Raw genomic sequence first — 143165 nt, forward strand, 5'->3', positions numbered from 1 at the left:
TTTTTAAATTAATTTAAGGATTTTCTTAAACTTTTTTTAAATAATTAAGGAATTAAATTTAATTTTTAATTATAATTGAGGGATAAATCATATAATTAAGCCTACTTTTAGACGTGATGTACTATCCATTATAAGTATACTGTATTTAGGCCATTCATCCCAGCTTCAATCTTATTCAAGCCATTCATGCAGTTCATGCGGATGAGGGCAGCATTGTCTGAAATCACATCCTAAGACTGATAAATTGGATAAACATGCTTTGAATGTTGATGGTATTTATAATGTTTATTCTTTTTCTCCAGACTTTATTGTTCCTAAAACTAAGAGCTGATTTAGCTCAAGTTTGCTTCCCTAGCCTCTCTTAATATTATTCATTAAAAAAAAATTCTTTTACTAACGATTAGGCAGATATTAACGGAGTTTATTTTAATATAGCATTTAGTAAATTAATAGGTATATCTCTAAATATGTTAATGTGCCTATATATTTATCTAAATTAGTGTATTCAAGCCTATAAAAATAGGTAAATAAGGGTAGTACGTCACCGTAGTAAAGTGTGATTTTTATTTTTTCTTGAAGTGCAAACTGGTTAAAAGGTTTCATGTTTTAAGAAGAAGAATAATCATACACAATCACTTAATTATTTTAAAAACTCTTTCAATATTTTTTATTTTTCTTTATCTCTTTATTCTTACCATCACTCTAGGTGTTATATAACACATTGAGTATTGATGTAACATTTTTCTAAAAAGAAACTCTTAGCACTTGTTTTTCATACTCTGAACGTGACCCACACATGACACATCCTTCTTGCTTCCATTTTTATAATTATCCATTATGTTTTTTTTTCTTAATTCTTCATATTATTAATACTTACCTGTTTTTTGGCCTACATCTATTTTGTTTTTGTTTTATATCAACAATTTTTATTTGTTTGAATAAATATTTTTTAAAATTTTCAAAGAGAAAATAAAAAGATTAAATTGGGTACGTCTAGAAATTTGTAGTCCAAAAATAATCCAAATCAAATAGATCAACGTACAATTCAAACAAAAATATTTATATAATAAATGGTATTGATCTCAAACACACAATTAGTAATCTTGAAATAAAATTGTTTTTTTAATATATCTAAAGAATAGTATATAAAAATTATAAAAACATAAGTAAATTTGAAACTTTATCTATTCAAATATAACATAAACTAAATACTTTCCCGCAAGAAAATTAAATATAATTTTAAATGATAATGATGATAGCAATAATTGAATTATGATTGAGAAAAAAAGTTAGCAAGCCATCACTTACAAGTTACAATATATGATTTTTAGCTAATTAAACGAAAGAATTTTTAATTATCATGATTTAAGAAATTACTTTCAAACGCTAATGTTCACATGCAACGGGTGAGAAACTAGTAAGATACAAGAGATAATGACAATAACACAAATCCACTGCATTCATAAATGGGACACCAGACAAAAAAGAATCCGTGAATCATTGTTTTGTGCCACTTCATACAATGTGCTGATTAATATGTAAAATTAAATCACCTTAACCAATAAGATCCTTTATCTTGATATGCCCAAACAAGACACCTCCACTACTTCCTCAAATCACCATATAATCTTATATTGCATCTCCTGCTCCCTTATCCCATGTTAACTCATGCACCCCTTCTTCCTTAGAGATGAAGAACATGTGAGAATAATATTATATGTACATAGCATTATACTATGTTTAGGGTTGTACAAATAATTTACTTGGTAGGAAAATGATAAGGAATTTACCACTAGTCGTAGGACTCATGTTCATATAAACTATATATATTTTTCCAACTTGCGGGTAAGATCTCCAAGTTTATCTTCCACCGAAGGCATCGAATTTAAGATCAAGTAGGGAAATAGAACCATCCTGACTAGAGATACAGATTTGTTGAGAAGTCATTGCGGCTGAAAGCGAGATTAGTGAGAGATTTCCGAAGATTCTTCCATCAATTAGACAACGCACGAGTCCCAAAAACATCTTTTGTAGAGCAGAACTAGGTAGGTCACTCAGATTGTTGTGTCTTCGCTTGTCTAGTCCATTGATATCACCAAACAAAAGTTACGTAAATTTTCATCAAATTTAACATGAAGAATTAAATTGTTCACAATCATGCCATTTAAAAAAATTATGGTATTTTATTTTAACTTTAATTAGTGATAAATTATATATATAAGTATATTTTTTAATTTAATTATTTTACAATATGTTCTTATAAATAATAAATATATGTTATATTTGATAAAATTAACTGAAAAAACAAACTAAAAATTAAAAAGTTACCTTATTAAAGTATAACCATTCAAGAAAAATTGATTGTTGAAACTGTTAAAAAATATAAAATGACTAAAAAATAATAAAATTATAATTTATTTAAAAAGGATAAGAATGAAATTTAATAAATATATTAAAGATAAAAAAATGTATAAAAAAATAGAAGTTAAAAGCTATCATTTTTAAAAACGTATTTTAAGTTACGTTTCAAAAAATACAAATGATAGAAACTACCAAGGAGATAATTAAAAAAAAAAACTTATTTATCAGTGAAATGAAATGTTTTGCGAAACTTAATCATAACAATAAATAATTATAACAATAACATTGAATATTATATATATTTTTATATATTATCTATCTATCTACTATATATGTAAATGAAACTTAAACTTGGATCGAAATTTTAATTTGTTAACAATTATTAATTTGATTTAATCATATTTAGCGAAGATTACTTAAACTAATATCAACTGATAAAAAATATGTTACAATTAACAATAACCATTGATTAAATTTCATCATATTTAACATTATCGAAGGATTAAAATATTTTAAAGTAACTAATATTAGAATGATTTATCATTAAATAGCATATATTAAATATTCCATGAACAATAATGATTAATAATAAGGATTTTATAATTAAAAATATACATTTTATAAATATGTAATTAAATTTAAAATAATTTATAATTAAAGCTACATATTTTTTAAAGTTAATAATTTATAATTAATATAATTTATAAATAACTAACAAATTTTGAATCATATAAGACGTTAATTCACCAATGTCTATTACAATAAAAACAGAAGAATAATCAAATTTTTAACCAACGTCTTTGAATTTAAAATTAGTATAATTGAAAAAATATATTTTATAAATATGTAATTAAACTATATTTAAAATGATTGTAAAAAATTAAGTTAATTCATAAAATAATTCATAAATTTATATATATATATATATATATATATATATATATTGTTGGAAAATATTTTCTTATTATAATTTAAATTTTAAAGTTAAAAATATATTTCTTAATTACCTTTGTTTTTTAAACATTAAATATGTTTTTAGATTAGTTTTTCCGTAAAACTAAAAGCACACATGTAGCTTCTTCCATTCCTATCTTTTAGGATGTCGTAGTTTTACTTGAGTTAAATTATTTTTTTAACGTTATAAGTCTTTACACTTTAACGAGATTTAATTGTTTCCTTTTATTATTTTCTTAACGTTACAAGTGTATTTGCATGTTAGTGCCTTAGTAGTTGTTTCACGTGAGGTTGTCATTTTACTGCACTATCTTTCTCTGGAGGTCTACATATAGTGTACTCCCAGCTGAAAAATGACATACAAAACATAGCACACAAAGCAGTAAAAACACGTGTATATATATATATATATTATCGTATAATTTCTTTACCAGTATATAGTATAATTTCTCTCTAAGGACAAAATAAAACAATGTGTGCTTCAACCAAGGTCTTCCTAAACTCTTCTCTATTTTATTAATTAATTGTAAAATCATTTTGTGCTTTAATTCTATATAAATTTATACCCCTGCAATATTTTGTTGTGTTTTATTTCCTAATTTTTTATCTAATGTATATATAATATAAAGATACATAAATATATTTATAAAGCATTTTATACATTTTTAATTAAATTTAAAATTATTTATAACTAAAGCTACATATTTTAAATTAACAAAATTTAAATAATATATGAGACATTAATTTAATAACATATTTCAGAATATTCTATAAGAAAAACATCTTTCTGAATATATAAAAAAACACAATAAAAAAATACTGACGTGCCTAATCAAATTTAATTATATTAAATTAGTATTTAATGACATTAAAACAAAAAAATGTTTTAAAATTTAATATTATTTATAGCTATTAATTTATATTAAATTTAAAATATATTTTTTGTTTTTATAAATATATTAAAATTTATTTTTTTATTCCTAAAAAAATTGTCAGCTTTTTCTCTCTACAAAATTATAATATATTATTTTTTAACTCAGAGTTAAGTTTAAAATAACACATTATAATTTTATAAAGATAAAAAAACAAACAAGAAACTTTATGCGATAAAAAGTTTTACTGGAATAATTTTTTTTGGGATATATTTACAGAAAAAAACATATTTTAACTTTGTATTAATAATATGTTACCGTTTTTAACCATTGACCATTAAATTAGTTGTTTAAAAATCTTTATATAAGTTTGAGCTACTTTTTTTTTTTGGTAACGTACGAATACAAAAAAAAGAAAACTAAAAGAACCAGAGGGGAGTCCAACAGAAGACTCTCTACCATGTCTGGTGCCAATCTTGATTCCTCCTCTCCCAACCAGCCAGAACGTTCTAATTTTATTTGAGCCAAATGCTATGAGAGTAACTATTTTATTTGTTTTGATTCTAATTTCAGTAATTTCTTATTATAAATTTTGGAAGATCGAGGTACACATTTTCCCTTAAAATTTGTTGAGAAGGATCGTGCCTCATTAAGAAAAATCCTGGTAAGTATCCTTTATCATATACTTTTTTTTTCCAACGTATTCTTTGTGCTAAATATCATACTTTTCTTTTGGTAATGTAAACTGATCCTATTTGTGCTTTTTAAGATTTCTTTTAAATTGAAAATCTGGAAAAAATAAAGCCAATTTATAATTGTTACTGAGTTTTTTTTTTCTGAATATATATATATATATATATATATATATATATATATATATATATTTACTGAGTTGTTGATAATGTTATAAATATATTTTATATCTAATAATTTTATAATATTTCTATTAATTCAAAATTTCCTATCAAATATATATCACCTAATTAAAGGTTAGGTGACAGACTTCTTCTTTCTCACTTCCTCTCATTAATTTGTCATTAGTTTTATTTTTAACCTTAATTTCTCATTAGTATCGATTCCCACTTTTATTTATCTTCATGTTTGATTTTTATATATATTGAGTTTCATTGAGATAGAAGGTAAAAGAAAATTGTTATTTTTTAACAATTACATATTCAGGCAAAACTATCCCACCATTCGCCCCTTTCTATCCAACAATTACATCATATTTTCTTTCATCTCTGTTATATTTCATCATCTTTTGCTTCCTCCTCTTAGTGAATTTTCTTTATCTATATCTTATTTTTCTTACAAAACCATGTTTTTTTTACCTCCAATCTCAATGATTTTTTCTTTTATATAAACCTATATCTCATTTATCTTACATATTTTTGTTTTGTATGTAGAAACATATTTCAATTTAGGAAAGAGGATTTTGGTGAATGTATTTGAATATAACCATCCTTATCTCTAATATTTTGCAACAATCTATATTTTTAAAATTAAGCAAGTATCCTTATCTCTTAAATAAACATGTCTTCTTCTTCTTTTTTTTTTGAAGTTTTTCCCACTTACTATGATGCTTTTATCTGAACATATATAGACAACAAAATACAATAAGGTAGGCAATAAATATTTTGTTTAGGAGCTTTGAAAAAAAAGTGAAGCCAAAAAATTGATTTTTTTTTTTTTTTTTACTTTGATATGGAAAGAAAAACCTTTTGTTGCGTTTTAATTCTAATAGTAGGAATTTATTATTATCTTATGATTAATTTTTTATTTAAACCAATATTAATTTTTTTAATTTGTAAATTATATTTTTTTTGACAAATTGTAAATTATATTGTTAAAAATTTAGTTGTCGAGACTCTTTTTTATTCTCTCTTCTCTATTGGTTGGAAAATGCAATTGAAAATTACAAGTAATAAAAGCAGCACCATGACTAAAAAAAAAAGCAGCATCATGACAAAAAAACCGATTCAAGTACATGTTAACATAATATCTAAAATAGAAAAAAATAACACTCAAATTTAAATAATTATATAATAATATTGATCACATTTATATTTTTTCAATTTAAACATTTCATATAGATTTTGCATGACTATAAACTTAAATAAAGAATAAATCATAATAAATTTCAATAGACTACATATGTTTTATAACACAATATATGTTTACATAAAACTTTAATTAATCATCTTTTCTCAATAATTAAAATATGTAATATTTCACTTGATATTTTAACAATTGATAATTTTATGTATGGTAAGAAAATAAATACATATATAATAATTATATAATTTAAACAAACTTGTGTAATGCATGGTTTAAAATTTAGTATATCTAAGTAAAATTCACTTTAGAATAAAATTAATAAATATTATATTGATTGAATATAATATATAGTCAATTCAAACAATATGGTCAAATATAATATTTACTAAACATAATATATTATTAATTTTCTATCAAATGTAACTATTAATTATAGAAAAAAGATATTATGATAATGATTAACAAAAATAACAAACTAAAATTATAATTAATGGATATAGGAGGAGGACAAGTCCAATAGTAATAAGTACTTTTTATGAGGAATTTGTTTGTGAATTGTACTTAATTATAAGATTAATTAAAAAGTGTCTTTCTCCTTTTCCTCATCACTCTTTAAAAAGAAGCGCGGGATCAGAGGTTAATTATTCTCCTTCTATATTTCCTTAATTAAATTTTTAGATCTCACTTGTTCAGCGTAGCATTGCCTGGTTGGTTCACATACACACAAATGGTGAAAGGGAGGCAGTCTCGGCTAGGGCACCGGAAACCGTCGAGGGGGTCGTCGTGGCCGGTGATGCTGACATTGCTGGCAACGTGCTCGTTTCTCATTCTCATTCTGCTCGCTCTCCCTATTCTCTCAAATTCCAATGCCAACTCCTCTGGTCGCTTAATTATTAAACCCAACGATCTCAACTCCATTGCTCTCAACACTACTACTCACATGTATGTATATATTATGCACCCTATTTATGGATCTATTCATTCAACTCCATTTCCTTCTCATGTTTCTCTGATCTTTTTTCTTTCTTCTGTGCAGAAGCGAAGCGGAATACGACCAGTTGGGAGAGCGGTGGGTTGAAATAATATCATGGGAGCCTAGAATTTTTCTCTACCACAATTTTCTGGTCAGTTTTAATTCTTTCAGTTTCAATGGTTATCCCCCGGAAAATCCAATTCTAATAATGGTAGAATGTATAATAACACAAACTAACAAAATGGAAGGGAAAATAATAATAATAATAATCTCTACATATAATAAAGGCCATACTCATATTTGGTTTTCACTTTTTTTTTACCTATTTACCTTTTAACTGCTATAAATCACTCACCACTCTTTTAATCTCATTTTTTCATTTTTTTTTATTTAGTCTCTTGCTGCTTCTCATATTTGATATATCTCTTCATCTATATTTTAACGTTCATATTTTTTGTAAATAATAACAATAACAAGGAAATATGTGAAGAAGTTAGAGAGAGAGAGAGAGAGAGATGGTTGTGTTCCTTTAGGCACTTTCCTCACACAAGAATTGGTCATTAATTGTTAATGATCTTGTGCTTGTCACCGGATTTGTACATGTTAAGACTTGCTAAAAGGGGCGGGCTTAATTTGTATGTGTCTCTAGAAAATGGCGTGGTGGGTGAAGTGTGAAGGGGAGTAAAAATGGAGTGTCTTGGCAAATGGAATGTGAAGGGGAGTAAAGTTGGAGTAACTAGAAATTATGAAGCTGAGTACAAATGGACACTGTTCTATTCTGAGCATCCTCACAATTTTCTGATACAATCGAGAATCAAGTAATTTGCATTGCAAATATTATGTTTATCTTTTTTCCACTTGCAAGCCTGTAATCTTTACCATAGGTGAAGATTTTCTTTTTAATTATAGCCGTGATTGTATTTGAAGATAATTGATAAAGTATCAATTGCGGAAAAGATATAACACAAAATTAATTAAGGTGATTTAGACCTATACAAAATAATCCTGAGTCATCAAATGAGAATAATAGATTGTATAGTTTTAGTCTTGCTAAGAAGAGGAGAAGGAAGTCAAGAAGGACATTAGAGAAATTGGTCAAGAGATAACATGTACGTCACGCTAAATAACATAGTTGAAACTTTTGTTTTTAAGTGAGGTAAGTAACGTCGCTTATCCATTTAATCAACTTTATTTAGTGAGATAAAATTTTGTTATTTTTTATTTTTATTGTTATTGTATAGTCACGGTTAAGGAAGTATTAGAAAAATGGAGAACCTCTGCTCATCACCTCTCTAGCATTTCTCTTCGAATATATATCACTTTAACATCATATGGTTATATTGTGTTTAACCATTTTTTTAGGTTAGTGCTCAGCTAGCTATATTATTAATATTTCAGTGCCTCCACTTTTTTTTAAAATACTGAAATTTGGCTGATTAATCTTAATTAACAGACCAAGGAGGAATGCGAGCATCTAATTAATATAGCCAAGCCAAACATGCGAAAGTCAACAGTTATTGAAAGTGAAACTGGAATGAGTATAGAAAGCAGGTTGGTTATCTCTCCTTGTTATTTTCTTGTCAAATTGTCCTTTGAGTTCATTTAGTATTGAAAATAAATATCTTTTATAGCTTGTTTAGACTGCCCTTGCCACACTTTGTTTATGGCAAACCTTATACTTATTTATTCCTTTTGCATTTAGAGTACGGACAAGCTCTGGTACTTTTCTGGCTAGAGGACGTGATAAAATTGTGAGGAATATTGAGAACAGAATTGCTGATTTTACTTTTATACCTGTAGGTATGTACTTTCTTCCTTTGCCACTTTTTATGAGTTTTAATTGTTGATAAAATAAAAAAATTCATTGCTTTTAATTTGTTAGTTTTTCTAGTTCACCAATGTATCAAGTTAATGGTATAGCTTGGGACGTATAGTGACACTGCCCTCAAAGACATATATGAGTGTGGTGTGCAATACAGCTCATCCAAATAAAAGTTGGGACAACAAAACACGTAGACTTTTCTTATTATAAACCCAGAAACTCAGAGAAACGGGAGTTAAAGAATGATGTGAGATAGACTCGTATATAAAAACCTTCTAAAGTATAAATATTTATAAAGAAAAAGATGGTTGAGGTTCTTGATAAATAATTTTTTTTAATCCTTAATAAACTTTTGTATTACGTTAGATCTCTAATATATTAAAATTTTTATTTTGAGTTCTTTTATTAGTTAAGTGATAACATGCATAGATTTTTGTGATTTTTCTAGCAATGTTGTGAATAGATTTTTCAAATATATCTTGAACTCAGAATAAAAATTTTAATATGTTACAAATTTAATGTAACACAAAAATTTATTAGAGATTTAAAATAAAAATTGATTATTTATCAAGAAACTTAAACCTAAAGAAAAATTAGAATTTTTAAAATTATCTCAACTGGCCAAGTCTACATATATGGTGAGACCAAGTCTAAAAAACTAATTAAAAAAATCTAATTTTGATAATCACTAAATTAATATCAAAATGATTTTCTAAGTTAAGTTAAAATGAATTGTTTAAATTTAGGTAAATAAATATGTTAACCATTTGAAATATCAAACTATATATATATATATATATGACTGCTAAAAAAACCATCCCTGCATCCTGTACCCAAAGTTTCCATGAACCAGCCTCATTGGGTTCCCTTCTTGTGTTTGGAGAATCCCGGGATATATAAATTTAGAACAATGTTGGACCCGTAAAACTTGGGTTGTAATAACAACAAATAAACAATATGTACGCATAAGAAACAAATTTTCAAACCTTCATATTTACATTAATAACTGCAATAATGTGTAATATGAGGAGTTTAATTTTATTCACATGTAGAACTTTTTTACATTACTTGCAATATCATCAAGAGTTTGATATTTAATTGGATAATAACCTAAATATTATTACATTCTTTTTGATTTGTAGGAATGAAAAACAGATATTTATAATAACTCACTTAGTTCAATCAACTAAATTAGATTTATTTGATTAAATAGTTTTACATTCATTGTGGATTAAAATTAAATTGTAAAAGAATATATAGAAGATAAATTGACAATTGTTCTAAGTAATTTTGTATTTTAAATATCAAATAATTACGCATTAGTAAAACAATAATTCGTCTTTTATAAGCTTGCTTGTCAGAATTTAAAATATTTTTAGTGGTCAAATTTTAAATTAATCCGGCACTTAAAGTTTGTGTACGTACTATGTTGTGCATGTGTCAATTGAATATTTTTTCAAGCCTGCATGAGACTGACATGTCAATAATGTGGAGTTGAAGTTGTGTTTGTGCTCCTTTATTCTGCTAGCTATTCCTTGTGAATCTCTAGGCTTTTCTTTTGTTTAAGAATTGTAAACAAAAATCATGTATGATAAATTCTTGGTTTAAATAAATTTTTAGTGTTGGTAATTTAATATTTTTTTTGTTGCCTTTTGTTTTTGGATTTTTTTTTTAGTTTTCGTAAATTGTGTTTGTTTTATTTTTTCACTTTTATAGTATTTTATAGTGATTTTTTATTATTTAAAACATTATTGATAGTATTTTAAGGAAAAAAATAAAACAAATATAATGAATAATTTTTTTTTGTAAGAATGAAAAACAAATAAAATGTGATAATATCCATTTTTTTCAATTAATTTGCTTTATGAAATTGAAATATTAATTGTATAATTATGTAAGAAATATATCTAGGTTGTGCTTCTACTTTCAATGAGATATGTTCGAATTCCATCTAGTTGCCTCGACATTGCTATGCTTACATTTTTTTCTATGCTTGAATTTGTTAAATGTTGAAAAACTATAGCTAAAGCTAGCTAGCAATGATCATCATGTTATGTGACTATTTCACTCAATTTATAAAGTGCTTTTAGATAATGGATATTTTAAAATTGATTTTCTATTGAGCAAACAAGATGAGGCATTTTTTGTTGTCTTTGGCTTATAGATTTTGATGCTCAGATGATAAGTTATTTATCATATACTTAAAAAAGCATTAATTACGTAAGCTATATGTGTCACAATATGCAGATAATGGTGAAGAACTTCAGGTCCTGCATTATCAAGTTGGAGAAAAGTATGTGCCTCATCATGACTACTTTATGGACGATATTAACACTGCGAATGGGGGTGATCGTATCGCAACAATGTTGATGTACCTGTAAGTGACATCAATTACCTCTTATTTGTTAACTTCAATTTGTCTTGGATATGAAACCATGCTCATGTTAAGCACTTTTGTATTTTAATGATACAGTTCAGATGTTGAAGAAGGGGGTGAGACGGTGTTTCCAGATGCCAAGGGAAATTTTAGCTCTATGCCTGGCTGGAATGAGCTTTCTGTTTGTGGAAAAAAGGGACTTTCAATTAAGCCAAAGATGCGCAATGCTTTACTTTTTTGGAGCATAAAGCCTGATGCAACTTATGATCCATTAAGTTTACATGGTTAGTTGTTATTATTATTATTATTATTATTATTATTATTATTATTACTACGTAAATGCTAACTCATGTTCTTTAAGAAAATAAAAAAGATTTTTTTATTCTAATGTGTAAAATTCTGTTTTTCATAATTTTTTACCTCCTGCTGCTGCTGTTACGTAAATGCTAACTCATGTTCTTTAAGAAAATAAAACAGATTTTTTTATTCTAATGTGTAAAATTCTGTTTTTCATAATTTTTTACTTTTTCATGTAATTTTTATAATAAATACTTTTTTTTTTCATTTTCTTAACCAATACTTGAAGACAATGATTAACCAAATTAATATTAATATTAATATTATTATTACAGATTTTGTAAGATATATTAACAAGCCTATCCGTTTTTATGATAATTTTCAGGTTCTTGTCCAGTAATTAAGGGCAATAAGTGGTCAAGTACAAAATGGATACGCATTGGTGAACACAAACTTTAAATAGGCATTACTATTTGTATTTATCTCCACTTTCTTGTTTTACTATTTAACTTGTATTGAAACCGTGCATGCACCAATTTTGAAAGTAAAAAAAGTAAAATAACAAATAATAAATTAAATAATTTAATAAAATAAATGAAAAAAATTATCCATGGCAATGACTGGACAATTTTAATAATATTATTGATGACATAAATATAACTTTACGATCAAGGTTACACAACAATGTTTATTACACAATGCTTTACTTTGTTGGTAATTTAAGTCGAATAAGTTGATAGAATGCTTACATACAATTTCATGTAAAAAGTTGTCAAGTCATTTTTTTTTCTCTTGCACAATTATATTTATTGATTTCCGTTGTTGGACATGGTTACAAAAATATATATATATATATATATATATATATATTTTAGCATTTTTTGTCCTTCTAAAATGTTTCATTTTTAGTCCTTTGTTTATTTCCAATATTCAAAATGAATTCTTATTTTGTCTATTAATTTTTTTTTAGCATTTTTTGTCCTTCTAAAATGTTTGTTCATTTTTAGTCTTTCGTTTATTTCCAATAGTCAAAATGAATTCTTATTTTGTTTATTTTTAATCATTTACTTATGTTATATTTGAGACTAATTTTGAACAATAAAAATAAATAAAAAACTTAAAATAAAAAATAAAGGAATTAAAAATGTTGAGGAAAAATTAATAAAGAACTAAAATTTGTCAACAAATTTTTTAGAAAATAAAATTATAATCTAAAAAATTAGGAACTACAAACTTAATTAATCTTAAATTTTTAAATAAGAATTATAAAAAGGTTAATATTCACAAAAAATGAGATTAAAAATTATATATATTTAACGCACACATATTAATTTTGATTATATTCAATTTTCATTAATTTTCAAGATCTAATATTTTTATTAGATTTAATTATTCTTTTAATTCTTATGATTGAAACAACTTTTTCTTCTAGTTTCTAGTTTCTATAGTTTAAAATATTTCATTTTAGTCTTATAATTACAATTTTTTTACTTTTCTGGTCTTCATTGTCTAAAGTCGGCTAACATAATTACAATCAAATATTTATAAACTACTACAAAATTAAAAATGGCAGTGCAAAACTGCAAAAAAAGAAAAAAAAAAAAAAGTAACAAGGTTGTTAAAGGGTTTGTCTCAAAGCTAACAAGACTCTCGAGTCTCGACTCATTCACGAAAGTTGTCGCGTGTAGCTCTGTCCTTTGCCATGGTCGAAAGATACAGCCTTTTTTTTATATTAGTTTTACACAATTAGTTTTAGTTTTGTATCACTTTTAAAAAATCTAAATTTAACGAGTTAAACAATTTTAGACGTCAAAGATAAAAAAAAAAAATTAAAAAATTACAACCGTAGAATCAATATGAGATGCTTTGAACTAGTGGGAGCAAAAGAAAAAGTATTTTCAGCTATAGTTATTAATTAAAAAAAGTGAGCAGAAGATCCATTAAGTTTATTGGAAGGGCAAATAAGAGCAGCACTATGATTAATTGAATGGTGCAGATTGTTGAAGTGAAAGGAGGGAAAACGTAGTTAAATTAGTCTTGATAGAACAAGGTCCATTCGAAGCGTAGAATGCTTATTATTCTTCCGATTAATAATAATATTCCAACAGGCAGAGCCCACAGAACAAAAGGCAATAATAAAGTCTTTGTCTTTCTCTCTTTCCTTCAATAACACAAATGGTGAAAGCCAGACAGTGTTCTCGGCTGTGGCCTCGCAAATCATGGTGGCGGGTTTCGTCTCCGGCCACGCTCACTCTGCTGCTGCTGACTTGCTCCTTCCTCACTCTCATTCTTCTAGCTCTCCACATTCTCTCCACTCCCCATGCCAATGCCAACTCCTCCGTTTCTCGCAACACTCACATGTATCGTATCTCTACTCTGCTTCATTCTGCTACATTTCCTTCACTCTTTCTCTGTTTTATGCCTATGCAGCGAAGCTGAAGAAGACGACCAGGTAGCGTTGCGGATGGAAGTAATATCCTGGCAGCCCAGAGCTTTTCTCTATCATAACTTTCTGGTCAGTTTCTATATATGCCTCCCTATCTAACTTCAATTATAATCCAATTTCAATGGTATCATGTGCTTTGTATCTCCATAAAACCGATACCAAAGATTGGAAGAGAACGTAATAATACTACTAAAGACAAAAAATTAGATGTAGTTTGTCACTTAATGTTGTTTGTTCTCTTATTAGAATTACAAGTTTATCTAGTAATCTGCATTATAAATGTTTGTATAAAATATTAATATATGTTTTTTTTTTATTAGCAAATGTTAAATGTTAATTCGTTAGTTTTTTACATGGGAGGAATTTAAATCCATAACCTCTCTCTCGTCTCTTTTCTCTTCAACCACCAGGTCCAACAACCTTATAACTCTATTAGTATATGTAATTGAAGTGAAACTTTAATTTTTAAAGACAAATAATACTAAAAAGTTTTAAAAATTGCCCCTATGTTTCGTTCTAAAAATAACAATAATGAAGTCTATCCTGAGCTTATCTAAATAATATATATAGCTTTTGATTGGTTGTTCATATTGGTACGTTGCTCACGCAAGAATTTGTCATTGTTAATGATCTTGTGCTTGTCATTGGATTTGTACATGATAGACTTGTTAAGCAGGGATGTGGGTCTAGTTTGTTTGAGTCGCTAGAAAATTGTGAGGTGGGAACTGTGAAGGGGAGTAAAAATGGAGTGACATGGCTGATGGAAAGGAAGGTTTTGGTTTTTACTCTTTGATGCTTAATAGGGGAGTTTGAAATCTTTTTCAACTCACTTTTACAGTATTGGAGGAGTGATAAAAAATTATGAAGTGGAGTACAAATTGATAGTGTTTTCACTTTGAGCATTCCCACATTTTTCTTATACCAAACAAGCATCAAGAATTGCCATTCCAAATGTTCTATTTATCCTTTTTTCCACTTGCTAGCCCGTGATCACCAAAGGTGAAGTTTTTTACTTAATTATAGTCATGCTTTAGGAAATATTAGAAGAATGGACTACCTAGGCTCACTTCTCTTAATTAGTTATTGAAACGCGGTGTACGTTATTCTAAATTTTGAATACCAATTAGCATGATATGGTTATATTGTGTTTAACCATTGTTTAAGGTTAGTGCCCAATTGTGGTACTAATATTTAGGTGTCTCCATTTTGAAATACTGAAATTTGGCTGATTAATCTTTACAGACCAAGGAGGAATGTGAATATCTAATTAATATTGCCACACCACACATGCAAAAATCAACAGTTGCTGATAATCAATCTGGACAGAGTGTAGTCCACGAGTTGGATTCCCTCCTTTATACTTTTCTGTCATTTGAGTTCATTCATTATTGAAAATAAATATCTAATTATCTTTGCTTATTTCTTTTGCGTTAGCGTACGGAAAAGCACTGGTGCTTTTCTGGACAGAGGACAAGATGAAATTGTGAGGAATATTGAGAAGAGAATAGCTGATGTTACTTTTATACCCATAGGTATGTACTTGCTGTCTTTTGCCACTTTTTCATGAGTTTTAATTGTTAATAAAACTAAGGAATCATTGCTTTTTTTTTTTCCTGCTTCACATGTGTATCAAAGTTTTTTTTTTTTTTTTATCAAAAATTTTAATTTGTTATAATATTAATTTTGTTAGTAAAGAAAGATTGAACTCATAATCTTTTCGTCCCTTTTTTTTTATCCATAGTCACATGTATCAAAGTAAATAATGAGTGACAAGAAGGCCATCATGGCATCCAATACCCAATGTTTCATGAACTTCCTTGGTTCTTCCTTGATTTAGAAAAGTCATAATTTTGGGTTGTAATCCTAATAAAATTAAGGACTATATAGTTTAGGAAATAAATTTTTAAACCTTCGTATTTACATAAAATAATTCAATATGATAAGTTTAATTTTGATTCCTATATATAATTTTTTTACACTACTTGCAACATCACCTGAAGAGTTTTATATATAAGGTAGTTGTCATCAGGTGAGACCCTTTTTTGTTTTAGTGATGTCGTAACATAATTGGATGATAGTTTCTTAAAAATTGGATGATATATTTAAGGTTAAATAAGAGTTTATTAAATTGACTGTTGTAAAAGAATAATAGAAGATAAATTATCAATTGTTTCATAATTAATTTCATATTTTGAAAGCATGCAATGTTATCAAATATTTATGCCTATGTATATTGCAAAACAACTATTCATCTAAATTAATTTAGATGCTTGTATAAGAAATTTCTAAAGCGATCTAAACATGCATGTTAATAATAACAATACGCTCACATCAAAACTCTGGAGGAAGCGTTATTAGATGAGAATACTAACCTCCAACCACTGTCATTTGACGTTTAGTGTTTGTATATGGAAAGAAAAATAGCTTCAGTGACCCAAAGAAAAAGCAATGCACTCCTTTTATATAGAGAGTTCAGGCCATCATAAAATCTTAACATATATGTGCAACAAATCATGGGATTTAATTACCCAATCTACCGAGAAAATTTGCATATATATCAGTTACTTGTAATAAGAATATTTGTATATTACAGTTACTTAATATTTGCATATGTCAAGTTAATAATGAAAATATTTAATCTAAAAATAGACCATATCATAAATGGATTTCCCATAAAAAAGGAAGATTTCAAATTAAAATCCACACCTAAAATCAATTAACCACGTCTGCACCTAAAAAAGGGAAATTCTATCACTTAATTAACTAAGAGAAATCCTATCAGCTTGCTCATTGGAATTTAAAGTATTTTTAATTGCTTAATGTTCAGTCACTTTATTTGGGTGCTATGCATTTAAATTTAATGAATATTTTTTTCAGCATGAGACTGACTTTTTGTGAATTTTGTGGAGTTGAAGACTTGAAGTTGTCTTTGTGCTTCATTATTCTGCTTGATATTCCTTGTGGATTTCTAGGTTTTTGTTTTGTTTCTGAAAAGGAAATGAAAATCATGTACAAAAAAAAAATACTCGAAATCACATCGACGATGAGATCCATATTATATTTTAGCAGCTAATTTGCTTCAAGAAATTGAAATATTAATTGCAAGAATTTGTTAAATTCAATGAGATATGTTTGAATCCATGTATCAACTCTAGACATTGTCATTCTTACATGTTTTGCCTTTGCTTTGTTTGAAAGTTTGAAACATCTATAGCTAAAGCAACCGATCATCATGTTGTATGAAGTGTAAAGGATAAGAGATATTTTAAAACTGATTTTCCACCAAGAAAGTAAGATGGAACATGCTTAGTTGTCTTTGCCTTTTGGATGATGCTTACTTAGATAGGATGTTATTTTTCATCATACAGTTAAAAACCACTATATATAAGTTGTATCTCGCGATATGCAGAGAATGGTGAACCAATTTATGTTATCCATTATGAAGTTGGACAATATTATGATCCTCATTATGACTACTTTATTGACGATTTTAACATTGAGAACGGGGGTCAGCGGATAGCAACAATGTTGATGTACCTGTAAGTGACTTCAGTTGCCTATTATTTGTTAACCTTAATATGTGTTGGATATGAAAACAAATGCTCATGCAACAGTCCACTTTTTGTATTCTAATGATACAGTTCAAATGTTGAAGAAGGGGGTGAGACAATGTTCCCACGTGCCAAAGCAAATTTTAGCTCTGTGCCTTGGTGGAATGAGCTTTCTAATTGTGGAAAAATGGGACTTTCAATTAAGCCAAAGATGGGTGATGCTTTACTTTTCTGGAGCATGAAGCCTAATGCAACTTTAGATGCATTGACTTTGCATAGTTAGTTGCTCTTTTTATTTATTTATTTATTATTATTAAGCTTAAATATATTTAAAATCCTTGATAAATAATCAAATTTTATCATTGATTCCTAATAAAAAATTGTTGTTTGAAGTCCTTAAAATATTAAAATTTTATTTTGAATCTCTGTCATTTAAGTGATAATGTGGTATCATTACATCATTGGTAAGATTGAAAAATCAATTTGTAAGATGACACATCATCATTTAGCTGGTGACAGAAACTCAAAATAAAATTTTAATATATTAGAAACTCAAAACAATGAAAAATTTATTAGAGACTCTAATAAAATTTAATCATTTATAGGGAACTAACACATTTAATCATCATTATTATTATTATTATTATTATTATTATTATTATTATTATTATTATTATTATTATTATTTCTGAGTTGTGTTACGTTTTAGAAGGTTTCAATTTTAGAGAAGATAAATTAACAAACTTATCTATTTTTATGATAACTTTCAGGTGCTTGTCCGGTGATTAAGGGTAATAAGTGGTCATGTACCAAATGGATGCATCCCACTGAATTCAAAATGGTTTAAATAGGGATTACTATAGGAGTTTATCTCCCATTTCTTGTTTTTACCGTATATTAACATAAATATAACTTTACAGTTAAGGTTAGACAACAATGTTTATTTTACAATGTTAAGTTTTACGTTATTGTTAATTGAGACTATTGTAAATGGGAAAAATATCTTAAGGGTTTTTTTTTCCATGTATTTTCTTCCTTGTTTCCTTTATTTCTCATATTTTTTACATTTCCTTTTATTACGGACAATTGCTTCCCTGTAATAACAGGAAGCTTAGAGGATGTTATTGGTGTGGCACATATTAATAAAATAAGTGTCCTTTCAACTTGGTATTAGAGTTCCCAATCTTGGGAGCTCTGTTTTCACTGCCCGCTCCTCCCCAATCAGTTCCATTGGTTGGAGTTGTTCGTCCCAATCTCTTGAGATAAATTAACTGTTGTTTAGTATTGCCTTTCTCACTATTAATTAATGTGTGTCAAGTAGAACAAGTAATACTTTTTCACATTATTTTGGCTAATTTGACGTGAATCTATACAAGAATGTGGATCCTTAAAGTGGATTCAGACATGTTCTTTTTTCTTTTTCCTTTTGAATCATGTTAAAGTTAATATCTATTAAATTGCGTGAAGATTGTTAATATCTATTAAATTTATCCTCTTTAACATGTGCCATACCCTTACATTCAATGTCTACAAATAATTACAAATACGTATATTAAATTAATTTTAAAAAACAAAACTATAAAAATGTGTGTGTGTGAGAATTTAGTAAAAATCTTTGTGATGGATGGTGGAAATTAAAGTCACTCTAAAGTTTTTAATAATTAAAGAGAATTCAAGGCCTATGGCATTGCTATGAACAAACAGAACATTACGTCCAATAAGGTTAAGACATGCATGCATGGGTTGTTCAAGTGGAACCCATGGAATCATGTGTGTAGGACAGTAGCTTCCCCCATGCACCACAATTTTTATGCAGGATCATATCCTACCATTGCATGTACGTACCTCTGACTCTAAGCCGCGCAATTAATAATCAGTAATTACCATTTCTATTTCTCGTGACCCATTCTCAACGACTCCCTTCTAATGCACCTAACACTGTACTGTCTTAATAAGATATTGTTGCACTATATCAAAATATTGGTGAAATATTGATATAAAAGCTTTTTTTCTTGCACTGATCGACTTACTGATTCAGTTTTACTGCACTTTTATCAATGCATGATTCAGTTTTTAATGTCTTTCTTTTCTTAATTCTTAAAAGTGATTCTCTATCTCTATCTCTCTATATATGCGGTGTTTTTTTTTTTCTTTTCTAAGAATGGAAAAATATTTGTGTATGTGTTTTCTTATTCTCCAGCACATCCCTTATACAGAGTGGTCTCTCAGAAAATTATAGTAATTGCGCACATATGCTCAGGAAAACATCTGGTAACTACTCATCACCATTATTGGAGAAAGAGGAGAAAGATTTATTTCAAATTTATTCGTTGTTTATCAAAAGTAACCTTTCACTAACTTTCAATTGCAATTATGCCTGACAATAATCACATTGGGCCACCTTTTATTCAAAATCATTTTGTTAGTTACATGAGCTACTAGCAAATATTAAAATAGTCTAATAACCTCTAACAGTGTGTACCGTAAAAAAAAAACCCTCTAAAAATGTGTTTATTACGGTCATATAAATTTATTCTTGAGAATATAACATTTTTATGTTCTTTTGATCTTGACCACATGTATTATGTTTAAGCTTGATAGGATAACATTCTCATTTTGATATAAGTTATAAAAAATTATTATCAGACATGATATATTCTCATGAATCTATGTGACATCAAAATTTACTAATGTGACAACTTGAAAATTCAACATTGTAAGTATCTGTAGCATATGTTGAGATCATATTAAGTCATTATCTTTAGTTAAATTGAAATGATTGGATCATAGCAATCACAATTTGTCCAATCTACATGATTTCTTAATTGTATATGGTATCACAAATCAACTCAACTTAAACAACAACAAATTGATAGCTTTTGTCTTTAATGTTTTTCGCATAACACATTTTTAATCACACCAAAACATTGCAAGTAATCCTATAATATGAATAACATGAAACAAAGCAAAAACATGTTTAATTGAATTCACAAATGTCATACTAGGATTGATCTTGAGATTTTCTGGGTCCTGGACCAACCAAAAGAAAAATTATCCTTGTAACTAATGAATTTTTCCTTGTATTTTTTTTGTTTACATAATTATGTTAATGCTAATATAAATGGAAGGATATTATATTTCATACTGATCTTTGCTTTTATGTTTAACATTATAACTAAATTGTAAAAAAAAAATCCAAAATTATTAATATAATTTTGTTTGATGATTGAGTACATCACTATTAGTTGACTAATTACTAATATGTAATTGTTTCCCTAAAAAAAGTTTATTGAAATTTTTATTTTTTATAATAAATTCTTTATATAATTGTAAAATTATATTAAAAAATATATTTTAATACTTACTTAAATTAAATAAAAAAAATTTAGTATCCCTTTAAAAATAGAACCCTGGGCGGTCTCTTATCTTCGTTGTGCTCAGATCCACCACTGTATCATACGATACAAGTAATGTAATCTTACATGCATGGATATCAATCAAGTTGTAAAATTAACCAGTCTCTTACATTCATAACGTTTGTCCCTACACGGGCAATAAATGTCTTGAGAAATGTACTATCATCAACTATATACCAGTGTGCTAAATTATCACTTTACAATTTTGACCTTCTTTAATCAACAAATATTTTAAATCTATGTATCAATATTTTGCACCCTTCAAGTACTTATAATTATTAGAGAATGCAAAGTTATGAAAGTGAATTCACTGTGACATAGCTATGTAGTCGATGATCTTAAGCCCTATGAAAATAAAATATAAAATAAAACAAAATGTCCAACCAAATAAAGTGTAAAATGAACAAAATATAAGAAATAAATTAGTCAATAAAAGAAAAAAAAATCACGACAGCTAAACAACTGAAAGCATAGGGTCAAATTATAAAATTAGGGAGAAAAAAATAACAACACTAGTTATATATCCTTACGTTTTTTTTTTTCTTCTCAAATAGCCTTGGTCTGCCGCCGAGGACAACAAAAGAACTACATGGACTAAAATAATAATAATAATAATAAAAGTATTTAATAAGGATTAATAAAATTAGGGAGAAAAAAATAACAACACTAGTTATATATCCTTACGTTTTTTTTTTTTTTCTCAAAGCCAGTGCGCACCCCTCAAATAGCCTTGGTCTGCCGCCGAGGACAACAAAAAGAACTACATGGACTAAAATAATAATAATAATAATAATAAAAGTATTTAATAAGGATTAATAATAATAAGCCATGTTATAAAAATATATTCTTAAACTTTATTTTTGAATTGTTACATTTTTCTCTATATTATATTGTTGACAAAAATAATCCCACTTATAGTTTTAAGTAATATAGTTTTAAGTAATCCTTATTGATGGACTCTTAAATGACATTAAAATGGAAAGAAAATATAGTTTTAGATTTTTAGTTATAAGCAATTGTTGTTTATAGAAATAACCAAAAGGCTTAATTTTAAGCCATCCAATATGAAAAGTAGACTTTCTCTATAAAATAATTTAAGCAATGAGTGCCGGAGACGCTATTAATTGTATATTGTTACAAAATTTATAACAGAATAAAAGAGAAACAAAAATAAAAACAAATCACAATTACTAGTAGTACTATTTAAAATCCACCAATCTTAGCTCAATACTCAGTGTGTGGCCCGACAAGGAGGCCAAAGCTATGAGCAGTGCAAACGTCAAAGAGGCGACCAACAAACATAATCAATCAGTAAGATTCAAGTTCAACAATGTTTTAATATGAACAATTTTTTGTTCCATTTTCATTAATGATTTTTTATTAGTCGATCATACATTTATGGATAAAAACGAATTCCTGCGACCATTTGCATGTGGTGAGTATGCACCTGAGGCTGCGCCATCCCCATTTGTCAAAAGAAAGCTTACTTTTCTCTTTTTTTGTCACTGTCTCGTTCCCTTTTGAAAGCGAATGTGGTGTGTTGGTTTTCTTTATGGTTTAAACGAACCAACAGATTTTGGTCGCAACCTTGAGAAGAAAAGTTGACACACCCCTAGTGCAATAATGGCATGAGATTTTATTTTTTATCGTGTGGTTCTTGAAAATGTGTTTCATGTAAATACTTTATTTATTAAAAATTAAAAATTATTAGAATATATTCAAAGTGTAAAATTTATTTACACTTTTATTGGACCATAAATTGTAATGCATGGTAAGATTGTTAAATGACTTATAAGTTTATATATAATAAATAATTGTTACGTATAGTTTTAAAATTCCTATCAAGCAATTATAAACACAACAGAAAAAGAAAACCTCTTAATAATAGTGCAACTTTATTAACCATAGTAAGTTTTTTTTTTCTTTCTTAGCAAAGTGGATACTAATTAAAATGAGTGTGCCACTGTGGCATTAAGGGACACCAGCTTTAAATGCGAGTTGGTTGAAGGTAGTTTCATTCCATGTTCTCTCTTGTCTTACACAGTATTTATGAAATAGAAGGGATAAAGTTCGTTATCTTCATCCTCTTGTAGACATTACTATATTGTTGTATTTATTTATATATATAACTCTTCCTTAAACCAAATCTGTGACAGAACAAACGTAACTGGAATTTCTGAAATACCCACATGGAGTTTGTGCCAAATCAATGCCCTTGGATGGGTTCCTTCGGGAATTTCGTTGAGAGGGTCAAAAGGGTGGGTGCCCTCTTCGTCTCTGCCATCATTGGGAACATCTTCTCCGCGATCTTGACCTTCTGCTTTGCATTAGGTACAACACCATTCTCTTTTCGCCAAATTTTCGATCTACTATGAAGAATTTGGTTTTGCCATTGTGATTGTCAGTGTCGTGCTATGTACGAGGTTGTCTTTGAGGATGTTGGCAATTATAATTTTTACAGACACATTTTTTTTTTTGTTTAATTTTGTTCTGTTTTATGGGGAGCAGAAAAATGTGAGAACTTAGATGTTGGTTTGTGTTGGATTGTTCTGCAATTGGCATATGTTCTTTACATGTCTTGTCTTGTGTCCATTTCCTGAATCACCTGAAGTTTGTGTACATTTTACACGTCTTTGTCTTGTGTAAATTTTCAATATCATCTGAAATCAAAGGTTTTTTTTCTTTTTATAATTTTTGTTTTGAAATTCCAAACTGTGACAATATTTGAGGCTAATAAGGTTTAATGGATTGTTTGTTATATTTGCAGTTGGCACTTTGTTGGGGGCTATGACTGGAGCCTTGATAGGCCAAGAGACAGAGAGTGGTTTCATTCGAGGGGCCGCTATAGGTGCCATATCAGGAGCTGTTTTTTCCATTGAAGTGTTTGAATCTTCCCTTGTTCTTTGGAAATCTGACGAATCTGGAATTGGGTGTGTCTTATACTTGGTGAGTTAGTCACTTGGTTTTCATTTTCAAGACCTTGTCAAATATGGGATATAGAAATTGCTACACAATTGCTGAGTTCTTGAGAGTTATAAGATTAGGCTTGGAGGTTTGAAAAAGAGAAAGGAGAGAGAGAAGTCGTGACTTTAAATTTCTTCCAATAATAAACTAATAATTAATATTTTCCCATAAAAAAACAATTATTGAGTTCTTTGCATAGTCCCGTGAGATTTTATTGTCATTTTCACTAGCAAGTTGTGTAGTCTAATCATTTTAAGTTATGTAATGCAGATTGATGTTATTTCTAGCCTATTGAATGGGAGACTAGTGCGTGAAAGGATAGGTCCAGCCATGTTGAGTGCTGTCCAAAGTCAGGTATTTTTTGTATTTATTTTGTAAATGAAATTAGGTTATGCACTTGGATCATCTTGCTTATGATGCCTTTGCCACTTCATTTCTCAGATGGGTGCGGTTGAAATAAGCTTTGATGAGGTACAAAACCTCTTTGACATTGGTGGCGCCAAAGGTTTATCGAGAGATTCAGTTGAAAAGATCCCAAAGATCACAATTACAAGTGACAACAATGTTCATGCTTCTGGGGAGAAAGATTCATGTTCAGTTTGCCTCCAGGTTTTTTATGATGATACAATTTTTCTTTTTCTCTTTTTACCAGTAAATGTTATTTTTTTGTTAGAATATTAATTCTTTTAGGAGAGAAAATCGACAAATGACTTTTTCTCTTCTTTTTTTTTTCACCATCTAACTTATTTTATATCTCTCGTATAATTTTTCTTGTTAACACGCGTGTATACCTTCTTGAAGTGTTGATAATGTTAAGCATGGACAGATACAGAGGGGGCAGGTGGAGGGCACTGGCCTTTAAGTTGGCTAATATAAAATTAGTTGTATTTATTGTTATTATAATAATGGTTAAAGTTATCGAGCATATGATTTAACTAGTTGCTTATGTTATTGCTATTGATTATACTCCATACTTTATTTGTAATTGTTTAAATACCTAAATATTTATCCATACAGAGGGAGTAATGTTTAAGTCTATAGAATTAGAACTAGTGTAAAATTAATTATATTTGTTGTTAACGGTTAAAGTTATTATTATTTAAAATAAAAATTATTTTTAATTTTATGTATAAAATATTAAAATTAGTAAATATTTTTCTAAAATTATTTTTTATTAGAAATTAGGTATTTAAACAATTACAAATAAAGAAGAAGAAAAATCAGCCCCCTTAATAGAAAAAAAAACTTAGGTATTTGATTTTATTTTATTTCTGGTGGTGATAAAGAAAAGTTGCTAAGCTTGTTTATTTTATTGTGAATTTTTGCATTTGCAGGACTTTCAGCTTGGGGAGACTGGTAGAAGTTTGCCTCATTGTCATCACATTTTTCACCTACCTTGCATTGATAAGTGGCTGATCAAGCATGGTTCTTGCCCATTATGCAGAAGGGATCTGTAATTTTGTATCTGCAAAGTATACAAACCGTAAAAATAGCTAGGTTAACTCTTTCATTTTTTATATATAAGGGAATCTACTTTTAGGAATGTACACTATGGATAAATGTAGTCGGAACTAGGAACCAACCATCCCATGTCATTCATGAGTGGCATAATTGTAATAAGTTACTAGAAAGAAAGTTTTGACATAAATCAGCTGCTATTTCTTGTATATGGACTATTTTTCTGGCCTTGGAGTAAAGAACATGAAACAGTAGACTAGGGAGCACAAATCTTTCGTTTATTCGTGGGAAAGGGTAGAGGGGACGAGGGTATAGTAGTTTGTGGTTAGATTAGCAGTGAGAGAAAAAATTCAACAATTTTTTTAGATATATTATTTTAATAATTGATGGTGTCTATATAATCAATTATTGTTATTTCAATTATAAAAAAAAAGAAATTATATATTTTTAAAGGGACGACCAGCCGATAAAAGCATATGCCATTTTTTTTACATTTATATCACTTAATTTTTTTAAAATACAAAATTAATCAATCGACCATTGAATATATAGTTTGATAATATGTTTTTGATGATGTATGGTAAATTTCATAATGATTGGACATTTGTTTGTAGGTTGTTTAGTGGTAATAAATATTTATCCATATTTTAAATAACATATTATATATATATATATATATATATATATATATATATATATAAATGAAGTTTATTGATAAAGTAATAATTATTTTTGGATTTGTATGAAATTTTACTTGATTTACGAAAACTTTCAATTTAATTGTTGGATTGGTTAAATTTAAATACTATATAGTATAAAATTATTAAGTAGTGTAAGTACAAAAGTTTGACATCTGATGTCAATTAAGAGAAAATTAATTTTAAGAATTTATATTATTTAGATTGTAAAAAAAAATAATTGCAAAATTATACCTTATTATTTTCTGTTTATTAAAAAAATCATAAACCGTGGATATTATTAAATAAATTCAGTATGTCAAAAATGAATATGAAATGATTTTTAATAGTTGTTTTTGTATTTAAATATTTAATTATCAAGAAAAATGAGAAAATAAAAATAATTCAATAGATTTTGATGATTAATTACTTAGTTTTTTTTTTGTAGAACATCAATTTTTCAAAAAAATTATGATGAAAATATTGTTTTTCATAGAATTAGTTCTTTATATGATTTAAGTATTTGACTAAATATAACATTTAAAAAAATCTCCATAAAATGCTGCTTACACTCCTAAAATAATCTTATCCAGAACCTACTGTTAATTTTAACCATGAGATAATTTAGACAAAGATAATTCACTCATTTTCTTTGTAACCTTAGGATAGAAATTGTATAGTAATGGCCAAATAAGAAATATTAAAGAGAATGGTGCAATTAGTTTGCACCTTGACCTTAGGATGGCAACTGTCTAATTCTAAATATAATAAATAAATCCTTTTTTTAATTTTTTTATAAGATTTTGTTTCGATCAAGCTTATAGTTTGACTTGTATAATGGGTTATCTTGCACTAAAACAACATCTTTAAAACTACAATTGTCGAAGTCAATGTTTAGGTGCAGAATGTTTAAGATATAATTTATCATATAAGTATTTAAATACATTATTATTCTGGTAAAATTCTTACTAATGTGAGTATCAAAGTGCCTTTTATAAGTACACATTCTTTTTTGTATGGTGTCTCCTTCTTTTTCTTTAACGGATTTTTTTGTAATAATTCATGGTCATAACATTTTGAAATTTTGTAACGCTCATCAGTTTTGAAAGCCATTTTGAATGGTTGTTAATGGATGATAATGGCCAATAAAGAATTGTAACAGCCAATAATGAGTGGTAATGGCTGATAAATGCATTCTTGATGGTAGAATGCCTATATAAGCACATGAATTTGGTCCCTGAGCTCATCCCCTTCGAATTCAGTCTTATACACCATCTAGAGAGTGGAAGAGAGAGAGCTTGGAAGAACCAAAACAAGAAACTCTTCATAGCAATGGCTGGAGGTATGATTTGATCTGTAATTTCCGCATTTTATTAATAACCTGTGTTTCTTTGTAGTTTGTAATATCACAGGTTAAAAGAGATTTGTTCTAACATTTGGTATCAGAGCAAGAATTGCCTCTGCCTTGTCCATTTTCGTTTTTCGGTATTTTCCGATTTGATTTTGTTTATGGTATGAAGGGCCTTGTTTCTTAAAAAATAAAATTAGAAATATGTATTTCGTTTGATTTCCTTAATTTTGGCTTTTGAATCGTGAAAAATGGTGTCCGAATGAATGAAAAACGAACGGGTCTGCGTATGGGTCGGGTTTGACCCGCTAAAGGTTGAAGATGATGAACAGTGTTTTAAAAAAAAAAAAAAAAAAGACAAAAACTCCTACGTTTTGTGCTAGCTGGGTATCGAACCCTTGACTCCGAGAACACTAATGTACGTGCAGACCACTAAACCAATAAGGCTTTTCTGATATGTTATCGTTTTTAATACGTTATATACACATTGTGCTTTACAGTTTTTTGAATTTTGATTTAATTTATGCATGAATATATTCTAGAACATTTTATTCTATGCATATATATATGAAATCAAATGCATAATATTATATTTCAATTATAAAATTATATGAGAATCTTATTCATAATTATATTGTATCTTGATTTTGAAATGCAAAATACTATTTATTCTCATATAATAAATTTTTATGTCTAAGTGATCTTTATGATTTTGATTAATTATGGATTAGCCACAGCATCTATATTTGATTAAAATTATATATTAAGTTGGTTAAAGATCATATAAGGAATTAGACATAATATTGTAATTAATTATACTTATATAATGAATTTTATCTCACAAGAATTTTTATTATATCTGTATAATTAATTGGGATAAAATGACGTATTATTTTTCATGATTTACCCACAGGCATCATGATGTATGGATAATTTGTCGATTTTATCATAAAGTAAAAATTTACGATAGAAATTAAATTATTTTCATATTGTACCCGTAAAGCATGAATATTAAGCAAATAATTTGATTATTCTATCATAAGGTTTAATTGTTTCTTATTGAATTAAAAATTTAGCCCACAGGCAATTTTTATGTCACAAGATTCAATTTTATGGTATGTTTACATTGGTAAAAGATACAATTAAGATTAGTATGCCTCAAATTTTGACATAAGCCTTTGAATTTTGCAGCTTCTCAAACTATTAATTTTTCTGATATTCAATGTGATGTTCCCGAACTCAAAGGAGATAACTATAAGATATGGAAGGAGAGAATTCTTTTACAATTGGGGTGGATGGACATAGATTATGCTATAAGGAAAGACGAACCACCTGCAATCACAAATGAAAGTAGCCCAGCTGACGTTGCGCTATATGAGCGGTGGGAACGATCCAACCGGCTCAGCGTGATGTTCATTAAGACTAAAATCTCGGCTGGGATACGTGGTTCTGTTGACCAGCATGAAAAGGTCCGAGACTTGCTTAAGGCCATTGATGACCAGTTCATCACTTCAGATAAGACTTTAGCAAGCACCTTGATCATGAAGTTTTCTTCTCTTCGGCTCACCAGTGTGAAAGGTGTGCGTGAGTACATCATGAAAATGCGAGATATTTCAGCTCAACTTAAGAAACTAGAGGTTGATATGTCTGAGTCCTTCCTAGTGCATTTCATTTTGAACACCCTTCCGCATGAATATGGGCCATTTAAGATTTCCTACAACACACATAAAGATAAATGGTCTATCAATGAATTAATGACCATGTGTGTTCAGGAAGAAGAAAGGCTTGTAATGGAGATGGGTGAGAGTGCACTACTGACTACTGCTTATGGGAAGAACAAAGCAATTAAGTCTCAAGCTTATCAGAAGGGGAATGGTAAAATACCACCTCAAGCTGATATTAAGAAGGTGGCAAAGTGTTTCTTTTGCAAGAAGAAGGGACACATGAAAAAGAATTGCCCCGGATTCCAGAAATGGCTTGAGAAGAAAGGTAAATCAATCTCATTAGTATGTTATGAATCTAATATGGTTAGTGTTAATATTAACACCTGGTGGATTGATTCTGGATCTACTATTCATATTGCAAATTCTTTACAGGGTATGGAAAACCTAAGGAAACCAGTGGGAAGTGAGCAAAGCATTTTATCAGGCAATAAGCTAGGCTCACATGTGGAGGCCATTGGAACTTGCATTTTGACTTTAAGTAGTGGCTTTATTTTAAAATTAGAAAGGACTTTTTATGTACCAAGTTTTTCCCGAAACTTGATTTCTATTTCAAGGCTTGTACCGTTTGGATATTCCTTTAATTTCAAAGACACATCATTTGAGTTATTTTATAATTCTGAATGTGTTGGGAATGGTATATTGTCTGATGGTCTTTATCTTCTTGGTTTACAAAATAATGCCACTTATAGTTCTATGCATGTTCAAACTGGTATTAAAAGGTGTAATATTAATGAGAATTCCTCTATGTTATGGCACCGGAGATTAGGACATATCTCCATTGAGAGGATTAAAAGGTTAGTGAAAGATGGGGTACTCAATACTCTAGATTTTGCTGACTTTAAGACTTGTATGGACTGCATTAAGGGTAAGCAGACCAACATGTCTAAGAAAGGTGCTAATAGGAGTTCAAGCATATTAGAAATAATTCATACTGATATTTGTTGTCCAGATATGGATGCACATGGTCAGAAATATTTTATCACCTTTATAGATGATTATTCACGATATATGAATGTTTATTTGCTTCATAACAAATACGAAGCATTGGATGCCTTCAAAGTCTTTAAGGCTGAAGTTGAGAACCAATGTGGCAAGCAAATAAAAATAGTGAGATCAGATAGAGGTGGAGAATACTATGGCAGGTATACTGAGAATGGACAAGCACCTGGTCCCTTTGCAAAGTTCCTTCAAGAACATGGGATTGTTGCCCAATACACTATGCCTAGTTCTCCGAATCAGAATGGTGTGGCAGAAAGAAGGAACCGAACATTATTGGACATGGTGCGGAGTATGCTTAGCAACTCCAATCTTCCTAAATCCTTGTGGGCTGAAGCACTAAAGACGGCAGCGTATATATTAAATCGTGTTCCAACCAAGGCTGTCCCAAAGACACCTTTTGAGTTATTTAAAGGTTGGAAACCGAGTTTGAAACATATGCGCGTTTGGGGTTGTCCGTCTGAGGTGAGAATATATAACCCACAAGAGAAGAAACTTGACCCGAGGACCATTAGTGGGTATTTCATTGGATATGCCGAAAGGTCTAAAGGTTATAGGTTTTATTGTCCACATCATATTACTAGGATTGTGGAATCAAGAAATGCCAAATTTATTGAAAATGATTTGATCAGTGGGAGTGATCAATTGAGGGACTTAGGTTCTGAAATTGATTATATAGAATCTCAACCTTCCACGTCAAATGAAAGATTGGTTGTAATTCATACCCCTCAAGTTCAAAGGGATGATGAACAACACATGATTGGCATTCCACAAACTGTTGTTGATAATCCAGTAGATCAAGTTGATCATCAAATTCATGAAAATGATGAACAACCAGTTGAACAACATGATCCCCAAGAAAATGTTGATGCAACATTAAGGAGGTCTACTAGAGTAAGAAAATCAGCTATTCCTAGTGATTATATTGTATATTTGCAAGAATCTGACTATAATATTGGAGCTGAAAATGATCCTGAAACTTTTGATCAAGCCATGAGTTGTAAAGAGTCAAATTTATGGTATGATGCCATGAAGGATGAGATGAGTTCCATGCAGAGTAACAAAGTTTGGAACCTTGTAGAGTTGCCTAATGGGGCGAAGGCCATTGGATGTAAATGGGTCTTTAAGACCAAAAAGGATTCATTAGGCAACATTGAGAGATACAAGGCAAGACTTGTTGCTAAGGGATTTACTCAAAAGGAAGGAATAGATTATAAAGAGACTTTTTCTCCAGTATCTAAGAAAGATTCTCTTCGTATAATCTTGGCATTAGTTGCTCATTTTGACCTTGAGTTGCAACAAATGGATGTGAAAACAGCTTTTCTTAATGGTGATTTAGAGGAGGAGGTTTATATGAAACAACCTGAAGGTTTCTCCTCTAATAGTGGTGAGCATTTGGTTTGCAAGCTTAATAAATCTATATATGGTTTAAAACAAGCTTCTCGTCAGTGGTACCTTAAGTTTCATGGGATAATTTCTTCATTTGGTTTTGATGAAAACCCCATGGATCAATGCATATACCACAAGGTTAGTGGGAGTAAAATATGCTTTCTTGTTTTATATGTAGATGATATTTTACTTGCAGCCAATGATCGGGGTTTGCTACATGAGGTGAAACAATTTCTCTCTAAGAATTTTGACATGAAGGATATGGGTGATGCATCTTATGTCATCGGCATTAAGATTCATAGAGATAGATCTCGAGGTATTTTGGGTCTATCACAGGAAACCTATATTAACAAAATTCTAGAGAGATTTCGGATGAAAGATTGTTCACCAAGTGTTGCTCCCATTGTGAAGGGTGATAGGTTTAATTTGAACCAATGTCCAAAGAATGACTTTGAGAGGGAACAAATGAAAAACATTCCTTATGCTTCAGTTGTTGGAAGCCTCATGTATACTCAAGTATGCACAAGGCCTGACATTGCTTTTGCAGTTGGAATGTTAGGAAGATATCAGAGTAATCCAGGTATTGACCACTGGAGAGCTGCTAAGAAAGTGTTGAGGTACCTTCAAGGGACCAAAGATTACATGCTTATGTATAGACAGACAGACAATCTAGATGCGATTGGTTATTCAGACTCAGACTTTGCTGGTTGTGTTGACTCTCGTAGATCAACATCTGGGTACATTTTCATGATGGCTGGTGGAGCTATTTCATGGAGGAGTGTTAAGCAGTCTTTGACTGCTACTTCTACCATGGAAGCTGAGTTTGTCTCTTGTTTTGAGGCTACATCACATGGTGTATGGCTTAAAAGTTTCATTTCTGGGCTGAAGATAATTGATACTATTTCAAGGCCTTTAAGAATTTTTTGCGATAACTCAGCTGCTGTCTTTATGGCTAAGAATAACAAAAGTGGAAGTCGAAGTAAGCACATCAACATTAAGTACTTAGCCATTAGAGAAAGAGTAAAAGACAAGAAAGTGGTCATTGAGCATATAAGCACTGAGTTGATGATCGCTGATCCTTTAACTAAAGGCATGCCACCGTTTAAATTTAAGGATCATGTAGAAAGAATGAGACTTGGTTCCAATTTATGATTGTATACATATATGTAAAAATTGAAACTTTTATATTATGATATTTTCTCATATTTTGGTGCACATTGATTTATTTGAGAAAAATTATGTTTTGGACCAAGAATAAACATTGGGTTTATTCATGAAGTTTTATTACCACTTTAAGTATACTGCTTGGGAAATTGAGTATATTGTAATACATAGATGATATTACTCGTTATAAGAGGAACTATCACTATGATTCATATATTCATTTCTTAAGAAGATTGAGCATTAAGTCAAAATGTTTGGACCAAGTGGGAGAATGTAATAATTCATGGTCATAACATTTTGAAATTTTGTAACGCTCATCAGTTTTGAAAGCCATTTTGAATGGTTGTTAATGGATGATAATGGCCAATAAAGAATTGTAACAGTCAATAATGAGTGGTAATGGCTGATAAATGCATTCTTGATGGTAGAATGCCTATATAAGCACATGAATTTGGTCCCTGAGCTCATCCCCTTCGAATTCAGTCTTATACACCATCTAGAGAGTGGAAGAGAGAGAGCTTGGAAGAACCAAAACAAGAAACTCTTCATAGCAATGGCTGGAGGTATGATTTGATCTGTAATTTCCGCATTTTATTAATAACCTGTGTTTCTTTGTAGTTTGTAATATCACAGGTTAAAAGAGATTTGTTCTAACATTTTTTTCTTTTCATGGTCTCTTATATAGTTGCAGTGAAATACCAATTGACCTCAGAAGATCTCAGGTTTCGACATATTGAAACACATAAGAGTCAACACTATTCAAGAATTCAATGCCAAATCACTAGTCTGTATATCTTAGACAAATCAACAATTCACCTTAGAAGACACATCATCCATATGATCATATCCATTTCATATAGATCAACTTTATTATATTGGGATGGAGAAGCCATACTCCAGGCCTATTTACTGTACTAAAGCTGTGTGAGATACCTCTCACAATTTCTGTAACACTTGTAGCACCTCTAGTGCAATTAATATATTATTCATATTGCTGAAAAAAAAAGATCAACTTTATTATATGAAAAATCTATTTATATCTCTATCTCTATAAATATTTATATAAAAGATAAACATAGAAAAATCCACACAATAAAGTCATATAAAAAATTAATATGAGAACATTCATCTTGATCGTGAGATCGCGTGCTTGCTACTTATTTTCTTAGTCATACAATTATATTTCCCTTTAAACTAAAAAATTATCTTCATAATAAGATTTGACAAGTCATGTAACAAAAAAGTAGACAAATAATCGTTTTCGCATTGATGCAAATTTTCCCTATTTAAACAACGCAAACAACTCTCTTTTTTTAGTATTGAAAAATTTAAGATGAGGGAGGCTAAGGGTCTTTAGTCTAAATAAATAAGAATATATATCAGAACTTAAAAAATTATATGCGTTTCTTATTTTAAAAAAAAAAGTTAAGTAAAACCAAAATTGCCAAAGAGAAAGTTTTATCTTAATATTCTGATAATTAAAAGATAAAATAACTAAAGCTTTTATTTTAGACATAGCAATAAAAATATATTTACTATTAGAATTTATAAAAGAATTTTTAGGTCTTACTAGTAAGCATGCTCAGTGCAAATGACTAATTGGTTGAAATTGACAAACAACTCATCTACCAATTTATTGCGAGACACTGTAATAACAAAAGTAGGTATAATAATCATTAATCCAATCGACATCATCTTAAATGCACCATATAAAGCGTCCTTCATCAGTATCAAAAAGGAAAGGAAGAAAGACCCATCTCATTAATGTGAAGTTGGTCATGGTCAAGAACACCGTTAGCATTAGAAAAAGATAAAGAAAAGGCCAAATAAATATCAATCATTTCATAGGTATGGTCCATTATTATTAAAACGTACAACTCGGATAAGTCCAGGGGTTCACGAGTCTGAGCTAACCCAGGGATGTTGTCTAGTTCGGATTGGATGCTTTCCTAAAACATTGGCCACACATTGATTCTTTTTGGGGAACCATAAAAAGCATAGTGATCTTCAATTTAAGAGGGGTAATTTTTTTACATTATTTTATTTTCATAAATCTCTTACATATTTTAATATAGCTTCACTGTCCATTCAAAAGAAGATAATAATAGCAATTTGTTGTCCTATTCGTGATTATTAAATAATAATGTAAGGATCGAAGAAGAGACAAGTTAAATATATATATATATATATATATATATATATATATATATATATATATATATATATATATATATATAATATGGAGTAGCACATTGGGGTCTGTCTCATTTGAAAATCCATTTTTTTTTCTAAGAATAATTTCTAAAAATATCTTCAAATGGAGAATTGCTTAATTTACAATTTTGTGATGATCTTATAAAGCTATATTATATTTTTTTTCTACAATTTAAGTAACTCTCTCCTCTAACTATACAATTTTAAAGAGACAAATCACTCCACGTTTTTATTAAAATTGTTAACTTTGAGACAATTTCTACCCACCCATGCATGGGCCTTCCAGGCTTCGATTTTTTTTTCGTAAACATACAGATTTTTTTTATTTTTTTTTATCAAAACATACATCTCTCCCGTTATTTAAAAAACATATATTTTTACTCTTCACAATGTAATTTGGGATTGAGGAACCCAATTTCATTATGTTTTTCAAATACTTTTTGGAAATTATTTGAGAATTCGTGTCTCCTCAACCTGAATTCTCAAACGTGACGTGGAGTCTGTGATGTTGGTGAAGAAACAATGGCTGAGTTGCTGCGACGATGGTTCAGCTTCACGTGAAGATGAGACTCCCCCGCGTGGAAACGTTACTTGTTGAGATTCAAAACCTTAGTCTCTTCGTTGTCAATAGCAGTGTCCTACCTTCCCGGGACTCCATACTTGACATAACCACTGTTGTTCAGGTATCTATAATTAAATTCCACATAGTCTAAAAATAAAATTATATTAAAATGTATAGATAAGAAGTAATCTTCATCTTTTAAATTAATTTTTGAAATTGAGTTAAATTTATCGTATTATTCATTCTAACATGGGCGTGCAGGACATTATTTTGGTAAATAATCGAGAAAATTATGTTTTGATAAATATCTTTTTTCTGTATGTTTACGAAAAAAAAAATCTTCCACTCTACTCAATAGTCAACATTTCTCACTCTCTACTAAATTTCAAACCAAACCCTCCCAAAGATTCCTAATTTTTTAGTGCAAGTAAACCAAGCAACTACACTAGAGACCATTCAAGTATATGTGCTAATTACTTGTATTTGTATCCTGGGGTGGAGAAGTTGCTGATGCAATGACGCTGATAAATGGGTCCACACCCAAATTGGCCACTACTACATTCATTTCAATCTATTCTTCATTTTATAATCTCTACTCGTTCTGCTTGTGCATGCTATCTTTGGTGTACATTGATAAGGCCTTCAATTTGCCATGCTTCTACCTTTTCTGTTGTTTCAAATTTTGGCCTCTATCTTCTGTTGCTCTGTTATATTTAGTACAAGTCGGGCCCCATTTTCCCCAATGCAACGGTTGTTCATAAGTGCAATTGTTTCAATAGTTGTTGGTATGCAGGTCACTTGCCTTCATGGAGTAAACCCTAAAAATTATAAATGTCCACTTACTTTGTTTAATTTATTATTTTATTTTTGCTTCTATAATTTTCTTTTTTAATTGGAGATATCAAAGTGAATTTCAACTAATTAGTCAATTTGATTCATAAACTAAAAAGGTTGAAAAAATGTTGACTCACTTTTTTAAAGGTTGATTTGGCTCAAGTAACTTGTTAGTTGAGTTGAGCCAAGTAGCCAACTTGTATTAATTTTTTTAAAAAAAATTATTTTTTATTCTTCTGTTTGGTTTTAAATTTCTTTGACAATTTAATTTTCATTGTATATTTTTTTTTTATTATTTGAGCTTATTGTGTTTATGCTTTTCTACTTTTCTATATTATTCTTTTTTTATAACTTTTATTTTTTTAAGTTAGATAAGTCAACTCGCAAGTCAACCCACTTTAACCTATCAACATATGATGGGTTGAGTTGAATTGTATTTTTGTTTTTTACTCACGAAAAAAGTGACCCAAACCAAGTTCACTTTTTAGTGACTCATAGTGATTTGGAATGACAACAGGGTAAGATAGGCACCGATAGTAGTTACTCACCCCGCTGGATAAACTTCCTTCTTGTGCCCATCCCATACTTGGAAAAGTACCCATTAAATGAATTCCTGTGAACTTTTAATATAAGGAAATATCCATGGATATTTATTAAAAATAAAAAAAAATATTTAAAAATATAATTTTATTATAGTTTTTATTTATTCTAACATTTTATTCAAAAAATAGTTTAAGAGGTTAAACATAAAATTATTCAAATATTTTACACAGTTATACTAATCAAGATTATTTAATTTAAAAATTAATCCAAATTAAAATTCTTCAATCGCTCTAGTCTAAACAAAAATTATTAAGGTATAATAGTTGAATCTCACACGTCCAAACAAAATTATTTAAACAAGGACATTTAAGTAATTATGTTATAACAGGTATTTAATGAATGTGGGGTAGGTACCTTGATATTTGATGTTCTATATAAATATGACCATATATATTATAGATACAATCAGATAGGAGTTAATTAAGAGTTTGTGAGTAGATAATTACTAGCTGGTTACTCCTTTACTCTATATAAGTCATCAGGAGCTTGTTAGCATCATGTTGTTTATGTTAAGTGGTTAAGCCTTAAGTTTTGATCTGATTTTTGCATAATGATTAAGTTTTTTCCTATTTGGATCTCATGATTTCAAATTCTTCCCTGTACGGTGGTTAAGTGTTTTGATATTATTTTTTGCTCTCCTCTTGAGTATATATAGCTTTTGCTTCTGATGGCTAAGTTTTGATAAATTTTTGCCTCGATTATGTGATCAAGCTTTGCTCATGTGGTTCTTCTTAATTATATTTCATATTAATTTCCTTTGATTTGATATGCATTTGTATTGTTATTCCATGTTGAAAGTGTTGTGAACACCTACTAACCTCCTAACCTGTGGGGATTATTAGAGATGTAATTAACTACGCATAAGTGAAGAGTTTGTTAGTAAATAATTACTAATTAGTTACTTCTTACTCTGTATAAGTCATATAGTGTAAGTGCCTTCCTCATTTTTAATACAATTCCATTTTAGTTTTATATATTTAATTTCTATTCTTCTTTTAAGCTCTGCATCCCATGACCCGGCGAGGGCACGTCATTTTTAATACAATTCCATTTTAGTTTTATATATTTAATTTCTATTCTTAAACCCTAAACGTGTTTGACCTTTTTTTTTTTTGTTAGTTTATGATCTCTTTAAAAAGGGAAGCAAGACCAAACATTTTTTTCTTAAAAAATTAAGTAACTTATCTCTATAGAATAAAAATTGAAAAAAAAAAACATTTTCACATAAATTAGTTAGGGGCCTTTTGTTTTCAGCTTACACAGAAATAATTCAGGTAGTATTCTCTTCGAATTTTATCACAACTTAAAATGTCTTTATTATTATTCAGTTTTCACTCACTTCCCAATATATTTGAGTGCATCACCGATTTATGTATTTTGGTTCTTATTTAGGATGTGAAGAAGAAGAAAGATGTGTTTCCTCGTCTCGTTCAGTGAAAAAATGCGTCTTCCATTTTAAATTATTATTTACTTTTACTCGGCTAGGTTTTTACTATATATTGTACACACAAACACTTGATTTGCATGTTTGGTTCCTAATAAACACTCAGGAAAAGGTTGAAAATTCCTAATTGAAAAAACACTTATTAACTATTATTATTATTATTATTCAAAAAACGCTTTGAATTTTGTATAGAATTCAGATTAATGTTTTATGTTTTTTTAGGGGAGGTTTATGTTAAAAATATCACGTTGCATTTGCCATTCTTCAATAGGTTTTTTCTCTTTGGCCTTCGTAAATATGGCAAGGGACATTGGACAGACATTTCAAGATATGTTCGAACAAGAACTCCAAATCAAGTTGCTATGCTTAAAAAAATTTCCTTCGCCACATTGTCCCACAAGAAAAATTTTCCTATAGCTTATTAATATGTTTTTAAATGCATTTATTATTAATTTTTTTTAATTTGTTGAAGTAGTGTATTTTTATTAAATAGATATAGTTATTAATTATTTTAAAATAATATTTTTTATTATTTTAAAGATATTAGTCTTAATTATGTGATATTATTAAAGATTTGAATTGATTAAATTTATCATATCATAAATTGAGCACTTTGGTTTAGTATAATTTAAAAAAATGAAGGTAGTATAATTAAAACTGTATATAATTATTAGGCTTAAATATATTTTTTACATATAATATGTCCTTTTTACAGTTTATTATCAAAAGAATTTTTTTTTTTTATTTTACTAACATTTTGAAACTTTTGTTTTTCATATATGCAATAATAGACTAACAAAATATTATATCATTAATTAAATATAATGTGACAAACTAGCAAAGTCAGTGCATCATTTACCAAACTTCAAAGGTATATAATAAAAAAAGATTAAAAATAATTTAAAATTTAATTAAGATTTAGATGACTATGATAAATGAATGAATTATAAATGAAGGAAATATTTGATGGCCATAAAAAATAATAATAAACAAATTCAATATTTGAATTAATTTATAATTATTTTCAAGATAAGATTTTAAACAATACAAGATTACTATATAAAAAAGTAATAATTTTAAATTTCGAAAGAATATATCTCGATGCATACTTTGGTGTTCCATGACGTGCCCTCGCCATCCCATGTGAATACTTTGGTGTTCCTTGACTGTGCAGGGGAGAGGGTTGCACGATTTATTTTAACATCTTTTATTGTAAGTGTGGCGTGAACTCCCACATGAACTAGAAATGAAAAAAAAAATTAAGTATTATATAAGTAAAGAAAAAATTCATCCTAACCTTAAACCTTAACATATTAGGTTAAAGTATGATATTAAATTCCTTTATCTAATTATTCATGGATAAATCTCCCTATATTTACTATTTCAGCTGCCATCACTGTTCTGCTCCACATGATGAAATTTACGCACACCCAATTGTTTTGACTCTCTCATTTTTTCCTGTTTTGACATTTCTTAATATTAAGCTTTCCTTTGGTTTTATTACCAAGATTAAAATATTTGCATCTTGGAGATCTGAAAGACCGGTACACCTATCAACCCAAGATTGTACTTTCTACTCCAAATCTTGTTTCAATCACATTCATAGAGAGTTTCTTTCGTACTTATCATAAACTCTCTTCAATGAGTCACCTTTCGCTCCCGTTTACATATAGATGGTTCAGTCGTCGTAAGTTGGTTGCAAGTTCTCTCTAATGTAAAGATGTTGACACTCTTCTTTTATCCTTAATATCATACTAAAGGTAAGTTACTTTATTGTGTATTCTCTTTTTATTTTCATAATGCTCGCTGATAAGATGTCTGCATTATTTTGTAAATATTCAATCTTGCATTTCAACATATCCATTCAAATATGTCTTTCAATCCACTCTAATTGTGTAGGATCTATCAAATCTTGCTGTAATGGAAATTCAACCTCGGCGCTTTGTTAGATTGGAGTTATTGAAAATCAAAATGGTTCCATATAGAAGGATATCCAAAGAAGAAATAATCAGGACATTGAAGTATTTACTTCATAACTCTTCTCCACTAACCATCAGAGTTGATGTCATAAATTGGTGAAAGTTATATCCCTATTTCATGCTGAACTATTCAGTTTTCACTTCCTTTATTTTATGTTTCCCTTTCTCCCTGGTACTCTATCCACACAATAAATTATACTGTGATTGTGTTGATTATATATATATGGTTTATTATATATTTGTTTTCTTATTTGTCTTTGTTAGATGAAAAGTTTTAAGAAACCATACCTACAATTTTTATTATGATGGGGTTAGTAAAATTCATGATTAAACTCTTTTGGTGGAGACTTACTTCATTATGACTACCTTTCCTTCCCTGACACTCTTACAGCAAATGATAGATTGCTACATTGTCACTTTATCAGTGCGGGTTTATACCTTGTTAAAAAAAATTATCAGGCTTTAACATATGAAATTTTTAAATGTAAGAAACTGTCATGAGCAACATGACCAAAATCCAGTATTAATATCAAGAAATACGTTCTTGGGTGATGCAGAAACAACTCAGTGACAGTTTTAGTTTAAAGAACATCATTAGGAGAGAAAATAGGATCAAATAATGACATGATTGAGGAAATAACATGGGATAAAACAGAAAAGGAAAGAAATAGCATGGGAAACACAAGATTTTGAATATGAACAGAAATAAAAGTTGAGCATGTAAATCAACAACAAAAGAAATAGTAAATGATGAGCAAGTGAATAAAGGGCAGAAAGCAAGTAAGAAAGAAATGAGAAAGTGCCTGTGATGAATATAACATTGGAAGGGACACTATCTTATCGCTGTACTCCAAACCAGACATGAGATTCAACAGTTTAAGAAGGCATTAAAAACATATTTATCAAATGGCAAACTGGAAAAACATTTGTGTCACATAATGCCTAACTGCAGACTGTGGATGTTAATTCAAATTTTGAACATGGTTTTAAATTACACCCTTTCATTTTTTATTTTTTTTCCCGTCACTCAACATTTCTTAATTTTTCTATTTGGTTCGTCCCTTACATGACAATAAAAATACAAAAAAAATATAAGATATGATGGGTAAGATTTGATCTTAAGAATGGAAATAAATGCTAGCCTGGGTTTCAATTGTGGCCTCTCGGGTATCTGTGACACTTTGTGAACCTTTCCGATGTTAATCGGAAAACAAAGGTTTTGTTTGGCAATCGACAAAACTAGTTGGAAGTGAAAAATTAATTGATAGCTGGAAATTAAAAAATTAATTTATTAAATTATAAGTGTTTGATAAAATTAACAGTTAAAATAATTAAAAAATATAAAATAATAAAAAAATAATAAAATCATGATATACTTAAAAAAAGATAACAAGAAAATGAATAAATATATTGAAAATAAAAATAAAAGAAAATATACAAAACTAAAACTTAAAAATTAACGTTTTGAAAAATACTATAAATTACTAAAAAAAATTTATTTACCGAACAATCAAACAAAATTTTCAAATAATAAAAAAAAAGTTAAAAACTAATTCGAATATCTTATCAAACATAATCAAAATTTCACAAAAGACAAAAATATACAATTAACTTAAGTCACACCCAACAGATATTTTAACCCATATGCTGTAATTGAAAAGTGAAAAAGGAAACATGTTTCAGCTCTTTCTATGTTTTGGTTTTTAAAACAGTTTTTATAACTTAATAGACTTTAGATGATAAATTGATTGATAAGTGAAGGAAAAATGTTTTTAAAACAAACAAAAAAAGGAAAAGTAAATCAAACAAACCCTGAATTTTCTTAATCTTGAAAATAGAAAAACTTAATTGACTAAAAAACTTGAAGGACCATGGCCTAAACTCTACTTCCATGGGTTAAAATATGTTAATTTCAAATATTCAAGGTCACCTTTTGCTTTGGTACTCTACTTCCATGATGGTTTACTCACTCAAGCTACATACTCCAAGTCACTTGTTAGTTGTTACATTCTACTAATTAACATAACGTTTTTTCAATCTCTATTAAATTGGATATAGAATCTGGTAGTGGTAGGTTTTCGGAGCTCAATCATCTTTGCTAAGGGTACAACACTATATACAAGCATATATCAGATCATACAGCTAGCCTCATCGATATAAACTAAGTGTCCTTGCATAGTTTTAGCTAGACCAGCATTAGGGGAAAAAAATTAACTTATTTTCACGCTTAATAACTTATATATGTAGTTAATTTGTATTATCATAACTCTGTACGTTAATAACTATTTTATTTTTATCATTGTAATTTAATAACTATTTTATGTAAGTTAAGAAGCTCTAGAGGTTTTGATTAAAAGTCTTGCAACTTCTCTCAGGTCTAAACGCCAGATCGATCTTTTGTGACATTTCATAGATATCCTACGGTACTCCATTACGTTTCTAAATTATGGCTTTCTAGCAGTGAACATGTTACATTATCTGGTTTGATCCTCAAATTTTAAGTATGAGTGGCGAAATCACTTATAAAACAGGAGGCTAAATTACTGAATAGCAACAATGCTTTTTCCAGCCAGTTCCTTGTGTTAATTATGTTGTAGTGTTTTTTCTTACAAATTAAATAAGGAAAATGACCCTTGAAACGATGTCACTATCCTAAAAACACTTGGCTTCAAAATCTTCAGTACAAAGTTGTTTCCAGCTCAGAAAACATTGCTTTTTTGTGAGGCTTGCACACAAGAAAGCATAATGGCCCAGTGGATTTTAAGCCTCAAACCAATGCCACACCAAAACACAACTCAACAACCAAAATAATAGTGATTTGAAATCAGGAAAAGGACATATAAGGGCAAAAAAAATGTTTATCCAAGACTAAGAACCACACAAAACCAGAGTCGTTAACTTTCTTTCTCTGCTTCGACTAGCTAATTAGAAACATGACCCTAAACTTCTTAGGGTTGATTTTCTTTCCCTTGCTAGTGCCTGCCTTGCTTATCATCAACAATGCTCTGGCAAGTGATCCAGATATCATATATGACTATGTTTCACCACAGAATAGCAGTGTCAATGGAAGCTTCTTTACTTACACTGGATTAAGAGGAGTCCTTCATCAAATTCCTCAATCTTTCAAGGCAACAAAAGTAACCCTGGTTGAATTTCCTGCTCTCAATGGACAAAGTATATCATATGCACTATTTCAGTACCCTGCTGGTAGCATCAACCCTCCTCACATCCACCCCCGTGCCGCCGAGTTTCTGTTCCTTGTAAGTGGCTCCCTGCAAGTAGGATTTGTTGACACTACTCGCACACTTTACACACAAAACCTTCAATCAGGTGATATGTTCATATTTCCTAAAGGGTTGATACATTATCAGTATAATCCACAATCAGTTCCAGCCACTGCTATATCTGCTTTTGGAAGTGCAAATGCAGGAACGGTTTCAATACCTCATTCTATTTTTAGTACGGGAATTGATGATGTAATCCTTGCCAAGGCTTTCAAGACTGATACTTATACAGTGAAGAAGATTAGATCTGGCCTAAACAAACCTTAGAATTGCAAGCTAAGCTTTCATGTACTACTTCCTTCTAGTCTCTAAATAAAGTTCCTGTAGCTTCTGCATGTGTGAATATTAGCAAGAAATCTAAAAACCTTCATGTTTTCATAATTAACTTAACTTGGTCAAGTAGGGGCTGTGAATTGTATTATGCCACTGAATTTTCACACCCTGTCCCCAAGTGTGCTTAAACAGCGAAAATTTCAAGCATTTCCTTGTATGAATACACAAATAAAATAGAAATAAACAAGCCAAAGGTGGTGAAGATCCACGTATTAAGACAGATACTCGCGGGTAGCATTATGAAATATCAATCAGCACAAAATCATCATAGCCATATAATTAATTTGCTTGGAATCTTGTCTTCCAACAGATCCATGATCTACGCAGATGCCTGACAGCCTCTGACAAATTGAGGTATGTCGATTTGTTTAATTATATATATAGATAGATAGATTAATCATTATTTAATTATGTTAAATTTTCATGAGTTTAGGAAGAAAAGGAAAATATAAATATTATTTACACGGTGCACATGTTATACTTAGGTTTGTATACGAAAATATAACAAGAAATAAAAAGATCAGATATGGGGAGGCATTTGGGATCCAAGATCACTGAGTGGGTCTAAATCAATCAATCTAAGGAAAGTTAAAATGGAATGGAGTCAAATTGTCGAAAGATAGGATAGAATAGAACAGAGTTAATCTACAAAAAAGAACACCTAAAATGAAATTAATTTGCATTAAAAATGTTGAAATAGAAACATAAAGTGATACAAAAGTTTAAGACTGATATTGACAGGGCAAAAAAATTGCAAATGGGAGCAAATAAAAATACAAAATATGGTTTAATTAGTGCAAGATCCATCTATGGACTCAACACATCAGAAGGAAGAAACTATTTTCAACTAATGCTATGATCTTTTTAGGAGAAACTAATACTATGTTGGTATTATAGGGATATAGGTAGGAAAAATATTATTTGTGGTGCATATAAAATACATTTATATCTTCTAAAAGAATTACATTTATACAGTACTTATTTATATAGTCTTAGGGTTGTATAGTTAAAAAAATGTAAACAAGATCAATAAATACAACAAGGTATAAAAAAAATAACATAAAAAATAAACTATAAATAATAACATTGATTACGCCATTACAGTAATTAAGCTAAACAATAAGCGCAATATGCGGGTCAATCCAAACACTAAAGGACGTTAACAATTTGCTAATCAAACAAACTTTACCCGGTCAAAAAGTCCCATGTATTACTATGATTATCATATATAATATTAAACTTGGGATACTTATATTGAAGTCTATCCGGCATGTCTATCCAACTTTGCAAGCATGCACATGGCAACAACGAATATTAATTCTTGAATTAGTACTATGATACTCTCTATTTTTGTTTTAGTCATTTTCTTAACAGATACTAAGTCATCATTTGTACTGTTCTCTGTTTGTTGGTCCTGAAAATGAAAGTTTTATGATAGATTATGTTTTTCATTATTACACAATGGGAATGTCTTGGCTCTTATGCCGTCCCAAGGTATGACCAAGTAAGTCAAATTGTGAATGCCCTTTAAAAAAAACAAGGACATGCAACACTCTGCTATGTAACATGGGTCCCCCAATAATTGAATCTAGAAAAAGGAATGTCACAAAATTTGTAGTTTCGCAGAGAACATAATATTAAGGTTGCAAATTTTGATGTTTGCCAATAGCACAACCACCTATGAAAAATAGGAGTGGATCTGCACATAAGATGTTACTGGAATTTATTGCTGGCATTTTAACAACAATGGTTGGGGCCTTACTCTATTGCCTCTTCTGGAGAAAGGTCATTCCATTTCTTAAGCAACGAAAGACTTTGAAAGGTGAGTGAGATGCAGTTGTAAAAACAAACAAAAAATGAAAAATCATCAACCAAGTAAGTCTAGTAGTAATTGAGGTCTAAACAAACTCAGAAATTCTTACAAATTCTAGTATTTCATTCACCTAAGGTGACACTGAATCTTTGAAGTTTTTTTTTTTCATTGTTGCAGGAAAGGAACATGATAAAATATCATTAAGGTATTTTGATTTTAAGGAACTAGAGAGAGCAACCAAAAATTTTAGCCAAGATTGCTTGCTAGGTTCTGGTGCATTTGGAAATGTCTACAAAGGAACCTTTGACTTAGAAGGAACACTAGCCATTAAGAGAGCTCATTCTGAATCATTCTCAAGTGTGGAAGAATTCAGAAATGGTTAGCCCCAATGAAAGATAATTCTGCCTGTTTGACTCATGCCAATTCTCCTCACAACTCCCATCATGGTTTTAAAATCGCAATTGTGGTCGCAAATATATTGCGGTTTTTTATCTCCAATCATAATGCAACATCATCTGCCTGCAGTTTTGATAATTGCAATGCAACTGCGACTGTGACCACAATTGTATTTTAAAACCATGACTCCCACAGAAAAGAAAATTCAATTTATTATTCTTGACTATTATTTCTTTTTTCTTGGCAGAAGTTAGGCTCCTCTCAGCTGTAAGGCACAGGAATCTTATTGGTTTGATTGGATATTGTGAAGAACCAGGTGACTATGACTGACAAAAGTTCCCTCTTGATTGTGCAGTTAAATGGAGTAAAAAAAATTCAGACATCAGTTGATGTTCTTGATATCGATGATATTCATTGTAAAAGCACATTGCTTTGGTAGTTTATATATGCAACAGCAATTCTCAGTGTTGAGAGGGAGTTATTCCAATACAGTTTTATGCTAACTTGGCCTAATTATGCCTTGATCAGAACGACATGGAGCCAAAATCCTAGTCTATGAATATGTTCCAAACGGTTCACTGCTTGAGTACATCATGGGTAAGTTTATTGTTTATCCTTCTTAAACCAGACTATAGTCAAAGCTATTATGTGTAAGCTCAAGGATTTTCTTTTCCCCGCTAGATATTAAAAAAACATAGAGCACTTTTGATTAAAAAGGATTTAAACCATGAATAGAGAACTCATGATTAGCTCCTATCTTTGATTTTTGACACTACTAATGTATGGCTATGAATGTTGATTTTTTGTAGGAAACGAAACGAGCTTAACTTGGAAGCAAAGACTAAACATAGCAATAGGAGCAGCAAGAGGTTCACCCTTTAAATGCTAGTCCCCAGTTGATTTAACCAGAAATCCTCTAATTAAAATAGAATTGTTTGGTACATTTTGTTGTAGGCATAGCTTATTTGCATGAAGGGGTGAAACCAAGCATTATTCACCGTGACATCAAACCAAGTAACATCCTATTAGCGGAAGGTTTTGAGGCTAAGGTCTCAGATTTTGGGCTAGTAAGATCAGGGCCAACTGGTGATCAGTCACATGTCAGCAGCCAGATTAAAGGGACACCAGGGTACCTTGACCCTGCCTATTGTTTAAGCTTTCATTTGACCAAATTCAGCGACGTTTATAGCTTCGGTATCATACTTTTGCAACTTGTTTCAGCTAGACCTGTGGTGGATTCCACTGTAAACCAAAGTAATCAACATATTATTGACTGGGTAAGCAATGCATAAAGCCCCTAATCTTCCATTCCAAAGATTTCATTTATGTTATTGTCCTATTTGGTAAATGATAATAAACTAAGATGATTTTTTTTTCATTATCATGCTATTGATACGGAATATACATCGGTTTTGCCACCTTTGATGGTGTCTCCCTTCATAATCACATTTTCTCCATCTATAAGGCTCTAATCTGAAACCTTGTTTTAGAGGACTGAGCCAATACCACTCAAACCAATGATTTATTAGTATTAAACTAAGATGATCACTATGGTTTGTTTACTTCATTACAATAGATTAGTATGTCATGCAGGCAAGGCCAAGCTTAGAGAAGTGTAGTGTTGAAGAAATCATAGATGCAAATCTACTATGTCAAAGTGAGCCATGCAACATGGAAGTTATGCTAAAGATGGGGCAACTTGGTTTAAGATGTGTGGTTGAAGAACCAAAACATCGCCCAACAATGAGCCAGGTGTGTCAAGAACTAGAGCAAGCCCTCTACTCAGCTAATGATAGCTTCAATAACAAGAAATCTTCAAAGGGATTCCTTACACCAATTGGCTCATCCCAACAATCAACAAAGTCGGAGACTCGGCGATCAGTTGAATCATACGATTGTTCACAAAGCTTTGTTAGTATTGACAGTGTTGGATTACAGAAATTTCATGTTGATATGGATAGTTTCTCCTTTAAGAGCACAGACTTAAGGTGCTTAGAAAATAATAGTATTAGTATTGACATGGATAGAGTATAACAGTACTAGCTTTGGCATTGACAAGAACAATTTGAGGAGAATACAAGAGAAATGAGATCATATGTAAGATATGACCTTAAGTGAATCACATTCATCACTCTTTTTCCTATATTGAATTTAGAATTCAGGGGTAAACATAGCCGGGGATGGAGAAAAGGAGATAAACAGAGCAATTTCTTTGTGTATTTTCTAATCTCAGTTTTTTGCTTTTTTTTTTTTTTTTTATATTCCTTTCTTTCAACTGTTTTTAGAAGGTTTCTTCCAACTTTGGTGAACATAGGTCGTGGAACTGGAAAAGAAAGAATCATATAAAAAAAACACATAAATGAGTCAAAATGAGAATAGAAAAGGAACGAAGAAATTGCTCATTTAGGTAATAATTTATCAAACAAAATTTAGAATTAAAGTTTAGACAAAATGTAAATTACTAAATTATTTTAATTACACTTTTGGTTTCTTTAATTTGGATTCTGAGCAATTTTGATAGCCTACATTTTTTTCAAGCCAATTAAGTGTCTTAATTTTTAAAATTAAATATATTTTATTTTTCTATCGATTTTCATCCTTGAAGCTGTTCAATTTTCATTTTCTACTTCAATATAAAAATTCAATCAATTTTTAAACCTTTTATTCAAAATTTATCTATTAAAGCATCATATTTCATCTAAAACAAATGACATATCTTAAAAGCTTTCCTTTAAAAATGATAATTTCACATACTAGAAAATCTTTCAAATTTAACTTTCAATTTTTTTTATTTCTAAACTTTTAAAATTACTTTACGTCTTAATTATTCATAAAAAACAAAGTATTTGATTAAAAAAAGAAGCTGAAAGTTTTCATTAAAACAAAATTGACGAATGAATAAAGTTTCTTAATCTTGAAAATAGAAAAACTAAAGGACCAAAATCTCATAGTCCAAAATAAAGGGACAAAAAATGTAATTAATAAATATAATTTAGTGAGACCATTTAAAAATTAAATCGTAAAGATTTATCAACTAATTCAGAGCTCCTTGATAACAATTGCAACAATAACTAAATTTTCCTATCAACGTATTGTTTTACTTTCCTTACCGCGTATTATGCCACGTATTCTTCATCTCAAGTCAAAAGATTAATTCAATCATCAAATCCAGTTATATTAAATTTAAAATAGAAAGAAAAAAAAAAAAAAGCATTACTGTGTGAAGAAACACGTGGTACTTCCACCTAAAAATTGCAAAGATAGTGTGCCCACCTCTTCCGTACCTACCATTAGATCCAAAATTCATATTTATCATCCTTTTGTATCAAACATAAACCAAAAGAAATAAGGATAGCAAGCAATACGAACTTTGGATACTTATCTATATAGTTTTCCTATTGCGTGCAACAAACTAACTGTGCATTCAAAGGAGTGTACGAAAAACTTACAGAAATCACTCCACTGGACGAGAAAAATATGAGATGCAATGCAAACATGATTCCCTCTTAATGATGAAATATTAAAGGTCACCTTTGGCTTTGGTACTCTACTTCCATGATGCTTTACTCACGCAAGCTACATACCCCAAGTCACTTGTTACATTGTACTAATTGAACGAACATTTTTTCAATCTCTGTTAAATTGGATATACAATCTGGTGGATCACCAGAGCTCAATGTCTGCTAAGGGTACAACACTAAATAGAAGCATAACAGATCATACAGCCAGCTTCATCAACCTGAACTAAGTTTCCATAGGTGCAGCACAGGGAGCCAAAGTTCTAGAAGGTAGGGGAACACCACCTCCTCTCACCGATAAAGGAGGACCTCTTACTGAGCTGGCTCTGCTGACAAGATTGGAGTCAAGAAATACAACTACAACTGTGATGTCATCATGGAAATGCCGGCGGACACCACGGTCAATTTTCTTCAAATCAGAGTACCTCATCTCTCTCTTTTTTGCTGCTTCTTGCAACGCAGCTTTGATGAGCCTCCGAGCAATTCCCTGCAAGATATAAAGCATGTAATGCCAGCATCTATCTTTTATACTTTGGTGCTACTATTTAAAGTGTTTGATCTCTAAGAATATCTTTTTTTTCTCGTTAAAATTGTGCATTGTAAGCAATTTAAAACACTTCTGCATATCTATAAAATAAATAACAGTCACTCATTTTAACATCCAAGACTGTAACCAGTAGCATTTACATGAGGAGAGCATTTTAGCATGACCTATACGAAATTATGAAAACAGTAATGACTTATTAGTGCATGGAAAAGTGAGATAAGAAACTTAAAGCACTAAATGCTCTCACAGAGTACATGAATGAAGTCATGAATCAACTCATTTTAAACTTAATGAAATGATTAGGGGCATGTAAATTATGACTGAACAAAACTACAGTAACTAAGCAATAAAAAATATAAAGCAATAGAAACAACCATATAATACATTTATCTTACATTGTGTGGGTTGTTTTGAACTATATCAACGGCATCCTGATTGCTAAGGTGTTCCCAAAGACCATCAGAAGCAAATATGAGAAATTGATCATGCTGTTGAAGTTCATGGACAGAAATTGATGGGTCAGAGCTCAAAATGGGCCTCTTAAAACCTTCCCGCACACGAAACTTAGCATACAACGGTTCCTTGTTAAATTCAGCCTTTTTTAGGTATACATCGCCAATGGATCTAGAAATCTGCCACACAAAAATTTCATTACTAAGTTGTATTATACATGATAAGTTTAAGGTAATGTTTGGTCTAGCTTTTTTTTTCTCCAAAAAAGAAGAAATTTGGCCAACACATTTTATAAAAAACTCTTAAAAATTTAAGTATATTAATTTTTATAAAGAAAAAGGGAAAACGGGTTGCATTTTAAAAAAGGCTAGGTGAAGGAGCTTTTAGAAAAAGTTGGCTTCTCTGTTTTGCTCCGCTCCCCACTCTCTCTCCCTTGCTCTCTCCCTCTCCTCTCTTTCCCCGTTCTCCTTTTCATGTCTCTCTTCCTCTATCCCCTGTTATGAATTTTAGCAATAACTATCATCCTCCACAACTTTATGCAATGAGATCATTTTCTTCTACTTAGCCTCCTAGAGAGTTTCTATTCACATGTTTTTCTAAGGGTGCTCCTAGGTCCGACTTGCAAAGGGGACTAATTGCTCTTTGAGCTGATGTCTGTTCTCTAGTGGTCTTCTTTGAAGCTTTTGGAGGATTCTTGATCCTCCTGTTTTGTTCTCTTTCATTTCTTAATGCATTCTTTCCATTGGAAGTATAAGGCTTTAATGGAAAATAGACAAACCATATCTGACTGATAATTGTATGACACGATATACTAAATAAAAAAAATTAAAACTAAAACCAGTTAGTATTCCTAGTTCACTCTACCAAACAAGATCAAGTACTAGTACAAATCCAGTTCAACAAGACTAGTAACATAGCATATTTTTAACACATGAATTATCCTAATATTCTAGCACTCTTCTTTAAGCTAAAGCTTACAAGGCTTTTACAAATAAACATTTAAAGACAACATCTAAAAATATAAGCTGGGTCCAAAATGAAACTTGGAAAGACAACTCAGAAAAATCTCCATCATAAACACAGTTAAAGAGATCCTGGAGAGGTGATACACAACAATGAGCATGGTTAGAAAGATAGCTTGACAAAATAGCTGGAAGACGCACAACCATAAAAGCTATTGCAATGTTGTATGGCCATAGACAAGATGGAAGAGAACCAGCAAGAATAACATCAAATTTGAATTCAGAAGACAAAACCCATCTAAACATGTCCGGAAAGTGGAAAACTGATTCAGTCTTGAATTCGCTCAAAAACTACTATAATTGACTCAATCAATAGCTTGCTGCAAGAAGAAATTACAGTAACAACACAACTGCAGAACTAAACAGTAGACAAAATTTAGCGACTAAATAAGCTCTAAATATCCCTAAAAGAGACAAACAGAAGGTACTCCCAACCACCCCCCCCCCCCCCCCAAAAAAAAAAAGAACTTACTTATACCTCTCAGGATGTTTGTACATTTTAAAAATAACTTAAGATCACATTGTCACAATTCCTAACTAATTTGATAGAAATAGATTCATTAGCACAGAGGGTAAATAGATACCCAGTGCTTATATCTCAATAAAAATGGTTCAACTAATGAAAGGAGATGCTTATACCCAAAGATTAAAAACCCTTTTTCCAATTATATGACTAGCAATGTTGAGACAATATTTCCTGTCCTTGGCATGAAAATCAAATTTTCAATCTCATCAATAAATTAAAAATCATTTTATATATTATATTTTTAAATGGCTTAAAAAAATTAAATTACTGAAAATATGTAGTCTAATAACACATCCCATCAAGTTTTTGATAAACTAAAAACAATAAATTAAATTTTCCTATTTCAAAAGCAAAAGGACAGAAGAATTTGGGAAAGATGTGGATTGCCTTTTATTTAAAAAAAAAAGAAAGAGAAAAATAAAACACCAAGATTCACATGTAAAACTTACCTGTATCAGACCCTTCACCCGCCATACATTGTGCTTTAGAACCACAATTTTTGAGTCATCCGGATGCAAAGAATGCATCTCTTGTCTCACAGATTCTATGGCCACATTATGCTCTGACGAAAGCTGGATCGCCAAAACCTCCCCAGTTGCTCTGACCACCCGGCCAAGCACAGCACGGGAATCACCAAGGTTAGCAATATAGAGGATACCACCACAAATCACACCAACCAAACAACAAGATCCCACAGCAGCAATTTGGGGATTCATGGGCCACTGTTTGGTAACCACTGACAAAAAACCTTCTTCTGTGGCTTGGTATGCCTTCCGAATAACCTCCATAGACATGGACTTCTGCTCAGATGCAAATCCTTAAAAAAATACACGCACACAAGTCAATACAAATGTTCACAAGCAACATTGAGTAATGAGCATAACTAAAAGGACGAAAATTATATACATCTGTACTGTTCTCCAATCAGAATTGGAGTTTACCTTGGTAATATGCATAACCCTTTAATGCAAAACTTTACTACGTAGACTATCAAGATGATTCTCCAATTCTGTTTGGAGAACAGAACCTATAGAATTATATCTAAGTTTTGTCCAACTGAAATTCATAGGTGCTCCTAGAGCAAGACAATATTCTTGCTCCATACTACTGAAAATGTACCACATCAATCTTTGGGGGCATCAACATCGCCACTTTAACTACATTCTATGTAGCTGCTATAGCCAAACAACCTGATGTGATACACATTCAACAGCGTAGAACGCCTGCAAATCTCTCTACGACATGAAGGGTCATCATAATAACAACTAAAAAAGCCATTACGTTTTAGATGTTGGAAGAGATGATCACAGACGTAGCGCGACGTCTCAGGCCCACCGTGTCCATCATACACACCAACAAAGGTCCCATAAGGGCCAGTGTCAAGCATGCTGAGAGGACCAGACTCAATCTGGCTCTGATCCTCGAGCAAGTTGTTGGCCTGGACAACAGCCATTGAGTATTCACCAAACAAGTGCTGCCCGGTATCCTTGTACCACAGCAGCCCTTCCTTCCGCCCGGAAACCTCGGAACCCTTGCCGTCGGAGGAGGATCCTCTTCGCCGCCAGCAGGCAGTCAGAAAGTCCATCAGCCTTGATAGCATCCCTCATTTCACCCCAAAACAACCTCCTATTCCTTCACATCCACAAATGGATGCTCCAACCCCCTCCCCCCACAAACCCTCCCTCACCTATTAGTATTATATAACTAAATAACTAATAATAAACACACATATTCTATTGTTACCAATCAATTTCAAATCAAAGTCCAAACACTAAAATCCAAGAAATTCAAGCGTTGAATTTCAGTGAAAACAGCACCTGGAAAACATAAACAACAAAAAAATTAACAAGAGGAGAAATAAAATACTAATAAAAAAGTAATAGAACAGCAGAGAGTTGTTGGAAAGAGCAATACTAGGTTGCAGAGGAACGGTTATGTGATGCAACAGCGTTAGATCTACAGATCCAAGAAAGGGAAGTGTGTGGTGATAATAGGGTTTTTGTGTTTTGTTGACGCGTTTTTGTGATAGGGGAAGAAGAAGAAGAAGAAGAGGTTTGGGATAATTGAAGAAAGAAAAAGGTGTTAATGATGATCAGTCATCGGTGGGAGTGAGTGACCTCAAAACTGAATACGCTTTCCTTTTCTTTTCTATTCTATTTTTTTTTTTCTTTCTTTCTATTATCTTCTCTACTCTGCTGGTCTTTCTCGACACACCGAAGAAAAAGGGGTCATCTACACCAACTAACTCTCTCGCTCAATTTTGTGAATATTATTACACTCTCATCAATTTCTTTTTCTTTTCTTTTCTGTTTTATGGTCATTGCCAATTTTGTTCTGCTTTTTTTTTTTTTAGTTTTGTTGTTGGAGAAATTTAATTAGAGTCATAATCTATGGGATCGACTCAGCATGACTGGAACGAAGGTTTTAGTTTACTGGCGTGGTAACGATCATTGGAGTAATGATGATGCAAATGTCCATTGAAATAGTTAATGAGATAATTAAGTGTGTGCTGACTTTTAATGGAAATTGTAGCGTTTGAGAATGGGAGGAAATTGAGATTCGATGTGTTGATAAGGAAAACAATCAAATACTATGAGCTGGTTTTGCTAGTGGTTCAATTAAGATATACTTGACATCACATTTATTTTTTATTTTGGGATGTTAAATTCATCATTTAATCATCTTTTTGTATTAATTTACTCATTTGGGTTTGATTTTCCATCCTCGAATTTCCGGGTTTTTTTTGTCGTGTTAAAGCATAATATATTTATTTTTTTGGTAAGGTAAAGCATAATTTGATATGCATGAAATATCAGTTTGGTAATATTTGTATATTCTCTCTTGAATGCAATCTCAATTAAAGGAAAAGTATTTTAGAAATAATTTTATTAAATAGGGTAAAATTGCCGAGAGAAAAAATGGGGTAAAATTAATTAAGATTTATTTATTTTTTCACTAGCATACATGATTTTTTTTATATTCAAGATCGTATGTGTATTAAAATTGATATAAATATATTTTAAAATTATACAAGAATATGAGTTATTTAATTACTTTTTTATTGTTTTTTAAATTATAACAAAAATTAACACATATAATTTTGATAATATATAATTGTATAGTTTAACAAATGAATCAATTTTTCTCAGAAAAAAAAAACAAATGAATCGATTAAAATCACAAACAATATAATTCTACATTTTCTTTGAAATTTAACTAGTCATAGTTATATATTTTTTAAAAAAAAAAACTAGTTAGAGTTATAGGTTCGTCTTAGCATAATCGGAATGAAAGTTTTAATGTGGTAACGACCATCGAAGTAATGATGATCAAACTGTCTATTGAAATAATTAATGAGATATTTAAGTGCATGCTGACTTTTAAAGGAAATTAAGGAGGATGGAAAAAAGGAAATTAAGATGTTATTAAGTGTAAGCTGGTTTTGCTCTTGGTTTAATAAAGATATACTTGAAATCACTTTTTTTTTTAAGGTGAAATCACTTTTTTGGATGAAAAATTGACCATTTAATAACAATTTATATATATATATATATATATATATATATATATATATATGGAATCAAATCACATAAATATAACTTTAATAATTATTATATTATTTTTATAACTTGATATAAATTATAATTTTTATTAATAAAAACGTTGAATTATATTTATATATTATTAATATTGTTTGTGTCAAATTTTGTCATAATTAAATAACAATAAAAAAATAATTAAGTGATTTTTATTTTAGTATATTTTCAAATATTTATATTAAGTTGATTTTAATTTATATAAAAGAGATAGTAAATAATTTTTTATTAATATGAAATTTTACATATGTGATTTATGTGAAAAAAAATTTAATCTAACGATAAATCTTAAAAAAATATTAATCATTTAAAAATTATAAAATAATATAATAATTATTAAAATTATGCTGATATAATATATAATATTATTTCTCATATATATTATCAAGTAAGATGAGTATCTTATGATGAGAGATGTTAATAATTGTCATCCAATCCAAATAGATGATTTAGATTTATTAAATAACTCACTTAAAAATTCATTAAAATTTCACTTACATCATTAAATGTCTAAAAAAATTCAATTAACACAATCTTAAAATATTTTAATTATTATTAATCAATTACCATTTATATCATAATTGTCATTGTTCTTGTAACTACTACCATCATCATTAGCATCTCTTATATTTTTCTTTTGGTGTGTCCAGAAGAGAAAAAGAGTAAACATCATTTTCCCCCCTAAAAAGTACGGACACTCTTCAGAACGTGTGTACTCCTTTTCTGTATATTAACACTTCAGTCTTGTGTTACTGCTGAACATTGAAATGTGGCTTTACTTTTGATACGAGGTTGTACTTCTACTTTGAAATTTCTTGTTTTTCCATTAAATGCTTGAAATCCAAACATCAGAGCATATTGAAAAATATCGGGAATATCATATACAAGCAAGAATATCATATCCAAACATCCTAAAAGAGTTCATCATGTGCAAAGACGGATCTAAAAATTCATCAAAGAGGGGACTAGATTTTTTTTTACAAATTATTCAAATATTAAATTTATTAAGTAATTATTCAATATTCGTAATTTTCACATAAATATTTACTATTAATGTTATGTGTGGGATTAGAGATAAGATCTATTATTAATAGGAAATTATCAAATTAACAACTATTTTCTTATTATTTTCTCCTATTAATATTTTTTATTTAATTTTTCTTTTTTTTTCTTATATACGTAAAGAAAGTGTTGAGGGAGGGGGGTTAGGACCTCTACCTACCCCTCTTGAAGATGTCCCTGGTCACATGATAATCCTTGATGAAAAACTTATATAAATCAAAGTGCAAGTTTTTCATTAAGCGATGGATGAAAAAACATCATATTGGATGCTGGATATTTCATGAAAACCTTTGGACACATGATTAGTTATGTAGCACTTTGGACACTATTTTCTTAAAAACATTGGACATAAGTCCACTTATGTGCTTTCGATGCAAGATCAACAATTTTTTGCATATAAGTTAAAAGCATTGTACCTTTTTATGCAATGGATGCATAACATTTCCTACATAACTTATCACTTCATCAAAGTTTAGTATCTTTGTTATCATTATAACTATGAAATCTTTGAGAGGTTAAACATCTTTCATGCCTTTGATTCCTACATGTCACTCGCAAATTTGTCATTGATTAGGGTTGATGCGGTGGAGGATCGAAAGGTATTGAGGATTGAGAAGCAATTTGCACACTCTCCAGGTCATTGATTTGGCCAACACAAAAAAAAAAAAAAATATGAGCATATCATTTGCCATCTCGTCTTAACTAACATTATGTTATAGTAAATGTTATAAATTGACGATCAATAGATGGAGATTTTCTTGTAGGATAAAAATTGCATAATTTTAAAAAAATGAGACAACAAATGTTTGTAATTAAAAATTTGGGGATCAAAATTACAAATTTGATATTACAGGAGAACTAAAAATATAATTTAGCCTTTTATATATTTAATAAATATTTATATTTTCCTAAAATCATTAAAATATTTCTCACAATAAAATTGAAACTAAAATATATTTTTAGTCCTTTATATTTCCAATTATAATCAATTTGATTTTTTATCTTTCAAAAACTTCAATTGAATTCTTTATGTTTTTAAAGTTAGTCACAATGGTCATTTCAAAATAATGATCATTCTTTATTTATTTAGGGACATAATTTCAAATCTTCTTTTAACTCTCTCTCATTAAATTCACATATATAAAAAATATATAATTCATTTGATATTCAAACCCAAAAAGAATATAGATACGTAAAATTATGTGAAAAAATGAATCCAATGAGCAACCAAAAAATTCTAAAAAAAATTCTTTAAATTACTTGTGAAATTGATTTTTCTCACAATTTTTACTATGTATATAACCATTTTTTATCTGAACATATCTTTTTTTATTATTCAAATTGTTTCGTAATTTAAATAATTAGGTTTTCTTCAATTTGAGCACAAAAAAGCATTAGTTTCAATAAAAAGAATTTCCATCACTTGACTTGTGATTCTAAGTCCAACAAATCACCTAAATTGTTTTTAAGGGAAACCATTTGAATTATTTGATAACTTCTCACATGACTAGAATCACTATGAAAAGTTATTAAATAAGTTTTGACAAGTCCTCAAAACTTAGTTTCAAATTTCTACAATCAACATAACACCATTTGAGAAATTACGAAACTCAAATATAATCAAAACATAAATTACTAAATATATATTTTATTTTAACCGCTAAAGTTTACTTTTTTTATCCTAAAATGGAATCAAGCTTGTTCTTCAAAGGAAAGGAATAAATGTATATTTGCATAGAAGATTGTAAAAGCATACCTTTGAGGTGTATATTTGGAGAAATATCATTACTTTTATGCACCATAATTTTATCTTAAATCCAAACAAATACTGAGATTGATCTAGCGTTCTACACAAGTTAGCAGGCAGACGGAGCCGCGAAGGCAACAACAAAAACAGAACATAAAAGTACAGTGATTACAAAACAAAACTGATCATTCCATGTGTCGTGCGTCCAACTTCCTTCTTTTCCTTTTCGTCCTTCCATCAATTATCCTCCCAACCCTAACCCTAACCCTAACGAACCCCACTTCAAATTCCTTCGATAATCCATTAGAAATTCTATTATTATGTTATATGTTATAATTGTTATAATTATTTATAACAAAAATTCTTTTAATATATAAATTTTATTAGATTCGATTCCAAATTCGACTCAATTCTCAGCAAAACTCCGCCAAATTCGGGTTCAGACTTCAGAGAACCCTAATTTCATATGGTCGACCCCCTCCCTCCGCCGCCGTCGTCTTCCGGCGGAGACGACGGCGACCCCTTCGGCACCTGGTATGGCAACATCGACTATTTGCTGAACATCTCCGCGATCGGCTCCGCGTGCTGCCTTCTGATCTTCCTCCTCGTGAAGCTGCGCAGCGACCACCGCCGCATGCCGGGCCCCGCCGCCCTCGCCTCGAAGCTCCTCGCCGTCTGGCACGCCACCGGCCGCGAAATCGCCCGCCACTGCGGCGCGGACGCGGCGCAGTTCCTCCTCATCGAGGGAGGCAGCTTCGCCCTCCTCCTCTCCCTCGCCGCCCTCGCCCTCACCGTCCTCCTCCCCCTCAACCTCTCCGCTGGCACCGCCCCCCTCGCTGACGGCTTCTCCAAAACCACCATCACTCACATCCCCAAAGGCTCCCCCTTGCTCTGGATTCATTTCCTCTTCGCCGTCCTCGTCGCGGTTCTCGTCCACTTCGGAATCTCCGCCACTGAAGAGCGTCTTCGGATCACGCGGTTCAGAGACGGGTACGGTAATTTGAGCGATCCCACCGTGAATTCCACTGCCATATTCACTATTATGGTTCAGGGTTTGCCCAAAATCATAGGTGCTGATAGGATAGTGTTGCATGAGTATTTTCAGTATAGGTACCCCGGGAAGGTTTATAAGGTTATTGTCCCTATGGATTTGTGTGCGTTGGATGATTTAGCTAATGAATTGTTGCGTGTGAGGGATGAGATTTCGTGGCTTGTGGCCAGGATTGACTCTCGGCTTTTGCCGGAGGACGGTGACGGCGGTGGCAACGGTGGTGGCCCTGCCGGATTGTGGGGCTCGGTGATTTGTTGTTGGAAGTGGTTGAAGGGTTTTTGTGTTGATTTTATGAGGAGGTTTGGTTATAGTGATGAAGAGAGGTTGAGGAAGTTGCAGGAGTCGAGGGCTGAGTTGGAGAGTGAGTTGGCTGATTATAAAGAAGGGCGTGCCCCCGGTGCTGGTGTTGCATTTGTTATGTTTAGGGATGTGTATACTGCTAATAAGGCTGTTCAGGATTTTCAGAATGAGAAGAGGAGGAGGATTGGCAAGTTCTTTTCGGTTATGGAGTTGCGGTTGCGGCGGAATCAGTGGAAGGTTGAGCGGGCTCCCTTGGCGACTGACATTTATTGGAAGAACATGGGGACGCCGAGGATGTCGCTGAAGCTGCGGCGGGTGTTTGTGAACACTTGTTTGTTGTTGATGCTTTTGTTCTTCAGCTCACCGCTTGCAGTGATCAGTGCTGTTAAGAGTGCTGGGAGGATTATCAATGCCGAAGCCATGGATAATGCACAGCTGTGGTTGGCTTGGGTGCAAAGCTCTAGTTGGCTTGCAAGCCTTATTTTTCAGTTTTTACCCAATATGATCATATTTGTTAGCATGTATATAGTGATCCCTTCGGCTCTTTCATATCTATCGAAGTTTGAACGGCATTTGACAGTGTCTGGGGAGCAAAGAGCTGCGCTCATGAAGATGGTTTGCTTCTTCCTTGTGAATCTCATTCTCTTGAGGGGTTTGGTGGAATCGTCGTTAGAGAGTATGATCTTGAAGATGGGGCGGTGCTATTTGGATGGAGAAGATTGCAAGAGGATTGAGCAGTATATGAGTGCTTCGATCCTGTCCAAATCATGCCTCTCCTCACTTGCATTTCTGATCACAAGCACTTTCTTGGGGATTTCTTATGATCTTTTGGCACCCATTCCCTGGATCAAAAGAAACATTCAGAAATTTAGGAAGAATGACATGCTTCAATTGGTGCCAGAACAAAGTGAAGAATACCCTTTAGAAAATCAGGGCATAGATAATCAAAATAGTCTTCAGAGGCCACTGATGCATGACAATGCTTATGACATTGCCAATGGGGATAATGTTGAAGGACAAGATCTCTTTGTTTATCCAATCACTGGAAGCTCGCCTGCTCCCAAGCAGACATTCGATTTTGCACAGTATTACGCCTTTAATTTGACAATTTTTGCCCTGACTCTAGTATACTGTTCATTTAATCCCCTTGTGGTCCCTGTTGGTGCTGTTTATTTTGGGTATAGATATGTGGTTGACAAGTACAATTTTCTGTTTGTATATCGAGTTCGTGGCTTCCCTGCAGGCAACGATGGGAGGTTAATAGATACTGTAATATGCATCATGCGTTTCTGTGTTGATCTGTTCCTACTTGCCATGCTCCTATTCTTCTCAGTTCAAGGGGACTCTACGAAGCTGCAAGCCATATTCACTCTTGGATTACTAGTCATGTATAAATTACTGCCTTCGAGTAATGATAGTTTTCAATCAACTCTTTTGGAGGACATTCAAACAGTTGATAACGTTGTTGATACTAGGCCAATTGATTATGAGGTCTTCTCACAGCCCAGGTTTGATTGGGATACCCCTCAAAGGTGACTCATGCTTTAATATACATTGTTTGCTATCTTATAAAGATGCATCTGTTCCCAAACAAATATGTAACTTTAGAAAAAAAAAATAGTGGTGAGGGATAGAGATGGGACAGGGATCACGCTGGGCCAGGGAAGAAAAGGGAAGAGGGTTCTTCATGTAACTGATGTTCATAATTTGTTATACACGCACTTATGACATGTCAATTCTTCTCTTTCTTTTCTTACGAAATTCCAAAGCTTGCCCAGGATGTTAATAAATGTACCATATCATTTTTTGTGAAGTTCCTTGCTTTCTAGTTTCTGCAGATTTGAGGTGATGTGTTCTGCTAACATTTTTAATATCTTCATCCCCAAATTACTAGGGAAATTATGGGGGGAATGTTGGGCTTATTTTCGTTGGAAAAGGAGCGTGTTGCTTAGGGCAAAGTGGTGCTGTGCCTAGTGCTGGCCCCATTCCCGCCCAAAGAAAATTAAAGTGAAAGCCGAATAATTCCTCTTTTTTTTTTAATTGTTGTTTTAATAGCTTGGTATCATTTTAAACAAGAGACTGATAAAAAAACAATGTACAGAAATATTATTTACTATTATGTTCTTGTTTTATCAATTTTGATTCTTAATTCGACCAACATTTTCTAAAGTAAATCAAGGAGAAGTAGAGAACCAACTATACGCAACTAAGCAAGAAACTATTGTCTTCCTAAACATTGGTTGTTAAGAGGTGTAGGAAGTTATGAGATTAACACGTCTCCAACAATTTACACTCTTAAGAAACAACAATTATTTTTTAGTAAACAATGTGTAGAAATAATATGAAAAAATAAAAACCAGCCCAGCCGAGCAGAAAGATACTCCCGAACTCTTAGAGAACAGAATCCGCAACGTTGATCTATATATATATATAAAACCTAGCTATTACTATAAGATGATTTCTTAAAAAGAAAACTATAAGATGATATGTAGATGGTGCGACGTATGTGTATGTAGTATTATCATGTCATCTATAATCCGTCATAAGGATCATGCCATACACTATCGTTAAAATCCATATTCTAAATCTAATTATTTTTGCGAACATGAAGTGGCTGTAGTTTACTGGTAGGAATTCTACCTTGTGGACACTTCTATATCTGATATGACTCACATGCAGTGGGGGCATCTTCACAATAATATTGTGGTTTGCTTCCTTGGAATAATTACTCTTTATTTAAAAAATATATATTTTTACAAACAAATTATATAAAATAAAGTCATAAATTATTCAATTTTTGAAGATGAGTTCTACAATATATAAAATTAAGTGCGGTTCAATTAATTTAATTCGTAATAAAAGAAAAGTGAAGGTTGTCATTTAAATATTTTGATTGTATTGTTGTTGTTGTTAAAAGCAGCTAATTTAAATATATACTAAATATTAATTTATTAAATAAATAAATTCATCGTAATGAATAATAATTAGTTACATTAAATGCATAAACGTTTAAGTAACACTACCCAGATTACACTAAAACAAACAAAAAATATGCATTCTAGTAATTTACAAGACAAAATGAATGGTTTCAATCAGTTCAATGTTGCAATTGACTTTGCCACATGGTCAAACACCAATGCTACATTCACTCTGGTCCAAACAAGTGCATATATCTTCCTACTTGAGCATGTTCTGAATTTCAAATCCATTGTGGCTCCACTCATCTCTAATTTGTCACATTGAACTTTCTCTCTAAAACGTGAGGCTATTCATTCTTTCAATGTAACTGATAGTCTGCACTATAACCAATTCAACGAGGGGATAAATAGATTGAATAGCGAGTCACAAGTAATTTGCTCCTTTCACTTGTGACTTCCATTGTTCTTCATTCATCACTTGGGAGAGAGGCAAAGATACAAGGAACATGCATCATCAAGCAATGAAAAACAACCTTGCCGATTTAGGCATGGAGAGAAAAAGGGTTGGATCACAACCCCTTTGCCCAAAGCCTAGAAAGTTTTCACCTTCAATACATGAATTCCTCAAGCCAATCAAATGTACCAAACACAGGTTTGATTCATTTTCTTTGGTCCAAGAGCGTTTTTTTTTTTTTTTACAGATTTTAACAAATAATGTTAACAATACACTATTTGACGTATTATTTTCAACACATTATAATTGGTTGACAATTTACACAAGTTTCGTTGAAAAAGAAATGATACTTGTTATTGAGATTCTTGTAAATTTCACCTAATATATAGTTGAGATTTTAAAAAGAATGTTTTGTAGATATCAAATGTTAGTCTGCATCATTAGGGAAAGACACACAAGAGGAAGAAATATTAATGCTATGAATATGATGTGATATGAATAGGAAAAAAAGTAAAAAGTGTTAAATAAGTGTTTATACTATTAAGATAGTCATGCATGATTGTTGTTTTAAAAAACATGTTATTACATTTAAGTAATAATATATAGACATTCACACATTGCATACACTCAATTGACTCATTTTATTTCTTTTTTTCTGTATTTCTTCTTTAATTTTTCACGTAATATTGCTTATTGCATTTATACTTCTCTCTCTTTTTCTGAATGTAGATTGACACTATGACACATGAGTCTCCTTGAGTCATTTTTGTTAACATTTTTATTCTTTGAATAGAATAACTTCTTTCCTTTTATGGACTTATTTCTGATTTGTTTTTCTTTTGACCAGTCAGCCAAATATTAATGATGGAAGTGGAGTTCTCAATATGATCACCGAAAAGGTTTGAGTTTTCTTAAATAATAAAAAGAAGTAATTAGCCTGAAGAATTGGATTGAATAAGTTGTTCATAATGAATGGTTGGTGAATGCTATTGCAGAATGCAGATGGAAGGGAATTCCAATGTAATGGGTGCTTGCCTTGTTGTTATTCTGGCTCTCCTCCACGTAGAACAGAGAATCCATTGGTTCACGATGTGGAGTTTCTTCATCAAGTGGAAGTTGTTTCACCGTTAGCACGAACCAAACTCTCAGATAAATTTGGTTTCTCCTCTGCTTAACTCCCCCATGTGAATCAGAAAAGTGGGGAAAAAAATAAGCATTGTTGAAGGAAAGGGTTTACATAAGTTTTCTTAGTGTAGAAATAACATTTGAGGAATTTTTGTAGAAGAGTATAAGTAGTCTAAAGAACATGTTCTTAATGATTAATATGTAAATACGTAACGTGAGCTTCGTAGACTCAAAATGAGGTCATGTAAATAATTTTGTTGTGTAAGCTAATAGCAATATGACATTATGGTGAATTGCATACTCTGGATTGTTTAGCATTAATAGATTAGATTAAAATTTTATTACTTCGTTATTCTAAGTGTTGTTTGGTTACTTAGTTGAGTTCAATTAAACTCATGTTGAACGTCAGTTTCACACTCGCCTTATGTATTGGATCAAATAGGTTTTCAAACACATAATTATTATAGTTTTGTCATATAGTTTAAATACATCAATGAGACCTTTATTTATAACACCTTTTAAATGAATCTTACTAATTAACCATTACTATTAATTAATACTATGTTGCTTTTCATTAAATCTGAGGATTCTATTTAAAAATTCAGATAAATTATATGCATCTGTTTAACAAACAGTATATATAAGATCCTATAAAATAATATAACCATTTGGATATAGTAGTGAGAGATAAAGGTGAATGAGTAAAGGTGGCAGAACCCGCCATGGCGCCATCGGAGTTCACAAGCGTAAAAAATGAAAGCGCGGTGGTGGTGGGAATGGAACCCACTCACATTTTCATATTCATATTATAAAGCTCACTCACCAAACATGATCTCAGTGACCAAAACAATCACTGTTTCAATCCAAGATCTCAATCACATCACGCCAAGATCCTCTCTCTTTCTCTCTTTTCTCTCTTCCAAACCCTAGGTAGGCTCCACCACTTCGATGCGGGGTTTCTTCTTAGCGTATTAGAGAGATCGAAAAAACCAAGAAAAATGCTCGCTTCCGTTTTCATCATTGTGTCGCTCCTCTCCCTCTGGGAGTGTTGTCAGTGCCACGGCCACGTCTACACTTTTACGATGCACCACCGCCACTCCGAGCCCGTCAGGAAGTGGTCCCACTCCGCCGCCGCCGGAATCCCCGCCCCGCCTGAGGAGGGCACCGTCGAGTACTACGCCGAGCTCGCCGACCGCGACCGCCTCCTCCGCGGCCGCAAGCTCTCCCAAATCGACGCCGGCCTCGCCTTCTCCGACGGCAACTCCACCTTCCGCATCAGCTCCCTCGGATTGTACCTTTCTATTCTTTTTCACTCATCTATTTTCATTATTATTATTTAAAGGTTTCTTTCAAGAATTTAATTTAGATACACTCTGATCATACCCTTATGACTTGTCTAACCATAACTGCTAAAAAGATTGAATTTTGTAACAAGTATATTTAAAAGATACTAGTATGTATTGGTGGATTTTTTAATTAGTTCATAATATAAAAATCCTTATATGAAATTTGAAAATAAAATTCTTGTTTGACATATAAAAATTAATAATTTCTTTATATACATTCTCATCATACCCTTATTACTTGTCTAACCATAAATTTTAAGAAGATTGAATTTTGTAATAAGTATTTTTTTTTATTTGGGGTGTAATAAGTATATTAAAAGTTATGTATTGGTTGATTTTTTAATTAGTTGATAATGTGAGAATCTTTATATGAAAAATTGAAAATTAAATAATTCTTTGAAATATGGAATTAATAATTTCTTTAAAATAATTTAATGAACGGATAATTGCACAAGGTTCGAATTTTAAAGGAGAGCGGTCGTGTTTAGAAAAGAAGAAATTATTTAGATATATTTAATTAATGCTTAAATTTAACCATTCGTTGTTAATGGATTTGGTAAATTTACGAATTTTGTTAGTAATATTTTTTTTTTCTTCCTTCAAACTGGTTCCTGGTTTTCTTTAACATTTTTATTTTTCTCTTGTTTTTCTTCTGGAGATTCATGCAGTTTGCATTATACGACAGTTCAAATAGGGACACCGGGAGTGAAGTTCATGGTGGCACTTGATACGGGAAGTGACCTGTTCTGGGTACCCTGTGATTGCACAAGATGTGCTGCTTCTGATAGCACAGCCTTTGCTTCAGCCTTGGCTACTGTATGCTCTCTTTTGCTTCTTGATTTGGGAATGAAATGAAGTTGTTTCTATAGTAGATTGTTTTTTATTACACAATGTTTCTCTATTCTAATTTGCCATAGTTTATTTTCTTCTAAGGGATGCTAGCAATAAAGAAACTTCTTTTAACATACACTAGGATACATGCTTCTATTATTAGGGCCATGTTTGGATAAGTTTCTTTCTATGAGCTAAAATTAGCTTATGCATAAGTTAAAATTAGCTATTGGAATAGCTAAATGAGAGTATCTATAAATTAGCTTATTGCAAAGGCTTTTCATTTTAAATCCGGAAACAGAGGGCGAGCCCTAGTGCAGCGGTAAAGTTGTGCCTTGGTGACTTGTTGGTCATGGGTACGAAATTTTTATTTTCTTTTCTAATAAGCATTTAAGGAAAGATTTTTCCAAATAAGGTCTAGGTAAATTTTAGGTCCTATTCAATAATAACCTAGGCCACACACACTATTTAGTGGGGTGCTAATGTAATCCACTCTGATATTAAAGAATGTGTTTATAACCTTTCTCTTTTCTTTTCCCCTTTCTATAATCATTCCTTTTGTGTGAAAAAATATTTTTAAGTGAGTTTTCTATGATATGTTGAAGATGATTCTTACATTCCTAGATATGTATGTCTTGTGTTTTGCTGCCCCTGCTTTGTTTTTGAATAAAAATCATTGTTATAGCAGGATTTTGACCTTAATGTATACAATCCTAATGGATCTTCAACAAGCAAGAAGGTTACTTGTAACAACAGTTTGTGTACGCACCGCAGCCAATGCCTGGGGACGTTCAGTAATTGCCCCTACATGGTCTCTTATGTCTCTGCTGAAACGTCTACATCGGGAATACTAGTGGAAGATGTTCTGCACTTAACACAAGAAGATAATCACCATGACCTTGTTGAGGCAAATGTCATATTTGGGTTAGTTTCCTTGTTAAAATTACCAAAATTAATCAATATTACACTTATGCGAGTGATTTTAGCAATGATATTACAATACATGTGTTGCAGATGTGGACAAATTCAGAGTGGATCATTCTTAGATGTTGCTGCTCCCAATGGTTTGTTTGGGCTAGGTATGGAGAAAATATCAGTTCCTAGCATGTTATCAAGGGAAGGATTTACAGCAGATTCATTCTCCATGTGTTTCGGACGTGATGGCATTGGAAGGATAAGTTTTGGGGACAAGGGAAGTTTTGATCAAGATGAGACTCCGTTTAATCTGAACCCATCACAGTAAGTGGTAATTCCCTGTTACTTGCCTCTGATTATCTGAATTTAAAGTAATACTAATACTTGCAAAAATAACTTTTCTTATGCTTGGATACATTTCACAGCCCTACCTATAACATCACAGTCACTCAAGTACGTGTAGGAACAACTGTAATTGATGTGGAATTCACAGCTCTTTTTGATTCTGGGACCTCTTTTACATATTTGGTTGATCCAACCTATACAAGGCTTACCGAGAGCGTAAGTACTAAAATGGGACAAAATCTGCTTACATTTAGTTAGATGTTATTTGTAAACAATTTACCAAAATTTTTATATTGCAGTTTCATTCCCAAGTACAAGACAGGCGGCATAGATCAGATTCAAGAATCCCTTTTGAATATTGTTATGATATGAGGTCATATGACTATTGGAATATTATTTTTTAATTCACTTTAGCATTTTCTTTCAGAGCTAAGTATTCTTTCTTTTGATGGACAGTCCTGATGCAAATACTAGCCTGATTCCTAGTGTGAGTTTAACTATGGGAGGTGGAAGCCATTTTGCTGTTTATGATCCAATAATTATTATCTCAACTCAGGTGGTAGTTCCAGCTCGATTTCTCTTCTATATATGTATCCAAAAATAGTGTTAGCTTTGAGGATGCACATATAACTGATAAGATGTTCCTTCCCTTATCATTTTACAGAGCGAACTTGTATATTGTCTAGCAGTCGTCAAAAGTGCTGAACTAAACATAATTGGACGTAAGTCTCTCATACTTTCTGTATAGTTCACAGTTGGATGTGCTTTATGAACCAGAAGTGAATTAGGTTCAACTGGTGACAAGCTTAAGAATAAGTTTGAGATTAAATCAAACCAAAAATAAGAGTGCATCTTGTTGACAACTTGGTGTCTTGTATCAGTGCAGCATTGCTTCATTGCTTTCTTTTTTCCTCTGCTGTATCATATATGTTCATTCTCATGAACTGGTTATTTATGATGATTATTTATCCCTCAGCTTCTGACTTTGATTGCAGAAAACTTCATGACTGGTTACCGTGTCGTATTTGACCGAGAAAAGCTCGTATTGGGATGGAAGAAATTTGATTGTCAGTGTTTATTTTCTTCTCATGGTTACTGTGCTCCTCTATTTATTGTTTTATATACTGAAATTTCGTAATCATACACCTCTGAGCTTTTATGCCTAAGAAACAAATGGTCACACTTTGAGCCCTTAAACAGGTTACGACATTGAGGATCATAATGATGCCATCCCAACAAGACCACGCTCACACGCAGATGTGCCTCCTGCTGTTGCTGCAGGGCTTGGTAATTACCCTGCCACTGATTCAACTAGAAAATCCAAATACAACTCTCAGAGGTCAATTGCATCACCATCTTCACATTGTAGCCATTCTTCACTTCCAACTTTCCTCGGATTTCTTGTATTGTGTTTTGTTTATATTCTATAGTCATTCATTTGTATGGACCAGTGGTAGTTTATGGTAAACTTTAGCTCATATTCTTGATCTACATATGTTGATATTAGTGTATGTGGATATAGTGTTGAAGAATATATGTATGAATTTTACTCTCTTGAATCATATGATATGACACTGCAAATGCCATTTGCGTTGTATGTTTCCCTTCCCACAATTATTATTATGTTACTTATCCAAGGAGGAGGATACATATTTTCAAGTTATAAGTTTAATTTGGGATACAGAAGGGGGCATAGTTATAAATTTAATTTATATATTCGAACTTTTTTGAGGTTTTATTTCAACGTCAATCCAGGCAAATGCAAGTAACAGAAGAAAAAAAGAAAAAGGTTAATAATTTCGATGGCGTGTTAAGTAGGTTTTATTTCAACATCAATCCACGAGGCCATGTTTTTGTACCGCAACCTGGGAACTGGGAAGGTACACATAATCCTCATTAATTTCATTTTATCGAACCATTGAACGGTATCTATCAATGTTTTTTTTAAACTATGACCGAAAGTATTATTTCGTGATTCACTAGTTCAAATGTGATTCAAGTATGGTCGAAATATATACTAAATGTGTTTGTTTGATTTAAAGGGGAGAAAAAAGAATAAAAATAAAATGGCAAACGTCAATAATCCTTGAAAAGATTTTTATGTATACGCGAGAGAACCATAAAGAATGGTAATCATAAATTCTTTTATATATTCATTTGTTCTTCTCAAGAATAGGTCTTAACCAAGTTGCCAAAGTATAAGTGTTTCATAGATTTCTTTGCTGAATTTTGCTTCAAATATTCAGTTTGTAATATTTTCTGAAAAAGATACAAAGATAAGAAAAACATTAAAGTATACATGTCTAGTTTGTGTACTAATCTTACTGGTCCAAGTATAGTCTGTGTATATAATCTCACTTGTAAATTGTAATGGTGCTCTTCTTATACCTTTAATCCTTTCTCTAACTTTCTCTAAATTTCAAATGCCTACTTAACAAAAATAACTCAAGTCGTCTCCATTACTTTATTTCTTAAATGAATTGTATCTTAAACGGGTTTTTTCTTTTACCAAATATATAAAAAAACATTTACCAGAATATTCAAGTTGCAACTTTATTTACCAAAATATTCAAGTTTACTGTTCATGCTGGGAATGTTGGTAATGGGGGGCCCGAATCTGAACTAATTAAACAGGCATAAAGGAGTGGTTTCAGTATTTCACAAGCATAAAGAGAAATGGTTTAAACATATTTGACAGGGTGATATTTTCTGACCAGATAAAGATATTATGGGACGAATTGTGTAATTTTCGTCCTATCCCAACGTGTGATTCTTCTTCTTTCACTGGCTGTTGCAAGTCTTCCAAAGCCGTCCAAGAAATAGAGATAGTGATTGTGTGCTTTGTTTTCTACATGGCCTTAATTAATGATTAAAACTAATATTCTATCACAAGCTACAAAAATTAAAATACTCCTATGATTTTTTTTGCTAGTTTCAAAAATTAAAATGTAAACACAAATTAATTTACAATCCTAAGAAAAAAAACAAATGAGTATAGATAACTTTCTTTTCTAAACCGGATCTATTTTAAAATTTAGCTTAAAAACTCGACCAAATATAATATAGCAATTTATTTATTTATTTATTTATTTAGTTTAGAGATTTTTATAATGTCAATCAATGAAATAATTTTTCCTCTAAAAAAATTAAAAATAATTTTAAGCATATTTTTAAATTAATTATTATAAAATTTAACAAACTTGACAAGCAAGATAAGTTATAATTATATGAAATTGGATTAAGTTTCTTTTCATTCCGTTTAGTGTTGCAAAACGCACCAATTGCCACGACCTTGAGTCAATATATTATACAACTTGCATTAATTAGAAGTCTCCTCCTTTGAAATTTCTGGAATTAAAATTCGATGGGAAGCAACTGTGTTTTGATCTTTAGGAGTCATTTTTATTTATATATTAATTATTGGTTGACTGAGACACTAATTGAGTGTCATGATCCAGATTTATGCCGACATTATCTCCGCAGAAAATAGACCTCTGTAGAAAATGGAAATGTTGTAAATCGTTGATCTTGATTTCCACTGAATTTAAAAAACTAACACTAGAAAATAAAGTTTGTGAGGTCTAAGATATGAGGGACAAATGTTTGATTGAATGAGTGTGTTTACTTTTCTTGGTATTAGTAGTCTTTCAAGGACACCCACCAAAAAGAATATCTCTTTAATGAGCATGTGTCCAACTACTTGACTTAGTTCGCTAAGGCCCAAACCTTCTTTTACATGGAAATTCACCATCAATTCATCTACTAATGATTTCCTAAAAAACAATTAATATAATATTCGATACGTCATTTTGATTAGTTTTTAGTTTTTTACTGATTAAAAAATTATTTTTTTGTTTGATAAACATTTTTTTCAGTAACTTTTAGCTTCTAAGCATAGTATCTAGAAACATAAAGATATTTACAAAATTTGAATAGATTTCTTATTTTTTTATGTGCATTAATTATATAATATTATACTTTAAATTGTAATAGCAACGATGATATTATGGGGAAATGTATTTTCTCTAATTCTTTCAAACAAATTTAGGCCTTTTCTGTGATCATTTCTCTTTCTCAATACTAATTATATCTAAATATAAAATAGTTTCCCTTTTTAAAAGGGCTTTCTCTCTTATTCTCTTTTTTTTTTTAAAGGGGGGATTTCTTTTAAGCAAAAAGAAAAGCAAACAAGACTGTTTTTTTTTTACGAACAAATTTTGAGAGAAAAGGGAGTTATCCTATTATTACAACTATACTCAATTAACATGTACAAGAATTAAAGAAAAAAACTTTTTAGCATGATATTGAAATGTACCAATTGTGAGACTCACCTTGGTCATGACTCATGCTTCACAAATATTTGGAGCTAATTGAAAGATGAGAGATTTTTGGTGAAGAATGTTGGCTCAATTCGACAATTGCACTGTCGTTTTCATGATTCATTCATGCATCACAAGAAAAAAAACAGAAACAAGAAAAAAGAAAAGCTTGCAGCCACAAGCAAAGACTGGGTAAAATAACTTCACCGATCATAATCAACACCCCTAATTCTTACGTACGTATTGCCGCTTGCCTAAACTGAAATGACCTATTCACAATTCACAAATTAAAATCTTCATAATTAGTAGATAATTAAGTTCTCCAACCATGTTATTAAAAATTCGATTCATAATTATATATTCGAAAAAAACCCTCAATTTACTAATATTTATGTTTGAAAAAAAAAACTAATCTTAAATTATTAGTTGCAAAAACATTCTTGATGGAAAAAAAAAAAAAAACACTTGCAACGCAAGTGATAATTCGTTATTATTGTTCTCCTTTTCTTCCAACTATATGATATGATTAGAGAGACATTCTTAAATAGAACTAAAGTTGAAATGATGTTGGATTTTACATTTTTATCATTTTTAGTTTTGAGGGTTAGTCTTGATTTATTCAGCTTATCGCTTGTGTAACGTGGACTTTTCTTAGGATGGCCGTTAACAAACCTACAACGTGTTATGATAATTAAAATATAGAATGATTATCGTTAATATGGATGCAAAAATTCGTATAACTATTTAAATAAAGTAATAATATATTAATTAAAATATATTTGATCTATATGTGTTCGTTGTAAGCTTTACAAAAGTATTAATTTACATATTTAAACTAAATTTGCATTAAATATTCAAAAAAATTATTACTCGTCATAATCTTATTTAATTCGAATAAATTATCTCTCATAAAAAATACTTATAGTCAACCAAAAGAAATTTCTTTCACCACAAGGCATCCATATTAATTATGCAATTTGCAAATGTCAATTACCTTAATCAAACACTCTAACTCTTTCGCAATTTATTTTGCAATTGCACCTGTAATGACCTTTATATGTTTTTCTCCTAGTTTTATTCCCTCCTTTCGTCATTCTTTTACCTATATACCTTCTTTGATGATTTTTTTTTCATCCGACATACCCATAATAAGTTTATTTCTTGTGTTGCACGTTTGAGTTCCTTATTCTATTCCTTGTTTCTTATTTTGAAGTATCTTTTATCCTTCTTTTTTATTTATTTTTTAATAAATAAAAGCTTTAAACTACTAACATTTAACTAAAATAATCATTTAGTTATGCATATATAGTGTTGACACTTGACAGCTAAAAGATTTTTATCCTTTTCCCTAACGGGGTTGACTAGGAGTATAGTTGTACTTTAGCACCATTAAATAATGCCATAAATTTCATGATAGGTACCAAAAGTACTAGTAGTGAACTTTGACAAGAACTTTTTTTTTACTAAGTCAAGTCGTTTCTATTCTAGTTGATAAGCTTTAATGTTAAAGATGATAATTAATAAGGCTTTAAGTAAAGATCAAGATGCAGTATGATTATAATTAGCCTATATATATATATATATATATATATATATATATATATATATATATATATATATATATATATATATATAACGTTAATAAAGAAGATTTGAGATTCAATCACGTCGGAAGTTTGTGGAACTTTATTTATAAAGTCAAGGATTTAAAATTGTTACTCTAAATAAGATTTGACCAAATAAACGGGAACCTTCACTGACAGCATTAGTAATGATATTAACAGCTAGCATTGATCAAAACTTAACTCGCGTGTGTAAAAATTAAAACTAGCAAAAAAAAATCGTATAGAAAGTAGAGATAATTTTAAAGACTAGAATAACAACTAAACCTATAATTTTTAAACTTAAACTTATTTTTATATTTTTTTTTATTTTTTTCAATAAACATTAATTTGTTAGTTTTATTAAAATTTCAATAGAAAAAATTCAAATTCATAATCTCTTCCTCTTTCATTTTTCTTTCATCCTTAAACTTTCTTTTTAAATCATCATCAAATCAACCTTATATTTCATTTCTTTTATATAAAATATAAGCATAAAACTATAACATTATAAACAATAGAACTATTCAATATAGCACCAGAACCAAGGGAAAACGTACAAGTTCATATATATATATATATATATATATATATATATATAACATGCTAGTGGATACCACAGAATTAAAAATCAACATGGATGGGCAGTGCAAAGGATTCAATTGGGTGGTTGTTCAGTTGTGGAATTGCATGTGTACATCTTAATTCTTAAGGTAGCCAGATATTGGATATGTAGACAGACTCAGTAAAAGGTGGCACGTGCGAGAATCAATGGAAAAAAAAAAAAAAAAAAAGCAAAAATGCACGTACAACTGTACAAGTCAATGATGAAATTTACGTACCTGAATCTTCAACGTAAATTTTATTGATTAATCAAGTTACTTCTTAAATACACTAAAAAAAATATGTGTTATACTAGCTAAATAAATTTAATTTTTTTAACGTAATTTAACTTATAAAACAGATTTTTTTTTCTTTTATGTACAAAACAGACATTCAACTATCTTAATATAATTTTTATCATTTAAAATTAAAGATAAAATTTAGAGGTTAATTTTCATATGTTATTAATTTGAAATTTCCATACTATTAATTAATTAGAGATGATTTTAAGAAAAAAATTAAATAATTATTATAAAAATTAACAGTGTTAATATATATAACAATCAAGAACTAAATCAGAAGTTTTTGTTTTATTTTTTTTTACCGAAAAATATTTTGTTTTAAAAAAAATAAATTATCACTGCTCTAACATTAAAAACTCTGCGTTATTGCCCTTTACACGGATTAAAGTTTAACGCTCGTTACTGAGAACTCGGATTTTAGCTGGAAAATAACACCAATAAATCAAGAATAGTTCGATAAGGACACATAAACTAATTTATTGTTTATTATTTATTTTTTTTAAAAAAAATTATATGGCACTGATTAAATTGATAATGGGACCCACATTTTACATGTGGAATCATACCCAGGCTGGGAAGGTAGACACTTAAACAGTTGAAACTGTTGGCTACAACTAACTAGAATCCTTAACGCCACTCTTTTTTAATCAATTCTCAACACCTCTCTCTCCTTTTCTCAATCAAACACTATTTGTGTCAAACACCATATACCATAGTACTATATTTTTTTCTTTGTTCTTGTCTTGGTCTTTGCACTCAACAATTATTTTCCGTCAACCATCAAAATTCAGAGCACAACAACAACAACAATTCAGCAAAACAAAACTCAGCCACATAATTTACCTTCAACTCATGGCTTGTAACCATGGCCATGGTTGTGTGATGTTGGTGTATTTGGTGGTGTTGAGTTTATCTGCTTCACAAAGTTGTTATGGTTTGGGCACATTTGGGTTTGACATACACCACAGGTTCTCGGATCCGGTTAAGGGGATGCTTGGCATTGATGATGTTCCACAAAAGGGAACTCCTCAATACTATGCTGTTATGGCCCACAGAGATCGCATATTCCGGGGCCGGAAACTCGCCGGGGCTGATCACCACGCGCCTCTCACCTTCACCGCCGGCAATGTCACTTACCGGATTGCCTCCTCTGGATTGTATGAGAATTCTCCACCCCCCCTCTTGTCAATTTTTTAACTTTTACTTGTTTTCTCTTGTTGGTACTTTTTTTTTGGAAGAAAACTTTTCTGGGTCAGTTTTTTTTATCTGAATTTTGTGTCGAATTTTGAGCATGGAAGAATATGTGTTGGGAAAGGGCAGATTTTATCCTTTGGAGAAAAAAATATATTAAGCTTCCAAGTTCTGAGAACTTTATGTTAATAGAGTGAATTCTGATGCCAAAGTGTTTTTGTTTGTTAAATAAAAAAAAAGTTTAATTATTTAGTATTTTTGGTAGTTATATTTGTATGCAGTTCTGCACGTTACGGTTCCATATGTAAAATTTGTATGTTTTTAACATATAGAGTGAATTTAATGCGTTTTCGTTCGACCAATAAATTTAATAGTAATAAGCTTTGGTCCTAAAGATGAATTTTTAATGTCTTTGCCAATACCTTTTGATTCCTAAAGACAACTGATCACAGGGATCAAAACACGTTAACTAAAACTTTTTACATATAGGATCAAAATGGAGACAAGTACACTGGTCAAAATAATATTTAATCTAAAGAAAACTGAGCCTAGCTATATATAAGAATAGGAGAAATGTTATTTGTACTAAGAGAGAGAAAAGAGAAAATTTTAAGATGCAATAAATAATGTGCTGAAGAATGATAGATACAAAAAATGATGTTATATAAATTATTGGATGTGTATCACCATCGTATCTCTAAGAATATTTATTCTTCTCACTTTCTGTCCTCTTTGAAGATAACAATAAAAGTGTAATGATGAGTATTGTTAGGCATTTTCTATGATGATTGTGTACTAATAATTTCTCCTTGTTATTTGGATTTCAGTTTGCATTTTGCCAATGTTTCGGTTGGGACACCACCTTTATGGTTTTTGGTAGCATTGGATACAGGGAGTGACTTGTTTTGGTTACCTTGTGATTGTATCAGTTGTGTGCAAAGTGGTTTAAAGACAAGAACCGGAAAGGTATACATATTCATATTCTACCTTAATCATTTAACGTTATTTTTGTATTACTATGTTCCATTGGTAAAATTAAGGACCTTATATGAAACTTCAATTTGCATCATGATTAATTGTTGGATATCTCGATGGTTAGTTATTCTTGGTTAAATGGATTCACCTTTCCTTTCTCTATAGTTTCGTTATGACTCATGAGTAAAACTGATTCAATTCATACTCTACCATCATCATCATCACCTCTCTCTTTCTTTTTCCTTTTTTAAAATTTTTCTCTGGCAGATACTTAAATTTAATACCTATGATCCTGACAAGTCATCCACAAGCAATAAAGTTTCATGCAACAATAACACCTTTTGTAGACAAAGACAACAGTGTCCTTCAGCTGGCAGTACTTGTCGATATCAAATTGATTATCTTTCAAATGATACTTCATCTAGGGGATTCGTGGTAGAGGATGTGTTGCACTTAATTACAGATGATGTTCAAACAAAAGATGCTGACACAAGAATTGCTTTTGGGTAAAATACTCAACATCTTACTGAGAATTTTTATTGACTGTGTATACATTTGAAGCCTCAATACATTCTTAATCTTAGCCAAAACCCATCAGTTTGCTTCTTAGAATGTCTATGAAAAGGCATAGCAAGTGATTGTGTCAGGTTTATGACCTCAGATTTCCTAGTTACCAGGTTGATCCTTAAACTAACATTTCAATATCACTGCTTCTGTTTGATTATCTTTCTTTGAAATTGCTTTCTGTAATTAACCTTTGGTTTTTGGTATTTCTCATTTTCTTGGTACTAATTAATCTGTTGCAGTTGTGGCCAAGTTCAAACTGGGGTGTTTCTAAATGGGGCAGCTCCAAATGGCCTATTTGGACTTGGATTGGATAATATATCTGTTCCTAGTATCCTAGCCAAAGAAGGGCTTATTTCAAATTCCTTTTCAATGTGCTTTGGACCTGATGGTGCTGGAAGAATCACGTTCGGTGATACTGGCAGCCCGGACCAACGAAAAACACCATTCAACGTCAGGAAATTGCAGTGAGTGGATACTATCTTTCATTCTTCTTTCAACAAGTTGTCACTTTCACTCTTAAAAGAGTACGACAGAAACAAGAAAAATTCTTGTGTCTAACTATAGTGCTTGTTTAATCCTTGTCAGTCCAACTTATAACATCACCATAACACAAATTGTTGTGGAAGATAGTGTTGCTGATCTTGAGTTTCATGCAATTTTTGACTCTGGTACCTCTTTTACATACATAAATGACCCAGCTTATACACGACTTGGTGAGATGGTAAGTAATCTACAATCTACATTATAGTTTTTTAGGATTGGATAAGGAGTTTCATGTCATATGAGTTGTCAAAATTTTGTTTGCAGTACAATTCAAAAGTCAAAGCAAATCGGCACTCATCTCAATCACCTGATTCTAATATCCCCTTTGAGTATTGTTATGACATAAGGTGATATTGGCTTTGAGAGAAACCATCAACTTATTTTTCTTTTGAAACGATTAGGTACTGATTTCCACTTTACCTGCAGTATAAATCAGACAATTGAAGTTCCCTTTTTGAATCTAACAATGAAAGGTGGAGATGATTATTATGTCATGGATCCTATAGTACAAGTTTTTAGTGAGGTAAGAGCAGAAAATCCTTCTCTGATTTTTTGATATCTAATGATTCTCAACCTTCTTAATCTCATTTCCTTTTGTGATATATAGGAGGAAGGAGACCTTCTTTGTTTGGGAATCCAGAAAAGTGACAGCGTGAATATCATTGGACGTGAGTATTTAACTGATGAAACTTTTCTTGATAGAATATATCATCATAAAGTTTTGCATTCAGAATTATCAATCATGGTGCCTTTTATTAACGTAGCAGCTACAATTAAGAGCGTTCATAGACGATAGAACAGATTGGGACAATTTATTTTGGTCCTAACCAACCAAAATTTTATATATAATTATTTATTTGAACGAAAATTCGACACAATCAGGAACCGACAATATGAGATAAAACTAATTTAACCTTGATTAATGGTCACAATATATCAATCTAACATTATGCATCAAACTAAACTCCCACTAGGGTCAACCTGTAGTTATACACGAGACCATAAATTTAAACCTTAATGCGAATATTGTACACATAATAAATAAATAAATAAATCATGAAATTAAAAAAATATAAAATTATTAAGGTGTATTTTTAGAATATACTTATCGAAATAGTATCAATATAAGTGTAATATTATATTATGTAAAATGCTATCAGTCAAAAAGTCTTATACATGAAAAAAAAGTGCATATTTTGAAAAGAATATAAAACACCAGTTGGGTTGAGACAACCCTAGTCCATCCTCACAATAAACCAAATTTAACTTCTAAAATTCAAATATGTCAATGTTAGCTACAAATGAGGCATGGGTTAGTGAAATGGGACGGACAGGTCATGAGTATCCCTAGTTACAACTACAGCATAATTACATATCCAAGTTGTTTCCTTTGGTAAAGGTACCACGCTGCTCGTCTATTTAGTTTTAGCAAATCATAAATCAATATCATCACAAGAACATGTATGGCTTCCATAGAGTTGTTGCTGAACTATTGATACAAGCATGCAACATTAATTATATTTATCTATATTGATGCAGAAAACTTCATGATTGGTTACAAAATTGTCTTTGATCGTGACAACATGAATCTTGGTTGGAAGGAAACTAATTGTGAGTACATTTCACCTCTTAAGCATTTGAACTTAGCATACTTTTATCTATCTTCTTGTTAAACAATATCATATGGTCCTGTCAGGTTCTGATGATGTGCTCTCAAATACATCACCAATTAACACACCATCGCCCTCTCCTGCTGTTTCTCCTGCTATCGCTGTGAATCCCGTGGCTACATCGAATCCATCGATTAACCCACCTAATCGATCATTCAGGATTAAACCTACCTTTACATTTGTGGTGGTCCTTTTGCCACTTATAGCCATTTTTTGAGCATTCCTATGCCCATTCCATCATGTATTATTTAAGTAGTTTTTTTTTTTTTCATTATAGTTGATTACACGAGAAGCATTATTGCTTCCCTTTTTTTCCACCAGTCATAATAGCCTCTGATGGCCTTGTGTATAGCGTACCAAACATAGATGTAAACTAGAGAAAGTTCAGTTCTTATATAATACTCCATCCAGTTTCTAATTTTAATCATTAATTTGTCATGGGTGGTGTGAAAATATTAAAGTCTAGAGTATTATGCTCCTCTACCAATAAAAAGCACAAATACTTAATAGTATCTAATAAGGGTAACTAGCGAGAGAAAAAAAGGCTTCATAAGAATTGTAAAATGTCTCATAAAAACTCAATTCCTTCTAAATGGCGCCTGGTATTACTGGAGGGAGTAAGTTGTATAGCAGTTAGCTGGCACCCTGCATACACTTGATTTAGTAAAATCATCCCCAAAATACGACTTCATCTTGATATGTGCAAACTAAACAAGAAAAATAATCTTATTATACAACCCAGAAGAGAAAACTCTCAGCAGTTAATTGTAAAGGAATATTTTCAAATCTAGATTGACAAACATGATGGTGATCATGGCACAACCATAAAACGGATGCAAGTTTCAAGACTATATCAAACTCATTAATTGATGTCGTACTACATTTAGTTGCAACAAAATAAAAATGAATTAAGCATTTCAATTATGTGGATTCAAAATTTCAAAAGGATGATTTGAACAGGAACAAGACATTCAACGTTTTGGCAGAAGATTAAACTACATGAACCTCCATTGCTCACCTTCTGTCTACACTTCTTTAATAATACTGCTTTGTTTCTTTTTCCCTTGCTGGGTTCTATAGCACATAAAAGAGGCCAATTCCCCTCCTGCATTCAAGTGTGTTAATTGAACCAAAAGGTTCAGAGCTAGTGCCTCTTTTTCTTCATACCTTTAATGTATGATTTTCCATCTTTCCTTGTCTTATTATCAGAGGGTAACTGAACTTGCTTTGATTTCATCTTAATTGATTTTACCAAAGATGATAATTCATATTTATCTTTCTTTGACTTCAAAGCATCTAATCCTTCTTCCTCATCCTTCATCCTACCAGAATCTTCAGAAGACAATTGTGTTCCTTTTAGTTTTGTAGGTTCCCTTTCCACTGGTGGATCCGCATTATCCTTCTGTTGCTTCTGTGCTAGCTGCCTGGCATATGTTGCACTCCTGCAAACATATTTTGGAATAAAATAAAAGTGAGTTTGCTACATTGAAAACAGCATATACAAGCTTCTTGAAACAGAGTATAATCAGAGATCAAGAACATCAAATCTTGGCAATCATAACTAGTGTACCACAAGTTAAACATGAAAATATTAGCAAGTCAACCAGTCATGAACAAATGTCATTCATAAAATTAGCATAACATGTAAGTTGCTATTAATTTAATAGAAATCTGGCTGCCAGCTGCACGTAAGCTTTTAGTTGAAAGAAAATTATCATGCAAAAGAAATACATTTTAAATATTTGATTAAAATACTTCATTTTCACCCTATGGGAGAGAAATGTTCATGATGAAAAACTAGAAGTTGGCACTTCTCTAACTGTTTTGCAGCTATCTACAATTACCCATTAGTAGAACAAGAGCACTATAAAACCGAAAATACCTTTTAAATTGTGGATCGGTAGGATCAATTGCATAGTTTGGTGAGAAAAGAGCTGAAAAACGTGGATCATTGTATGCATTACTTGGTATCTTCTCCTCGTCAATATCATTCTCTCTCCTTTTTTTTCCCTTGCCTTTTTTAAATTTTAGATTATATCCCTTGACACCAGTATCTGTCCCCTTATCATCAGCAAGTAGCAGTTCAAGCTCCTCTTTGCTCGCTTTGTCTAGCCCATCAATCTCTTCATGCCTTTGTTCTTCATCTTCTTTATTTTGTGGCTTCTTCCTCTTCTTAGCAGCAGGCTCCTCAATGAAGAAGTCATCTGCTTCTTCAGTTGCCTCTTGATCAGTATCATCACTATCATCATCATCTGATGAATACTTTCTTTTATTTTTCCCGGCCTTCTTTTTCTCACTTTTTTTACTCAAATAAGCATCCCAAACTGTTTCTGATTTTTTATCCTTCTTTTCCATAATATATTTGCTTAAATCTTCCAAACCTGTATTGAAGGTGACCTCCATATTCTGGGCATTATCATGTTCATTGCCTCCATCTGAATCATCACCAGACTGGAGCAAAGCACGGTACTTGGCTCGTTTTTTTGCCATTTTATCAGGCTGATCATCTGTCTCGTTGTTATCCTTGCTATCATCACTTTCACTCTCATCAGAAGTCAAGAATTCCTTCACTTCAAACTCGGCTAACTATTAAAGAGGAAGGTAATATATGAAAAAAAAAAGTTCAACATGAAGCAAATAGCAAAATATAAATACAATAAATAAATAAAAAAGAAATATGCAAGAATATCCATGCTTCTCAATTTCTGCTTACACGCAGATAGAAAAAAATTGATGCATGTAATAGAATCATTGGCACTGTAAAATATAAATGTGAGCATATACATGTACATGACACAGATATTTACAGGCATAGTGGCAAACATCAATAAATTGTGCATATTTTCTTGCAATATGTATGAGGGATCTTTAAATAATTTTATAAATAACACCATGTAGAAATGACTATATAAAAGATGGGAATACTTAAGTCATGGAATGACACTATGCAAGCCAAGAATTTTTCAAATAGGAAAAAAATTAACCACAGTATGCAAGCTGACCTGCTCATCAGTGAGTTTCCGATTCAATGTCTTTGCACGAAGAGGTTCATCATCATCCCAAGTAAGATTAACCTCACTGTGCTGAAGTGCTCGAGAATAGAAATCTTTGCACTCATAATTTGCAGGCACCTACGAGAAGAGTCAAAATTTGCCATTTACTGTTATACTGCATAAATGCAGCAATATGTACATGAATGTGTGCACACACACACTCACGTAAAGAGACCCTATGAATTTAAATAGTCCACTCCACCTCAATCAATTTTCTAATTGCATTTTCAAATCTGGCATACTAATGAATGTCAACTACAATCACATCTTAAATACCTCAGTAGCAACATCCCGAGGCGGGTGTTTGAATTCCATGTTGTCTGGAATAAACCTTAAATCGAGCGCATTAGATGATTGTTTTAACTCAAGACCATCACATTCTTTGTAAATGTAATTTGCTGTGGCACTTGAGTCACATTCCACCACAGCAAAATAGTACCTGGCAAGCAGAGAAAGAATAAAGACATAGTATGATAAGAGAAAAAAGAGAAACAAATGTAAATTACATGGTAAACATATCTATTAAAATACTGAACTTGGAATGCTGAAAAGGTCACTTCAGTTTTCTTAATTGTACGTTATGGATACATGTGTCTATTACAGAACAGTTTACTCAAACACATATCTGAATTGGCATATCAATATGAATGACATGTGAGACGTCGGACATGAGTCTTGACATACAAGAGTGAATAACAATATGTGCTTCTAAGGTCTTCTGATCTTGAGACACACCCAACTGGATCATCACCATAAAACACAAGTAATCCAATCCACTTAGTTGGGAAACGATATAGTCATCAGAATGATGTGTCAGAGGTCCTCCGTCAGAACTTGGTTCCCTTTACCGTCATCAAGAACTCCAGAAGCACTAAATGTTGATTCTGGCAAAGGGGCAATCATCATTGGCTTTGGAAAGCTGCAAGGGATTCAAAAATGTCCCATACATCATCAAGGAACTCAGCTTGACTGAATGATCTTGGGCCTGATCTTAGGCATCTGATGAGTATTTGGATCATGAAATCCATCAACTTCCCTTGTGTTTTGGGAGCTTAATGCCCATCAGTATGCATGCCATTAAAATTTTATTGATCATACTGATATCATGCTAGATTATAAGAAAATGGGATAACAAAGGTAGGAGGAAACCAACAATTGAGTGATTTTGCCTTATTCATCATCTTTAAACATTACTCTTTAGTTCAACAATACTAGCATGTAAAATATTCCTTATTCCTGAACATTATATCACAAAAACATATGCATTGATGTAATGAGTTCTAGAAGGACAAAGTAATAATTTTATAACAAATGATAGAAAACACTATAAACTGATAAAATTACTATTAAGTAATACTTAATACATGGTGAAAATGTATTTGACAGCTTTAAGTGAAGACAGTATATCAAATTACTAGTGTTTTGATAGTTGTTTACCGCATCCTGCTCTTCTCATATGCACGCAGTTTCTCATTGTCAAGGTCATCATTGCTGCTATCTTCATCATCAAATAGACCAATAGGTCCACGAACTTCCTCCTCTTTCATACGTTGAAGGCCAAACTCAGATGGATAGACCCTTACCGATTTGATCAGACCATTAGGTGGGACAAATGAGCTTAACAATACATACAAATCAACAGCCTAGCAAAAACAACACAAGCGACATTTTAGCCAAACATATCCCAACACGCTCAAATTAAATATTTCTCATATTAAGATTTATTGCAGAAAATGCGCATTAGACTTGAAATCCGTGCATACCTTAACATATCTCCAGTCCATGTTAACCACTGCAACCCTATGTGTTTCTTTGTCAATCGTTGCTATGTCTTCCTGTCCACACAATAATATTTCAAAAGGACCAATGCATGTTAAAAACAGCATAACACAAATCAGAGATGAGAAATGCAATACAGTACCTTGACATCAGAGGCTTCGTCTTCGTAAACTTCCTCGTCTGCACCTTCATCTGTTTCTGTATCTGTATCCACATCTGACTCTGATTCACTGGTTTCTTCTGACTCAGATTCACTGGTCTCTTCTGACTCAGTTCCTTTGTCACTCTCCGGTTTCACTTGATTGGCTTTCAACAATTCCTCTTCATTCTCTTCTTCCTCATCACTACTCTGCTCAACTTCCTTTTCATCAATTTTGTAGTAATGGCGCAGAGAACCAAGCTGAGAGGTTGGGTTGTTCTTGGGCTTGCCTCTCTTGTCAACAGGAGCAGAAGAGGGCAAAAAACTCTTGTGAGTGAACATGCGGTTGAAGCGAGAGTCAACAGCCACCTTCGTTTCACGCTTTGGAGCCTCACGGAACCGAGGATCCGTGTGAGCCTTTGAATATCGAGGATCACTGATGAGGATAACCTTGGCATCACTGGGTGATGAATAACTAGAACTCAAATTATCCTTAAATTTGTTCCTTTTGTCCTTGTGGTTCTTCCCATTTGCATTTTTGGATCCCATTATGCTCTAATTGAACACTGTCAATAGAAGAAAGTGAAGGCTAGGGTAATCCCATACACCAAAAAATGCATTGAACTCACACAATCAAAGAGTTGAACTTGAAAACACCAATAGCTATCATTTTCGAAACAAAGGAAAATACAAAGAAAGCAACCAATCAATTGAAAAAAATAAAAAATGATCTTAGACATGACAATTGAAGAACCTTATCACCTCTGTATTATGTCATGCAACTGATAGCGTGTTGCTCAGTGGAACGAAACAGGGGAGGAAGAACGGCGCAGATAGTGAGGAGGAAGAGGACCAGCAAATACCAATAGGGTTTAAAATTACTGTTTTAGTCTCTCTCTTTTTTTTATCATATTCTTATGCCTGGGATTAGTATATTGGTAGTATTTTAGTCTTCAATAAATATTTATTTTTATATTATTAAAATTAAAATTTATAATAAATAAATATCCTTAAATGTATAAATCATGTATTATTATTGTTATTAGGTTAGATAGATGTAATCTAAAAATTACATTAATTTAATTATCATATCAATATCATATATATTATATTATGTATTATATTAGTATATATTATATAAAAGATAGTTATTGATTGAATCTGTACACATTTTACGCTTTAATAAAGGAGTTTTATTTTTTTCAAAACTTAAAAATATGATAAACAGGGAAATATTTATCTTCAAATCAATAATATTCTGATTCGGTACAATTGCACAATCATTTTAATGCCCAATTAATGTTGATTCTTTCTGATTTTGTCTCATTGAAATTCTTTATATATTTGCATACCAACAAATCAAAATTGAAAGCCTCTCATTTTGCTCTTTTACATTTTCTTCTTTGTGTTTGAAACATTGTTTTTACGATGAAAGACGTGAACAATGAATGGGGTTAAAATATTTTTGAGACATCCGTTCAAGTTTATGATTAATGATTGATATGGGAAATCCTGAATGTTACGAAAAGATTTTTCGTCAAAACGCACGAATTGTGTATTCTATGATTTTTTTTAATTATTCAATTAATATTTATTTTTCAAAAAAGCCCAACCATTGAATGTTACTTTCGTGCGTTGCGTGCATAGGATATTCATGCTAAATAGCAACAATCGATTGATATCTAGCACAAAATAAAATTTAAAAAAAAACAGTTAAATATAATAATTAATGGGGTCTTCAACCACACTATATTGCATAATAGTATTAATAATTTTAAAAAGGTATACTTTATGATACATGATATCTAGCATAAAATTCTTATTAGTTTCAGTTCAAATTTTTTAATTCATTTTTCTTACAAATTCATATATATTAAAAAAATCAAAATATTTCACAACACGCTTAGCTTGAATTTAGGTTTTAATTTAAAAATATATAATTAAAAATATCATTTCATAAAAATATTTTGGTTTTATTTTATTTTATTGTAATGAGGAACCCTTGTTTTTGATTGATTAAAGTATTATTTAATTATTTAAATCCCTATTTACTTAACATATAATTAATTTTTATTTCTCTTTATTTTTTGAAATCATAGTCTATCCCATGTTTTTTTTTTTTTTTTTGTTGAATGGTCTGGCCAAAGAGTCCCAAAACCAAATTAAGTATTATTTAAATAGTAAACAAATACATTTACATGCTTTTAATGAATGATTGAAGAAAAGGAATAGAAAATTTCTACTATTGATCATACCATGTTTTGTAAAAGAATCTACTAAAATGTTTGATTCCCTAAAACCATGAACCACACTACTAAACTTTTAAGAATCATATCTACCATCTTGATAAAAAGGAGTGTCAACACATAAACTATTATTTATTATTTTAATAGCCTCCAAGCAATTAGATTCTAAAATAATCTTCTTGAGATTCATTTCTCCCGCCATTCTCGAAACAAAACAAAATTGTCCAAAATTTCGCTTCAAGAATAGAACAAAACCTCAATCTGATAGAGAAAACTTTAACAAATATTTTGTTATATTATTTCATATATTTCTTATTTTATTTGAAATATTAATAAAATTGTATGAAAAAATTATTATTTATAAAATTTAAAAAGGACTTAAATTTTATTAAATTCAAATAATTTTAAATTTTAAAATATAAAATGATAAAATAACTATTTATAAATAGTTATAAAATAAAATTTATTTTATAACTATATTTGTAAATAAAAATATTATATTTAATTATTTATTTTTTTACAGTGATATTTATTTAATTATTTATAAAAAAAATACTTTGAAAAAAAATTAAATATAAGAATTAATTAAATTAGATGCAAACTATTGAATTAATATAATATTTCAACATAAATTTTAGGATAAAAATCATAATTGATTGTTGAAAGTGTGATGAAAGTAAAATCAGAAATAAAAAGATAATCAATAGAAGGTTAGTTAAGGACAACAAACAATTATTACTCCATATCAATAATATAATAACTGAAAAAAGTAAAAATAAAATAAAATCTCTATACCATCACTTTAATTCCAATACTTAATTATTCACATTAACTTTCTTTAAAAGAACTACTTAATTATATTAATTCAGAATAAAACTTAACTACTTACTATTATTTTCCCAAATTTTCAAAGACATCTTTTGAAATTTTAGAATAAATATAAATAACGAATTGCATTTTCAAAGACATTTTTGAAATTTTATTATTTTCACCTCATATTTTTGGAGGAGTAAATTTTTACTCATGCTTTTTAGTTGGACACACTTTAAATCATAACAATAGTTGATAATAAATAAACAATTTTAAGAATGAGACCGTTTATTTACTTATTTAAAATAAAATAATAATCAATTAAATTAAAGAAGCAAGTTAGATTAGAAAAAAAGAAAGAATATGAGAGACCATGAAAATGAAAATTGAATTAGAATTGAATAAGAATATAACAATAAAAATAAAAAACTTTTAAATTTCTCTAGTTATTAATTATTAAATCTTTTTTTTTTAAATAAAGTTATGATATTAACGAAAATATCAATAAAAAGATTAACCTTTACTTATAATATTTTAATTAAATTTTATTTTTAAATATAATTTTATAATAAATTTTGTTTGAGGTATATTAGTACAACAAAAAATTTGAAATTTTTATTTTTTAGCCTAAAGCCTTGCTTAGGCTGCCAGCCTGAAACACCCTAACAGGTGGCTGGAGCACAATGCGCCAATACACGTTCCTCCATGTACCTCACGTCCATGCTATCTATCTCTTCTCATTTGATTACAAAGTTACAATGTTGCTGTTGTTGTTGTCGTCTCCTTTTTCTGGACGTAACCCCAATCTTCACTGAACCGCACCGCTTCCATTTCAAGGCGTTCGTTCACTACTTGCTCTCAGTTCCCAACAAACCCATCGCTCTCGTCGACGATTTCCTCACACTGTTTAAACCTCTCTCCCACTCTCCGCCCCAAAACTCACTATTCTCCAGGCTCCGCAGAATCGCTCACAAAGGTAAAAAATATATATACGTAGCCGCTAATTTTCTGCATTTGCTTTGAATTCAGCTAAGGCGAAGCCGCAGGAGCTGGCAGTAACTGTGGCGAGTGATGCGTTTACGCAATTCAAGCATCTGCTTCTGCCTATTACGGATAGGAATCCCTATCTCTCTGAGAGTACAAGACAAGTGAGTCTCTCTAGTGTGATGATGATCTACTTTAATTTTTGTGTTTATTCATCAAGCACTGACTTGAGGTTGTTGTTGTTGTTAGGCTATAGCAACCACCTCTGCTTTAGCTAAAAAGTATGGAGCTGACATTACTGTTGTTGGTAAGTTCTTGTAACTTAGTGTGCGTGTGTGTGCGCAAAGTGCAAACCTCTTGTTGATTTTGGAGAGGAAGAAAAGTGTGGATAAATTTTTCAAATTAAAAGAGTTGTATAATGTTTATGCTAGATACTTGCAAAGAGAGCTTTACTGTTCATAATGGTCCTATCTGGCTCGAACAATATGATTGCTTCTCATGAAGGATTGTTTCGGTCTCTACTAAAAATTCAGCTCCCAAGCATCAGGGTTGTTGTGTTAAATTGTAAAGGGAACAATCCTCTTACATTTTTTTGCATGCATGATTTATAGATTTGTGTGTTTGAATTAACTTATTTTGGGGAAATAATTGATTCTATTGGTACCTTCAGACACTGTTTCTTTGGAATTAAGCTGAACATAAAGAGCAACGGGGTTTATGTGCTTTGCAGTTATTGACGAACAGCAGAAGGAGTCACTGCCTGAGCATGAGACCCAACTACCCAGTATCCGTTGGCATCTATCTGAAGGTTTGTAATAACTATTTTCTTTGTTTCACTTATTGCATTTTATCTGTTGAGACCCTTCAAAGTACAATACCATAATATGTTTTCTTATTCTGTGAGCATCCCTTCACAGCATGAGCATTTTCTTTGAATGTTTTTGTATGGCAAGTTTTCATGTATGGGTGATTTGTGTTTTTATGCAATGATTATTTACTTATTTTATATGAATTGTTCTGAATGTTCTTTCCAAAAAAAAAAAAAATTGGTTCTTGACAAAGTATGTGGGCTTTTACTTTGATCCATGTTGCCATTGCCAACCTTGCTTTAGTGAGAAAAGACTTTTGATGTTGTTTTATTATTTAAAGCCTAGTTTGGATAAATTTTTCCATAAATACTTTTATAGGAGAAGAAAATAAGAAGGAAAAATGAAAAAAGTTTCTTTCATAATCAAATTTTAGCTTGTGGGAGAAATTTATTTCATTTAGCTACTCCAAAAGCTGATTTCAATTTGTACATAAGCTAATTTTACCTCATGGGTGAAGCTTATTTCATTTTATCTTATTTTCTTCTCCTATAAGTGCTTCTGGAGAAATTTATCTGAATATGGCTTAGTTAAATTCTGTTTCTGTCCTTTTATGAATAGTTAATTGTCTAAGATTATATTGGATATACAGGACTGCTAGTATAAGAGTTTCATGTAGTTTGAAGTCATTAAAAGATTAGGGATCTTGGGGTCGTATTTTTATCATTTTCAATCAAACATTCCTGCGGTAAAGTTGGGTTAAAATTAAGGATTGTTAATTTGCTATCAATTATTGTTCAATCTACTTGTTGTGCTTCATGATAAAAATGCAGGTGGGTTGAAGGACTATAACTTTGCTAGAGAGGCTTGGTGATGGCAACAAGCCAGCAGCAATTATTGGTGATGTTGCTGATGACCTTAATTTGGATTTGGTAGTTATTAGCATGGAAGCGATTCATACAAAGCATATAGATGCAAATTTGCTTGCTGAGTTCATTCCCTGTCCTGTCATGCTTTTGCCATTGTAGTTTGCATTGTTTTTAAGATAGGAAACGGTTTTTGTTTCATCCGGTCTGTCTTCTCTGATGCAATTTGATATTCCATCATGTTGTTTAGCATTTGCTACTCCAGTGTCAGGGATGTTTTGTTAAAAAATGCACAAGTGCCCGACTAAGGTGGGGTGTGTATATATATGTGTATGCTGAAGCATGACTAATTTTTATGCCTGGAAAGGAAGCATGTTAGAATTTTCTTTTGGAGACTAATTTTTCTAAATGATAAATATGGGAGGAATTTGGATCCTTTCATCTGAGCTTGAGGAATGTGGATCTGCTATTTTAAGTTTTGGATATATCTCTGTTCGACGTTGACATATGAAAAACTCTCATTGCTTAGGTTATTGACCTGCAATGTTCTCTCTTGAACAAGATTCATAAATATCAATTGCAATTTAACTTATAATGATTCTGAGTTCTTGTTCCGGAGAACATATTTAATTTGAATAAATCCGCTATTTATCATGGGTGGATACCATCTATGTTTAAACTTCGATTTACACTTCACAAATTCCTCCCTCTTCTGTAATTGGACTTAAATTCTGATGTTTGAAGTTTCAGAATGAACCATGCTAGTATATTGGAAAACTTTTGGTGGGAACATTTGTCAACATTCAGCGGTGTTAATTTAGAGCCAAATGAAATTTCATTTAAATTATAAATTTGTGTTTGAAATATTTTGGCTGAAATAGAAGTGGTAGAGATATTCGTTTTTAGCAGATTGACTTGAATCGTTCGAGGGAAAAAAACAATTGATGAAGTATAATATATTTCAATATTAGCTCATTGATTGGGTTTAAAATGTAAATTTGATTCAATCTAAATTGGTTTGTCTCAGTTTTTCGTTTGAAATTTTCATACATAAATTCTTCAAGTTTATGAGAGAGAGAAATATTTTTACTCAAATGTATTAAATGCACGATTAAAACAATTTATCCAAATAAACGACATTCCAGGTGAAAAACTTATCAAAGTATGTCAATATATAGGTCTTTTTACACAACGCTGGAGCAAATATAATATTAACTCATTGACCACTCGGTACTTTCTTCCAAAGCAAATGTTCGGAGTAGTGAGATGATGATTCTTCACTATTGAATCTCAAGTTGGCAATGTGGTACCCCAATTTCAACAAATAATCTCTATCCACTGAATACTTTTAGAAGGAAAAAAAAAACCAGTCCTATGTCAAAGCAAGGGTAGTTGGGATTGCTTGAATACTTGCTGATGCTGTTGGGGAAATTAAATGTGAGATGAATTCGTTGTTCCATATACACGAGCTCAGTAAGAAAAAATCACACACCATCATGTCCTCTCCCATCCTTTCACATTCATGGGGAGGTATTCTTGCCCTTGGAAGCTGAGGCACCCGCTTATTTTTTGTTATATTTACCTTTCTCCCATTGCCAAATCCTCCATTGACCTCCTTCTTCAATTAACTATCTAGCTTCCCAAATACTTGGCCACATGAAACTTGGCACGTAGTCTTTATTAGCTTCCCAAATAGAGTTATTTTGGAAAATATCTAGCTTTAGTAAGTGATAGGAGGAAGGATACAACATAAGCCTGTATAATCTTCCCCTCTGCTCCTATCAGTAACCCGGTATGCCAAAGAGTCATCATTCACCAACAACCTCCATTGTTTAGCAATTATGGCCAAGTTAAAAGATTTCACAAAATGGAATCTCACTTATATACTTTATATTAATCTTCCTTTCATCTATATCTCCTCCTAGGAAAAAAGTGTTATTAGTCAATCTTATCACAAATCGATTGTGATAATAGAAAACAACTCATAACATTGGGAGATAGTTGGGGCCGAGGGAAACAACCTAATCCTGAGGATCATTCCTTGCTCCCAAGATATATATGATGGACATAGATGAGAGAACTTCACATGAAATAAACAAATATGAGGATAGAGGATCATTTTGGCTAAGGCCTCTATGTGGCTTGAATACTCTGAGTAGACTTCCATTCATCATCACTAAGAAAGATATAGTTTAAAACAAAATTCATCATAAGAGAAAGTCAACATGTTGGAAAACCCATAGAGATCATAACATTCTCCAAGAAAAGCTACTCCACTTCATCATATGTTTTGGACATATCGAGTTTCAGGTCCATGAACCCTTTTCTCCCTTTATTCTTCATGAAATGATAACATTCAAAAGCAATCAAGGCATTGTCTATAGAAAGCCTATTTGAAACAAAAACGCTATGGAATTCCTCAATTATATCTGATAGCACCCTCTTTAGTTTGTTCGCAATTGTTTTTGTAACAATTTTGAACAGCACATTATACAGAGTTATGTGTTACCATGTGAAAAAAAAGTAATTATCCAAGTTAAAAAAAATCTTAACGGTAATAGCATGAGATATCAATAGGAGTTATTTCTGTTCATGTAAAAAATGTAAACATTTGCAAAGAAGTTGCTGCTTGGCCACAAAGATAGAAAGATTCGTCACCTGACATGTCAAAAAATCTTTCTAATTCCTTTTTTTTTAATTTTATTTTTATTTCCTGAATTTTTTAAACTAGTCTTACTATCTTAAGTTTTTCTTCTGTCAGCTCCAGCAAGGATGAAAAAAAAAGTTAAAAAATATTAATGGTTAAAAAACTTTTTCTTCTGGTTGGCCATAAAGAGAAAGATTCGACACGTGACATGTCAAAAAATCTTTCTAATTCCTTTTTTTTTTTTTAATTTTTATATTTTAGTTCCTGAATTTCTTAAACTAGTTTTAGTATCTTAAGTTTTTCTTCTGTCAGCAAGATGAAAAAAATTTAAGGATGAAAAAAAAAGTTAAAAAAATTTAAGGATTATTTTATTATTGGCACTACACTTTATTTATTTCAGTAAAAAAAAGCTTTATTTATTTATTAGGTTCTTAAAAATGTTACTATTAGGATTTTTTGGTTAATTGATTGTATTAAGACATGCTACTTTTTATATAACTTTTTGTTAGCTGATCCATGTCATTCCGTTAGATTATCTTTTAATATAAATACTTGAATATAAAACTAGAAAAACCACTCTTTAATGTGACCTTCTGCCTTGAAAAAATGTAAAACTAACTTCTCTTGAGAAACTAGTGTTTAAGAAATTAGTTTTACATATGATCAGAGAATCAAACACTTTCTATTGATGTGTTTAAAAAATTTAATTATTTATCAACTGTGTTGGACGTTATTCATTAAGTACATCATGTTAGTGTTAGAAAAAAGATAATAAATCAATCAAATTAGTTGGAGGTTTGGAGCAATTGAGTTGATCAACAATTCATTGATTTTACGTTTGTATTGAGCAAGCTGTCACCAGTTGGGATTGAGAAATCTACTTAATTTAATTATAGTTTATTTTTTCTTTTAATTGTATACATATTAAGTAGCACTCATAAGCGTGATAAATATTTTTTTTTTCTTCATACAGGATAGCAACTCCTTAAATTTAACATATTGTAAACATGATAAATACACATGTAACATAAAAAAAAAAACTTGATTAATACAAGCCATTGAAGTAAAATTGTCTTAAGAAAGAAGGAAAAATGCAAATAATACTGTTTGATTTTATTGCCCAAGTTAGATCAAAATGCGAGCACCAATCATGTTAGCATTAGAAATAGGTCTGAATCAATGAAATTAGTTGGAACAATTGAGTTGATTAATTAATTGATTTTACGTTTATATAGAGCACGTTGTCCACACTAGTTGGGGATTGAGAAAGTCTAATTAAACTATAAATTTGATAACTATATAAATTTTGAGTAAATATGTTTTTTTCTTTAATTTTTGTTAAATTTTAATATTAATATTTCTAAAAAAGTTGTCTATCTTTATTCCTTTTAATTTTGAAATAACTATTTTTTTTAGGTATTATCTAAATCATTTTTTACTCTTCAACCCTTCTTAGGAGAACATGAGGAGAAATGTAAAATAACTTGACTTAGTCAAGGATGATGTGTCGGTAAAACTAGTTATTAAATGAGTTGAAAAGTATAAAATAATAAAAAAATATAAATTTGTGATTTATTTAAAAATGATAATAAAAAATTTGATAAATATATCAAAGATAAAAAATAAAAGAAAATATAAAAAATTAAAAATTAACATTTTAAAAACTACTAAAAATTTATTTATGAAATCGTTAAAAAAAACTAAAAAATTAAATGAAATGTCAGTTAAACATAAACCTTATCATTTGATATTACTAATGGCATATGAAAAGAGATTGTGAAGTATCAACGTTTGTACATTTTTGCTTTGTTTATTAATTATTTAGCTATTAAATAATTACTTAATATTTAATAATTATAAAAATAAAATCCTAAATCTGATATATACATATATATATATATATATATATATATATATATATATTATATTTATGTGTAATATGGTGGGGAGTTATATTCTGAAGTCAATTTCGACCTTAGATATGCTTTCACAAGTCAGAAAAAAACTCAAAATCATATTCAATTAAAACAATTTTTTCCTATTAAAATCAAGACAGGTTCAGACAAATATCCACAAGTTTTTGTTTTAATTGTCATGCTTATTAATGACTAATAATAACTTTAAAAAATGGTTTTATTTAAGAAAAAATCATAGAAAAGATAATAATAATAATAATACTGAACATTCAAGTAATAAATTAAAATTAAAACTGAGTAAAAATCACAAATTTGAATAATTACTATTTTTTTAATAAAACAGTGCAATTATATTCTATCTTGAGAATGAAATTATTATTCGCGGGTAGGGGTATTTGGGTAAAGTGCGACGTCACAGAAAACCTGGTATAAGAAGCGTATTTTCTGATTCTGAGAGTCACAATGAGAAGAAGAAAGAAGCGAGGAAAAAAGCACAACAGCAAACAACGTGACCCCACCCTCTCTTCCCTTCCCTCTTCCTATAAATGCTCACACTCTAACAAACCGAATACCTCTCCCACTTGCGATCGGAAGAAAGAGATCATCAAACCCTAACACGCTCTCTCTTTCTCTCTCCGAATCCGAATTTTTTATCACCTTCTCCTCGATCATTGTGATTGAGATTGAGATTAACCCTAACGCACACGCTCACTGTTGCGATTCCGAGTTCTATGGCTATGAGCGGTGCGTCTTCCGATCATTCCCCCAAGCCCGGCGTCTCCTCGCCCTGGAGCCAGATTGTCGCCGCCGCTGCTCCTCCTTCCTCCACCTCCCCGCCGCCTCCACCCGTCGTCGACGCCTCCGTCGCGGTCAATTCTCCGCCGACGGAAGATTCTGACAACGGCGGCGGAAACAATGTCATTACCGGCAAAAGGCCTGCGTGGAATAAACCCTCGAATGCTGCTTCTTCTTCCGTCATTGGCGCCGATTCCTGGCCGCTGCCAGCGGAGTCCGCTCGCGCTCCGACCAAATCGCCGTCTCCGTCGCCATCGCCGTCCGAAATGACGAAGACTTCCACGGACATATCCTCCTTGCCGCCACCATTGCAGGTTTTGTTCTTTCGAGATTTCTTTTGAAATATTAAATAAAGCTTACGTTGCCATATTTTTTTTGGTGATTCTCCGCTCTGATTATTAGTGTTTGTTGGTTTCTCTTTCATATTTTATCTACTTAAAAACAATACAGTGTAGTCTTTCTATTTAGTCAGAATTTAGATCAAGGTTGATGAGGCAGGCGGTTGCAAATTGAATTTATCTTTTACCTTTTCGGGAATATTTGTTGTTTGGTTTTATAATTTCTCGTGTGTGTATTGTAGGGTTCTGGAAGCGTGACTCCCTCACCACAGAGGAATGTTAGGGATAATGCTAATGCGGACAACAACACTGTGCAGACTCACCAGAAGTCTTTTAAGCGCAGCAATTCGAACACCTCTTCTAATGGAGGGCATCATCCACCACAAATGTCTGGGCCTCAAGGTCCGATTGCTCCTGCTGGGTCCCACAACTATAATTCGTCACCAAAGGAGCATCAACCCAGAGCTGGATTTTTTCCTAATGATCACCTGCCACAGCGAAACTCTTTTAGGTACCGGAATGGCGGTGGTCCACATCAGCGCGGAGATGGTCACCACCATCATAACTATGGGGGCAGGCGTGATCAGGATCACCGTGGAAATCAGGACTGGAATAATCACCGAAGTTTTAATGGTAGAGACAACTTTATGTCTCCGAGATTTGGTCCAAGGTTTATAAGGCCTCCACTGCCTCCTAATCCTGCTCCATTGTTTCCACCACCTCCTCCATTGCACCCTTATGGGGGCTCTATTGGGTTTCCTGGTATGTGCTGTTAATGAATGCAAAGATGACCTTTTAGTGTTTATGTACATGGTCTGATGATTGTATGCATTTGCAGAACTACCTCCTCAGATGATATATGTTCCACCTCCGCCACTGGAATCAATGAGAGGTGTTCCTTTTGTTTCTCCAATACCGCCTAATGCAATGTTTTTCCAACCTTCAGATAATCAGTTGCATACTAAGATTGTCAACCAGATTGACTACTATTTCAGGTGTTGCTTATACTTTTGATCAGCCACTATTTTCATTTTTTTAATGATTTTTAAGTGTTTTAGAATGTTGACTGTAGATTTACAAACAAATTGTCTTTTGCAGCAATGAAAATTTAGTTAAAGATATATACTTGCGGCGGAACATGGATGACCAGGGCTGGGTTACTATAAATTTAATAGCAGGCTTCAAAAAAGTAAGTTGTTTGGGTGTATTTGATTGGTTGGTTTTTTATCTTTGAAGTTGGCTGCATGATTGTGTTTATAATTGACTAATAATATACTATACTCCATTTTCTTAAAAAACATTTTATATAAATAATTTTTCTGTTGGAGGATTAGATTCTTTTTTATTATTAATATCCTCTAACATTTACCTGAAACTTTCTGTTGTATATTGGATAATGGTTGATGGAAAATATTCTTCTGACCCGATTTACCCTTTAATTTTATTGTTCTCTCAGTGACAATCATGGGATGACAAACAGTGGTAGCATATTTTTTGTGTTGCATATGCTTTTTGTCTTCCTATGGTTGCAGAGGTCCTCACATTATGTCAATGGAAAATGTTTGAGGGAAATATGAATTTACTCTTTTAAGATCAGTATTTAATATTTATATCAAATTCAAGGTATGCAACAGATATGTTGCATGGTAAGTGCCACATTTTTTAAGCATGGGATTAGGATCTAAAAGCTGCAATCCTTATCTGAACTAAGTTTCTATTTCAGCAATTAATTGAATTGTTTACATAGTGATTAGAAACAGCTTCAGTCAAAATTGAGTTCTTTTTAGTTATGTATTTTTTATGTTACTTAATTTAATGTGATGATAATATGAAATTATTTCTAGTTGACCTATTATACTAACAGGAAATTTCTTGCATGCGTTGGGCTTCTTTGATAGTGTATTTTTCTCTTTAACTATCTTTGCTGGAATTTTGAAATGCCAGTGAATGTAGGATTCTAATAATAAAATCTATTTTATACATGCATATATCCACCACCATTGCAAGAATACATAACTGTCTCAAAGAAACTAAGTATTGAACCCTTTTAATTTCACTTTTGTCTTTTCCCTTGGATTTCAAAGTCAAAGTTCTTTTAACTTCATTCAATGTTGATGATGTCAATGATGATGAAGATGATAAAGTCATCCCCGCAGTAAACAAAGTGTTCTATGCAATGAATGTATTGTCTTACCTATTTTTCTAGGTATTACTGTTGTGTAAACCCTGATGTAGCATAGCAAATATAGAGAGGATCTCAAGAAGATTAAATCATCAGATTTAAAATTAAACTGTTCAGTCATTTATGTAAGTGGCCATAATGTATATGGATGTTGAACTTGCTGAATTATCTAGAATTTGATTTTTATTGACATAGGTGAAATGAAAATGGATGAGTAAATGAGTATGATTGTCTTTAGGCGTTTGCCTCCTGTGCTTGATTTTTGGACTCTCACTTATAAAGCCGACTTATATGTGGGATAGTCTGTCAGAGTAGAGTTTATCATATATTGTGGTTCTGTGTTTTATTTTTCAAGAATTCAATTACCCTCTCCATTCCAAAATAAGTGACGTTCTAGGTTGTCACACAAACTAAGAAAAGTTAATAAATTGATTAAAGAGAGTAGTAATTTTACAAAACTAACCTCAGTATCAATATTACATCTAAAGTGACACTTATTAGGGGTTTTAGTGGAAAAAACAATTAATGAAAAGCTAACTTGACAGTTTTGGGACAATTTTTTCCCGCTTCAAATTTGACATTTATTTTGGGACAGAGGGAGTACCATTCTGACCAATTTTATTTTTTTTTGCAAATATCTTCTTTGGAAATGTGGGTTGAAGAAGCATCATTCACCATTAGATGACTAAAGTTTTTTTGTCCCAGGTCAAGTATTTGACCGAAAATATCCAGATTGTGTTAGATGCTGTTCGAACCTCATCTGTTGTTGAAGTTCAGGTATTTTCTTAAGCTTGCCTTGAATTTCTACTTTTTCAGGTATTGTTTGTTTGAGTTATATTAGTTTGTTAAATCTCATTTATTTTAAATTTATTCCTCTTAAACTATAGGGTGACAAAATAAGGAGAAGAAATGATTGGAGGAGATGGATCATGCCTGGTGGTCAGGTTCCTAATGTTAGAGGTTCTCAAACCGTTGGACAGCTGGCTGAACGAGTTCAAAACATTACTCTGGAGAGAACTAACAATAACGATGCTGGAGTATTAGATGTTTCACAGAATAGACCTTTTGGGGATTTGAATAGTCAATATCTCCATTCCACTAGCGAGGGTACTGCTCAAGTCGGTATTCAAGTTTCAGATCATTCTATTTCTGCAAGAAATTAGAGCTGCAGATGTTCTTTAAAACATTTTTTTGAAGAATATTCTTCAGAGGGAAGCAAGAAGCAGGAGGGATCATGGTCTCAATTTTTACATATTGCACAGTGGGACATGATTTCTCGTGAGGTATCTAGGAAAACATGATTGAGAAATGGGAGGAAAATACCTTTTTTATAAAACAGAAAAAAAACCAAATGGTAAAAAATGGCCCGTAAAAGGCGCATTTTATATATTCTGTGTTTTCGGAGCTAGTAGCATGACCCTTGCGATTATTACTTGTTTATATGGTGTTTAATGTTCCTATTCTGGTGGCGGGATGGTAGCTTGCTTTTGTGGGGATTGTTTTTTATTTTATTCCCCTGAATTCCCCTAAGCTGCTTTTTAAAATCTTTGGGGTCATATTCCCACCTGGATTAGGAGCATTATATGTGAGATCAATGATCATGGGTGTTGAATGAGTTTGATAGCTACTAGTTGATGACTGTGAGTGAAGGGGAAAGATGGCTTTCTGCTGATGGAGCTTGTCCCACAACTGCTTTACAGAATGATTGTATGATGCTATTTCCCCCCACATCATCTTTGGAATGACCATACTTGGTTTTTGTTGTCCTCGGTTTTACTTTATTTAAACTCTTACTAGGCATAAATTGCCCCTGTGGCCTGTGGGGTTATTGAAACCAAAACTATTAATTTGCAGCTGTATGTGATCGGGATGTCTTAATTATTTCATACCCCTACGTTCTAACATGTACTGATGTAATTCGTTTAATTTTTTTGTTTTATGCTATTCGTATGATCTTTTATTAGATTATTGTACTAGTCTGCATGCAAGTACGATGAACGGGTATGCTTTCAAAAAAATAAAGAATAAATTGTCATTTATATAATGTGCTGATAAATTTATCTTTAAATAATGAAAATTCAAATTTTAGTGTTTGTAAGTGCGGACGAATTTGTTTTAATTTATGTTTGTTTTCTTATTTTTTAAATGATTGTAATGTTATGTTTACAACAATTAAAAATGTCTATAAATGTGTATAGCGTTGTTCTTTTAATGAATAAATAGATTTGTTGTACTTTTTTACTTTTGAGGATTGGAATTTAAATTTTTAAGGATAGATTTGTCAGCGTAAGACACATTTAAAGATGAAAAATGACTATTTACTTAAAAATAATTATATTTCATTTGGGCTAAAATATAATTTTAATCTCCTTATTTTTTTTTTCAAATTTATCATTTTAGTCTTATTTTTTAATTGAGATGTTTTGTCTCTCATTTTTTAAAAAATGTAATTTTAATTTTTTTAATTTTTAATTGAGATAGTTCATCACTTTTAATAAGATATGTGATTTTAGTTCCTTAGGTCAGTTTTATATTTGTTGGCCGTAGTTATTATCTTTTTTAATAAATTAAGCTTGTTAGTAATTAAATAATTTTAAAAAATATTTGTTAATATTTATGAAATATATAAATTAACGTTTGAAATTGAAAAAAAAATTAAAATTATAGATTTATTTAAAGTAGGGGACAAAAGTTCGGATTTCATAAAATCGGAGGATGAAAATGAAATTTTAGCCTTTTATTTATATGGGACAATATACTGGTACTAGGTGCTAAGTTTTTGTAGTTTGAAGATTTTGTAAAGCTTATAAAATTTCTGAAAATAAACTGACATTTTGTTGAAACCAATAAGTATTGTATGTATTATTTCAAAGATAATTGTTTTATTTCATATTAAACATTTGTGAAAGCACAAAAACTATTATAATTATTTTTTGTATAAAGTTTTCAATTGGTAAGGATCAACATGCGCCAAATATCAATTTATGTAAAAGTACTCGTTTAATTAATAAGTGAACTGAGGCAAGTGTGCATGTAATTTATTTTCTATTCTCATCCTTGAAACACTCTTAATTTGTGGGGGAGGTGATTTTTTATTCCTTAAAATTTAAATTTTTTTTTTTAGTTAATTCTCATATTGAAACTTTGTGATGAGTTTTAATATTTTGTGACAATTTTAAATGTAAATTCTAATAGGTAAAAAAAGAAGAAAAAATAGTATATGATGGCTAAAAAATGTGTTAAGGTGTCAATTTATTATATGATAGACTAAAAAGATCAATTTATCAAATTTACGGGACTAAAAAAACATTTAAATTTTAGAGACTAAAAAAATACATAAATAATGAAAATACTATAAATATTTTTAAATGAAATAATGGATAAATTATCTTTTAGTCCATAAATTTTTTACTGCTTTTAGTTTTTTATTTTCTTTTCATTCTTACTTTTAGTACTTTAATTTTTTTCCTTATTTCTCATCTTGATAAGGGATTAAAAATAAGGGGAAAAAAGTTTAAAAACTAAAAGTCAATAAGAAAAAAAAGTTAGAGGAATAAAAACAAAAAAATTAAAGGACTAAAAATAGTTTTTTAAAAAAAGGTTAAGGATTAAAAAGATACTATGAAATGGGTACTTTACATAATTTGATATTTTGCGTGTGTTGATCCTTACCAAAATTTTATATATGGAAGTATCAAACTCTACAAATATATGGTTTGAGAAGGTTATTTTTATATGAGGATGATTAAGATTAATATCACAAATATGTAACCTCTTAAAAACTAACGTAACATTAACAAATTTACATGACTAATATTTTGATATTATTAGTTATGATAAGGTCTAATTATTAATATTTATTTTTTTCACTCTCGTATATACTTCCTATGTGTGTGTATATATATTTTTCTACGCTACACCTAGTTTCTAAGAAATATCACATTACCAAGAAATACCTTTTTAGTTGGACATAAAATATTTATTTTTACTTTAAGTATCTAAATTTAAGTGTACAAATGTGATTCTCTATCTCTTTTATTGCCCTTCTTTCTCTCATTCTTCACGATGTTTTGTGTTTTAGGTAAAGAAAAATAGGATTCAATTTTTATCCCTCTTTCCTGCCCCTAATGTTTTGTGTTCTAAGTGAAGCAAGAAATTCAAACACATGGTCGTAATCATAGTGAGGAACCAACAAGGATGAGTTTCATCTATTTTCAGCTTTCAATAATTCATGCAAGCATAAGGACTAGAGAAATTTGTTGGCCTCCAAGGACCCTATTTTCCTGATCTAGTAAGAGTATTCTACAAAAACCTTTGACAATTCTAGAATGATAGCCACAAAGATTCTGAAAAGAAAGATTATTATTTCCCCTAAAGTTATTGGATTAAAGTATGAAGGAAAAACTTACAAGAACAAATGAATGGAAGAAATACAATAAAATTGTTGCTCTAACCAGATTCTTGAAAGACATTGCTTTATTGCCCAAAAGGGGGATCATCACATTGAGATTCATACCTTGAAAGGAAAATTGGTTCTCTATGCACTGTGCAAAACCATCAATTTCAGAGATGGTAACCATGGTAGTATTTATGAGCATTATATTTTTCTTATGTGTGCACTTAGAGTTGAGTTGCCCATCAATTAGCCTATGTTTTTCACCAATAAAATGGTAAAGGTAGAGGAAGAACTTGACATCTCACTATCTTATGCTATCTTGATCTTTACCCTTATTGCTAAATCTAGAATTGAGCTTGACTCTAGTAAATTTGCTGAACCTTTTATGGCAAATTTGCTGAGCTAGTAGAGTTTAGAAAATTAACGTATGCGCCACTCCGCGTCAAAGAAGCATTGGTGACAGAAACTGTCCATCCTCTTCATTAATCCTTGACTCTAGCTGCAGTTTTCATGAATGTACAATGTTTTTTTATATATAATATTTTGTGTATAAGAAGAAAAATAGAGAAAAACGTTTCATAAATGAATGATATAAAAATTGTTATAAGAATTTTTTTTCTATATTAATTATATCATTTTTATAATACATGAAACTTCGCACAGTACCTGCAAACGCAAAATACAAGTTTGGTTATCTACCGCAATTTAAATTACATGATTTTATATTAAATTTAAATTAACAAAATCATAAAATCATATGTCGTCTAATAATTATTATAACGCGCCGCATATCTTCCAATTGGCCATGTGCTTAATTTGTGGCTATGCACCTTATTCTCTAAGCATTGGTTTTAAATGAAGAAAACTTTAGGGGGGGAAAAGAAAGACAAAAGTTGGAAAATGCAAAAAGCCCAAAACTCTGGAAAACTACTATACTTTTTATTTATTTATTTATTCTGAAAATTGTGGAAGGGAAACATCACATACTTCTTCAGGGTTAAAGCCACATGGATAAATCCCTTAATAAGAGAATTTTTTTTAGTAAGAATCGAGTAAAAAACCTCTTGTAGAGTATTTTTGTTAATTAAGAGTAAAAACAAGTAAGATCAAGTCCGGTTATAAGCATAACTTACATCACAATTACTAAGTCTAAACTTAATTTATTTATTCAATAAAAAAAAGTTTTTAATTCTTGACCTAATATGTTTAAAGGTCTCATCTGGTCTAAAAGATTCATAAATAGGCTTAAGTAGGTCAACAAGCCTCTCAAACTTATTATTAATAATGTTAATTTAATAATTATATACATTATTATACAAACAAGTTAGCGTATCAAGCTTAATTAAATTTTTTAAAAGCCTAGAACCTATTTTTTAATTAAAAAGACTTTTTTCAAAAAGTGTAAACCTATCATTTTTAATAAACAGTATCCTAATGGGTTATGTGGCCTATTTTTTACCACAAATCATTGCACAAACTCTCAAATCTTGTAGATCTAACATGTTTTTACTATGCCAAACCTCTTTAGGTGGAAAACTAGACGCTAGAAGGCGTCGGAAAACTATTATACTACCTAACCAGAAATGTTGTCATAAGTACAAAATCTTTTCCAGCAAGGGGGCAATTAATGTTAAAAGACTCAAAACCGATAAAGATTCCTGTAAATCTTTTCTTTGAATACTATATATAAGCAGATAATTGAATGCAGTAGTATGTGAACTAAAAAAGTAAAAGAGCTATAAAGCAGTAGGCCACAAACAAATCAAACGTAATAATGGTAAAAATTTCTAGACCCATGTGGAGTAACTATTCAGAATTTGAGATAATCATTTATCGAAGACTTTTACTACATTGAAAATAAAATAAAATAAAAATAAACGTGTAAAAACTACAACTACCCAGCCACGAGTACTTTCATTGCTCTGACAGTTACATACTTACATCATCATACTTTAAAGGGTACGTTTCAGTCTTGGTGGAACGTGGAACTCGGCAAAAGGAGGACTCCAAATAGTAAATGGTTCTTAAAATGGAGCTGTATATGTTCTATATAGATTGCCCTTCTTCCCCTGATTGGCTGCGGTTTCACGCAACTGCAAGCAAAACAAAGAAAACATTCATCCCGGGAGCTACTAATCCACCAAATGGCCAAAAATCCATGCAAATAATATATATAACCTAACATGAAAGTTTGGGTACATATACACATTTTACCAAAATATTTTATTTACTGATACAAACTGATATTACTTGTTTCCAAGGTTGTTGGTTTACATGTATACATATTTTTTGAGACACATATAACCAGTTTGTCACTGCTTAATAATTGTTAGACTATTTCATTCAGGGCAATGATTTAAATAATCAATATGTTTTCTTCAACAAAATAAGTACAAACATAAAATTAGAAATGTTAACAATTAATTTCCTAACATAATCATTTTAACACAAATTTTGGTAGTAATTAAAATTTATAAAATTAAAAAAAGACTTATTGATGTAAAAAAATGAAATTTATAATTTTTATAAATTTTAATCAATGATGAAAATTATATTCAGAAGAATATTAAAATATGCATCATTAACATTCTTCAATTATGATATTAAAATTCACTTTCTTTAAAGTTGATGTAATATATAGGATAAATGAAAAGTAAGAGATTAAAAAAAGTAAAAATTAAAAAATGAGAAGAAAGAAAACTTGAAATTTTATTTTTAAAAATTAACTTTTTTTTAATATTTTTTTCCTTCTACTTTCTTCTCTTTTTACTATTCAAAAGTAGGTTTTCCTGCATCAGCAAAGTTCATTTAGAAAATGGGAATCAAAACATGCACTGTAAGTACAGTAAAGAGCAATAACCAAATGAGGGAAAAGAATCGAACCAGTTGCTGCTGTCTTCTGAGTCTCGCATTCTCTTCTTGCAAGAGCTTAAGTTTTTGCTTCAACTCAAACAAGTAAGCCTACACGAAAGAAAGAAAAAAACAAAATAAGAAAATAAAAAAAGACAAAGAACACTGTATAAAACCGAAACTATCAATATTTGTCGCACTCTATAAAAGGTATTGAAAGCGAGATATATAGAAATAGAAAAATCAACTAAAGAAGCAATATTTTCCTGTTTTCTGGCTCTTGATCGTGCAGCAGATTCACGATTCTTCATGAGTCTTGCTTTTCGCATGTCCCCAGATTGGAGAATCCTCTTAATCCCCGAAGGTTTACCAAAAGGTTCAACCTTTGAGCCATTTTTGTGGTGGGGTTGCCCTAATTGCAAATCCTTGTGTGTGAGAGGGTCAAAGTGGAACTCAGAACGCGTGCTCAAGGTAAGAGCAGTCACGGGAGGAGAAGGGTCTGCTGAGGCTATGGTACTGAAGTTGGTGAAGGGTCGAGATAGAAAGTCTTGAAATTTGGCACCTTTGGAGGTGTTGGTGTTGTGGTCATTTAATGAAGTGAGGTTTATGTTTATGCCTTCCCAAACATCTTCCATGGCTTTGCTGTTACTGCTGCTGCTTATGCTTATTGGGGTTTGGTGTGAAAAGTGTGAGGGTTTTGTTGTTGTGGGAGAGAGAGCTTTGTGGTTCAGGTTGTTTCTTTTGTGGCAGGTGGTGGTGGTGGTGGTGGTTGATGTTGATGATGATGACAGCATTTGCTTGCTGGGGTAGAGGATGTTTGGAAGATGAAGGATGTTTGGAAGATGAAGCTGGGTTGGATTTTTTTGGAGAGGGGGGTTGGGGGGAACTACTTGGATACGTGACAAATTGGGAACACTAGTGATCAATGTCAAATTAAGCATCAACGGTCTTTAATTTGAGTTCATGTTTTGTTGCACTGTTTTTGTACCTTGAATGTGTTTGAACAGTCATGTCTCGGTTGTCCCGGTTAGCAACTTCTGACATGCCCAACAGGCATCTATTTAATACTAACTTTAATTACTTTAAAGTTTATAATTAATTAATGTTACAAGGATCATATTAAGATATTAGGCTCAATCATAGTTTTGAAATTTGAACAGGTAATCCACTCAATCGAAATACTGATCACTGGACTATGATCAGTAAATTAACAATTAAACTGCAAGAACATGTGTAAGTAAAAAAAAAAATATTAATTCTTTTAAAGTGAGATATTACAATCATTAAATTTTAGAAAAATAGTTGATGAGAATGATAAGCCATTAGACTTAATCATGTGGAGGTCATTCTTGTATCTCATTTTAGCTTTAAACATAGAACAAGCTTGTGGACAGAAACAACCAAGCTCACTATTTCTTGGGCCACTCACATAGCATGAACTAGCCAACTTCAGCGCTTTGGGCAACACGAACCAGAAAATTTTAACGTCTTGGGCCACACGACGTCGTTTCAATTATTTTTTAAAATAAGCATGAGCTAGTTCTGGTCACAAACACATGGTGGTTCACTGGTTGAACCTGAAACACCGTCCGGTCGCACAGGTCAATGACATCCCCGATTTGATAGCTGACTCGGACCCGATATACAAACCATCGGTTTTTGGACGCACTAGTCAATTTTTTAAACTAGGCTTAATTGTATTTTTTCATCAAAAATTGGCTTTCATGCAAATTTTATCTCTAATTATTATTGTTATTATTGTGCCTCCAAAATTTTGAGAAGTGATAAATATTTAACGTTTCATTTGAGCATCTTTAATGAATGCAATTTAAGTAATTTATTTTGAATTTTGTATCTTTTGTTAATTGACGTGTCCAATGTTAGGTTATAGTTAAATAATTCATATATATATATATATATATATATATATATATATATATATATATATATATATATTCTATTAATATATTAAACAACTCTTAAATGATCATGATTGAGTATTTCTAGGCATTCATTTAAGATTTAAGATTGATTTTGAACCCAAATGACATATTTATGTGATTAGATTGATTAATCTAATTGTGAGATCAGATAATTGATTGATTGCCTAACTCAATGCATAATTATGGGTGAATTCATGTTAATAATAAAATGCCACTATGTTTTCAATTTTTATGAATGCATATTAGAGCATCTATACTAAATAATTGTTTAAATTTATTATTTATCATAATTTTGGGATTTAAATATTTTACATAGATTTAAACACTCCACATGAAATTCACTACAATATTAAAGTTGTTGAAGTGAATGATTAATTTAATTTTATGGGTCTTACAATACTTAAAAATATTTTATTTTTGATATAAATTTATTAAATAATATCATGTCAACTGTGTTCTAGTAAGAAAAAATATTAAGCAATATTACTTGTAATTAAATAATTCATGTAACCATTTTCGTTGGAGATGTTCTTAGATGATTATCTAATGGAACTTGTGTTGGCATGTGAGTTCATGGATTCAAAAACTTCTTGAAACTGTGATAATTTTTCCGCAAGAATTTGATCCTTGGACTGATGATTTTCTAAATTTGATTATGTTTTGTGTTTACTCTTGTTTTTGTTAAATTCTACAATTTCAAAATAGTATTGTGTTACTATGAATAAGATTAGAAACAATGGAATTATGTCATTGAGAATAATGGTCTGGGGCTGGTTCTATGCTACAAAAGTAAGGGGAGACCTAATGCTTTTGGTAGTAATCCGACGATTGCTATCAAAATTGGTGTCATTGTCGAGGACACAAGTCATGGTGTCATGACCTTATTCATGTACATAACATGCTAGCTGCGCCTAAGTTGCAGCAGGAAGTGATCCTACTGTGGAGTTATGAGATGAAACTTGACGACCAATGTTTATCCTCCATTTTGAACAAATTAATCTTTTTGGGATTAATTTTAGGTCTAAATTTTGAAATTCAATAATCTGATAAGAACTTTTAGCACATGGAACGGGCTGGTCATTTCACTTGTGACTAGTTCCTTTTGGGCTGAAATTTTAATCAGTAGTTTTGAAAAAAATGGTAGCATGAAATTTCAAATAGCTACTTTGTTTTAAGAATTGTTAAAAAAGAAGTGGTCAACTAGTACAAATTATGTAAATCTAAGTATTTTGATTTGACTAACACGATCAGGTCAAATTAAAATATAAATTCTTGATCGAACTAGTTCAACTATTTGGTTTGATCCAATTTTAACAACTATAATTTTAACCATAATCAATGGATGAGTATTCCTAATAAAAAATAATGTTAATGTTCCATTTTTTTTTTGTGATAAGAGGCTTTTGTTCAATTGAATTATGAGTTAAGTGTGTTCATTGTATTTCGGGTAAGTTCAAGTAGGGTTAGCTAGTGTATGAGTCACATAGTTATACTTCTACCTTTTTCATTCTTTACTAATTATGATTTGAATAATATTTTGTGATGATATTTATGATATAAGCATGAATAAATAACAAATTAAATATTATGAAATGATAAAATTAAAGACTAAAAATTAAAATTTAAATGTTGAGAAATTACAACCAAAATATGAAAATTTTGCATGGCATAAAATCAGAAGCTAAAAATTTTGTAAGGACTAGAAATAACAACAAAAACATTAACACATCTATAACATTATAAAAAAAATGTAACATACCCGTAAAACTTTTTTGGAATGTCATATGACATTCATATCACGTAGTTATCATGAACATTCGTTTGTTAAATTAGCACTTAAGGATTCATTTTAATATTGATGACTAAAAAACGTTGACAAAAAATTAATAAATATTTAAAAGTTATATAAAAAAACGAGAAACTAAAATTTGAATACGAAGAAGTTTATAAACAAAAACTTAATTATCCCTACAAATAAAAATAGCTGAAACAGTTTATGGAATGGCTAGAAAGCGGAGACACATTGATAAATAATAAAAAAAAAGGCGGGAAAGAAAGGGTGGGTCAAAATTTTGAGAGCCACACCCAGCTTTGAATCCTCCAACAAAATCTCCGTTCCGGGTTTTTGCAATCGGGAGAGTGCGAGAGAGACAATACACTACACGGTATATGATATTGTGATTTCTATTTACACTATCTCCATTCTCCTTTCCTTGATTCTCTTTGTTACTGTAATTAGGTCACAATCACTTTTGCTTCCACCACCGCTTGTTGCAACTGGTTTTTCCAGAACAAACCATTGGCTTAGGGTTACGAATTGTAAATTTCCATAGCAATTCATTTGGTTTTCGTAAGATTCTAGTAGAATTAGTTAGGGCATGTATTAAGACAGAGAGAAACTGGCCTAAGAGAAGCCAAGATTAGTGAAATTGCTCAAGGAATGTACAACTCTACGAAGTCAATGAGGTTTATGAATCTAATAGTGATCGAATAGAACTGAGATGGCTAGATTTATTTGAGGCCCATGCGAAGTCAATTATAGGAGAAGAATATCAGGAATTGAGACAAGTTCTAGGTTACAACCCATTTTCCTTTATAGGTGGTTATTATTATGGAGTAAAAAAAAAAGTTATTTCAACTTGAAACCACTTGGTGCTGTCTTGAATGTATACTTTTGGATTTCAACATAGTGCAAGTTCGAGGCATATAAGTGGGTGGGGGTTCTGAAATCTGAACTGGATTTTTCTGTTATGGGTAATTGTGCATGAATCAGGACCTGTGTGAGACCCATGATAAGAAACACGGCAGCAACATTGCCTCCCTGTGTGATAATGTTCAATTAGTTCAACATGAATTGAGACTGATGTGAAATGTGTAGCAGAAGATGTAGACCACATGGCTTAGCTTTTCTCCAGGTTTCTTATCAATCATAGACATTGTAGAAAAGGAGGCAATTACAGGGGATCCAAATTTTCTAACAGTATTTTTAAGAGCATGTCATTTGTTGCTTCTGTCAACTTGTTACTTCTCTGAGTTTGAAGGCTGCAGAAGAGAAAATACAAAGGATTGATGTAGAATCATGGATTTGGTTTTGTATTTTTTGGATAAAAGAAGAAATTCAACTTATATTCCTAAATAATCAAGCTTCTAGTTCATGTGCAGTATTAAGCCTTGAACCCTACTGTGGTGCTGCCTAATATCTGGTTTTGGATCCTGAGTGAGTGCTTTTGACAAATTGCTGACAATTTGATTAGTTGTGTGGTTCCTCTGCAATATAAAGTAACAGTAGGCTGTAGCGAAGCAGTTTTGATGTCAACAGTCAACACTATCAAGTAACTGATTTGGTGATATCATTCATTTGGAAGCACAGAAAATGTGATAAAGAAACAATTGTGTACATTTTAAGGGAAAAAATAGCTTTTTACCTAACATGCATTTTCATTCAAGTTTTGATGCATTTTTATTTCCTCTTTGATCCCTGTCAAAGGTGGGGAATTTTTTCTTTGTTGTTATTGTTTGGTTTCTGTTGGTTCTGGTCATTTCTAATGTTTATGAATCTCACATAATGTGTAAATATGTAACTTTAAACTTGTTTTGACAACTGGTCCATAAACAAGACTCCAAAATTTGCTAATAGTTATAGTATAGCTCATAATGCTAGTAATTGAGTGCCGTATGCTTGCAATTTTTATTCAATTTCCATCTACACAATCTCTTATTTCTAACTCATATATTTCCAATGTTTACCAATTTACATGCTATATCTTTCAGGTTGCTGCATTATTGCTTTCAGAGGAACTCATTGCAGGTAATTGTTGGTCACATCTTTGCTTCACAGTTCACTCACTTCAATGACATATGATTTGCATGCATGAGCTTAACCTTTTGTCTTTTGCTTTTATTTCTGTTCTGTTCTGTGTTTGGTTATTCTTCTTAGTCATTGATTGTAAGCAATGGAAAAAATGCCTGAACAAGGTGCCAATGCATCATTATTGCCTTCTAATGGAATTGGATCCAGGTTCTCCAATTTGAACAAGTCTTTCAAATATTCTCTTAGATCTTTGCTCACTTCATGCTCAAAGGAGGTACACTTAGTTTCTTCTTTCTTCTCTCACTTCTCATGGTGTTGTAAAATGAAAGGGGGATGTAAAAAAAAAACTTCTTAACCCTGCATGTTGTTTCCAATAATAATAATAATAATAATAATAATAATAATTTGTTAGTAGAGAAACTGAATATCCCCAACATTTTAAGCTTTTAAGTTAGTAGAAACTATTTGACTTAAGGGGATATCAAGATGTGAGAATTGAATTCCCCACCCCTAACCACAGTTCCCTGGGAAAAACCAGGATCAACAAGTATTTTCTAGTGTTTTTTATATATATATGAAGACAAGGATCGACAAGTATTTTTGTGTTTATTTTATTTTATTTTTCATGTATTGGTCCCCTTTAGAATTTAGATTTGTTGATTCTCACATCACATTGCATCACAAGCACTAGTGCCACACCCTTCTTTTGCGTTAGTCCTGTAATTAGTGTGAAGAAGTTGGTGAGGAGTTCAAGTCAATAAACTAGATGACGTAAACAACTACTAAGCTAGACCAAAAGAAATGATTAATGATAGGTTGATATTGAGGATTTCTTGAATAATACCTTCTGACACATACATTAAAGATGAGTTGGTAACTCACATCACAATTGTGTGGTATCACTTCCTTGTAGTCTATAGACGCATAAAATATTACCCACATTTATGTCACTAGTTCAGATCAGATGCTTTTGCTCTATAAAGATAGCCATGGCATGTTTCCACTGTGATACTGGCTTAATCGGAATTTTACAAAGATGCTTTTGCACTAACTCATATTGTGATGAGAAACTCATTATCCCATGGTTAGAGTAAGACTGGTCAACCATAAATCTAAAGTTATGTTAATATTTTGCCTTTTAAAATGGCTATACATTGATACATGTTTCTGTTTTGATGCTTAAAGGAATTTTATAAAGCATTTTCAAGTTTCTCTAACATTGAAAAGGAATTGCTCCATCGCCTATTTCTTCAGGTATGAACTCTTGATATTAATTTGTTCATATTAGAAATATATTTCTGAATGTTACATTAAGTTTTAGCCAATAATAAAAATGTGACAATGAGTTTGACCTAGGTCATCATTTATCTTTTTCATATCTGGTTTTCCAAATCAATTGTGTTCTGAAATCAGGGCAGTGATCCCTTGGATTTCAGTGATTTCCTTTATACTGACTCTCAGATGAGAATTTATACTGACAATTTATGTCAGTGTTATTCTTGGAAATTTTTTGGTGCAGCCTTATAGTTAGAGTTATATAATAATTATATTCCTCAGCCACTTATACTAAGTAGGTTCACAGAAGGTATTGACTATTGACTATCAACAAGAGGTCAAATTAAAAAAGCCATCTTTACACTTTACACATGAATTAAGTAATATGAATAAGGCCTTAACTGTGATTACTTAGCTACATCTAGTTAGATTTGAAATTAAACAAGATATTTGTTGGTATCAAGCATATTTCTATCGAGAAACATGTGTATCATAAACCTACTATCCAGTGGCGGATCCAAGATCCTAAGTCAGTGGGTGCAAATTATAAAAAATAAAATCAGTGGATTCACTTATATAAATATAGATAAAATAAAATATAAAAATATAAGATTTTGTTTACAAATTTGATGAATTTTAAAAAATGAGGGGGTGCAAATGCACACCCTCATTCACACGTAGGTCCGCCACTGCTACTATCCCTAATCATTGAGTGAAGGCTTATGAAATTATGAATGGGTTTTATATCTAACATGCCTCCTCACACTAGAGCCTTACGAGACTTGAAAAGTTCAGACAATGCACAGGCACACTTTACCTTGTGTTGAAATTTAACTTTTCTTGTAAAGCATAAAGGCTCTAATACCAACCTACCAAAGAACAATTTTAAGCGCTTGCAAGAAAATACTCTCAGCCTGCACTGATTTTATAAAATACAAGATTACACAATAAAATATGTCAAATTGGGATTGATATCTTGATATTCCTATTTTCCGCAAGTATCTTCTTTGCTTATTATAAAAGGAATCAATGAATATTATTAGCTAATCAAGCTATATCAACACTATGTATAGTTTGTATATCATTCCTCTTATCTCAGCTGAATGCAATGCATATAAATTCCTTTACTCTATTTTTTAAAGGCTAAGTGTCATGAAATGCTGGGAGTTTCATTTATGTGTATTCTAATTGCCTTTTTTGTATCATACCTTTCAGGTCATTACTTCGTTGCATGAAAACTTAGAGGTATGTTTGTGATAAGTGCTGATGTGAGTAATGTCAGATGTAGAATCTATTCCATCACCAATGTAAACACCTGATGAGATGCCTCATGCAATAATTGAGGATGTTATCTAAATATTACTTTTGATGTTTTTCCTTCAGTCACATGGTCACACCTATTTCTCAAGTTAAAAGCCCGATGCTGAGGTTTCACTATTTCAGATACTCATTATCAATCTGTCATCTATGGTTTGAGACTTTGAGTCAGTAAACTAAATTTATTTCTTGAAATTTTTGTTAGTTAGTGTATGTTGAATACAAGCAACAGAAGTTCATTAGAATATCTCACTGTAACTCTGCTTTTTATCGGCTTAGGAACTTTGGAGAGTTTGGTGGACTTTTTTTTTTTAATCGGCAAATGTTAATTGTTAGTTTTTGTTACTAGAGGGGATCAAACCTGTGCCCTTTTCCCTCTTGCCTTCCATCTTAGCCATGCAACCCACTTTATATCTCTGTTTGGTGGGCATTTTAGATATAGAGAAATGTTTTATAATTTGTAATAAACTAAATCTAAAACCAAGGTTTTCTTTTAAAAACTATCCTAAATAGTTATGTAATAGTTTTTACTACTTTTATTTTATTTCTTTTAAAATGATTGGATCATATTCATGATTTGTTGTAACTGTGCAATTTTGTTTTCTTGCTTTATCTTTCCTCTTTCACACACATGTTGATAGATTTCAGATTTGTCAGGAAAGATGTATTTAATTACTTGTCTCCTCTAACTATTTATTCACACCTTTGAAGCAGTTAGCTCCAAGAATTTGTTATTATGATAAAAATGTTAATTTTAAATGCTGTCAATTAATTTTTACAGGATGGGTTTGAGACTGTCTGTCTTCAAACACAGGTATAACTGAACTATTGTTTCTGTTGTTTTATTCTAAAATTTACACAAAGAATTGAATAATTTTGTATTTGGTTGCTCGACATTCACATAATGCAATTTAGTTTGGATTGCAACGATACATAAGGCCTGCTTTCAACTAGGCATGGCAACAGAAAGGGGCAAGCTGAGTTTTGCTTTTGCCCTCCCCACCTGTGCCACCACCAATGACCGGGGCAGGTTCATGGTCAGCTTTAAAGAGGTGGGGATGAAAAAATGTAACCCAATCTCATTCCCGTTAGGGTCTAGGAACCCCATGGAAAATGTGTCCCACCCTATTTTTCTTAATTCAATTTTCTTATATATTTTTTTAAAATAAACCATATATCAAGTACATTTCAATTCAAATAGTTTATAAAAGTAGACATAAGAAATCTTAAAATTTTTATCTAGTGAGAGTCATTTTTATATGAAAGTGTGTTGGAAATCTCACATTTTTCTGATATGACCAAAATAGAGTATATTATAAGTTGGGGGGGAGGGGGGCATCCTAGCGATTGTTGTTGGGCCTACTGGGCCACCCACTGGCATACTCTGTGTAGGACATGCATGCATGCATCCACTTGCAATATTCTACTACATCCAAGTTAGTCTTTCATTTTGAGTTTATCTTTCTTGTAGGCAGGAGCTACTCTTGATGCTGTGGAGAAAATTGTAGAAGAACAAGATCTGGATGTCTTGTTTTCAGATAGGTATTATTGGATTTTGCCAAGAACATTTTAAGTATTTTATTGTAGGACGTGGAAGAACAATTATAATAAACGGTGACGTGGTCATATTGAAAAATTCCATTCATATCAGCCATCATATTGACAATTACTGAAGCTCAATCTTCGACCTCACGAGATTCTATTTAGTTAATCCCATTTCTTGTCTATGTTGATAGAGGTTTCAGACTATACTTGGGGAGCAATGCTGATTATTATTTTTAACATGATAGTTATTCAGTTTCCCTGCTTATTATATATTTATTGATTATTATATATTTTTAACACGATAGTTATTCAGTTTGCCTGCTTATCATATATTTATTGATTATTATATGATGATTATTTGAACTCAATAGGGAAACATTGATACAAATGCAGGAGTAACATAATGGATGTTGCTGAGAATCTGTCTATGGCAAAGAAGAATGAAATCCAACACTTAAAGCATATGGTTCAATTGGTAGGTACACTACCTGAATGCATCCTTGTCAAATTATGCTGCAAGTGGACTAGAAAACAAGTACTTTTTGATTCATTGATTAAGGGATTGTGCATCTCTCTGAATCTTTTTGATGCAACTATTTTCATATCATCCCATCACTTCTTTCTAATCGACAATTTATATTTTTCATTCTCAAATATGACATACAAATGAAAGGTAATGTCTTGAACTTGAAAGTTTCTACAAAGTAAGTTTGGCCAGGCCACAAATGACATTACCTTCTCTAAGCAAACCAATTAAGAGAGTATACCCTTCTCTCCTACTTTTGAATCTTTTTTCCTCCTTGAGTCTTGTATTCCATTTGTCTGATCACCATGTGGTTTGTTAGGGAGAGGAACATAATCAAATGTTGCGCACCCGACTACAACTCCTTAAGGAAGGCAATCAAGTATTGTCTGGTGCCTCACAAGCTGTTGAGAAGGTGAAAGTTTTCTGAACTTCCTTCTTTTAAATCATTCCATTGGTCAAAAGTTTATAATTTTGATGTCTTGTTATTATTTGGTTTCTTTTTGGCTGATGTATGGCTCTCCGATCTGTTTGTTTATATGCATAATTAGCAGTTCAAAAGCATGAATTTAAATTATGGGGCAAACAGCGGCGATGAGATCCATGATGTATAACATGTCTTGCTCATGCTCTCCTGCAAATTGACTAAGGTTCATTCTGTGGTGAATCATTCCCATGCTTTTATGTTGTAGCAATGCTTCTAAAGATTATATTAATTCACGAGTAAATCTACATCTTAGTCCTTGATATTAAAGTGTCATTTATTTTAGAAGCTAAGATTTTAGAAATCGTGTATTAGTTCCTGAATTTTTAAAACACCAAGTGAATGTTAAACATTGTATGAGTGACTTTCGTTCTTTTAAATGAGCCTTCTGGGTCATCCTTTCAAACACTTTCATAACTGATTGGATCATGCATCATGAACTAGATGTTTTCAATTTGATTTTTTTTTTCTTAAATATAAGAAAATTTAAACTAATTTTATCATATTTAATATTATTATTTCTAAAATATCGTTTATTTAATTAAAGTTTTAATTCCAATAATTCTTTAATAAAGGATAAGTTGAAAAAAAAATAGTTTATAATTGAAATTGATACCATTAGATGTGATTAACTAATTTTCTAAACTAACGTGAATAATTCTTTTCCTTGTATCTAAGAATAGAGTAGTACTCAATAATGCATGTGGTGTCATGGCAACACATGATTCCTAACAAAATTTAGGATTTAATCATCTGAGAACAACTGTTAAAATGAATGCTATGGAGAACAATTTCAAAGATTTGGAGAGATAAAAACCAAAAATAAAATTACTGGAAACAAAATTAAATTTGTTCATTTTATAAGGACAAAAGAGATGTTTTCGAATTATAGAGGGATAACAACTAAAGAAAAAACACTAACGAAAGAACAAACACTAACATTTAATTAATACGAGAGCAACAGAAGAGTTGGACAATGAATTAACAGTAAAGCTGAGATACCAGACTCAAGAGCATTCCTCCCACCATATTCAACTATTACTTACAATTTCAAGATTGCCCCCACAAGTTAAAAAAAAAAAAGACAAGTCAGAAACGCGAAACATAAAACACAAATAAACTAGCAACTATAGGGCATATCTTTTCATTGAAATTTAAAAAGTAGCAGAATTATAAACTCATTCAAAGGCCCATTGGTTTTCCCTACGAACTTCCTCCTCTTCCTCAGGGGTGAAGTCATTCTTGATGTTGAATGTCTTGCGAATTTCCTCAGGAGTCTTTCCCTTGATCATGTCTGCTACTGTCTGGCAAGTAAGGTCCAAAAGGCTCTTGATATTCAAGTAATTTGCAGCCTGGATAGAAAATTTTCATAAAACAAAGGAATGCCAGTGTTAATTGACATAATAAAGAGTAAACCTGATATTAAAACATACAAATATTGCACACACAGGCCATCTACAGCAATTTACCATGGTAGTGATTTTCATTAGGGACAATCCAAATAAAATCTAATGTGTGGAGACCTATGAAGTACGGACACTCCAGCTCCTTCCCATGTCCGGTGTCCGACACATGTCTGTGTCAATATCCGACGTCGACATGACATCCATACTACGTTTTATATTTTGGACATCATAGGTGTCCACGTGTCCGTGTCCGGCGTCCATGTCGGTGCTTCATAGGCAGAGACAGCCATAGACCAAAGCAATCATCATGAGCAATTAATGTAGCCACACTTTTCCCGAACCAACATAAAACATGCTATAATCAATCATTGATAAAGAAAAAAAAAACTCTTCTCTGATGCAAATTTGCCAAAGCAAGATACATACATATATCCTGAAATTCATAAAGAAATCATTCTCTTTGTTTACTTTAGAAGATTGTCTTGTATACCAAAAGAACCTTGTCTTGTATACCAAAAGAACCAAAAAACTCAATTTTAGAATCAATTTTACAATCCATATCACACAAATACATCAGTACAACAATACAAATTTCAACGAACCCTACACAAGTTCCTAGCCTCTAAAGTCACACTGGGGCCACATTTATCCCAAATGATTCTTGCGGTTCCACAACTCCACTCTCGTTACCCAACACCAACGTATTAAACAAACAACATCAAAAGAAAATCCTAAGTTTCAAGAAATAAAACATTACATAACAAAAATCGAATACAAACCAAACCTTCAGGCCACGACAACACGTAACCCTAACAAACACCGAAACCCCCAATCGCAAAAACCCTAATCCCTAACCATCAAAAGAAGCCAAAAAAAGAAAAGAAAAAGAAATAAAGAAGAGAAATCCTCACCAGAATGAGATCAAAGAGTGTGGCCTGATCAACCTTGACGAAATCAGCGTCCCAAGCCTTGAGTTCATCCTCACTGGGCTTCTCATCAGCGCAATTGGCCTCAACGTGCTTCTTGCAATACTCGATAACCTTGGCCAGAATCTTGCTGGTAACATTGGGGAGAGGAATTCCGCTGTCGGCGCAGTTGTCCTCGATCATGTGCTTGATCGTCTGGGACTCCACCGCCACCGCCTCCTCCACCTCGAAGGCCTCGCCGTCCGAACTCTTCAGTGTGATCTTCTTCGTCGAAGCCATCCCAATCTCTCTCAAAAAAGAACTCTTCTTTCGATTCTGTGCTTTTGTTTTCTCTAAGGTATTGATTTTTGTTTTTTGAGGTAAAAGGTGTGTGACTGGCTTCTCCTTATTTATAGCCTAGCTGGGACTCGGAGCCTTCAGTGTGTAGTGTTTAGTGTGAACCTGGTAAACGCCGTTTTTTATTGCGTTTCATGGTAATCATATCTTTAATATTAATATTTTTTACTTTCTTAAAAATTAGATGATATGATTTTTTTTTTCTTTCTATCTGGTTGAAAATTGAAATCCAATTTAAGCACCGTTTAAATTTCACAATAAATAAATTCATGTATTAGTAGTACATTGTTCTAAATGAACTACATCTTGATAAATACTATTAAGTAAAAGATGAGATATTTTTTATTCAATTTCTTAAAGATGAGATTTTTTTTAACTTTATACTAATTTTTTTATATCTTAGTTCTGGAAGATAAATTATCCTTATCTCTTTTAACTTTTCTACTATTTTTTTTTATCTCTTATTTGATTTAATTTTGTTTGTCTTATCTAATCTAAACTATGTTACCCCTTCTATAAGGATGACAAATTGTTCTTATATTTACATTTCTCACACTTTATTGTTATGTTAATTGAAATTGCAAAAATTTAGATTATTAAAATTATTATTAAATTTTAATTATTTTAATTTATTACATTGTTAGTTATTATATTTAATGTTCTTCTAAAAATAAATTATTAAATTTAATTGAATATATGTTTTGAACCAAAGAATACATCAACTATAACAATAAAGATTTAATATGATGGTATTAAAGAAATTATTTATAGGAATGTAAGTTCATTTTCTTTCAGTAAATTGTAATTGTTCTCTTAAGACTTATCTTAATTATGTCTTAACATTACCTTCTTCTGACGACATTAAGTTTTCATTGAACAATAAAAACATGTTAAGTTAGCTTTTTTATCTTTTCCTAATTCCTTCTCTAAAATACACAAAACATATGCAGTTCTCCACCTTCAACCACTATCTTACCTGTTTCTCGAAATCAACAACAAAACCACCATCACTGTCTGCGTCGTGGACAACTCCACCATGACCCCTCAATCCAAAAGTTGGAGGAAAAGGAGGAAGAAGGGTGAGAGAGGAACAAGAGAAACAAAGTATTGGATGTTGACACGATGACACTACTATTGCTGGCTTATATATTTTTACTCAAATCTTTTTATCAAGCTATAATATTAAATTAGTAATTCAAATATTCAGTATGTACCAACTAATCCTCCTAGAGTCAAACCCATTTAGGCATTTCAATTCCATTCCTAAATCAGGGACTGAACATCATACATTTAATATTTTAATCAAAGGATACAAATGTCAAACCACTTATCTAATATATCTAATATAAAGGAGTAATTTAGGGAAATTACATTTTTAACCTCACTTTATTTGTTGACACGTGTCAATTTTTTTGTTTTTATGGTCTTTTTAGTCTAGAGAAATTACATTTTTAACCTCACTTTATTTGTTGACACATGCCAATTTTTTTGGTTTTATGGTCTTTTTAGCCTAGAGAAATTACATTTTTAACCTCACTTTATTTGTTGACACGTGTCAATTTTTATTTTATGGTCTGTTTGGTTTATAATGGAAAATTTGAAGAACAGAAAGTTCACGCAGGCTTGCTTGCAATTATCATTCTTAAATATATGTAAATGAGTAATTTTAATGAGTTTTGTTTGGGTTTTGTTTCGAGGGTAGTAACGGTATTATTCTGTTACCCATTTCTTTTTTTTTCCTTAATCATTTTCTTGGTTTTGTTCTTTTTCAGTGAGAGCGCTTCTCCATGGAGAGATACAAAGGCTTTTTGTACAACATCAACCCCAAAGAGTCTGGTATTGGCCTCTATAACGGTATTCTTTTGCTAACTAATTATTTTTTCCTTAATTATTTTCTTGGTTTTGTTCTTTTTTAGTGGAAGTGAAAGCGCTTCTCCATCGAGAGATACAAAGGTATTCTTTACACATAGACGGTATTATGTTACTTCCTATTTTTTTTTTCGAGACATAGTAGGAAGAGAAAAGAATATAGACAAGGAAAGTAAGATAGTTCTAACTTGATAGCAAAACAACATAAAACTGAATATGAACTTGGGATTGAGTATCGATTCATGGGTGATAGTGATGTTTTGGTGTGTTAAATTTTTTGAAGAATATTTTTTTCGAATCCACCTGACTTTAGAAAATTGGTTTCTCTCTTCCTATTTTTATTATTCTTTCATTTTTAAATGAGTCAACCCGTGGGTACCTCCCTAATGAGCTAACAAATATGTTATTTTACCCTTCCTCTATTGTCATTTTGTTGCTAAGTGTTACACTGGTATTATGTTTTGCATTATTTTGTCAAAAAATAAATCTTACTTATTGATCCAATTACTCTTTTCTTTTGTCTAGGTCAGACTTTTTATCATCAACCTTTCCACTTTGATAGTATATTTGTCATTTAATTATTCTTTATTGCTTAAACCGATTTAACATACAAACCTTGCTTTACAATTCACTAAATTTAACATCACTTGATACTGAATTCAGAATTGATTAGTTTGTACCTGAGTTTGTTTAAATACATTTTTTGTTTACCGTATGAAAAAAATTAGAACACATACCCATAGTTAATTGGTATTTACTTTGAAAAAAATCACGAAATAAATTTTATTAGTTAAGTATAATGAAATAAAAATTTGATTTCATTTGTATTACAAAAATATTAAATATAGGTTAATTTGATATTCTATACTAATTAATTTTTAAATACTTCATGTGTAAAGCATATGAACATCGTTTATGTATAATATATTCCTACTACCAATATAACATTGGATTCCATTTTCTTGCATGCACAAATATCACAATATCACAATATAATATTGGATTCCATTTTCTTGCATGCACATATATCACAATATCTCTCTTCTATGCGTTTGCTTTCTCTAAGTGAATGATTGTTGTTTTTCGAGGTAACAGGTGTGTGCCTGGCTTCTCCTTGTTTATAGCCTAGATGGGACTCGGAGCCTTCACTGAGTAGTGTTTAGTGTGGGCCCCGACCTCGTAAATGCCGTTTATTGCGTTATCATGATAATCATATCTTTAATATTAATATTTTTTACTTTCTTAAAAATTAGATGATATGACTTTTTTTTCTTTCTATCCGGTTGAAAATTGAAATCCAATTTAAGTACCGTTTAAATTTCACAATAAATAAATTCATGTATTAGTAGTACATTGTTCTAAATGAACTACATCTTGATAAATACTATTAAGTAAAAGATGAGATATTTTTTATTCAATTTCTTAAAGATGAGATTTTTTTTAACTTTATACTAATTTTTTTATATCTTAGTTCTTGAAGATAAATTATTCTCATCTCTTTTAACTTTTCTACTATTTTTTTTATCTCTTATTTGATTGAATTTCCTTTGTCTTATCTAATCTAAACTATGTTGCCCCTTCTATAAGGATGACAAATTATTCTTATATTTATATTTCTCACATTTTATTGTTATGTTAATTGAAATTGCAAAAATTTAGATTATTAAAATTATTATTATATTTTAATTATTTTAATTTATTACATTAACAGTTATTATATTTAATGTTCTTCTAAAAATAAATTATTAAATTTAATCGAATATATGTTTTCTTTGATTATCTTATATATATATATATATATATATATATATATATATATATATATATATATATATGATTTGAACCAAATAATACATGAACTATAACACTAAAGATTTAATATGATGGGATTAAAGAAATTATCTATAGGAATGTAAGTTCATTTTCTTTTAGTAAATTACAATTATTCTCTTAAGACTTGTCTTAATTATGCCTGGCATCTCTTCCTTTCTTTAACATTACCTTCTCCAAACGACATTAAGTTTTGGTTAAAAAGTTAATTTTTTTATCTTTTCCTAATTCCTTCTCTAAAATACACAAAACACCTGGAGTTCTCAACCTTCAACCACTACGTTACTTGTCTCTTGAAATCAACAACAAAACCACCATCACCGTATGCGAACTCCACCATGACCCCTCAATCCAAAAGTTGGAGGAGAAGGAGGAAGAAGGGTGAGAGAGGAACAAAGATTAGATGTTGACACGATTACATTAGTAATTCAAATATTCAGTATATACCAACTAATTCTCTTAGAGTCAAACCCATTTTAAGCATCGCAAATTCATTCCTAAATCAGGGACTGAACATCATACATTTAATACTTTAATCAAAGGATACAAATGTCAAACCACTTATTTTTATTAATTCTGTAAAGTTTACCTAGTTCTCAAATGTACAGTATCACAACAAGAGTTTGGAAGGAGTGGGATCCTTAAACATAGTCTAATAATTAACTAGTGAAAGTGAAGATACTATATCATAATGATCATGAATTTTTTTTGCCTAAAATTAACTGAAACTATATTAAACCAGGAAAAAAAGATTATGATGCACCATCAGCTAAACCTCGAGGCTACTTTTTCTTTTGGGTACATAAAACAGAAAACTACTTCCTTTCAAAAACAAACAGACGAGTTACTTTACATTCAAGTGGTGTGATAATCAAAATGCATAGGCACTGGCTTCCTGTGACAGTTCTAATAACCAATTGCCTCTAATTTATGCGTTATTCAAGCCCTAAACAGCCAAATGTCAATCTAATTTTTTACTTATGATTCCATGTACTGTGAGGGTGGAGGTCTTGTGTTGGTATTCTCAGGACCTGCAAAATTGTTTAAAACACATTTTACATGCAGTTTGAGCACCAATCAATCAGCATCATATTAGTGCGATAAAATACCATAGTCAAATCGAAATCTATGACACCCAGCTGGATCCAATTCAATAGGTTTTGCCAAGTAAAGGAAAGACAAGCCCAATTAATGCCAAGTGTGGAGAAATCTGAATGACGAAGTCATACCTTCAACCCCATGGATCTCCACTTCTCGCCTTTCTTGCACAAGGGCACAGCAGCAACACATCAAATGAGAAAGAAAATCATCAATAAATCCCCCCTGGCATAGAATGTAAATGGCTAATAAAACATAAAAGATACCAGAAAATACTAAAACAAGTCTCCATATAACTCTAAATTCCAAAGAGTACTCCAACCTTAACAAATATATTTTATATTTGATGTCTCCTTGTAAATTGATCCATCGGGATCGAATAAAAATAAATCAGATTTGGTATAAATTTCAAGAAGAAAAGGAACAAAATAGTAATACAGAATACTTAGATATATTAGCTAATAGCCACCAGCCAGCTGCTATCGCATGTTTACAAAATAGTTGTTAAGTTTATCCCTTGGAGTAATGTGAATGTCTTTCATCATGCAAAGGAAAACGATGGCTACAAATTTTTTATCTGAACATTTATAATACAAGGAAAAGAAAAGAGGGCACCTAAGGTCGTATTATGCAAAAGGAAGGAAGCATTACCCTGATGTTCAACATCTTCCGAAGCTTCCTCCTCATGCAGCAAGTATAGCAACAGCAAGATAAAATTAATGAATATGCCATTAATTCATTACATGCTTCTGCAGAAGCTGAAAACCCACAAAATTGAAATTATAGCAGCACGACCTCATTTTTTAGTGTGGCAAATGAACCAAATAGATAGTAAGAATAATATAAAAAGCAGAAAATATTATCAACTTAAAGAAAACCTTAGTATTGATTTAAATATATATAGAAGTCATGGCAACCAAAAAAGAAGTTTTTCGTAGGTGAAAAATCTATATTGAATTTGCATAATGATAGCAACTTGATCTAGTCTAATTCTAGCTTTGTTAGTCAAATAACACCAAGTGAAACAGAATTCAGATATAAATTCATCGTTTTCATGTTAACAATACATTATGGCTCACTTACATATTGGCCTGTTGTTTGCAACGGTAGCAATCTTTGACAATGTCCCACAAGGATAGAAGCATGTCTTAAAACCTGCAAATCAAATTATCCACTTATTACTTAAGATGAGAAGTACAGAAGGATTGGAGAGCTCTGTTGAGATTTTTTTCCCCCCTTATTCTCTTGTTTTAAGTGTTGCTAAGGGGACTACTGATCCTCCTTTATTGTATTTGATAACAAACTAGGGAGATCACTCTACAAAAGCTAGCTATTGTAGTTGAAGGGCCCAAAGCCTTCCCATACTTCTAATATGGCACTCAAGCTCCATTCCTTGCAATTGGATCCTAACAGTGTTTATCTTTTTCCTCAATAACTTCTTTGAAGAACAAGGGGTTATTATGCTCATTGAAACTACACCTATACAATTACTACAACTTAACTCAAGGAAAATGCGAAAAGAAATTCAAATCCAACAATTACCCTTACCAACTTCTATCCTCACTCAATCTTCATAGTGAAACACGTGTCCACCAACACAAATATATCATTTACATCATGTAAGCCACCTCATTCCTATTTCCTAAACATCAAATTCTCATGCACCTCAACAGAGGCATCCTGAGTATAAGAATATGTATGAAGATAAAGAATAACCACACAATAATAGGTGTAGAATATACAGAAAAAAAGACCAACTACCAATCTTCTACTGGTACAAATTAACAGATATGTGCATTAGGGTTTAGGGTGTTTTTCTGCACCATTCATGGAAAGGGTTTTGAAACAGTACTGCTAACTTAACTGAAAAGTAAATGGATGCAATTCTGATTAATAAGGCTACAGATACAGTGAACCACAATATACTTGTAATAACCCTCTGGGCGAAGAAAACAGAACAAGAGAACATACAAAGACAAGGTTCAGAACAACAAGCAAGTAAATCAGTATGCCAATCTTCCCGATGATATGAACCTCCAGTTGATAGCAGATCCTTTTCTGAAACTGATGATCTGGTTGAAACCAGGCAAATGAAGCATCAGACTCAATTCAATATAAGTAATATTTAAGGTAAAAACAGTAATAACTAAGGAAAAACATTGAGTCTTCCTAGAGGTCAGATATGTAATGGCTCAAAATTCCTTTAACTACTATAAATTATAATGTTGGTCAAGTAGTTTTCCTGAGATTACCCAAAACACATGAAATCTGGACAAGTGTGATAAGATTACCCTGATGCGGAATGAGTGTCATTCTTTTTGTGGATTTTTTCATTGGAAGAATGAGCTTTGTCACCATTGGCATCAGAATAACTGTAGTCACTGTACTCTACTGTCTTGTGATTTTTTTTAGAATCATAAAGAGCTGCAACTTCTGTGACATCTAGCAAATGTTGAATGAATTCATACTGATGTAAATCCATATTTGCTTGTGAATGTTGTAGCTCTACTTGAAGTTTTTCATTTTCTTTTTTAAGTGCTTCGGTGAAAGAAAAGTTGGGGTAAGAACAGGAAAGAGTTTTCTTCAGCACCACAGCATCAGCTTTTTCAGGCTCAGGTTTCAAAATAACACTCTGCACCTTTTGCTCTTCATCTTCTAATGTATACTCACATCGATCCTTTTCAATAACTTCAAGTCTCTCCTGAATCTTTCAAATAAGCAAGTGATTGTTAACAGTATTCAGACCAAATTTATGAACACAAATGTCCATCAAAGTTACAATAAAAAGTAGATCAGTCTTTAGAAAGGTTCAGAAATTTGCAAATTCTGATTAATCCAAAAGCAAAATGCTGTAACTTGTGTGAAACACCATCATACCTACTCACAAACACGAGGAAAAAGAATTGGGATTTCACTAATGCTTGAATGATTACTGATACTGACTTTTATATGGATGCTTTTAGAAAAGATAACTAAGGCTATGATTGGATGCAAGAGAATGGACTGAAAGGAAAGGGATGAGAAGTCCTATTTAAAACATTTAAAAATAACCTTGATCTTGACTAATGAGTTGGAGTTCTACATTATTAAATGCCACCTTATCCTTATAGCATGTAGTGAAACACAAAGCATCGGGGGATATAGTTGTCAATATACATGGGGGGAGCAGACATAATCTCGATAAACTGAGTTTCAAAAAGAGTGGTTGCTCAAATCCCGTTGGGACAATTAATCTAAATGGATCCTTACAAATGCATATTTCATATATTCAAGAACACTGCCCAGTTTACTGAGTTGCATCTACCATCAAATAAACCACATTATGTGGTTGGCTTCCTGTACAAATTCAGCACATGCAAGTCACAGACCCAAGACCCTAAATTTTACGAGCCAAGATTTACATTTGCTACGCAGGATTTTATTGCTTCTGCCAGAGGACCAGCTGAATTACATCCCTAGGGAATACTTAAATTTCCCCCTAATAATGGAAAACTAACAGAGATGACTTACTCAAACAATGCAAATTTGAAGTAGGCATAACCTTAGCACGACAATGGTTGATCAACAGCAACTAAGATGTTCAAAGAATAATTCCAGTGACTAATGAGTATTGAGTAAGACAATTAAGTACAGCGAAGGAATAGCATATACCCTGAGTCGATTATTATCGACTAGCGAAATGAGAGGAACAAGGTGCAAGTATCTGTCAATTTCACTCTGAGCCTTCCTGAACTGATAAACAATGTTCCATCCCATGGCCAGCAAATAAAGATAGCTGCGGTCCTGACAACTATTGACCAAAATGTAAGACCTTCTAAGGGCATCTTCTAGCTGCTCCAGAGGCTCCCGGGTTTCGGGGTACTTCTTAAGCTCCGAGATCTTGAGCTGGTCCAGCAAGTTCCCTATCAACTTCAGATGCTGAGCAAATTGCCTGCAATTCTTCTTGTGCATCCGTGCTGTATTTGCAGCTTTCACAATCATCCCAATTAACTTCACTGCATCTATGCCCGTTAGCTGAGCCACATTTGCAATCTCCCCAAAATATTCCCATGAAGAAGATGCCATCCTCTCCTCAAATCAACCTAAAATATCCATCTACATCAGCTCACATCACAGTTCCAAACAAAAAAATCATAATCATTGGTGTAATGAGCAGAATTGGAAAATGAAAATGTATATGATTCTTTACATAAAGGGTTAAAATTAAAACTATTGTAGACTTTAGATGCCAGAGTTCATTTTTTACCTTTGATTATGCAAATAACATTGGCATCTCAAGCCTTTGAAATCTTCCCCTGCATGGCGTTCTCTTTACTCAGAAACAACATTGCCTTTCAAGATATTGGCGCTGCAGTGCAACACAAAAAAAAATTGCAATTCAACCAGCTGAAAAAAAAGAAATAATTTGAGTGAGTGAATGACTCTTAATCTCTTATTCATTCACTTCTATAAACCGCAATTTTCACCCATTTCACAAAAAAACCTGTTCAGATTAATCACACTATTTTTTTTTGTCTAGCTTAGGAAAATGAAAAACAGTATCTTGGGTGTTGTCAGTTAAGAAACCTGTTAGAATATTCAAGGCTTCACGCTCACAATGCGTAACGGAATGCAAGGCTTATGCTTTAAACAAAAAGAGAAAAAAATCATTAAAAGAAAGAAGAAAAAAAGACTCACACGCTACACAACTACGTCAAAATCAGAAGGGAAAAAAAGGAATATAGAGTTCAAGTAATTGCAGGTATTGCTTTCCGTGGAGGGCCTTTTGTTGTTGTGTAGTAAGAAAGAAAGAAAAAACAGAAACGTGCCCTGAGAAACTGTTTCTTTCTCTCTCTCTCTCTCTGTTGTTGGTTTTATGCCTTACAGTTTCGGTTCTTTGTTGCTTTGTGGTGTTGGCCTCAACTCAAGTGAATGTAATAGCATGTTTGAAAACTCGTTGAGGATGGATAAATCACATTTGAGACGTGGAAGTTATAAATATTAGTTTCTAAAAATCACGTTCGAAACGGGAAACCAAGCATACTGTAAGTGCTTCTGTTCTGTGTGATGCCATCGCAACACAAGTGTTAATTTTCGTTAATAAAAGAAATGCGCTGCAATTTATTTTTTCTTAACTATTGAATCTATCTTATATTTGTTTTGACGTGTCCATAGCCCCATACTCTAACTTGATGGACAGCGACACTGAAGATGTGAATGTGTTTTGTTTGGAACTTAATTCGGGCAGAAAACTTTCAAAGTAATCCAAACAAGGCGTTTAAAATATCATTAGCTGCTGGTAGTTGATACCGACGCGGGACCAATGTATGTGAATGAATGAGTAGCTTGTTTTGAGAAAGCTCTAAAGTGATTAGTGCCAAGCCACCTACCTCTCTTAACCTCTTTTTACCCCCAAAATGGGGGAAAAGATTCTCGTTTTCACAAAATTGCTTAAGATTTCAGCCGTTCATCAATTTTAATGTGTGAAAGGTAGAAAAATATGCATCAATAGTAAGATAAAATACCATGTCAATAATTTCTTTATTGTTTTTAATGGTGATGGTACTTATGCTTTTCTTTAGATAATTTTCAAAATATATGAAATAAAAATAAAATAAAATAAATTTTAATTGAAAGGTTTTAGATTAAAGTTAAGGTACAAAAATATATTTTAAATTTAATCAAAATGAATTTAATTAGTTAAGTCAATTTTCTAAATTTACGTCAACGTATAAAAAAATAACAATATCGAACGACAAGTTTTAAAATTTAATAAAGGAATTCAAATAAGGAAAAATGTCAAACTTAGCATGAAACATATGCCTACTTCAAACTCCTCCTCCTAATTTTGTGGAGCAGCTTTTTTTTTTTTGGAACAACTATTCTCACTACTAAATTGTTATTGGCACTACTAATTATAACAATTTGACCATTTTACCATTCTCCATTTTTCCTACACCCTCAATTATTCTCCCTTTCTTTCTCGCTTTCCCTTTCCTCTTTTATAACTCACCCAACCCTTCTCTCTTCCTCTCTCATTTCTCCACCTCTTTTCTTATCTCTTGTCTCCCTCAAACCACTAATGTGCTACTTTTTTTACATAGCAAAATCATATTTTGGTTATTTTTTATTTTGAATAATTTGTAAAACAAAAACATGTTTCTATTTTGTAAAGACTATCAGAAAAAAATAACAACGAAAATATGTTTATATTGTACATTGCTAATTACACATTGAAAATGTATTTTTGTAAAGGAAATGGGTTTCCCAAAAAAACACGACAAAAACACATTTCTGTTATATAACTATCAATGTACAACAGAAATATGTTTTTGTTGTACAATTTTTGACATGACAGTTTTGGAGTACGGGTAAAAAGCACCTACATGAGTATGCAATTAGCAAAATCTGGTGGTGCTAATAGTAGTTCCCTTTTGTTTTTATTCTGGCTGATCCTCCGTTGTAATCTGGTTTTAAGCCCCTTTCACTCTTAAAAAAAAACTCAAGATTCTGAAATATGGAATAGAATATTTAAAAGAAAAAAAGGTGACACTGCAGAGGAAGGTTTCTCCCAAGTTTTGCGAAAGTTTTTTATATGGTTGCCATAGAATAATGTAAAACACCAATATATGAAGAGGAAAAAAAGTAAATTTTGTGATGTTTAATTTAAACTTTTCTTATCGTAAGAATTTCAAATGAAAACATTCATTAGAAGTAAAGATAGACAAATTAAGTGGGTTAGACTTGGAGTAAAAGTTATGGAATAAGAAAAAAAATCATTAGATGATATAAGGCTATCACATTATCTATTATTTGGATCAATAGTTATATGACATGTATATGATCAAAAGCTTATCTACTAAATTAAAGATATATTTAGTAACTATCTAATAATAATTAATTATATCATCTCTTAATTTAAGAGATTTTAATTATTTATCATCATTATTAACTGGCATCATAAATGATGTGGTGGTCGTACCACCTATTAATTTCTCGGTTGAGAGGAATATGAAAACCAATCAGAGTTTCATTCTTTTTTCGTGAATGAATAGTAGCATTAGCCAATTATAAACTGGTAAATGTAATTAACACGGAACACATTCTTTTACGTGATTATTTATATGATACCCTCACGTAAAAGAGAGGTCAACATAAAAATAAAAAATTATAAACGAATTATTAGACTATGTTAATTTATTAATTTTTATCTATTTTGTTATGATATCTTATCTCATTAAAAATGTACATAAAAAGAATTAACCATTCACAATGTAACATTCAATTCCGTGTTGAACGTCAATTCTATGATTCTATATGGCAACTGTCTTGCACAGGTTAAAAGCAATCTCCGTATTGGATTGTCCGCGATCCATATTAATGTTCTGATAAATGTTTGCAAAAGTAAAGGCAGAATTTAATTTATTTATCAATAAATGTTAATGATTAATTTGTTAGTAAAATAAATTAACCTCACAATATTTTTTCTTTCTCTTTCTTTTTAACTACTCAACCAACTTTATATTTCTAATTGAATTTGAACTTGAAATATGAGACTTTAGAGACATCTAAATGGATAAGTTTGGATAGGATACTATAATAAGGATTTGGATCCTGTGAAAAAATAATTGCATGGAATGCGGTTAAATTTTATATCACATACTTTTGTTTTGTTTCTTTTTATTGATATGTTATTTAATTAATAATAAAAGGTGTGTGGTGAAATATAAAACTGCATTCCTACAGTTATTTTTTACTGCAGGGGATCCAAATCAACCGTGCTAGAGCAACATTAGTTCAAGGTAGTCCCTGTATCTATTATCAATGCCCAAGTTGTATTTCTGAAATAATTCTGTAAAAAAAAAAAAAAAAGCAATAAATGCCTATTACTCGCAAATAAGGCATTAAAATGAAATGATATTGAGCATCACTAATGTCTAGTTCGATTAGATTGAACTACACAATGCTTTCTCCATATCTAATTATAAAAATCTCTTTTAAAAGTTATTTATTCCTTTTTATAAACTTTTGTGTAATTTTTAATGTATTAATCAGATTTTTCCTACATAACTTTATTCAATTATTCTCTCTAAATATTAATGAAAAATAAAGGGATAATTTTAAAATTATAGTACAAATAATTGATAAATTTAATGTAATAATTACTTTTTCAAGAGACGTAAATTAGTTGAAATTTTTTTATAATTAAGGACGGAGGGGTATAAATTAGCACAGAATGTTCCTAATTTTTTTTATCTTAACCCTCCGATTTATCAAGAAAAATAAGTTTTGACTAATCCTAAGTTTGACCAATATATAAGTAAGTAAAGTCTGACAAAGTAGTATTCAAATGATTCAACTTTAACTAGTATATTAATCACTTGTTTCTAACTATTTGAGTTTCTTTAAGAGCATCTACAATACATCATAGTTATTTAGATGAATTGCTTATCATAATTTTATAGAGTTTTACAATTTTGCATAAATTTATACATTTTATATGAAATTCACTCCAATATTAAGGTTGTTAAAGTGAGTAATTAAATTAATTTTCAGGGTCCTATAATAATTTTAAAATATTTTATTTGATATAAATTTGTAAAACAATGATACTTATATAAGGAACGCTATATCATCTACTCCAATAGAAAAAAATTAAATAACTTTACTTAAAATTAAATAACTCATTTAAACAGTGATTTGGAGATATTTTAAGTAATCTTTCCGCTTGTGACGTTGATTCACTCGCTGCAACTCCTCACAGCCCATTAATTAGCACACTGAAAATATGGAAAATCCACTATGTGTACTAATCTTGATACCTCGCCATTCATTAATAATTCAAATACTCGTTTTATCTAGAGCATTTCACAAGGTTGGTAAACAATTTTGTCGTCATTATTTTAAGAAGTGGCGGAAAGATTACCTATATCTTACCAGCATATACCAAAGCATATCATTATTTGTTAGACTTCAGACTTATTACTCCATACTTGTTAAGGATATTTCAGTGGATGAATAAATTAGGGGCGTTTAGTTTGATTGTTTTTTGTTTTCATTTTTACTAAAAATAAAAAATGGTGATGAAAATATATTTGGTTGGATTTTTGAAAACATTTTTAGTGAAAATGAAAATAAGAAATAACTAGAAAATGAAAATAATAAATTTTCATTTTCAGTATTTTCAGTTGAGAACAGAAACCTCATTTCGATTGAAATGAAATTACGGTGGTAATGAATGTAATTTTAAGCAAATATAAAAATACACAAAAACAAGAAGTCAATATATCATAATTTTCAATATTTTTATTTCATAAAAATAAAAAATCAAACCAAACATATTTTCAGAATTCAAATCTTTTAAAAATAAAAACAATTTTCAGAAAATAAAAAAAAAAATAAAAATATAAACTAAACACATCCTTATAGTCCTCTTCAAAAGACAATTTGTGTAACCATAATAATTAACGCCGCAAGGGAGGACCTACACAGCCAAAATTCAATCAAGGAATTAATTTCCTTTTTAGCCTGTTGCTTTGGGAAAACCTTGAAACTCATGAGTGATCTTCGTATAATAGATGGTAGTATTGTGTTTTTCTTTGACTCAAAAATTAATTTTAAGAGATTAAAATTTGATGAATTAAGAAATTGGGAAGTAGTTTTTTTATTACAGTAAAAAAAACTACATTGAAAGTGTAGAAATGATTAACGTTTGTGTATATATATTTCTTATTTGTCAATTCATCAATTTGATGAATGATGAGTGTGCTTCCATTTTTGGGGTGACATGACTACTTAATATTCGCCTAGGATTATTACAAAATCAAAAATATTTCTAATGATTTTTATAACATTTCTTTCCAAAAACATAAAAATAACAAATTTGAAAGTACATCTGTTATCTGTTACTGTACATGCCGTCGTTATCTGTTCTCTCGGTAATTTTGCGAAGCGCGGAACTCACGTGCGAGTGCTGAATTAATAAAGGGGCGAATCCGTATTTTTGCGCATTGAATCACTCATGAGTTATGACACGAGGGTTGCCACCTTCTCAGGGCACAGCCTTCAAGTAGGGGCAAATTAGTCATTCAGTTATTATGAGTTTTCTTATTTCTTGTCCAAAATACAAGATTGCCTTCCAATGAAAAAATAGACTTTAAAAATATTTAATGAACATGGTCTTTTCCTCTATTATTTCAACAATATTAATTCTATAATAATTATCTTAGATTTTTTTATTAAAAATGATAACTTTTTTGACTTTTCTAATTTTTTTTATGAATAAGCATAAAATTATTTAAATTTAATTATTAATTTATAATTATGTTAAATATATAAAGAATTTTTTTTATATATAATAAAAGATCTCGTAGTCTATATAAAAAATATTCTTTTAATGATTAACAATACTTCTTTTATCATGCATGTTTTTTATACTAATAATATACATTTATTAAACTCTTTATAAAAATAAAATAAATCTATAACAGTTAATTATAAATTAATAATTAAAATTTTATAACTTAATAATTTATTTACCACATTTATTAAATATATATTTATTATTTATAATTCTAATAATTAGTTTTCCTATTATAAACTTAAGAAAAAAAAATCTATTTACAAACTACAGTACAATTTTTTTTTTGTTGACTGAAACTACAGTACAATGTATAGTAAGAGGAAAACAAAAACAACAGTAATATAAAATAAGTTAGTGATATAAAAGTTATGATAACAATTTTAGAAGTGATATAAAACTAATTTCTAATTAATTTATTAATGTAAAAAAAACTTTTACATATCATTGTATTAAATTCTAATTTTAAATGTATTTAATTTGATAATTTTATAGTGAAGTATTATTTGTCTCCCTTAAAAGGTGTAACTCTCAAAATGCCAGAACCCACTCATTATAAAACTTTAAAACCTAATTAATGTAATAAAATAACCAAATAAGGATAGCGACGAGAAAACAAATAATCTCCAAATTTGAACCTCCCGAAATGTATCAATGACTACAACGGGACCCACAGCACGCCACGTCATCAAACTTAGATCGAGTTCAGCGAAATTTGGCGGGCACCTTAATGTGTGACCAAATTCAAATTTCATTCACTCACTTTCTTAATGTTAAGTTTTTATTTTTCCAATTTTGTGCGTTTATTGGGAACAAGAGAAGAAATAATAATGGGGAAGGTGTCGCCGAAAGAGAAAGGTTGGAAGGTTAAGGTTCGGAGCTCCGGGAAGAACAAGTACCTCAGGCCCGGAGCCCTGGCTCAGCTTCGGTGCTCCAAGCCTTCTTCAGGTTCGAGTGGTGGTGGAGCTAGTAAGTGTTGCTGCACCGATCTCGGAAAAAAGAGAGTGGCGTTTTTTCACACCAGAAAGAGTGGTTGTGGTTGTGGTGGCGGTGGTGGTGGTGGTTCTGCGCATGGGTATTATGGGGAGAAGAATACTAGGGTTTTCTATAAGAGTCCTTTGATGTTGTCGCCGGTGAATTTGGTGAAACACAACGGTGGTTTCTTTGGGACCCCCAAAACCCCTCGCCTCGACGATTCGCTATCGGAATCGTCGAAGCTTGAGTCTCTCCCCATGGATTTGTTGGTATGTTAGGGGTTTTCTAGAGTTGTTAATTTAATGAGTTTTTCTCTAATTTGGGTATTTTGTTTGATATGTGAGCGTTTGGATGGAAATGGTGCGTGTTTGTTGTTTCCGGGGAGCTAGAAGGGGAAAAAGAGATTATTATTATTTTTCGAATGAGTTAATTGGAATAGTGATTGTGTGAATTGAAGGTTGCGTTTGCGTTTCTCTGTTGTTGAAAACCAATGTTAATGGGTTACGATCTTAGGTTCTGGAATTTGGGTATGTTAATGAATGTGTTGGGGCATACTTGTGTTCCTATTTGCTTGCCTTGCTCTTGGTTGTGTAAATTTTCGATTTGATGTCAGGGAAATTGTTGATGTGTCCTTGGATGTTTGATGTTTTGCATTTGTATTTTTTGTTTTGACTCATTTTTATTATTTTTATTTTGCTTTTGATTTGTTGAATTTTATGGCTTGCCAGTGTTTTATGTATTTGTAATCTGTAGGTTTCAGTGATGTGTTCTGACTTCTTTGAACGTAGTAGCATGTGTTAATACCATGATAAAGTACTCATATAGGAATATTAATTTGTTGATTGCACAATATTATCCTGCATATTTGCTTTGAAAGTGGTGCAAACTACTAATGCCATTGGAAAAACTGATTGAGATTGATGAGGAGGGATGGTCCCTGTTTCTTCTCGCTTGCTTTTATTGATTTTGTATGCTCAATTATATCTGGTTTTCTTTTTATTTTTGCGGAGTATATTATTATAACTGGAATCTCTTTCTCTATCTCTCTTGTGTTTGTGTGTGTCTTTATTGTTTTAACCTACATGCTATTTTTAATTATGGAGGAAATCAGGAATTAGTCAATCTTGTTAAATATTATTAAGGTTGTCAATATCCGCACAACTACAAACACAAACATATGCAGTCTACTTTTTTATATTTGCATTTTACTGTATTCAATCAAATGGCTTAGTTATGTATTAATTCTTATCTGTTTGAACTATTTCTGTTATGTTGACCCATTCTCTCTGACTTAATTGAGGTTAAAATACTATGCCACCTGCACCATGACCAACTGAGGGCTGTCTTCCATGTTTCTCAAAGAATTAGAAAAGCTGTAAGTTGTGTCTCTGCTGTGTTTATATGCCTTTAAATGTTCTCTTACGATTTTGCTATAGTTTTGGCTACTTTTTAATGACTAACTCTTTCTAATATTGTTAGGTTATAATGGCAAGACAGTTTCACTTCAATAATACTACTCCAGATCGCTCTCGGCAAGAGATGTTAAGTACAACGACTCCTTGCCCTACTGAGCATTGGCCTTTTTTGTGGTAGGTGTTTCTGACAGTAAGGTCCGGTTTGGATAAACTTGTCTATAAACACATATAGGGAAAGAAAATAAGAAGGGAAAATGAATTAAGGTTTTTCCATAAATTAAAATCAACTGATACACCTTAGCTTTTGGAGAAGTTAGATAAGAGAGCTTTTACAAAAGTAAAGCGCATAAGTTGATCTTATCTTGTAGAAGAAGCTAAATTCATTTTTACCTTTTTCCCATAAGTACTTATGGAGAAGTTCACCCAAATGTGGCCAAAATATTTGCCTGAAGTTTTTAATGCAGGTATTCATCACATTGCTATTAATTTTTGCAGCAAGGGTGATGGGAAGGGAATTAGGATTCCTAGCCCACACACACCTAAAGCACCTAGACATGGGCTTCGACCTTCTTCTCGCCTAAAAATTTCTGAGATGCAGCAGGTTACAGCTGTTCTTTTCCCAGAGTCAACATTCCCTTCTCACTGCTTGGTGCCATCAGTTATACCAAAGCCCCTATGCAAATCTTTGGCTTCGAATAGAGTTCTCTTCTATGAAGATGAACTATGCCAGGCAGTTGCTCAGAATAAACTTCGCTGAAGCAATTGTCTTCGAAATTCCTTTTTCTTTGCTGCCTCATAGTCATGTTTCTCTGCTGTGTATATTCTCTTTCGGTCTCTCTAGCAAATGTTAGGATAGTAAAAAGGCAATTTTGTAGTCTGTCTTGGGGCAGTTTAGCTGATATTTCATATGTCTAAATAGATGTGGAGGGTTGGCTATGGTTGTGGTAATAATATTTATTATATAATCATTACTTGTATATGTTTTGTATGCCTGGAATAATTGCGAGTTTCCTTTATAAACAATTGAAGGATCTTCCGTATTAGAATCAAAGGCTGTGCTCTTTTACCTATATGCTTTCTTGATTGCAATGAGTATGTTGAAATATGTTGGCAAATCGAAGTGCAAGTTGCTTCTACTTTTAGCTACAATATTGTGATGGAGAACGACCAGTGGTTGCATGTATGCTATCATGCTAGATGGAAATTTATTGAATTAGTTTTTCTTAAGTTAATGCCTAATAATCGGTTGGGTGGAACGTCAGGCAAAGGAAATGCTACCAAATGGCTGATATGTCAGGTCTGTTTAGTTGGGTGAAACAAATTTTTAACTGTTCAAGTTCAACATAGACGTTCCAAATAATTTAATTTTAGATTTTTCATTGGAATGTGTTTGCAGTAGAGGAAATTGATTGAGGATATTTACCAAAAAGTCACTTATAGTACATTTGGATAAAAAAATTTAACTGAAAAAAGTAATTTATTAGATAATTTAAATTTTTGTAATCTAGAATTTGGATGTTTTTTTTATGAAGAATTTAAATTTTTGAAATTTTAAAACAGAATTTTAAATCGTTAAAAATGTGGAATTTCAATTTCCTTCTAAAAGGTGAGAAATTGAGATTTTTTTCTTATAAAAAAATCTTCAAAAATATTCGCGCATTTCCTTAATAACCTTTGTCTTTTCTTCTATTCTTGAAAGTTTCCTAAATCTTATTCTCGAACTTGGATTTTTTCATCGCACCAATGATCCTATTCTTCAAACAGAGTTCATGAAACATTGACGTAGGAAGACATGTATAACTAGCACATCAATCATATATTTTTTTCTCTTTGCATTCATTTTTTTTTTACCCTCACAATTTTAGTTTTTTTTATTCAAACAAAATTTTAAAAATAAAAAAATCTTAATTGAAGTATTTGAAATTCTTAAAATTTAAAATTTTTCACAATTTTAAATCTCCTCATCCAAACACACTTAATGTATTGTGACATTTCACTGTAATTATGAGTTGTCATTTTTTAACCCTTAAACTTAAATCTTAGAAATCGTTTAAGTAAAACTTAAACCAATGCATCCATGTATTCTGATTTCACCAAACAAAAATAAGAAACATATATTCTGATTAGTAGTGATTAGTTATAGATAAATCCTGCAATTGGAAAATGCTGTGTACCCGTGCAATCCAAAACTTGATATATTATATCAAGAAAACTTTTTCCCTATATGGATATTAGGTCACATTCTATATATATTTCCATAACATAGAGGGGATGGGAGGGAAAGAGCAGGCTGTACGAAAGATTAGAAGAGGAAGATTGTATTTGATAAGAATAAAATGGATTTTATTTTATTCCATCCAAAACTCCATCAGAAATGATTTTCAAACATAAAAACAGTCCTACAAATTCTCGTAGCTGCATCATCTATCCGTCACTATTTGCAAGGTATTTGACTGCATCCAAGCTTAGTTTAGTGTTTGTAGTGCTCTGCGTCAAATCGTCAAATCAAAGTGTTGTGGTCGTTATTGATGAAGACTAAAAGGACAGGACGGAATGATTTGGGTCCCAACCACAAGCTTCTCAGACAAATCGTGAAATCGAACGATTGTAATTATTGTTTTACAAAACTTTGTACTGACGTGAACCATAGTTTTTAATCTGAACCCACAATATTATTTTAAAAAAAAGTGAGTCCATTTTTTATATATTACATATAAAGCATAAGAGGGATATATGATGTGTATCTTTTTTTTATATTTTTTATAAGGGGGTATATATGATATGTATCTGATACAACGACATAATTATTCTAAAAATATATATATTCCTAATTCTGCAAATCCAAATTAACAACATATTTCTTAAGCATTAGTAAAAACAAAATAAATATTATAAACTATTGTCATCATAAATCACATTTCACTGTCTATAAATAGGTATAGTATCAATTTAATTCCTTTCTTTAGATTATCCATCTAGAGGACAATTTTTATTTTTTTTCATTAATAGACAATAATTCTATGTCTTCACATGTAGCTGTATAAGATTTTCGTAACATTTTTATAAGTTTGAATACTTCACGCATACATATCAATAAAATATTAGAAAATATCGTTATCAGATATGAATTCATATACAAAATACGTAAAGCAAATTAAAGTATCAATGTCTGACAAGTTTAACCTCGTTTCACAGCCATAACTCATCTCAATTGAATTACGAAATCGGTACAAAAAGGAGAGTATTTTCAAACAAACTTATCAGGGTTCTTTTTTACAAGCTTTATTGTAAGTTCGCTCTGTGCGGTGAACCATGTCCAAGAACACATTTAGTTGCATCTTCACATATTCTTAAGGACAAAGAATTACAGACAGGGCCTGGTCCATGTACTATCCTTCACCTGATCCACAAGCAGCAGTCACTCATGGAATCATAATTCATAATGTAATTGTAGAGTTTTAAGCTAAAAAATAAAAAATAAGGTGTATTTAATATATATTAAGAATTGAATTTTCATTATTAGATTTAGATGACTTAAATGTAAAATGAAAGATTATGTTTTATTAGATGAAACTTATTTGAATGTGGATACATTTAAAGTTATTTTTATTTTAACTTCCAAAAGAACTTATTTATTATAGTTGATGATAATCTTTATTATAAATAAAGAAGAAAATTAGTGAAGAAGATAAACATGAAAAGAAGAGAGAATATGTGAGAAGAGAAATTATAAAATAAAGTTACTTTGTTGAGATAAAAATATCTTTGTGTGAAAGTATTATTATTTCTTGTAACCATTGAATGGGGTACTCGAATTTATAGAATGATATACTATTTAGGGTGGATTATAATCTTGTAATCATTTTTGTAATAAGTAAATACTTTTAAAAAAATTCTGTGGACGTAGCCAAGAAGTGTCGAGCTATGTTTAATTCTTGTATTTGTTATTATTTTTTCTATGGTGTAATTTTTGTTGTGTTCTCACAATCTTTTATGGGTGTAGATAATTTTGTTTGTGGGAGCATTGATTACCCAACATTAATTTGATTGATAATCCTTTTCTTCCTCTATCATAATAAAAATGTTAGTACCTAATATAGGCTTCTTACCATGAAATTTAGCTATGGTGACACAACAGAGTATAAGGCTAAATTAGATGAAGAAACTTACCAAATTGATTGTGGCGTTGGATTAGTTCATTGAATTCACTATAGTTTTTAAGGTAGACAAGCCTATCTTCTGAAAGTTTTTTGTTGAGAGCCATAATTGAAGAAGAAAGCTTGGAGTTGTAGACTGTGGCTGCCTGGTTTATTGATTCTACATATATAATCCCTTTGTCTGCCTCCCCTTATTGTTCTTTGCAGTGGCACACATCCTAATGGTGATAGGCTCATTACTCCAATCTTTCTTGCTCCAAATTTATAAAGTTTCTTTCATTAAATTGCATGACATTTTCATCAAATTGTGACATAAACTTCTTTTTTTCCTGAGGTTAGGTTCAAACCTTAGTGTCGTCATTATATAACAAAAAACTTATAGCTTCTTTTATTTTAAATCCTAGGTTGTACCAATTATTGTTTCTTTTGAAAAAAATATTTTGCCAACAAAATGATGGATCGAACCTTTCAATGAGTTAATATTGGTTATTAAAATGCATTAACTGATAATATAGTTGAAGTTCACATGACATTGATATTTATTTCTATCTTGAATTTAAATATTTTTCTCATCAAAAGCATACCTGTAGAAAATTTGAAGATATATTGACTAGCATACTTGTATACTCTTCAATATTATACTCTCTGTGGAATGGTGTCAAAAAGTATGTTGCAATGTCATTACTTCCCATGCTGATGATAATGTGCTTTTTGCTAGAATGAGAGCTGTCTTCTCCCTCAACTGATTTCAGTTTTCCTATGTTACTCTTTGAACATATTCAGTTGATCCTCCACTGACAACACCGACTGATACAACATAAATGCAAAAACTGTTTTGGAATAGTTGTAAAACAAAGTTGAAAATAGAATTGAAATATTAAAAGACGCAAAGACAATGGTGGTGGCTGCAGAGTGATGTTACTGCTATTTCTACCGTTAGAGGATCATATCCTGAGCCGGCAGAGGCAAAACACACCCCAGTTAAGAGGTCTTCGATCTTCAGATTTGGATCAAGATAGGGTGGAAGGTCTCCTTTATTCCAAGTATTTCAGCTGAAATTATATGCAAATTTCTAAGCATAACGAACCATGACAGCATTTTCTAGTGGCAAATTCTATTTAGAATTATGTTATTCATACAACGCTACTTTCTATGTCTATCTCTTTCTGTCACATCAATTATTATATCTCGTATTTTTGTCTGTTATCGCCTCTTTGATGTATAATTTGTTGCGCAGAAATCATTTCTCTTCTATTTGTAAGCCATTGCTAAACCTTCATGTGGCCTCTCCTCCAATGAAATCCCTCCCATATGGTTTGAAATTTGCCTTCACTATTGTTTCAATATATTGAAACAACAATTATATTGATGTTTCAACATTAATATATTTTGATTGTGATGTGACTGTTACAGCAAATGGATAAAACAGAAAAACAAAAAAGCATGCATCAAGAGATTTAAGGGATGAAAGCTTCATCATGTGATTTGAATTTGACTCTTATGCTACGGTTTCCTGCAGCAATAAAAATTTACAATGGCGATTGCTTGACATATTTTGTTGATTCGAACTCAATATCCATTTACTTGTTGGTATTAGCTACTGCTTAAGTGAGGCACCTGTAGTTATTCCACCATTAGGAAATCTTGTCTTCATGTTTTTTACGAAACATGGCTCATACATATAATGTGTTTCCTTAAAAGTACCTGTTAACATGCATAACTAGTCATTTTTCCTGTTGATAGGAAAACAGCAATCGTGCAAATGCTGCTTGGACTCCAGCTTTTACTTTGGGAAAGTAAATCTTAGATTACATATAGACTATGCTTGGAAGATGGTATCTGTAACCTTTTAAAATGACTATTCAATAAAATATTTTAAATTAGCTTATTGAATCATAAGTGTTTGATAAAATTAGATGTTAAAATAGTAAAAAAATGTAAAATAATATATTTAAAAAGAATAATAAAAAAATTAAATAAATATTTTAAGAATAAAAAAAATATAAAAAATTAAAAGATAACATTTTAAATAATGTCAAAAGCTACTAAAAATGATAAATGCAATTTAAAAAAGTTTAATTACCGAATCCTCAAACAAACTTTTTAACTAATAAAAAAAACTAAAAACCAACTCAAATAAGTTTTCTAACAGTCCAGTTTTTTAGATAACTAGAAATAGTACTGTTTTTATCAATTTAATGAAGAGAATGGAAAATTTTTAAAACTATTATGGTAAGAGCATTTTCTAGAGTCTCAACATAAGTTTCCAATAA

The 143165-nt window shown here is 31.1% G+C and overlaps 16 protein-coding genes and 2 pseudogenes across 30 annotated transcripts; 12 read left to right on the forward strand and 6 right to left on the reverse strand.

The window, feature by feature from the left end:
* The first annotated feature begins 6882 nt into the window (after positions 1–6882).
* Positions 6883–12173, forward strand: LOC100804652 (probable prolyl 4-hydroxylase 10). 2 transcript variants are annotated; one of them, XM_003520057.5, is made up of 7 exons: positions 6883–7187; positions 7282–7369; positions 8672–8769; positions 8921–9018; positions 11288–11417; positions 11514–11701; positions 12100–12173. In XM_003520057.5, the coding sequence occupies exons 1-7, from the start codon at positions 6973–6975 to the stop codon at positions 12171–12173; spliced, it is 891 nt and encodes a 296-aa protein (XP_003520105.1). In that variant the 5' UTR covers positions 6883–6972. The 2 variants fall into 2 exon arrangements, with proteins under 2 accessions (XP_003520105.1, XP_040867079.1); XM_041011145.1 differs by having other exon boundaries at positions 7285–7369.
* Positions 12174–13768: 1595 nt separating this feature from the next.
* LOC100809996 (probable prolyl 4-hydroxylase 10) lies at positions 13769–18874 on the forward strand. Its single transcript, XM_003520063.5, has 7 exons — positions 13769–14074; positions 14145–14229; positions 15403–15500; positions 15595–15692; positions 17570–17699; positions 17802–17989; positions 18482–18874. Exons 1-7 carry the CDS (start codon positions 13890–13892, stop codon positions 18556–18558), a joined length of 861 nt encoding a protein of 286 aa, XP_003520111.1. The 5' UTR covers positions 13769–13889; the 3' UTR covers positions 18559–18874.
* Positions 18875–23146: 4272 nt separating this feature from the next.
* On the forward strand, positions 23147–25801 carry LOC100816939 (NEP1-interacting protein 2). Its single transcript, XM_006574594.3, has 5 exons — positions 23147–23458; positions 23895–24073; positions 24362–24445; positions 24533–24700; positions 25426–25801. The coding sequence occupies exons 1-5, from the start codon at positions 23317–23319 to the stop codon at positions 25546–25548; spliced, it is 696 nt and encodes a 231-aa protein (XP_006574657.1). The 5' UTR covers positions 23147–23316; the 3' UTR covers positions 25549–25801.
* Positions 25802–43398: 17597 nt separating this feature from the next.
* LOC100814820 (putative germin-like protein 9-2) lies at positions 43399–44107 on the forward strand. The gene has a single exon (NM_001317690.2). It carries the CDS (start codon positions 43417–43419, stop codon positions 44032–44034), a length of 618 nt encoding a protein of 205 aa, NP_001304619.2. The 5' UTR covers positions 43399–43416; the 3' UTR covers positions 44035–44107.
* Positions 44108–44464: 357 nt separating this feature from the next.
* On the forward strand, positions 44465–48441 carry LOC100817470 (probable serine/threonine-protein kinase PBL23). The gene is made up of 7 exons (XM_006574596.4): positions 44465–45922; positions 46091–46291; positions 46557–46625; positions 46838–46906; positions 47119–47178; positions 47264–47586; positions 47903–48441. The coding sequence occupies exons 1-7, from the start codon at positions 45781–45783 to the stop codon at positions 48341–48343; spliced, it is 1305 nt and encodes a 434-aa protein (XP_006574659.1). The 5' UTR covers positions 44465–45780; the 3' UTR covers positions 48344–48441.
* Positions 48442–49787: 1346 nt separating this feature from the next.
* LOC100777920 (probable protein phosphatase 2C 46) lies at positions 49788–54827 on the reverse strand. Its single transcript, XM_003520084.5, has 5 exons — positions 54290–54827; positions 53657–54192; positions 52825–53192; positions 50770–51006; positions 49788–50314 (listed from the first exon to the last, which is right to left on the reverse strand). The coding sequence occupies exons 2-5, from the start codon at positions 53973–53975 to the stop codon at positions 50054–50056; spliced, it is 1185 nt and encodes a 394-aa protein (XP_003520132.1). The 5' UTR covers positions 53976–54192; positions 54290–54827; the 3' UTR covers positions 49788–50053.
* A 4060-nt stretch (positions 54828–58887) lies between these two features.
* LOC100818001 (CSC1-like protein At4g35870) lies at positions 58888–61944 on the forward strand. The gene has a single exon (XM_041010882.1). It carries the CDS (start codon positions 59247–59249, stop codon positions 61665–61667), a length of 2421 nt encoding a protein of 806 aa, XP_040866816.1. The 5' UTR covers positions 58888–59246; the 3' UTR covers positions 61668–61944.
* A 3341-nt stretch (positions 61945–65285) lies between these two features.
* Positions 65286–69662, forward strand: LOC100818540 (aspartyl protease family protein 1). 2 transcript variants are annotated; one of them, XM_006574597.4, is made up of 10 exons: positions 65286–65919; positions 66643–66790; positions 67491–67729; positions 67820–68044; positions 68146–68281; positions 68365–68438; positions 68522–68621; positions 68730–68787; positions 69061–69132; positions 69266–69662. In XM_006574597.4, exons 1-10 carry the CDS (start codon positions 65627–65629, stop codon positions 69493–69495), a joined length of 1575 nt encoding a protein of 524 aa, XP_006574660.1. In that variant the 5' UTR covers positions 65286–65626; the 3' UTR covers positions 69496–69662. The 2 variants fall into 2 exon arrangements, with proteins under 2 accessions (XP_006574660.1, XP_040866916.1); XM_041010982.1 differs by having other exon boundaries at positions 65287–65919; positions 67494–67729.
* Positions 69663–75498: 5836 nt separating this feature from the next.
* LOC100500675 (aspartyl protease family protein) lies at positions 75499–80271 on the forward strand. Its single transcript, NM_001250843.2, has 10 exons — positions 75499–76047; positions 76909–77047; positions 77324–77562; positions 77863–78087; positions 78209–78344; positions 78431–78513; positions 78593–78689; positions 78774–78834; positions 79706–79777; positions 79863–80271. Exons 1-10 carry the CDS (start codon positions 75743–75745, stop codon positions 80051–80053), a joined length of 1548 nt encoding a protein of 515 aa, NP_001237772.2. The 5' UTR covers positions 75499–75742; the 3' UTR covers positions 80054–80271.
* A 405-nt stretch (positions 80272–80676) lies between these two features.
* Positions 80677–85726, reverse strand: LOC100788064 (pre-rRNA-processing protein esf1). Of its 2 annotated transcripts, none has more exons than XM_006574598.4 (8): positions 85570–85726; positions 84811–85373; positions 84653–84724; positions 84327–84532; positions 83166–83328; positions 82839–82967; positions 81719–82422; positions 80677–81278 (listed from the first exon to the last, which is right to left on the reverse strand). In XM_006574598.4, the coding sequence occupies exons 2-8, from the start codon at positions 85354–85356 to the stop codon at positions 80981–80983; spliced, it is 2118 nt and encodes a 705-aa protein (XP_006574661.1). In that variant the 5' UTR covers positions 85357–85373; positions 85570–85726; the 3' UTR covers positions 80677–80980. The 2 variants fall into 2 exon arrangements, with proteins under 2 accessions (XP_006574661.1, XP_014620464.1); XM_014764978.3 differs by having other exon boundaries at positions 85562–85696.
* Positions 85727–88665: 2939 nt separating this feature from the next.
* On the forward strand, positions 88666–90879 carry LOC100819076 (uncharacterized; annotated as a pseudogene).
* Positions 90880–95531: 4652 nt separating this feature from the next.
* Positions 95532–100278, forward strand: LOC100819612 (la-related protein 1C). Its single transcript, XM_003519808.5, has 6 exons — positions 95532–96191; positions 96458–96977; positions 97054–97210; positions 97314–97404; positions 99103–99174; positions 99285–100278. Exons 1-6 carry the CDS (start codon positions 95814–95816, stop codon positions 99558–99560), a joined length of 1494 nt encoding a protein of 497 aa, XP_003519856.1. The 5' UTR covers positions 95532–95813; the 3' UTR covers positions 99561–100278.
* A 4290-nt stretch (positions 100279–104568) lies between these two features.
* Positions 104569–106656, reverse strand: LOC102667912 (bZIP transcription factor 27). The gene is made up of 3 exons (XM_006574599.4): positions 105910–106656; positions 105677–105754; positions 104569–104886 (listed from the first exon to the last, which is right to left on the reverse strand). Exons 1-3 carry the CDS (start codon positions 106582–106584, stop codon positions 104818–104820), a joined length of 822 nt encoding a protein of 273 aa, XP_006574662.1. The 5' UTR covers positions 106585–106656; the 3' UTR covers positions 104569–104817.
* A 2987-nt stretch (positions 106657–109643) lies between these two features.
* On the forward strand, positions 109644–116795 carry LOC100305953 (uncharacterized). Its single transcript, NM_001248517.2, is given in 10 exon segments — positions 109644–109751; positions 111358–111394; positions 111524–111671; positions 112583–112651; positions 113888–113917; positions 114771–114803; positions 115461–115531; positions 115928–116009; positions 116380–116472; positions 116612–116795. Coding segments are annotated over 8 exon segments (570 nt in total). The 5' UTR covers positions 109644–109751; positions 111358–111394; positions 111524–111539; the 3' UTR covers positions 116672–116795.
* A 672-nt stretch (positions 116796–117467) lies between these two features.
* On the reverse strand, positions 117468–119234 carry LOC100798104 (SKP1-like protein 1A-like). Its single transcript, NM_001254123.2, has 2 exons — positions 118859–119234; positions 117468–117893 (listed from the first exon to the last, which is right to left on the reverse strand). Exons 1-2 carry the CDS (start codon positions 119150–119152, stop codon positions 117720–117722), a joined length of 468 nt encoding a protein of 155 aa, NP_001241052.1. The 5' UTR covers positions 119153–119234; the 3' UTR covers positions 117468–117719.
* Positions 119235–123458: 4224 nt separating this feature from the next.
* On the reverse strand, positions 123459–129096 carry LOC100820146 (protein MID1-COMPLEMENTING ACTIVITY 1). Of its 12 annotated transcripts, none has more exons than XR_001383954.3 (9): positions 128684–129096; positions 128253–128392; positions 127658–128088; positions 126298–126713; positions 125978–126078; positions 125090–125161; positions 124658–124764; positions 124018–124231; positions 123459–123939 (listed from the first exon to the last, which is right to left on the reverse strand). XR_001383954.3 is itself a non-coding variant. In XM_041011036.1 (9 exons), exons 3-9 carry the CDS (start codon positions 128069–128071, stop codon positions 123887–123889), a joined length of 1257 nt encoding a protein of 418 aa, XP_040866970.1. In that variant the 5' UTR covers positions 128072–128101; positions 128253–128354; positions 128684–129096; the 3' UTR covers positions 123459–123886. The 12 variants fall into 12 exon arrangements, 9 of the variants coding, with proteins under 9 accessions (XP_040866970.1, XP_025980517.1, XP_040866968.1 ...); XR_001383955.3 differs by having other exon boundaries at positions 124018–124166; positions 128684–129095; XM_041011036.1 differs by having other exon boundaries at positions 124138–124231; positions 127658–128101; positions 128253–128354.
* Positions 129097–135119: 6023 nt separating this feature from the next.
* On the forward strand, positions 135120–137805 carry LOC100775231 (F-box protein At4g35930). The gene is made up of 4 exons (XM_003519810.5): positions 135120–135589; positions 136621–136695; positions 136800–136909; positions 137231–137805. The coding sequence occupies exons 1-4, from the start codon at positions 135176–135178 to the stop codon at positions 137490–137492; spliced, it is 861 nt and encodes a 286-aa protein (XP_003519858.3). The 5' UTR covers positions 135120–135175; the 3' UTR covers positions 137493–137805.
* A 2319-nt stretch (positions 137806–140124) lies between these two features.
* Positions 140125–142372, reverse strand: LOC100775774 (GDSL esterase/lipase EXL3-like; annotated as a pseudogene).
* Positions 142373–143165: the final 793 nt, after the last annotated feature.

The sequence above is a fragment of the Glycine max genome, chromosome 2 (assembly GCF_000004515.6).
Source record: "Glycine max cultivar Williams 82 chromosome 2, Glycine_max_v4.0, whole genome shotgun sequence".
Taxonomy (NCBI): domain Eukaryota; kingdom Viridiplantae; phylum Streptophyta; class Magnoliopsida; order Fabales; family Fabaceae; genus Glycine; species Glycine max.

Coding starts and splice junctions, on each gene's coding strand:
- LOC100818540 (XM_006574597.4), top strand. CDS start 65,627: ATGCTCGCTTCCGTTTTCATCATTGTGTCGCTCCTCTCCCTCTGGGAG. Junction 65,920..66,642: donor CGCATCAGCTCCCTCGGATT/GTACCTTTCTAT, acceptor AGATTCATGCAG/TTTGCATTATACGACAGTTC. Junction 66,791..67,490: donor TTGCTTCAGCCTTGGCTACT/GTATGCTCTCTT, acceptor TCATTGTTATAG/CAGGATTTTGACCTTAATGT.
- LOC100820146 (XM_041011036.1), bottom strand. CDS start 128,071: ATGGCATCTTCTTCATGGGAATATTTTGGGGAGATTGCAAATGTGGCT. Junction 126,714..127,657: donor TCGATAATAATCGACTCAGG/GTATATGCTATT, acceptor CTTATTTGAAAG/ATTCAGGAGAGACTTGAAGT. Junction 124,232..124,657: donor GGAAGATGTTGAACATCAGG/GTAATGCTTCCT, acceptor ATTCTATGCCAG/GGGGGATTTATTGATGATTT.
- LOC100819612 (XM_003519808.5), top strand. CDS start 95,814: ATGGCTATGAGCGGTGCGTCTTCCGATCATTCCCCCAAGCCCGGCGTC. Junction 96,192..96,457: donor CCTTGCCGCCACCATTGCAG/GTTTTGTTCTTT, acceptor TGTGTATTGTAG/GGTTCTGGAAGCGTGACTCC. Junction 96,978..97,053: donor GGGCTCTATTGGGTTTCCTG/GTATGTGCTGTT, acceptor ATGCATTTGCAG/AACTACCTCCTCAGATGATA.
- LOC100817470 (XM_006574596.4), top strand. CDS start 45,781: ATGAAAAATAGGAGTGGATCTGCACATAAGATGTTACTGGAATTTATT. Junction 46,292..46,556: donor TGTGGAAGAATTCAGAAATG/GTTAGCCCCAAT, acceptor TTTTCTTGGCAG/AAGTTAGGCTCCTCTCAGCT. Junction 47,179..47,263: donor AGCAATAGGAGCAGCAAGAG/GTTCACCCTTTA, acceptor ATTTTGTTGTAG/GCATAGCTTATTTGCATGAA.
- LOC100500675 (NM_001250843.2), top strand. CDS start 75,743: ATGGCTTGTAACCATGGCCATGGTTGTGTGATGTTGGTGTATTTGGTG. Junction 78,088..78,208: donor TTCAACGTCAGGAAATTGCA/GTGAGTGGATAC, acceptor AATCCTTGTCAG/TCCAACTTATAACATCACCA. Junction 78,345..78,430: donor ATACACGACTTGGTGAGATG/GTAAGTAATCTA, acceptor TTTTGTTTGCAG/TACAATTCAAAAGTCAAAGC.
- LOC100809996 (XM_003520063.5), top strand. CDS start 13,890: ATGGTGAAAGCCAGACAGTGTTCTCGGCTGTGGCCTCGCAAATCATGG. Junction 14,230..15,402: donor TTCTCTATCATAACTTTCTG/GTCAGTTTCTAT, acceptor TAATCTTTACAG/ACCAAGGAGGAATGTGAATA. Junction 17,700..17,801: donor GCAACAATGTTGATGTACCT/GTAAGTGACTTC, acceptor CTAATGATACAG/TTCAAATGTTGAAGAAGGGG.
- LOC100788064 (XM_006574598.4), bottom strand. CDS start 85,356: ATGGGATCCAAAAATGCAAATGGGAAGAACCACAAGGACAAAAGGAAC. Junction 83,329..84,326: donor TATGAGAAGAGCAGGATGCG/GTAAACAACTAT, acceptor TCTGCTTGCCAG/GTACTATTTTGCTGTGGTGG. Junction 81,279..81,718: donor ACCGATCCACAATTTAAAAG/GTATTTTCGGTT, acceptor ATATGTTTGCAG/GAGTGCAACATATGCCAGGC.
- LOC100818001 (XM_041010882.1), top strand. CDS start 59,247: ATGGTCGACCCCCTCCCTCCGCCGCCGTCGTCTTCCGGCGGAGACGAC.
- LOC100816939 (XM_006574594.3), top strand. CDS start 23,317: ATGGAGTTTGTGCCAAATCAATGCCCTTGGATGGGTTCCTTCGGGAAT. Junction 23,459..23,894: donor GACCTTCTGCTTTGCATTAG/GTACAACACCAT, acceptor TTATATTTGCAG/TTGGCACTTTGTTGGGGGCT. Junction 24,074..24,361: donor TTGGGTGTGTCTTATACTTG/GTGAGTTAGTCA, acceptor TATGTAATGCAG/ATTGATGTTATTTCTAGCCT.
- LOC100777920 (XM_003520084.5), bottom strand. CDS start 53,975: ATGCTATCAAGGCTGATGGACTTTCTGACTGCCTGCTGGCGGCGAAGA. Junction 51,007..52,824: donor GGGTGAAGGGTCTGATACAG/GTAAGTTTTACA, acceptor TTTGTGTGGCAG/ATTTCTAGATCCATTGGCGA. Junction 50,315..50,769: donor TTCAAAACAACCCACACAAT/GTAAGATAAATG, acceptor TATATCTTGCAG/GGAATTGCTCGGAGGCTCAT.
- LOC100814820 (NM_001317690.2), top strand. CDS start 43,417: ATGACCCTAAACTTCTTAGGGTTGATTTTCTTTCCCTTGCTAGTGCCT.
- LOC100804652 (XM_003520057.5), top strand. CDS start 6,973: ATGGTGAAAGGGAGGCAGTCTCGGCTAGGGCACCGGAAACCGTCGAGG. Junction 7,188..7,281: donor CTCAACACTACTACTCACAT/GTATGTATATAT, acceptor TCTTCTGTGCAG/AAGCGAAGCGGAATACGACC. Junction 7,370..8,671: donor TTCTCTACCACAATTTTCTG/GTCAGTTTTAAT, acceptor CTTAATTAACAG/ACCAAGGAGGAATGCGAGCA.
- LOC100775231 (XM_003519810.5), top strand. CDS start 135,176: ATGGGGAAGGTGTCGCCGAAAGAGAAAGGTTGGAAGGTTAAGGTTCGG. Junction 135,590..136,620: donor CTCTCCCCATGGATTTGTTG/GTATGTTAGGGG, acceptor GACTTAATTGAG/GTTAAAATACTATGCCACCT. Junction 136,910..137,230: donor GAGCATTGGCCTTTTTTGTG/GTAGGTGTTTCT, acceptor TAATTTTTGCAG/CAAGGGTGATGGGAAGGGAA.
- LOC102667912 (XM_006574599.4), bottom strand. CDS start 106,584: ATGCTTAATTTGACATTGATCACTAGTGTTCCCAATTTGTCACGTATC. Junction 105,755..105,909: donor GATCAAGAGCCAGAAAACAG/GAAAATATTGCT, acceptor TCTTTCGTGTAG/GCTTACTTGTTTGAGTTGAA. Junction 104,887..105,676: donor TCAGAAGACAGCAGCAACTG/GTTCGATTCTTT, acceptor TTTTGCTTGCAG/TTGCGTGAAACCGCAGCCAA.
- LOC100798104 (NM_001254123.2), bottom strand. CDS start 119,152: ATGGCTTCGACGAAGAAGATCACACTGAAGAGTTCGGACGGCGAGGCC. Junction 117,894..118,858: donor CACTCTTTGATCTCATTCTG/GTGAGGATTTCT, acceptor TTTTCTATCCAG/GCTGCAAATTACTTGAATAT.